The sequence below is a fragment of the Nelusetta ayraudi genome, unplaced genomic scaffold (assembly GCF_046127955.1).
Source record: "Nelusetta ayraudi isolate G7.1 ecotype Tasmania unplaced genomic scaffold, CSIRO-AGI_Nayr_v1 ptg000079l, whole genome shotgun sequence".
NCBI classification, from domain to species: Eukaryota; Metazoa; Chordata; class Actinopteri; order Tetraodontiformes; family Monacanthidae; genus Nelusetta; species Nelusetta ayraudi.
This window is the reverse complement of record NW_027466129.1, coordinates 2,724,449-2,856,232: the sequence shown is the minus strand read 5'-3', so window position 1 is coordinate 2,856,232 and position 131,784 is coordinate 2,724,449. Positions and strand designations below refer to the sequence as shown.

The 131,784-nt window shown below is 52.8% G+C and overlaps 15 protein-coding genes and 1 long non-coding RNA gene across 37 annotated transcripts in view; 9 read left to right on the top strand and 7 right to left on the bottom strand.

The window, feature by feature from the left end:
• ptpro (protein tyrosine phosphatase receptor type O) overlaps positions 1–3,630 on the bottom strand; it is a 15,738-nt gene extending 12,108 nt beyond the window's left edge. The window contains exons 1-2 of one of the 2 annotated variants that reach the window (XM_076043998.1): positions 3,260–3,630; positions 196–466 (exon numbers count right to left, since the gene is read on the bottom strand). In XM_076043998.1, coding sequence (XP_075900113.1) covers positions 196–466; positions 3,260–3,307 — 319 coding nt within the window. In that variant the 5' untranslated portion in view covers positions 3,308–3,630. The remainder of the gene's footprint in view (positions 1–195; positions 467–3,259) is intronic. The other variant, XM_076043997.1, reaches the window with a different exon arrangement.
• Positions 3,631–4,262: 632 nt separating this feature from the next.
• cradd (CARD and death domain containing adaptor protein) lies at positions 4,263–6,944 on the bottom strand. Its single transcript, XM_076044040.1, has 2 exons — positions 6,624–6,944; positions 4,263–5,545 (listed from the first exon to the last, which is right to left on the bottom strand). Exons 1-2 carry the CDS (start codon positions 6,928–6,930, stop codon positions 5,145–5,147), a joined length of 708 nt encoding a protein of 235 aa, XP_075900155.1. The 5' UTR covers positions 6,931–6,944; the 3' UTR covers positions 4,263–5,144.
• A 76-nt stretch (positions 6,945–7,020) lies between these two features.
• On the top strand, positions 7,021–16,873 carry ncaph2 (non-SMC condensin II complex, subunit H2). 4 transcript variants are annotated; one of them, XM_076044014.1, is made up of 20 exons: positions 7,027–7,159; positions 12,159–12,291; positions 12,895–13,080; positions 13,188–13,289; positions 13,416–13,477; positions 13,560–13,632; positions 13,773–13,829; positions 13,930–14,006; positions 14,098–14,341; positions 14,429–14,512; positions 14,770–14,833; positions 14,929–15,030; positions 15,117–15,161; positions 15,238–15,308; positions 15,385–15,478; positions 15,554–15,646; positions 15,814–15,857; positions 15,945–16,046; positions 16,206–16,355; positions 16,525–16,873. In XM_076044014.1, exons 3-20 carry the CDS (start codon positions 12,973–12,975, stop codon positions 16,648–16,650), a joined length of 1,698 nt encoding a protein of 565 aa, XP_075900129.1. In that variant the 5' UTR covers positions 7,027–7,159; positions 12,159–12,291; positions 12,895–12,972; the 3' UTR covers positions 16,651–16,873. The 4 variants fall into 4 exon arrangements, with proteins under 4 accessions (XP_075900131.1, XP_075900129.1, XP_075900130.1 ...); XM_076044015.1 differs by lacking the exon at positions 7,027–7,159 and adding an exon at positions 11,885–11,974 and having other exon boundaries at positions 12,156–12,291; positions 12,819–13,080; XM_076044013.1 differs by lacking the exon at positions 7,027–7,159 and adding an exon at positions 11,886–11,974 and having other exon boundaries at positions 12,156–12,291.
• On the bottom strand, positions 8,548–11,610 carry socs2 (suppressor of cytokine signaling 2). The gene is made up of 3 exons (XM_076044042.1): positions 11,146–11,610; positions 10,010–10,162; positions 8,548–9,868 (listed from the first exon to the last, which is right to left on the bottom strand). The coding sequence occupies exons 2-3, from the start codon at positions 10,110–10,112 to the stop codon at positions 9,393–9,395; spliced, it is 579 nt and encodes a 192-aa protein (XP_075900157.1). The 5' UTR covers positions 10,113–10,162; positions 11,146–11,610; the 3' UTR covers positions 8,548–9,392.
• A 506-nt stretch (positions 16,874–17,379) lies between the features above and the next one.
• Positions 17,380–18,997, bottom strand: sco2 (synthesis of cytochrome C oxidase 2). Its single transcript, XM_076044037.1, has 2 exons — positions 18,824–18,997; positions 17,380–18,267 (listed from the first exon to the last, which is right to left on the bottom strand). Exons 1-2 carry the CDS (start codon positions 18,913–18,915, stop codon positions 17,460–17,462), a joined length of 900 nt encoding a protein of 299 aa, XP_075900152.1. The 5' UTR covers positions 18,916–18,997; the 3' UTR covers positions 17,380–17,459.
• A 430-nt stretch (positions 18,998–19,427) lies between these two features.
• LOC142900017 (uncharacterized) lies at positions 19,428–24,461 on the top strand. 3 transcript variants are annotated; one of them, XM_076044031.1, is made up of 10 exons: positions 19,428–19,681; positions 20,212–20,374; positions 20,706–21,002; positions 21,153–21,227; positions 21,391–21,690; positions 21,833–21,932; positions 22,003–22,159; positions 22,247–22,381; positions 22,578–22,688; positions 23,050–24,461. In XM_076044031.1, exons 2-9 carry the CDS (start codon positions 20,230–20,232, stop codon positions 22,683–22,685), a joined length of 1,317 nt encoding a protein of 438 aa, XP_075900146.1. In that variant the 5' UTR covers positions 19,428–19,681; positions 20,212–20,229; the 3' UTR covers positions 22,686–22,688; positions 23,050–24,461. The 3 variants fall into 3 exon arrangements, with proteins under 3 accessions (XP_075900146.1, XP_075900147.1, XP_075900148.1); XM_076044032.1 differs by having other exon boundaries at positions 19,430–19,681; positions 22,006–22,159; XM_076044033.1 differs by lacking the exon at positions 22,578–22,688 and having other exon boundaries at positions 19,438–19,681.
• A 2,244-nt stretch (positions 24,462–26,705) lies between these two features.
• LOC142899997 (filamin-C-like) lies at positions 26,706–51,416 on the top strand. Of its 10 annotated transcripts, XR_012928840.1 has the most exons (50): positions 26,706–27,339; positions 29,131–29,379; positions 29,457–29,554; positions 30,209–30,359; positions 30,433–30,551; positions 30,638–30,715; positions 30,805–30,967; positions 31,551–31,751; positions 32,728–32,811; positions 33,482–33,619; positions 33,717–33,843; positions 33,957–34,093; positions 34,178–34,380; positions 34,500–34,613; positions 34,767–34,910; positions 35,424–35,547; positions 35,622–35,782; positions 35,859–35,949; positions 36,084–36,262; positions 36,356–36,473; positions 36,572–36,834; positions 37,438–38,038; positions 38,123–38,302; positions 39,519–39,681; positions 39,757–39,917; positions 39,992–40,159; positions 40,395–40,518; positions 40,594–40,750; positions 41,736–41,925; positions 42,015–42,038; positions 42,992–43,239; positions 43,410–43,502; positions 43,958–44,057; positions 44,132–44,272; positions 44,663–44,791; positions 45,290–45,463; positions 45,536–45,700; positions 45,789–45,992; positions 46,457–46,609; positions 46,715–46,837; positions 46,921–47,133; positions 47,818–48,087; positions 48,158–48,295; positions 48,559–48,674; positions 48,752–48,884; positions 49,600–49,998; positions 50,073–50,291; positions 50,742–50,986; positions 51,023–51,050; positions 51,103–51,416. XR_012928840.1 is itself a non-coding variant. In XM_076043988.1 (48 exons), exons 1-48 carry the CDS (start codon positions 26,928–26,930, stop codon positions 50,927–50,929), a joined length of 8,325 nt encoding a protein of 2,774 aa, XP_075900103.1. In that variant the 5' UTR covers positions 26,706–26,927; the 3' UTR covers positions 50,930–51,416. The 10 variants fall into 10 exon arrangements, 9 of the variants coding, with proteins under 9 accessions (XP_075900103.1, XP_075900104.1, XP_075900102.1 ...); XM_076043988.1 differs by having other exon boundaries at positions 37,438–38,035; positions 50,742–51,416; XM_076043989.1 differs by having other exon boundaries at positions 43,410–43,481; positions 50,742–51,416.
• A 7,682-nt stretch (positions 51,417–59,098) lies between these two features.
• Positions 59,099–68,006, top strand: kcnd2 (potassium voltage-gated channel, Shal-related subfamily, member 2). The gene is made up of 5 exons (XM_076044011.1): positions 59,099–60,684; positions 65,002–65,164; positions 65,889–65,984; positions 66,194–66,450; positions 67,009–68,006. The coding sequence occupies exons 1-5, from the start codon at positions 59,561–59,563 to the stop codon at positions 67,151–67,153; spliced, it is 1,785 nt and encodes a 594-aa protein (XP_075900126.1). The 5' UTR covers positions 59,099–59,560; the 3' UTR covers positions 67,154–68,006.
• A 998-nt stretch (positions 68,007–69,004) lies between these two features.
• Positions 69,005–71,725, bottom strand: tspan12 (tetraspanin 12). The gene is made up of 7 exons (XM_076044038.1): positions 71,383–71,725; positions 71,010–71,092; positions 70,795–70,930; positions 70,495–70,560; positions 69,965–70,072; positions 69,738–69,881; positions 69,005–69,643 (listed from the first exon to the last, which is right to left on the bottom strand). The coding sequence occupies exons 1-7, from the start codon at positions 71,446–71,448 to the stop codon at positions 69,413–69,415; spliced, it is 834 nt and encodes a 277-aa protein (XP_075900153.1). The 5' UTR covers positions 71,449–71,725; the 3' UTR covers positions 69,005–69,412.
• A 1,025-nt stretch (positions 71,726–72,750) lies between these two features.
• On the top strand, positions 72,751–77,973 carry ing3 (inhibitor of growth family, member 3). Of its 3 annotated transcripts, none has more exons than XM_076044030.1 (13): positions 72,751–72,908; positions 73,052–73,123; positions 74,122–74,222; positions 74,301–74,366; positions 74,575–74,671; positions 74,741–74,812; positions 74,906–75,022; positions 75,244–75,416; positions 75,508–75,764; positions 76,261–76,453; positions 76,538–76,576; positions 77,383–77,512; positions 77,614–77,973. In XM_076044030.1, the coding sequence occupies exons 1-12, from the start codon at positions 72,881–72,883 to the stop codon at positions 77,497–77,499; spliced, it is 1,332 nt and encodes a 443-aa protein (XP_075900145.1). In that variant the 5' UTR covers positions 72,751–72,880; the 3' UTR covers positions 77,500–77,512; positions 77,614–77,973. The 3 variants fall into 3 exon arrangements, with proteins under 3 accessions (XP_075900145.1, XP_075900144.1, XP_075900143.1); XM_076044029.1 differs by having other exon boundaries at positions 72,752–72,908; positions 77,637–77,973; XM_076044028.1 differs by having other exon boundaries at positions 72,752–72,908; positions 77,383–77,973.
• A 328-nt stretch (positions 77,974–78,301) lies between these two features.
• On the top strand, positions 78,302–87,660 carry cped1 (cadherin-like and PC-esterase domain containing 1). Its single transcript, XM_076044004.1, has 20 exons — positions 78,302–79,062; positions 80,550–80,721; positions 81,040–81,134; positions 81,213–81,297; positions 81,639–81,708; positions 82,057–82,204; positions 82,280–82,501; positions 82,633–82,794; positions 82,902–83,006; positions 83,124–83,248; positions 83,317–83,384; positions 83,562–83,748; positions 83,815–83,983; positions 85,451–85,547; positions 85,633–85,769; positions 86,227–86,447; positions 86,522–86,623; positions 86,704–86,791; positions 86,880–87,026; positions 87,256–87,660. The coding sequence occupies exons 1-20, from the start codon at positions 78,817–78,819 to the stop codon at positions 87,451–87,453; spliced, it is 2,844 nt and encodes a 947-aa protein (XP_075900119.1). The 5' UTR covers positions 78,302–78,816; the 3' UTR covers positions 87,454–87,660.
• A 215-nt stretch (positions 87,661–87,875) lies between these two features.
• On the top strand, positions 87,876–93,120 carry wnt16 (wingless-type MMTV integration site family, member 16). The gene is made up of 4 exons (XM_076044036.1): positions 87,876–88,056; positions 89,824–90,050; positions 91,000–91,322; positions 91,783–93,120. The coding sequence occupies exons 1-4, from the start codon at positions 87,989–87,991 to the stop codon at positions 92,266–92,268; spliced, it is 1,104 nt and encodes a 367-aa protein (XP_075900151.1). The 5' UTR covers positions 87,876–87,988; the 3' UTR covers positions 92,269–93,120.
• A 3,075-nt stretch (positions 93,121–96,195) lies between these two features.
• Positions 96,196–98,250, bottom strand: LOC142900030 (uncharacterized). The gene is made up of 3 exons (XR_012928850.1): positions 98,137–98,250; positions 97,649–97,713; positions 96,196–96,751 (listed from the first exon to the last, which is right to left on the bottom strand). It is a non-coding gene; the product is annotated as an uncharacterized LOC142900030 (long non-coding RNA).
• A 127-nt stretch (positions 98,251–98,377) lies between these two features.
• phf21b (PHD finger protein 21B) lies at positions 98,378–115,936 on the top strand. Of its 5 annotated transcripts, none has more exons than XM_076044021.1 (14): positions 98,380–98,802; positions 106,290–106,334; positions 107,793–108,002; positions 110,142–110,222; positions 110,320–110,607; positions 110,715–110,840; positions 110,920–110,971; positions 111,094–111,170; positions 111,786–111,840; positions 111,977–111,999; positions 112,121–112,306; positions 112,927–112,993; positions 113,143–113,246; positions 113,657–115,936. In XM_076044021.1, exons 1-14 carry the CDS (start codon positions 98,749–98,751, stop codon positions 113,879–113,881), a joined length of 1,593 nt encoding a protein of 530 aa, XP_075900136.1. In that variant the 5' UTR covers positions 98,380–98,748; the 3' UTR covers positions 113,882–115,936. The 5 variants fall into 5 exon arrangements, with proteins under 5 accessions (XP_075900139.1, XP_075900136.1, XP_075900134.1 ...); XM_076044019.1 differs by having other exon boundaries at positions 112,115–112,306; XM_076044020.1 differs by having other exon boundaries at positions 98,381–98,802; positions 112,118–112,306.
• Positions 115,937–116,629: 693 nt separating this feature from the next.
• LOC142900018 (rho GTPase-activating protein 8-like) lies at positions 116,630–120,296 on the bottom strand. The gene is made up of 13 exons (XM_076044035.1): positions 120,083–120,296; positions 119,628–119,711; positions 118,862–119,008; positions 118,678–118,765; positions 118,460–118,591; positions 118,200–118,286; positions 118,028–118,126; positions 117,829–117,939; positions 117,678–117,751; positions 117,525–117,602; positions 117,313–117,441; positions 117,129–117,232; positions 116,630–117,051 (listed from the first exon to the last, which is right to left on the bottom strand). The coding sequence occupies exons 2-13, from the start codon at positions 119,665–119,667 to the stop codon at positions 116,854–116,856; spliced, it is 1,287 nt and encodes a 428-aa protein (XP_075900150.1). The 5' UTR covers positions 119,668–119,711; positions 120,083–120,296; the 3' UTR covers positions 116,630–116,853.
• A 10,744-nt stretch (positions 120,297–131,040) lies between these two features.
• LOC142900013 (potassium voltage-gated channel subfamily A member 1) overlaps positions 131,041–131,784 on the top strand; it is a 3,336-nt gene continuing 2,592 nt past the window's right edge. The window contains exons 1-2 of the mRNA XM_076044026.1: positions 131,041–131,242; positions 131,657–131,784. The exon at positions 131,657–131,784 is cut by the window's right edge and continues 2,592 nt beyond it. The gene's annotated coding sequence lies outside the window, so the exon portion shown is untranslated. The remainder of the gene's footprint in view (positions 131,243–131,656) is intronic.

Here is a 131,784-nt window from a genome sequence, read left to right as displayed (position 1 = left end):
TGAGATGGAGATAGTGAGATATAAATAGAGAAAGTGAGATACAGATAGAGAGCAAGAGAAAGAGAGAGGGAGTGAGAGAGTGAGACAGAGAAACTGTGAGAAAGAAAGAGTGAGATAGAGAGAGTGGGACAGAGACAGAGAGCAAGACAGAGAAAGAGTGAGAGTGAGATCGAGAGAGAGGGTGAGTGATCTTACTGGTGAGCAGTGTGAGGGTGTGGACGGGGGGTGACCAGCCCCGCTCCCCCTCTTGCTGCAGTAGCAGCCCCACGCTGTAGATGGCGCCATGCAGTGAGGCCCTGAAAGTCACGCGGCCGCCGCTGGTGTTGGCGAAGGTGGCCAGGGCGGCCCGGGGCTCGCCCGTCAGCCGGGCAGCGTACGCTGTCACGTTGTCCCGCAGGTCAGAGTGCTCCAGCGTGACGGAGATCAGCGCTGTGCCCTCCAGAGACGCCCGGAACGCCCAGCTCACCTGGAGGACAGGACACATGCATGCACACACACACACACACACACACACACACACACACACACACACACACACACACACACACTGTGTGAAACACGAACTTCCACCCGTTCCTTCAGATGAGTCTCCTCCGTGGATATATTACAAGAATCAGACTGTTTCTTTCCCCCAGTGGCCACTGGAGATACTGGAGCAATAACATCCCAAAGCATTTTTCCCCATCAGACTTCAGTACAAAAATAAAGGCCTGTAAACAGCTGACAGGACGATCTTTGATCTTAAACGTGGTTCACGATAAATCTTTCTATCATAGATGTTATTTAGAGATGGACGTTTAGTCTTTCAAAAAAAATGATGAAGGCCAGAAAATCAGCAAACAAAAAGAGTTTAATGTTCTCAGTGTGACGTCACAGTGTTGTACGTTGCTGCGGTGTCTCGGTGCCTTCTGATTGGCTGATGCGTCCTGATGCATCATGGGGGTTTCATGGGGGTTACAGCGGCATGATGGGAAGTGCTACATGCTCTATAGCAGGGGTGCCCAACCTGTTGATCGCCATCTACCGGTCGATCGCAAAGGTAGTTGGGGTTGATCACATGGAGAGAGAGGGAGAGAGAGAGAGAGAGAGGGAGAGAGAGAGAGAGAGCGCGACTGACCACTGGACTGGTAGATCTCGGGAGGTTGACTACATGAAAAGTAGCTCTTGGGTCAAAAAAGGTTGGGCACACCTGCTCTGTAGCACCCACTAATCATTCCAAAACATTTCCTTCTCGAAGTGGAGTGACATCATGTCAAAGTGTCACCTGGTCACATGACTCATCAACCCGCCCAGAAAATGTCCCGATGGGGAAAACATCTGCTAATCCCGACACAGCAACCAGATTAGCGACAGCATCCTTCTCCAAAAAAAAAAAAGTGAAACTGCCCTTTAGCCGCTAATCCAGCAGTAATCCTCCACTGGTGGCCTGGCCATCCTAATCTGGCCCCCAAAACCTGCCAGAACAACCATCCAGCTGCTTTGAGCTGCGGGATGGAGGGTGGGAGCCTCCAGATTAACACCTTCAGATTAGCAACCTCAGATTCAACCCTAGACTTGCGTGTCCAAATTATCACCTCTAGACTAGCACATCCAGACTAGCACCTCTAGACCAGCATGTCCAGATTAGCACCTCTAGACTAGCACCTACAGATTAGCCCCTCCATATTATCACCTCTGGACTAGCACCTCCAGATTATCACCTCTAGACTAGCACCTCTAGACTAGCACCTCCAGATTATCACCTTTAGACTCGCACCTCTAGACTAGAACCTCCAGATTATCACCTCTAGACTAGCACCTCCAGACTAGCACCTCTAGACTAGCACCTCCAGGTTACCACCTCCGGAGTTCATCTCCACATGAGAAACCGATCATGTGGAGACACATCGACATGCTCTAATCAGCCTGAATGGGACTCACAGAGCAAACACTGAGCTCATTCAAAACACACACACACACACACACACACACACACACACACACACACACACACACACACACACACACACACACACACACACACACACACACACACAGTGTTGCCATCACAAAGGGCTAATTTATCGCATGGCTATGTCACGTGACTCTTGCCGAGCTCTCGTGTCACTCCGCCGCGATGCTAACGGGCCGCGTGTGGAAGGAAGGGGGTGCGACCTGGCTAAACCTGCCGTCCCCTAACAAGCTGCAGGCTCTGGGCTGTGACTGGCCGGGAGCAGAGACCCCTGGGACCAGTCCAACATGGCCGAGGACCAGCATCTGTTTCCACCGCTGAGCCGTGGAGAAATCTTTGGCGCCACATGAAGAGGACTGCACCACCCCCCCCCCCTCCCCCCCACATCCCTCCGACCTCCAGACCACCACCCCACTTCGACCTCCCCTCCTCCAGCCCCTGAGCCCCTCAGGAGACCCCTCAGCAGGACAGCGCCACCAAGCTGTGATAACCTGGAGCCGCCGTGTGCTTGTGTCAGTTAACCGGAGATGAAAGAGAAAAGGCAGCAGGTCGTCACGGCAACTAGACAGCCAATCAGACGGAAGTATCGCTGGGTCGGAGGAGGAGGAAATGGAAGAGTGCCGACATCAGATGCCGTCGACTCATTTCCTGTCTGAGGGTTTTAATAACGTTGGGTGACGACACACACCTGCCTGCTGAAACACAGACACACATGGAACCAGACAACAACAGCAGCAGCAGCAGCAGCAGCAGCAGCAGGAGCCACCAGCAGCGCCCTCTAGTGGCGACTGGCAGGGACTGCAGCTAGCCGTTAGCAGTTAGCATCTGCAGAGGGTTTCTCCACCTGCTGCAGTTTAACTGGGATCAGGTGGAGACACTGAGCTGTTGCAGCAGCAGCAGCAGCATCAGCAGCTGTGTGTGTGTGTGTGTGTGTGTGTGTGTGTGTGTGTGTGTGTGTGTGTGTGTGTGAAAGAGAGAGAGAGAGAGAGAGAGATGCTCAGTGATGCTGACAGGGACTCTGAGGCTGCAGCCGACTGACCCACTTTCTTTCTTCCAGCGGCCCGACGAGCTGCTGCTGCGGACCCGCGACACCGGTCCCGGCGGCGCCCGGCAGACGACAAATCACACACACACACACACACACACACACACACACACACACACACACACACACACACGGCTCGCTCGCAGGCCGAGATGAGATGTGCGCGGCTCTGTTTGACGGAGCGGAGCGTCACTGTCTGGATGGATGCGTTGTGCGGCGGCAGCTCCTCCTCTCGGCGTGTGTCCGGAGAAAGGGCTCCTTACCTCGGCCAGGCAGAGCATCGCGAACAGCAGCAGCGGTCCGGACGTCATGGCGCTTATGGTTCCGTGTGGTTCGGTCAGGTTCGGCTCCTTCCGCCAGTCATCCGAACAATGGCGAGCCGGAGGAGGAGGAGGAGGAGGACCGCAGCACTAGCAGCGATCCTCCGCCAGCATCTCCATCTGCATCCTCTCCTCCGCGCGGCTCCGGCACTGCACTGGGCTCGCTTCTCTTCGGTTCGGTTCCCTTTTCGGCTCCGTTCGGGTACAGCGGGCCGGGCTGGGGCGCCCACGCCGCGGCCTGGAGGCGAGCAGGAGGTCGGTGTCGGTCAGCGGTGATGGAGCTGCTGCTGCGCCGCTTAGCCCCGCCCCGCCCCTCCTCCTCTCCGCCCACTCCTCCACCCCCCCCTGCCTCCTCCCCCTCCCTCCCCACTGTCACCGCCTCGGTTCGGCCAGCACTCAGAGGGAAACCCACAGAACCGGAAAGGTCCAATAAATCAGAGTTGACGGAGCAGGCGGGTGAATTCGCTCACAACCGGGATACTGCAACACAACTGGACGACATCTTCTGGGCAGGAAGGGGCGGGGCTTAGAGACCGGAAGCTGCTCTCCGTCAGCGGGACACTGCAGTGGTCTAGACTCCGCCCACCGCCACCGCCTCCACCAGTAGGGAGTCCAGAGCTGCTCACAGCTGGTTCCTCTGCTCCAGGAGGAACCTGGTTGGTAGAAGTCATGTGACTCGTGAGCCCCGCCCCCTTCCCCACATGCATCCATCAACCCCTCAGGCACGTGACGGACATGAAGTCTGATGGTGACCAGTTAGCATCTCCCAGCCGCCCCAGTAACACCTGATCACTTGATCGCATGACCAGCTGGAAACTGGAAACAGTTCGGGATGAAGTGAGATATGAGGCATTCTGGGAAACTCATGTGTGTGTTACCCTCATGTTTATTACCAGGTCAGTGAGCTAATGCTAGTGCTAACACTGCCGCGCTCAACGCACACAGACACACTGTCAATTCATCGATATTTCAAACAAAAACTTTATTGTCTCATGTTACAAACACAGCCAGCCAGTCACCTGCACTGCTGCCCCCCTGTGGTTCAACCTGAAAGTGTGGCCTCCTCGCTGTGACCACAGGGGGGCAGCACAGCACTGCTCCAGGTTAGGGCAAACAAAATTGGAGTCAAGCTTGGGTAAATTGGTTTTTCCTTGCTCCCTTTTCTCTTCACATTTTGTCGGTCCACTTTTGTGTTCAGAACTGCTCCCGCTTTTATGCCGTTCTCTGTTCTGTTGACAGGCAATTAATAACGATGTCAACATCGTCCGTCAGACGGGACAGTGTCGAGGGATGGCTGGTGATGACTTTTTTCCCTGATATGCCGTAAATGGGGGAAAAGTTGGGAAGATTCCAAGGGTCCGGGCCTGATAGGGGCCCCAAAACAATAGGTCACAGGAGCCTCAAATGGTAGGCGACTGTTCACCCCCATAGCCGCATGGAGTGGTTTGGTCCTGTCAACAGCACAGCGCATGTTTCGCGTTAGAGGAGGGACGGTTTAAGATAGCTGCCACGAATGTCAGTTGTGTGAGGCAGCAGGCTCCGCCCCCTTAACCTCCCCCCCACCCTGACGCTCCGCCAGTGTGTGTGTGTGTGTGTGTGTGTGTGTGTGAGGGAGAGACTTTATTTGACTCACATCTCTTCAGTCCACCTTAAAAATCTTCAGCAGAGCTGCTGAACCGGAAGTGTGGCTCTACTCTTCAGGAACACACACACATACACAGTCTCAGTGTGTGTGTGTGTGTGTGTGTGTATGTATGTTAAATATCAAGGCAGGAAGACAGGAAGTGACGTAATTTGTTCTGGTGAGTTAGTTGACCTTTGACCTCAGCTACTTCTCAGTCGTGACCGCCACACTTCCTGTCCCTCCAGCCCGCCCCTCCCTCTCATTGGCTATGTGTGGTGTGAAAGTGAGGGTGGGCGGGTTCTGGTGTGTGGAGTCCAGGACCTGCTCCAGTACCGACCCATGGACCTGGGCCGCCTCCAGGCTCTGCAGCAGCCTGCACACCGTGGCCCCGCGGCCTTCCTGGCGCCGCCACTGGACCAGGCCGGCCAGAACCGCCCCGTGGTGGCTGAGCTGGTGATCGGACCGGCACCGGAACACGGCCTCCACTGACAGACCCAGGTCCAGCAGGACCTCCTCCGACTCTGCCCCCAGCCTGGACGCCAGCAGGGACAGTTCCCGGTCCGACGGGACCCTCTGCAGAACCGCCTCCGCGATGGGCCGGCTCCCTGCCGAGAGAGAAGGACCACAGGTCAAAGGTCACGTGAATCAATGGGCTGAGGAGGAGGCAGAGCCTCACCCCAGTGGCTGTCACATGACTGGGAATGGTCACAGGGGGGCTGCTGCTGTGTTTACTTGAGCACCAACGAGGCACAAGTCACATGACCTGCGGGCCCCGGGGTCAGGCTGCCACAGCCAGTGAGCAGCATGTAGGACAGGGGGCGCCGTGGAGCAGCAACACTGGAGCCAATCAGCTGCTCTTGTTGCAATTGCTATTCTGTTGTGTTGACCGATTGTGCGTCGCTCTTGTCTGTGGGTGTCAGTGGGTCAAACTGCAGAGACACGAGCCCACTGTAAAGGCCTTGTGTGTGTGTGTGTACTGTATATATATACTTCAGGTTAATGGAGCAGCCCGTCAGTACAAACACTTCACTCACTCTCTCTCTCTTTCTCTCTCTCTCAGACAGACACACGCACACACATTAACGGTTTGTTGTTCTGAGCAGCACCACTTCATGCGTCAGGACGACACTGAGGGATTCTGGGAAACGTCCCTGAGCAGCAGCTGTTCTGAGAATCATTGATCGATTGCTTTGTGCTGAACGCTGAGCAACGATGAGGAGCCCTTCATCCAAACAAGCCCTTCCCAACTGAGAAAAGACCACCGACTCAGCCAATCAGGTTGAAAAGTATCAGGGCTCAGTCGAGACTCAAGTTTTAGCTTGGTCAGTAGTTTGAAACTCCAAGGGTGGAGCCTAATCCCAGCTGTCTTGGGGTATTGGCAGCGTTATGAGATGTAATGCAGCCAGGGGGCAGAGCCGTATGGATGCCACGTTGTCGTTGTCGTTGTGTTGGTGTAAATGAAGTTTTACTTTTTTATTTCAGTTAGCAATAATATAGAAAATAGAAGAAGAAGAAAAAAGCCCATGACAACACAATGCAACGAGGAAGTGAATGGCCAATGAGAGGCGAGTTCAGTCTTTTCAAGCCTCCTCATTGGACAGTGAGGTAACTCTGTCCAGCCGCTGATGATGCTGTTCTAGCAGAAGCAGTGGCTGGAAATCACACTGGATGGAGTGAACACACCTGTGGCTCCAGGTCCTACTTCTGCTGTTCCTCTCTGCAGCTCCTGCACCAGTCCATCCCGGACCCAGCTGAAGTCGTCCAGGGCCTGCAGGAAGCAACTGAAGGCCCGCGGCCCGCAGTTCGGCAGGATGTCCAGCAGCTTGAGGCTCTTCTGCCTGCTGCTCGGCTGGGACTCGATCACCTCCACCTGCTGCTGGCTCAGGATCTCCTCCTGGTACAGGAACTGAACGATGGACTCGGACACCAGCAGCTGCTCGGACATTTTCAGACGGTGCTGCCGCAGCAGCGCCCGGTGCGCCGGCTCCATGCCGAACACCTTGCGGGCCGAACCGGGGAGTCCCAGCGGCCGTTCAGCGGTGAAAAGCCCGACCGATCGACCCAGCAACCTGCTGGCTAAACTGCACTCGTCCTGTCGCTGATGTGCGCGTAAGGAAACATTCGCAAGGGGAACATTAGTACAGTTTGTTTACCCCCAACCAGCGCTTTCCACTTCCTGGTTACCGCGATGGTCACGTGACGCCCCAGGACCGCTCGCGGTGAGTCCGTCGCTCTTAAGTGAAACTTCCGGTCACACTCGATCCATTCCGAATCAACGGTCTGAAACTTTTTACGTTGTAATGAATCCAGCTCCGTGATGTTCCGTCATAGTGACGTAATCTTAAAGGGACAGTCCACCAGTGGAAGTCAGCCCATTCCCCGAGTGACTTCGGCTGTGTCTCAATTCAGGGTCTGCATCCTTCGGAGGACGCGTCCTTCGTCGGAAGGCTGGTCCTTCGAAGGACCTGGCCGAGAAGGACGATCCGAAACCCGCCTCCCCGGTAACCATATGGGTCGGTCTAGCCCTCGGTGTATTTCCTGGTTGCATCACCGCCGTTCCCTACTGTTGGCTAATCCCGGAAGGGACGTTTTTATAGCATCAAGCTAACCATTGGTTCGGCATCCAACCATAGCGTTGGATGTTCAAATAAGTAAAAACCCTACGGTAAAAACTGAAATGTATACGTTGTGTCTTTGCCAGTAGATTCTGCCATTGTAGCTGACTTACCAGGATCCCAGGATGCTTAGCAGCAGCACACAAAGCATCCATCCGAAGGATAGTTGTGGTGCATCCTTCGAATTGGCTAAAAGCAGGGTGCATTTCAAGGGCGCATTTGGAGCATCCTTCGAATTTTAGTGAATTGGGACAGGCCTTCACGCAGTGCTATGACGCAACTGGCCTTCAAATGCATGCTTCGAAGGATGCGGACCCTGATTTGAGACACAACCTTAAACTAACACTCTTACACACTACGCTATTACTTTCAGTGTTATGACGTCATGCTGAGAATTTTAGTGCTGACACCCCTTCTGTTCCCTGCCTGTCTAATGAACACAGCTGTTTGTTTTTATCTCCTGGACATATTTTTTGTCTCAGAACCTGGTGACCGTGTGGACGGCAATGGGCAAAACACATTGTTCATATTAGTAATTGTGAAGTCAATCCAAAAGCCATTTATTGTCGACTTTATCTGATTGTTTTCTTTGTCATTTTATTGAAACTGCCGAGGCAAACTTGAAGGAAGACATGATTGAGCTTTAAACGCTGACTGTCCAATCCTGTGTTAGCAACAGTAGCGAAGCCGGAGAGGTTGCTCACTCCTGTTCTGACAGCTCACTTAGCTTAGTTTTGCTTAGCGAATGGCTGAAACCTTAACATGATAAAACTGAATGTCGCGATGTGCTTCTTGAGTGTTCTGTTGATACAAGTTCAGGTTTGATGCGATGGATGGTTTCAGGAGACTGAAGAAAATACGTTTTTCCTGACGTCCACCAGGTGGTGATAGCAGTGATAAAACACCAGACTGTTGCAACAGCTGCCAGCACAGTTTCAACATAAAGCCACTGAACATTATCACAAGTATTATTGATTTTATTGGTAAATGGGAAGAGCTACAGCCTCAACAAGTCTTTTTGTCCAGTAAAAACTGACTGATTGGCAGGTATTGAAACTGATTGGTTCAACTCACCGCTGAACCAATCAGAAGAGGAGCAGCGGACAGCGGGCTGACATGTTTGTGTGTCGGCAACTGTCAAAGGATCGATGGGTCACGTGGGGTCACGTGGTGTCGTGCTGTAGTAAAAAGTTGTGGTTGTCCTGGTTGGACTCGTTTAGTTTAGAGTCCTGTGATTGGTCCAGAGTCCAGCGGTTGTGACGGCGACAGCAACAACAGCAGCAGTCAGGGGTTCAAACAGGGACATTTGCTCTCCACCGTTCATGGCCGTCCAGCAGCCAATCAGAGGCCTTTCAGTGGGTGTGTGTGTGTTTGTGTGTGTGAAGACAAACAAAGCGAGTGCGGCTGCCTCACTCATTCATACTCGATCAATAAGTTTGTGAAGCCAAAACCAACAAAAACAAACAAAAAAAAACAACAGTATTAATAACCTCAGAGAGCGATCAATTAACCCTCATAAGAGGGGCAATACAAATCAATAAATACAAGGTCAGCCAAGGAGCTTCTCAGTCTTTCAGGTTAAGATGGAACATCTCTCTGATTGGACAAATCCTGCAAGGACCAATCAGCACTCAGTACTGATCAACGAAAGGGTCAGTGCATGTGCTGTCTGTCTGATCGATGATTGATCGATGTATTGATTGATTGATTGGAGTTTCCTCCAGTGTGACTGTAAAGGGCGTCGACTACTGACAGGAAGTGGACCTCAGCAGGTCCAGATGTGGTTCTGGCTGTTTGAGAGGTCGGAGTGACTTCCTCGCTGAGTTCCGGTCTGGTCCTACACATGGTAGCTGTAGTCACTGAGGTAGTCCTTGAGCCGGCTGGGCAGCGGCAGGTCCTGGACCCGCCGGGTCGCCCTATTGATGGCAATGCGACTCAGGTGCTGCAGGGTGGGCGTGGCCGTGTAGACGGGCCTGGTAAGCAGCAGCTGCACGGTACCGTTGGCCGGGGCGGGCCGCGGACCAGGACTGGACGGGGCCTTGGCTCCAGCCCGGGACAGCTGGACGTAGTGCTCCACCAGGTGGACCACGCTGTCAAACTGCTTGAGCCGGGGCTTGAGCAGAACCACCGAGTCCAACTTGAACTTGCCGTCCTTGTACTCGATGCGCAGGTTGGTGGGTCCAGCCGAGGTTCTGGCTGAGATGGTAAAAAGGAAGTCCTGCTGGGAGCTGTCCCGCACCAGGAAGGTCCCCTCGGCCGCGTCCTGCAGAATCTCCCGGGCCTCATTGGCAGTCAAGCTGCCCCAGTACCAACCTGGAACCAGACCAGAATCCTGTCACACACTGCCTGCCTACTGCTCGCTGTGTGTGTGTGTGTGTGTGTGTGTGTGTGTGTGTGTGTGTGTGTGTGTGTGTGTGTGTGTGTGTGTGTGTGTGTGTGTGTGTGTGTTCCTGCCTGTGCTCCGGAGGTCCTTCATGGCGGCAGCGATGCGTCTCTCGTCTGATTCCACAGCGCTGGACTGGCTGGTGTCGCTGGACTCGGACGACTGGCAGGTCATGGGAGAGGGCGCTGGTCGGGGGCGGGGGGGGTCGGTGGCCCGGTTCTGCCCTGGACAGACACACACACGGAGGGCGTCACTAGCTGCGTTTCCATGATCCCTAGAATTGCACAAAACCTAAATATGGCAATAAAAAACTAGTCATGGAAACACCTACGCTTGGAAAAACCTCTCAAATAGGGCTAAACGGTTTTCACACTCATGAAGTGGATTTCCAAATGTATCCATACAGAGGTATATCGCACAAGTGTCATGGAAACACCTTTTTCGCATTTATGCAACAGCGGACGTGACGTATTGGGTCACGTGAACAGTTCACTTTAAGTGATAATGGTGCGTTATGATTGACGGAGGAGGAGCCTGAAATGTTTTTTTTTTAAAAGAAGTAATCAGAGAAAAATGTCCATTATTAACAGCAAACCACATTGAAATGCCGATTTATCCGAGAAATTTTATACCTCCATCGTCTTCAAAGAGGGGTTTCACGGACAAAATTTGATGAAAATTACGCCTTATGCGTTTCACATTATTCAATGGAAACCCCTGCAAATCGCAATTACACTTATATCTAAGAAATATCGCTCTTTTTTTTTTTTTTTGCCAAAATTGTCATGGAAACGAGAGGCCCAGTCACAGCAGCAACTCTGAACAGCAACTCCTAATATTGACTCAGTCAGAGCAGTGACGTCACGCTGTTTACACTCAGAAAACAGTCAAGATCTCAGTGTTGTGTTCATGAAGAGAAATTAGCGCGTGTCCCCCTCCCCCCTCCCCTCTGTGTGTGTGTGTGTGTGTGTGTGTGTGTGTGTGTGTGTGTGTGTGTGTGTGTGTGTGTGTGTGTGTGTGTGTTACTGCCGGATCCACTAGATGTTCCAGCAGCTGGCTGGAGGTCAACAACAGCAACCTCAACACCGACAATCAAAACGCACCGCCGAGTCTACGCCGACTTCCGGTGCAGTTGGACCGTCATGTCAACCGTCATTCTAAGCAGCGCAGCGGTTCGGTTCGTTCCGACTGTTTGGTGGGGACTCACCTCCAGGCCGCCTGCCTCGGACTCCGAACCGAACTGTGGGATTCGGCTGGGCTGGGCTGGGCTCGGCTAGGCTGCAGGCTAGCTGAGTCGGGCGGTTAATCCCTCAGCGGCGGGTCGCGGAGCTTCATGTCACCGTGTGGAGCCGCTGCTCCTCCGGGTCACTGTCGGGCAGCAGCTCCGGGCGGAAAAACCAAACGTCCGAACCTCCCTGGTATCACAGCGTTCACCCAGGGTTCTATTTCACCATCCGCAAGGACCGAGTCGGGCTCGCACACCGTGTCCGCCAGTCAGGCACCGTGCTCGACCTCAGTCAGTCAGTCCGCTCTGCCGCGCCGCGCGACCGTCCGGAACCGAGCAGCGTTTCTAGGAACTTTCCAGGAACACGTCACGTGGTGCGGAGCCGCCACTTAAGGTGGACCGACCGACACACGAGCGCGGGTGCTTTCGCAGACGGTCCTCTCGAGTGCGCAGGCGCAGTGCGAGCCACGAGAGGAGCCTGCTGCTGGTGAAGCGACGGCTTGTTGATTTGTTTTTGTTTTTCCCCAGAGAAACAAACTATGATCGATCGTGGCGAGAAATGGTTCAGTTCTAGTTGTACTGGAGACTCAGTGTGAGTCTATACGACATATATCTATCTATCTATCTATCTATCTATCTATCTATCTATCTATCTATCTATCTAAATTGTCCGTTGGTGTGAGTGTGAATGCTTGTTTGTCTCTATGTGGCCCTAACAAAGTGGCCACTTGTCCAGGGTGTCACCCTGCCTTCACCCTATGACCGCTGTGAGAAGCTCCAGCAAGACTCCGGATACGCTGAGAGCAGGAGGGTATTGAAAATTGATGGATGGATGGATGTAGTGAACACGCTGATACGCCCAAAGATTATACGTACAGTTCAAAGAATGAAGTCAAAGATTTAAAAATAAATAAAAATAAAAATAAAATCGTGCCTTTTTTTTTTTTTCATATACCGTAAAGAAAACTTCGAAGCTCAAACTTCTTCCCCAGCAGGCGGCGCAGGGCGGCGTTTCTCCCCAGGAGGAGTTTGAACCGCGAAGAAGAAGCAGACGGCGGGCAGTTTGAGCGCCTGCCTCCGCTGTTGAGCAGTTAGCACTTAGCAGGGAGCCGCTCGCAGCCTGGCACGGTGAGTTCGATCGCCTGCGTTATTATTACTATTTATTATTATTTTAAACCCCTTAACATGAACCAGTGATTTATTAGCCTGTCAGGGTGAACTCGCAGGTTTTTACTAGGTAGGTTTAACCACTACACGAAAGTCGCGAAACTGCGGTTCAGTGACCGATCTGATCAGTTCGGTCGGTTTAACGGAGACATTTCTGTCCATATTTGCTGTCTGGTCGAGCTTAAACGAACCCAGACCAGATTCTAACTTTGACTATCATCTTAACCATCACCATAGCGTTAAAAAAAAATAAAAAATCTAATGAAACTCGCACTGCGCGTCAGATCATACGTCGAAGCACCGAGTAACATTTTTGGCACAGGTCGTCCAAACGGTCAGCACAGCGGTGAACTTTTACCCCTCTTCCTACCACTAATATATTGGTGTGTGTTTGTGTGTACGGCTGATCCTTCAGGACTCTAGTTGCTCTGGGACACTTGACTAATCTGCCTAGTCACTGACGGATCAATCGTCTTTTACTTTGAAAGCGGAAGGAGCCGCGGAGCTCCTTGGTCGTCAGTGTCGCTCGGATCAGCTTGAAGAAGTTTCTCCTTCTGCCCATAGGTTGGAACAGTTGGCTGTGTGGTGACCTGATCTTCTACTGGACACCTCCTGAAGAAGAACCCGCCTGGACCGGTTGCCATGGAGACCACAGAGGGCAAATACGCCCACCTCCTCCAGCCAATCAGAGAGCTGGCCAAGAACTGGGACATCAACGTGGCCTCCGAGCTCAACGACTACCTGGAGGAGGTGCAGTGCAGTCACAGCCAACTTCAATCTCAGTGTCCTTATTCTTCTTCTTCTTCTGTGGTGTCATCTTCTTCTGTGGTATCCTCCCACTCTCCCCGTCTCTCCAGCTGGACGAGATGTCCATCACCTTCGACGGCGGGATAACTCGACTGAACTTTGCTGAAGCTGCTCTGGTGATTCAGGGCACAACCTGCATCTATAGCAAGAAGGTGTGTGTGTGTGTGTGTGTGTGTGTGTGTGTGTGTGTGTGTGTGTGTGTGTGTGTGTGTGTGTGTGTGTGTGTGTGTGTGTGTGTGTGTGTGTGTGTGTGTGTGACACCCTGAGCTCTTTTCCAGGTGGAGCTGCTGCACCACCTGGTCTACCAAACCCTGGAACACATCAAAGACAAGAACAAGAAGTAGGTGGAGCTGTGCAGCTGTGAGTTGCAGACCTATGTTCCTCTGATATTCCCCTGACGTTCCTCTGTGACTATTGTCCAGACACAGCAAACAAGCAGCAGGGTCTCAGGAGGATGAAGCGGCGAGCAGCGCAGAGGACGACAATGATTTTGCCGTAAGAAACAGGAAGTTGTCTGTGATTGGTGCTGGTCCTTGTTGCTACATGCAAGATATTTTAAATGGGGGTAGGACGGAGGGGGTCACGTGACTCAGATGCATTCTGGGTAATGAAGGAACTGTTTTTTCTCTTTTCAGTTAACAGCTGTGGACCTGGAGACCTCTGAAAACTCACTGACAGAAGACTACGGCACAGTCAGTGTCTCACTCACACTCACCACTCACTCACTCACACACACACACAAACACTCACTCACTCACTCATTCCTGCATGATCTGCACTGTTTCCTGCCAGACGGTGAAGGTGACTCCTCTTCCTCCAGTGTCTCTCTTTCCTGCTGAGAGCAAAGAGATCAAGCTTCCTCTCATCAGGTGTGTTTCCTCCTCCCTGCACCACTTCCTGTTTCCAGGTGGGTGAAGAGCGCCTCTGAAGGGCTGTGACTTGATGTCTCTGTCTGCTCAGTGTGAAGGGTGAGGCCGTGCGCAGTGTCAAGGACTTCCGCATCAACGTCTTCACCGCAGAGGAAGACATGATCCTCTTCCTGACGTCTGGAGGCGGAGCTTCTCGACTGGTGCTGGACCCGCCCTCACCCCTGCCAGGTGACCACCCAGTGGAGGACGGCGGCCAGGAATTCCTCCCGATGGACCAGCACAGCATGGAGGTGGAGCCAATGGAGGAACACGAGGAGCACGTGGAGCGACAGCAGGTGTGACTTGACCTGATGCAGTGCACTGTGTGTCCTGATGGTGGCGCCCGCGGCATGCTCAGCTCCTCCTGCTTCTTCCCCCCGCAGGCAGCCGGCGAGGGCAGGGTGCTGAGGGAGAGGCGGGTCCAGGTGGACCAGGATGGAGGGAGGGTGGAGGAGAAGAAGGCAACTGTGAGTTGGTCTGAGCTCCTGGAGGAACGTTCTCAACTGAGCTCCGGGTGGAACCATAGATAGATAGATAGGTGTACTTTATTGATACCAAATTGGGAAACTACACTGTTGAAGCAAAAAATAAACTACAGTAGTTAGAAAAAAAAAGATAAATCTGTGTACAATCTTGAGGAATGTTCTCAGCTGAGCTTTTGGAGAAACCTTGAGGAATGTGGTGGAACCTTGTGCTGTGTGTGTGAGCTCCTCTGTCTCCTCAGGTCAACCATTGGGTGCTCCATGACCCGTACACCGTGGTGACCAAAGAGAAGCCCCTGAAGCCAGGTGAGCGGCTGGCCCTCGGAGCCCTCGGGGGTCTCAGGGGTGGGAGGAAGTGTGGACAGCGTTGGTCAGCTGATGCTCCTTCATCTCCTCCTCAGGAAATTGCTCCAGGATCCCAGCCGGCCTGGATGACGGCGCCAAGAAGAAGAGGGGACGGTCGGCTCCCCTGGAGGACTTTGTCCGCTGGTCCAGAGGAACCTGTGAGATCTTCTCCACACACATTGGCTGGAGCTCACTGCTGTGGTCATGTGACCTTGACGACTCTCCCTCCCTGTGTTTGTGACAGTTGGCACTCGGGAGCGCAAGCTGAGGAAGGGACCCGCCCACACAGGTGACTCCTCCCCCTTGTCTAAACTTGTCATGATTCTATTGGCTGGCACTTATCAGCTCACCCTCTTCTTCTGCAGATCTGATCTACATCTATATGAAAAACATCAAGAGCAAAGTGAAGAGAAAGAAGAGGATCTGCAGGGAAACGGTGTGTGTGTATGTGTGTCCTGTTGGTGATGATGTCACAGAGGGCGGGGCTAGTGACGTGTCACGTGATTTCTCAGGGCGTGGCGGCCTCCTCGGAGGAGCTGAGGCAGACCTACCTGCACCCGGAGGAGGAGGAGCCTGTGGACGGATTCATTCAGCATGACCTCTTCGGTATGTGGGCGGAGCCAGTCTCAGAATCTCTACTCCGATTGGTGTTGGTGTAACCGCCTCCTTCCAACCTACCAGGTGGAGACGACGATGCTTCTGACGGCGAGCAACAGGGGGTGCTGCTGGACGGCGGGCCAGCAGGGGGCGCTGAGCAGGACTTCCCGTTGACCGGTAGGATCAGCAAGCGTTTTATTGATTGATGGTGATGATGGTGCGGGTGATGATGATTTTGATAATGGATGTAGTGATGATGATAATGATGAAGGTGGTGATGAATGATGGTAAATATGATGAAGGTGATGATGATGATGATGGTTGTTGATGTTTTGTTTTGGCAGGAACTTGTGAACTGAGTTATGAAGAGCTGGTCAAACAGCGAGTGGTGAGCCACTGATTCACTGCAGTTTCACTGGAACTGATCAGAACCGACCTCTGACCGCTGAATGTGTGTGTGTCTGTCTGTGTCCAGGAGCAGCTCGTGATCAGCAGTACCAGCCACACCCAGCAGACGGCGCTGTCCCAGAGGGTCCAGCGGTGGCAAGAGACCCTACAATCTGAACTGGCCCGGCAGGTAGACGTCCCAGCATGCATCACTTGTGTGTGTGTGTGTGTGCGTGCGTGCGTGCGTGCGTGCGTGCGTGCGTGCGTGTGTGTGTGTGTGTGTGTGTGTGTGTGTGTGTGTGTGTGCGTGCGTGCGTGCTTGACCGTGACCTCCTGTTGCTGCCGGCAGGAGGACAGACCGCCGTTTGACATCCACGACTATGGCGAGCGGGTGGTGGCAGCGCTGAACGGTGTGGGCCAGCGGCGATCCTTCTCCACCATCGTCTCCGGACTGGACAACTACGAAGTCTGCAAGTTCCTGCTGGCTTCACTGCAGCTGGTAAATCACACCACACACACACACACACACACCTGAGACACACCTCACACACATACTGCCTGCTTCCCTGACGTGTGTGTGTGTGTGTGTGTGTGTGTGTGTGTGTGTGTGTGTGTGTGTGTGTGTGTGTGTGTGTGTGTGTGTGTGTGTGTGTGTGTGTGTGTGTCAGGCTAATGACTACACAGTGGAGGTGGACAGTGACGGCACCGTGGACTCCATGATGTTGACGCTGTGCACCACCACAAGAGCCACCGACCGCTTCAAGACCCTGGAGTCCCGTGGGGCCACAGCATAACTGTGTCCCTGAACGCATCTAGGGTGTCCCTGAACACACCCTGGGGTGTCCTTGAACACACCTGGGTTGTGTCCCCTGAACACATCTGTCCTTGAACGCATCGGGGTTGTCCATGAACTTGCCCCGGGTGTCCCTGAACACACCTATGTACCATCATTCTGTGCCCATGTGTCCAAACATGTTTACACAAATTGTCAATAAATTATTTTTCACTGAAGAAGAATCAGCACTGGTTGACTTGAGACAGGCTGTGTCCTACATCGCCCCCTACTGTCATTATACCAGGGCTACACCATATTGTAGTGGCGTCTGAGTCCTGGGTGAACGTCAGCATTCACAATATAGTCTTCTCAATGTATCCCACAATGCATCGCTACAAGTGTACAACTGATGGTTGGTCACTAGGGTGGAAAGATATCTCATCATTGCACATGCACTAACACATCGCTAGAAAAGGCAAGTGTGATGCCCACTTGCTTACATATGAGTAAATTAATATATATAACTATCAATTTATTTATTTCAAGTTTTAATAATGAGACCATGATGATATCAGTCACGGCGCCAAGAGTGTCAGAAAGTTTTTTTCATTTGGCTAATGGCTTGTAGTACTACTCTACATACACACGCACACGCACACACACACACTTGCTGACATGAACATGGCATGAACAATATTTTTGAAATCGTGGCAGCCAGGGGCCAGTATGGAGTCAGAACAGCAGCAGATCAACACCATTAGATTTTAATGAAAACGACAACAAGCACACAGTGGCGACAATACTTCGTGTATGCAGTCAGAGTGTTGGTCATGTGACCATTGGGGTGTAGTTGGTCATGTGGTTGCGGATGCTCTGCTCGATCTTCTCCTGGCTCTTCATGCGGTTGTAGTAGTCGAGGAAGAGCCCGTCTGGCGTGAGCAGGTAGATGAGGATGCTGTGATCCACCATGTAGCCGCCGTCCTCGTCCCGGGGGCCGGCGCTGGCGTACACCCGGTAGTCCCGCCCCGCCTCCCGCACCTCCTCGGGCGTGCCCGTCAGCGCCACCAGCCGGGGGTGGAAGTCGCGCACGTAGCGGGCCAGCGCCGGCACATCGTCGCGCTCGGGGTCGACGGTGATGAAGAGCGGCTGGACGAGTGGCAGCGCGGTGTCGCGCTCCAGCGCCGCCACCACGGCGCTCAGCTTGTCCAGCTCGTCAGGGCAGATGTCAGGACAGTGTGTGAAGCCAAAGTACAGCAGCACCCAGCTGCCCAGGAAGTCCTTCTTGCTCCTGCGCTGCCCCCTGTGGTCCAGGAGGCTGAAGTTGCCCTGGCCCAGCGCCACCTTGCGCAGCTGCTCCACCCGCTGCTGCTGCAGCTTCTGCTGTTTCTCCGAGCGAAGCAGCCACCACGCCGCCAGCAGGCCACCGCCCAGCGTCACCGTCAGCGCCAGCCGGGTCCTCAGGCTGGCGCCAGCTGCCGGTGTGGAGGAGGAGGAGCCGCCGTGACGCCGAGGCTGGAGACCCCCGGAGCTCACCTGAGGAGGCTGGAGAAGGAGCTGACGGCCGAGGCAGAGACCTTGCAGGAGCCTCCGTCTGCCACGCAGGTCGCCCACAATGCACCTGGTGGCCAACATCCTCCTGCAACACAGACGTCACACACACCATCCAGGAAGTAATCGGAGCACGACCAGTGAGGGTTTCATGTGATTCCTGACTAGGAACCTTGGGGGTCACCGCCAGACTCACAATTTCCAGCTGCAGTACACCCTCCTATCAACAAGCGGCAGCACGACCACACCCAGTCGGTCGGACGCCATTTTAACCTGTTAATTTATATTCCTCGATAAAATATTGGCACTAATTCCTTATAACCTCATTTTAAAGTAATTCAAAACGCCCCCAAACAACCACAAAACATCGAGCTCGCCGGATTGGAGAGGTTATCTGTCCTCTGGTAGGTCCGTTCGAAATTTTTAAAACAAAAATAACTTTTATTACAGCAGAATGACTCGGTTTCAGTGAGCCATTCGAACAGGAGCCCGCTCCGCACCTGTTAGCTGGAGGCTAGCCTAGCGGCTAACGCACCGCAGTGAGCCGAGTGACATGCTGCTGCACAAGCGCCATGTAGCAGCAGCAGCAGCATGTAGCCGACGAGAGGTTTGGCGGTGTGGAGGGAAAAAACAACACAACTCACCCGGAGACGTGAAGGAGCTGAGCTGAGGACCCTACCGTGTGTGTGTGTGTGTGTGTGTGTGTGTGTGTCCTGTTAGACAACCCATAACCCATAACATAATTTACCTGAATGTCACCCCAAAGCCGCTGATTCGCTGGGCAGAGAGTCGAACCGAACGGGGTAGGACAACAACAACAACGACACCGGTGTTGACAACAATATTAACAATTAAAAAAAAAATAAAAAATGTATTTGTTTATTTTTATCGCGTCGTTACAAGAAATGTCAGCAGTCACACAGGGGGTCGACGGCTCGCGGAAGAAATCCGCAGATTCGTGTGCAGGCAGTGTCAGGAGGGACGGGCCGTAATGACCAGAGGTGTCCAGTGGAGGGCGCCAAATGACAACAAGTAGAGCTGAGCGCTTTGAAGCTCTGACGGTAATATTGAATCATGACGGTAATATTAAAACAATGCTACACCTTAGGACCGTGTCCACAGAGCTGACTCATAGTATATACAAACAATATAATAATAATATAATTATCACCAATATAATCATCTTTATGATTATTTAACAGGACAAAATATATTTATATACATTTGAGAGGAAGGCTGGTTGTGTTGTGTGCCTGCTGATGGATGGCAACGGATGAGTGGGGGGAGAGAGAGTGAGCGAGAGAGAGGTGTGCGCAGGCTGATGACAGGAAGTGATGTCAGTGGTCACGTGACCCTGCTTCATTGTGATTCGTGTCATGGCAGCTGTGTGTGTCTGCGGTGACGTTGCTGTGTAATCACAGTGAGGAATGAGATCTGGGACAGCAGCAGCAGCAGCTCCAGCTCCACTCCACTCCACCTGAGCAGCTCCGTCCACTCTTCAGGTAAAGTCCCACCACCACACCGTCCTCCTCACAGCTGCTGGTTGATGGTCGTCTCTCCTCCAGAGGACGGCAGGAAGGTCGCTGGGGAGGCGAGCGGCCCATCAGCTGATCAGCTGAGTGCTCACACACTGCCCATACACACACATGCGCACGCACACAAACACACACACACACACACCGTCTCACCACCTTCATCCTGCTGACCTTCATCACCACCATCATCACGCTACGTGGCAGCTCCATCCAGGTGTCATGTGACCAGACTGAGGCACGTCAAGAACCTGCAATGTTTGTGTAGCAGTTTGTGTGTGTATATGTGTGTGTGTGTGTGTGTGTGTGTGGTTCGACTGTGGCTGTGACCGCCTGTCCATCCTGCAGCACCAGCCATGACTAGCAGGGGGCCAAGTGACTGTGGCTGTGGGTGCCAATCCAGCCAATCACAGAGCTGATTCTCCTCCATGTTGTGTCTCTATGGCAACAGCATCCGAGGCTCATGGGTAATGTAGTGTTACTTCTGTTGTGTCCTGCAGCGGTGATGCTCCGTGTGGATGCAGCCTCACTTCCTGCAGGATGGGGGTGCTGCAGTGGCTGAACGCCGTGTGACCAGGGGGGGTTTCCAGGCTCCTCCCCCAGCTGACGTCATGGACAGCTTCCACCTGCCCCCCCTCATCGAGGAGGCCCTGGATTCGTCCGGTTAGTCCATCGCTCCGCTGTCATTGGTGGGAGTCACAGGAAGGGGCGGGGCCTACTCCCTTCTCCACTTGCCCTCACGATGATGTTTTATTTATATACCTGTACATCTGTATATAAAAATAAAACAGCTCATAAAAGGTGCTCGGACATGAGCTGCACTTCTCCAGCTTCACCACCAGGTGGAGACAGTGTGTCTAGTCAAAGTTTGTTTTTTCCTTGTTCCCTTTTTCACGGCTGCACCCTGCTTGTGTGGTGACGTCTTGTCTATGGGCCATGATGTCATATGCATGTATTCCACCTCCCTCTCCTCCCCCTCCTCCCCCCTCTGCAGACGAGCTGTGTGAGCTGAAGGAGGAGAACCCGGCGCTGACGGCCAAGGAGAAGGAGTCAGTGGAGGAGAAGGAGGAGACGCAGGGAGGAGGCGGGGAGAAGGGCCAGCGGGAGGAGGAGAAGGAGGTGACCGAGGAGAAGGACTCGGCAGGAGGAGGGGTGAAGAAGGAGGAGGAGGATGAGGAGCAGGAGGAGGAGATGGAGGAGCTGAGGGCTCAGGTCTTCAGTCTGCTGCTGGAGCTGGACCAGACCAGGGAGGACTCACAGCGCCATGAGGAGAGCGCCCTCGAGTTGCAGGGTGGGTACTGCACTGCCGCCCCACACACACACACACACACACACACACACACACACAAACACACACACACACAGCAGTACGCTGCAGTACTGGCGAAGCTCCAGCAGAGGGCCACCAGGAAGCTGAAGACTGTATTCTGTGTGATCTCAGGCCTGCTGGAGGAGGAGCGGCTGGCCAGCGCCCACCAGGCCGAGAGCTTCAGCAGACACATCCAGAGGCTGCAAGGTAGCCCTGCCCCCTGACCACCTGACCTGCTGCCCCGCCCCCTGACCTGCTGCCCCTGCCCACTGCTCCTCTCCCATTTCTCACCCTTTACTCACCCATTCCTCGCAGCGCTCCTCACCTGTTCTCCCCGTTGCCCTCTCCCGTTCCTCACCCACTCCTCCAGCCCAGCTGCAGTCCGTCCAGGAGGAGATGAGCAGCCTGGAGCAGGAGAAGGAGGCGGAGCTGCAGGAGGTGCAGGAGGAGCTGCGCTCGGCGCAGGAGGAGGTGCTGCTGCTGCAGCAGGCGGCCGAGGAGGCGGCGGCTGAGCGGGAGAACGACATCGCCTGCCTGCAGGAGGAGCTGTGCCGCCTGCGGGCGGAGCTGCAGCGCCTGCATGCGGCTGCCAGCCAATCAGAGCTGGAGATGAGCGCGCTGAGGGCGGAGATCAGTGGGCGGGGCCTGCAGGGACACGCCCCCCCACCAGGTAGGAGACATACACCTGTAGCTCTGCTCCCTTTCCATGTCATCCAATCAACAGACGTCAGCCGCAGGTGGTGACACCACAGCAGCGCCTCATTGGCTGATTGACTCAAGCCCCTCCCCTCTGACCCCACGCTGGCTTTCAGGTGAGGTTAGTCAGCTGACGGTGGAGGAGGCGGGCCCTCTGACGGAGCCGCAGCAGCAGCAGCAGCAGCAGCAGCAGCAGCAGCCGCCGCCAGATGACAGGTGATTGGCTGTCAGTCACACCTACTCAGGTGGGGTGACAGAGAGGAAGTGACCCTTTGTCCTGCCTTAGCAGGAGCCCGGACGCATACCTGACGGTGGCGACAGGAGAGGGCGTGGCCTCAGAAGGAGGGTGTGTGTCCACAGCAGGCCCCGCCCAGGAGGAGCTGGAGGTGCTGAGGATGCAGCTCCGGCTTGCCGAGGAGACGGCGCAGCGGGTGCAGCGAGAGGTACCGCCCACTCACCCCCCCCACACCTTTGACCTTTGAGCCCATGTCTGGGGGCGTAGCCTGACCCTATTCCCTCCCCCCCTGCAGTGCGATGGTGTGAAGGTGGAGCTCCTGGAGCTGCAGCAGATGTACGACAGCAGCCAGCGGGAGCGGCAGACGCTGGAGGAGGAGCTGCGGCGGTGCAGAGAGCAGCTACAGGAGGTGCTGGGCAGGAAGCGGCAGGTGAGGCAGGTCAAGAGTCAGGGGTCAGAGATCAGGGTCACACCTGTCTTCCTCCCATTCACTTCTCTCCATCTCATCTTCTAAGCCCCGCCCCCAATTGCCTGCTCCGCCCACTCTCTTCCTCATGATTATTCATTGGTCTATTATTTCTGATGCCCCGCCCTCCCAACCCTCCCCCCCCTTGTCTCCTCCCCAGACCTGCACCCGCTCGCCAGCGCCCCCTGTCTTCTCCGCCCCCTCCATAGGAATGATTGTTATAGTGGCCTTGATTTGGTGCTGGTGGGCGGAGCTTGCATCCTACTAGCAGGTATGGCCACATCCCTCTCTCAACCCTAACAGGCTAACGGGTGAACAAGCTCCGCCCCCTGCTGGCTGGCTGCGGTACAGTCCGTAAAGCCCCGCCCCTTCCTCTCAAAGTTCTGAGAAATAGTTTGTGTGATTGGATGAGATAAAAAGGAGGTTGGGCCACCGTGATTGGTAGCTCCTTAATTGGGTGGGCGGACCGGGGAAGGGGTGAGGGTGGACCTGAAATGAAACATGGTGGCTCCACCTCCAACTGACGAACCAATACAATGTGGCCGCGACGCGAGCACGTGTTAGCCTGTTAGCGTTAGCCACATTAGCTCCCTTCCTGCCTGACAACAGTGTGCTGTGGTTATGTGTTGCAGGGGCTGTCTGGTGGGTGGAGCCTCCTGGTGGCCGCCGTTGGTGTGGCGGCCGTGGCAGCGGCGGTGGTCGCCCGCCTCACCCGGTTCTGAGCACCTGAGCACCCTAAACAGGAAGTGACCTCAACTCTGACGTGTGTGAGTCCCAAGAGGTGGCGCCAGAGTTACACAACAGTGCTGACACACACACACACACACACACACACACACACACAACAAAGACGTTTAATACGGAGACAAGAAGAGGACAAAAAGGAAAATATTTTCATTGTAAACACTTGAGCTTTATTTTCAGATTAGTCCAACGTGAACATGTAACATTGTATATGATATAAAGAGACCTGCAGCATGAAGAGCAGAACATATCCCATGATGCCTCACAGGATTTCTTTCCCCCTTTATAATCAACATTAAATGTTTGTGTTTTTGAGTCAAAGCAGCAGCGAGTGTTGATGTTGACGGATTTCACTGTGAAAGTTTTAGCTGGTGGAGAGAAAAAAAAACCCTAACCCTGAATTATTTGATCCAAAAAAATGACTTCCTCTGACACTGTTTTATTTGTTTTCTTTAGGCTTACTTTTATTTTATTGCAAATGAAAGAGTTATTTTTTAAAAAAAATCTAATTTGTTTTTGAAAAAGGAAATATTGTGCCTTATTTTTTTTGCACAGGAGTAATGTTGAAAATCGAAGGATATTTCCGTGTTCGTCAGAGCCTCTACCGTCAACAGGTTTTCATTTCCAGGCGGTTGTGAAATTAGCTGCCACACGGGGGCGCTAGTGTGTTATTTCAGACAGGATCAGGTCTTCTGGCTGCTGTTGCTGCTTCCTCCACCTTCAATCTTCCAAGTTTAAGTCCTTCTGCCGCTGCACACACGTTAGCAGTACCTTGTTAGCCCTGTGCGGCTAAATGTTTGCTGTCAAAGGCTCGCTGTGGCATGTTAGCTTTGTTAGCCTTGTTAGCCAGTTGAAACGCCAGCATGAGCGTAGACTGGACGCTGTAGCTGCAGCTGCAGAACGCCATCTGCATGCAATGGTGCGATTATTTCACCGCTTCAGGCTTAGTTTTATATTGTTATAGTCTTTATTTAAAACAAAGATAATATGGAAGCGCACTGCATTCACTGGATAAAATATCTTTAGGCCCCCCTGATATAATAATTATGAGATAAAATAAAGAAAAAGGAAACGTCTGTAAATCCTTTCTACTCAGTGGGCAATGATGGCGCTATCGCAGATAATCTGCTATTACTACCTTCTCTCTTTGAGACACTGGGAAATACTTGCATTTCTTAAAACTGAGCATGGTTTCAAAATGAGTGTGGCACCACTGCGCAGGCATCTCAAATGGTTCAGATTGTTCCGGCGGAACGCCCAGCTTTCTTTTTTTTTTAATTCAAGTGTGCGTCTAAATCGAACAGCAACATCTCTTTTCAGCAAGGTATCTTTGAATAATTTTCTTTAACATTTTGCTGCTTTGCCAAATAATTTGGAACCATTTTTAAAAAAAACAACTTTGCTTCATAAAATTAAAAAATAAATGAACTACAAATGGCCAGGGTGACACTTTGGGTGTCACAAACAGAGTGTAAAACAGCAGCAGCTGGATTCCTTTCCGTTATTATCGTGTCATTGTCGTGTTGGCTGAGTCTTGACTGGTCTGGATCAAAAACCCCAAGTCCGTCGAGTCCGAGACCAAGACAAGACCGAGACCCTTAAAAAGTGGTCTTGAGACCAAGACCAATCTCGATTACTACAACACCACTGCAACACTACTGAAAGCCCAGCCTGTCTGACTTGCTGGATGTTGCTCTCTTTTGCTCTCTCATTTGAAACGCATCCAATATGGTTTGCTAATGACTCTGCAAGGCCCCCTTTTTTACAAATCCTAGATCCTCAAGGATCTTCACCCTGACCTCGTAATTACGAGATAAGGTGCCAATTCTTTTATTTATTTATCCGGTTTGTGCAACGCACTTCCGTATTATAGCCTTTGTTTAAAGCAAAGATGACGTTCTGAAAACATGTCAGTATCATAGCTGCCATTTACTTCAGCAGCAAAAGTAGCACAAAGCCTAGAAACAGGAAGAGAACAACCAAGACAACCAAGATTTCACTCTTTTTTTCCCCCGTTAGCTCTGTTTTTGCTCTTTAGTTCCATCTCAAGAGTCAGGTGTTGATGTTGCAGCGGCCTCGCTAAACTGGTCGCCATCACTCTCTGTGTTCTGTATTGAAAATAAAACTACGGCTACTGTCTATTTCCTGCTGCTTACGCATATTCATCCAAAGGACACTTAGCTAGATGCTAATAGCTAGACTAATGCAGAATTTAGCTCAATGTAGTTTGTTGTTACAGTAGTGTAGTCATCCAGCTAGGTAACTGTGATAGCTCAGCTTCCTGGAAGCAGCAGAAAGGACAAAATAAGAAGAGCTCCTGCAGAAGAAGAGGAACGGTGATCTGCTTCCAAGTGTGTGTGCGACTGTCAGCTCGCGGACGGCTCAGACAGTTTCACAACAAGACCACGTTACTTCAAGTGTTTGTTTTGTTTGGTGGTGATCATGTTTGCCATGCGATCAGCTGACGTGTTCAGTTGCTGCCTCCGTCCTGCCATCTGGATGCTTTTGGTGTTTCATGGACCTTTTGTGTGTCTGAACTCAGCAACTTTATCCTCCTCAACTTCAATGTTTGTAGTTTTATTTATAAGATTTTGTAAATGATCAACAAATAAAAAGTAACCCGTGTGTGATTTGAGTAACTCTGGAGTCGTTATTTGCAGACGAGCTGTACTGCAACCTGTTGTCGTCAAGACGGAACCGACCAAGGCTGAGACATTATCAAGACTCGAGAGCATGGAGATCGAGACAAGGCCAAGACGTTATATATCAAAGAAAAATAACAACAAAACAGAAAAAAATGACCAGTATCTTTTTTTTTTTTTTTAATTCAAGTGTGCGTCTAAATCGAACAGCAACATCTCTTTTCAGCAAGGTATCTTTGAATAATTTCCTTTAAAATTTTGCTGCTTTGTCAAATAATTTGGAACCATTTTCAAAAAAACAACTTTGCTTCATAAAATTAAAAAATAAATGAACTACAAATAAGTGGCCAGGGTGACACTCTGGGTGTCACAAACAGTGTGTAAAACAGCAGCAGTTGGATTCTTTTCTGTTATTATCGTGTCATTGTAGTGTTGGCTGAGTCTTGACTGGTCTGGATCAAAAACCCCAAGTCCGTCCAGTCCGAGACCAAGACAAGACCGAGACCAAGACCCTTAAAAAGCGGTCTTGAGACCAAGACCAATCTCGATTACTATAACACTACTGCAACCCGCCACCAGGGGGTCCTGCGGTGCGGCAGCGCTTCCCTGTCTACTCAAGACTCATCAGCGCCCCCCTGTGTTGCAGTTTAAGTACAGAGCTCGCTCAATGAGCTCTTAAATATAATTTTATATATTCCCGTTATTGTCGGCACGATCGATGACGTCACCCGTCTATGACGTCGCCCGTTCAGTTTAGTCGGACCCTCTCCCGGTTTGGAGCCTCTAAAAATACTGAGAGGGGCGGGGGGGCGGAGCCAGGCTCCTCCGCCGTCCAATCAGCTGCAGGCCGGGATTAGCGGACGCGGGTCCGCGGATGTATTTGGTCATGAGGGGCTCATTCCAGCTGAGTGACGCCGAGCAACAGCCACGACCGTCCGGACAAACTTCCAGCTTCCTGCCGCTGCCAGGCTGCTTCCTCCGGGGAGGGACGACGGGGAAGAGTCATTCTCTTCTCTTCTTCACGCCTTCTTCTCTTCTTTTCTCCTCTCCTCTTCTTAACTCCTTCTTCTCTTCTTCTTCTCCTCTACTCATCGTCCTCTGCCGTCCTCCAGCAGCGGGGCACCATGATGAGCAACAGCGGCTTTCTGGAGGCGCAGCTGCCGCCGCACTTCTACCGGAGCGCCGCCGACCTCCTGGAGGAGCAGCAGGAGGAGGAGCAGGAGGAGCAGGAGGAGGAGGAGGAGATGCCAGCCACAGAGAAGGACCTGGCCGAGGACGCGCCGTGGAAGAAGATCCAGCAGAACACCTTCACCAGGTGGTGCAACGAGCACCTGAAGGTCCTGAACAAGCGCATCGGCGACCTGCAGAAGGACCTGAGTGACGGCCTGAAGCTCATCGGGCTGCTGGAGGTGCTGAGCCAGAAGAAGATGTACAGGAAGTACCACTGCAGGCCCAACTTCCGGCAGATGAAGCTGGAGAACGTGTCGGTGGCCCTGGAATTCCTGGAGAGGGAGCGCATCAAGCTTGTGTCCATTGGTGAGTGACGTAGTGTGAGTGACACACACACACACACACACACACACACACACCTGAGCCGCAACCTGTTGCTGACAGCTGATTGGTGCGTTCACGGACTCGGAGCAATCAGACAAACGGCCGCTGTTGCGTTCAACCTGTGAGTGTGGCTCAACAGCAGGGTCGCGGACCTCAGTGGGCCAGTGGGTGACGCAGGGAGGTCGTCACGTGACCCGTAGTCTCTGGTGGGTTGAGTTTGAAGTTTGATGAATGAGTTTCAGAAAGTTTCAAGGTGACAAGGAAGTGGTTCTGGATTCAGGAAGTGAAACAGGAAGTCAAGTTGTATTGCTTAGCATCAGTTAGCAGCATGCTAGCTCTTCAGACACTGTGATTCTCCAATCAGAAACATGGAGGAAGCACGTGTGTGTGTGTGTGTGTGTGTGTGCGCGTGTGTGTTGCTGATTGATGCTGGACAGCTGAGCTTAGCTCCGCCTCCAAACAGCTGCTGAAAATAGACACGACACATGGAGCAGGACTGCAGCCTGACCACACACACAAACACGCACACACACACGCACACACACACAGACACACGCACACATACAGCAGCCTGTCACTCACACTGTTGTTCAGCGTCCTACAGGTAGCTGACAGCACAATCTGTTGTCGTCCAATCAGAGAGCTGCATAATGACAGCAACACTCTCATAGCTGACAAGGGAACTCTGTGTGAGTGTGTGTGTGTGTGTGTGTGTGTGTGTGTGTGTAATGTTTTCCATGTGGTGGTGCAGTCAGCACAAAGGAATGTCACACACACTATCATCCAGGCGTGTGTGTGTGTGTGTGTGTGTGTGTGTGTGTGTGTGTGTGTGTGTGTGTGTGTGTGTGTGTGGAGAACTCCCAGTGATTGAACTGACTGAACGATCAGAGTGGGCGGAGCCAGTCAGGATGGTTCTTGGTTTGTTCTGTGAACGACGCCACAATGATGATGATGATGATGATGATGATGATGTCACATGATGATGATGTCACACTGCCTGTGTGTTGATATTGTGTTGCCGACTCGAATCTGCTGACAGTCACACGTTCACAGCGACAACAACAACATCTGTGTTTCTGCCAGCGTCATGTGGTCTGTCCCAGCCTGGTCTGTGTGTGTGTGTGCGCGTGCGTGCGTGCGTGTGTGTCAGCTGTCGTCACAGTTGTCCTGAAGAATTTCAGCCAACAGCTGAGACAGAGAGCAGACGGTCAGCAGAGAGTGTGTTGCTGTCTGTGTGCGTGCGTGCGTGTGCGTGTGTATTTGTGTGTGTATAGATGAAGAACAACGATAATTGCACACATAGTGTGCGAGCAGCTGTGTCTCCTGTGTTGTGGCTGCTGCCCCCGGAGGCCGTTGTCAGCAGATTCAACCTTCAGCTGGAAAAGTATCTTCAAAAGTCTCCACAGAAAAATGTTAACACAATAATACAACAGTGTGTGTGTGTGTATGCGTGTGTGTGTGTTGGTGTGTGCACAACCACACAACGCAGAGGTCGTGTGACCTCAGACCCTGGAAAACATCAGGGCTGCTTCCTGGAAACCCCCTCGGAGCCGTCTAATCTGTGGAAACACACTTCCTGTGTGTGTGTGTGTGTGTGTGTTCATATTTCCCTCCTCTCAGATATCTGTTCATCCCTCTCTCTCTCTTTCTGATGTGGGAGGAGCCTGAAGCTGCAGGCTGTCTCTGATTGGAGGGGATCTGTGTGTCTCTAGCGCCCCCTCCTGTCCCCCCTCTGCTCACGCTGCTCTCTGGCCTGTGTGTGTCCTTGCTCAGACTCCAAGGCCATCGTTGATGGAAACCTGAAGCTGATCCTGGGTCTGATCTGGACCCTGATCCTGCATTACTCCATCTCCATGCCCATGTGGGAGGATGAGGACCAGGAGAACACCCGCAAGCTGACCCCCAAGCAACGTCTGCTGGGTTGGATCCAGAACAAGGTCCCCCAGCTGCCCATCACCAACTTCCACCGGGACTGGAGGGACGGCAAGGCGCTGGGAGCGCTGGTGGACAACTGCGCCCCCGGTAGGCAGGAGTCCTCGGCTCGTTCCCACGGGAACCAGCGGTGAGAGTCTGACCTTTGACCCTGGCCCTGTCTCCAGGTCTGTGTCCGGATTGGGAGACCTGGGACCCCAGTCAGCCGGTGGAGAATGCCAGGGAGGCCATGCAGCAGGCCGACGACTGGCTGGGAGTCCCTCAGGTGACGCTTGCTCGCTCACACCCAATTCATACGAAAAGGGACTGCAGCCATTAAAGTCAGTGTGCAGGTCCACACCACCAGGGGGCGGCGCGGGCGCCTGCTAGAAGCATCCCTGAAGCTCGAAACTGCTGAAGGTGGTTCTATTTTTTACAGTTCACGCGCCCCGACCATGTCAATCGCAGCAGGTAGAATCGTTCAAGCAGGAAGTATCTATCTATCTATCTATCTATCTATCTATCTATCTATCTATCTATCTATGGTGCACTCTTAGGAAAACAGTAACCATCCTCCTCCTTAAGCATGTACCAGTTAGATGTCTTCAATACTCAGTTGAAGAGAACTCTGATACAACGTAATGATGAGTCAAACCGTCCACAAGAACAGTGAACAAACCAATAAGAACCTGAGGATCACCTGCTGTTCGCGTCCGCAAAAAAAATTTGTAGCAACCATACAGAAATTAAATCGGTAAAATGAAAAAAGTAGAACCAGCAAGTCATAAAAAAATCTGCTCTCATGGGAAATGGAAACCACTTTTATAGTCTTTGGTGTGACTTGGCCAGGGATTGAACCCCCAACCTCTCAGTCTCAGTGCGGACACTCAGCTCACACCAGCAAAGGTCAGGAGGTCAACTCCCACTTGTGTCCCTGCAGGTGATCGCCCCGGAGGAGATCGTCGACCCCAACGTGGACGAGCACTCGGTGATGACTTACCTGTCCCAGTTCCCTAAGTCCAAGCTGAAGCCTGGCGCCCCCCTTAGGGCCAAGACCCTGCACCCCAAGAGGGCCAAGGCCTTCGGTCCAGGTGGGTGGGAGCACTCTGGCCAGCGTTGGGAGTTTTGCGGGTGCTCGGGCTGAAGTGTGTGATTGGTCCTCAGGCGTGGAGCCGCTGGGGAACGTGGTTCTGAAGCCTGCCGCCTTCCTGGTGGAGACAGTGGAGGCGGGTCTGGGCGAAGTCCTGGTGTACGTGGAGGATCCAGAGGGACACACAGAGGAGGTGCACACACACACACACACATGGTCACCTGACCTCCAGTTAATGGGAGAGCAGCAGATGACCTGACTGTCCTTGCCTGTCGACAGGCCCAGGTGACGCCCGTCAACGATGTGAACAGGAGGTACTCAGTGGTATACCTGCCCAAGGTGGAGGGTCTCCACAAGGTAATAACCTCTGACCTCTCCTTCCTCTGCCTGCTTGCCCGGCTCTGATTGGTGGGCTGACTGCTCTGCCCCTCCTCCGCTACCTGTAGGTCAAGGTGCTGTTTGCCGGCCAGGACATCGACCAGAGTCCCTTCGTGGTCAACGTGTCCAAGGCCCTGGGCGACCCGACCCGGGTCCAGGCCCGGGGTCCCGGCCTGCAGCCCACCAACAACCTGGCCAACAAACCCACCTACTTCGACATCTACACGGCAGGTCAGCAGAGGGCGTTCCGGGATGCTGGAGGGGGTCCCAGGTTCAGGGCCATCCCATTATTGTCTGTGCTGCTGTTCCTTAATTATTTTTTTTAAAATTTAAAATGTTTTTTTCATTCATTGAGTTAAAATGAAACGATCAAACACAAACATTCCCAACTCCTGAATGCAATGAATGGAGCATAAAGAAGAATAATCTTATATTATCTGCCCCTTCACCCAAAGAAATACATTTACAAATACCTTAAGTTTAAAACAAAAACATCCACAACAACACAATAAACATAACAATAATGATCATAATAATAGAATATAATAACTGACCTACAAAGCTGACACTCACATTCTACTTTAGGTTCATTTCCTTTTAATCTTCTTCAAACTAAACAGAAAATCTGAGGTGATTATTAACTTTTTAACGACACTCGGAGACAAAGTTTCTTCAACATTCTTGGCTTTCATTCTTCTTTTCAATGTAAACATTGAATTATTTGGTTTCCTTATTCAAATTGTTCCACAAACTGATTCCATAACAGCTCCATCATGTCAGTTCTGAATCTTCTCTCTGCCTGTGGTTCCACCAGGGGCCGGCGCCGGAGACGTGGGTGTGGTGGTCATGGACTCCAACGGGCGGAGGGACACGGTGGAAATCGTCCTAGAGAACAAGGGTGATAGCGTCTTTAGGTGCACCTACATCCCCGTGCTGCAGGGGGCGCACACCGTCTACGTGACCTTCGCCGGGCAGCAGATTCCCAGAAGCCCTTTCACCGTCCACATCTCAGAGGGTTGGTTTGGTCCCTTCCTGGTGTTTCTGGTTCCTCAGTCAATGTGACGGTTCAATATGATAGGCAGAACTTCCTGCAGGTGCTCTACTCCAGGTCCGGGCCTGATAGGTCCTCTGTGCTGCTGAAGGTCCTCCTCTGGTTCCTCAGGTTCCTATGGTTCCTCAGGTCCTTGGACTCCTCAGGTCTATCAGTTTCTTCAGGTTGCTCGGGTTCCTGGTGTTCCTTAGGTTCCTCAGCTTCCTCAGGTTCCTCAGGTTCCTCAGGTTCCTCAGGTTCCTCCGGTCCACAGGCAGAGGCAGCAAGAGTCAGACCCTGGATGACCCTCGCTGATGTTCCTCCTGGATCTCACTGTGGGGACGGAGCCTCGTCCCCGGGCTCCAGATGTGAGAAGAACCTGCAACCAGTCCCCGGCCTTTGGTTGGCTTCAGCTTAACACGATCTGGATGTGGTTGAGATGCGGCTGTGAGATGTTTTCCAGAAGGCCTTGTGAGTCTGTGGCTTTGGGAACCGACCACGACAGCATTGTGTGTCGGTTGTTGCTGTTGTTAGCTCGAAGCGACATACAGCATATATCATTGGGTCTTCAGTTCGATGCTCAAACAGTGTGAGCAGCTTCAGGCTGCTGGCCCAGTTGGACCTGGACCAGGACCTGCAGCCACTGGTCCTTCTTTTGGACTAGCAGAAGTGCAGCAGTGCAGCAGTGTTCCTGGTCCAACTGGATCAGGACCAGCTGGCCTTGACTGAGGTTTTCATCAAATGGAACTCATTTCAGAAGGTCTAGATGGTGAATCTCAGAATTTGACTGGTTTCACTCATTAGTTCTGATTCTGGACATGGCTTTCTTCCCTTGGACCTGGGTCTGGACCTGGTGTGGACCTGGATATAGATCAGGGTCTGGACCAGGTGAAGTTGAAGTGGATCGTCATGGCCCCTGAGAAGCGAGAACCAACGCGTGTCCTTGTTGTCCCTCCTTCAGTTCCTCAGAAGATCCCAGCAGGCGGCTCACCGCCGCTGCTCGCCAGACGCTCCTCAGACACTCCACCCAGGCCCAGGCCACCAAGTTAGTAGCAGCGGTTGACGGGCGGGACCAGTGGGCGGGGCCGGGGTGGACGTGTGGGCGGGGCAATGGTCTGGTCTCATCCGCTGGTCTGAGCTTCCAGCATGAGCAGCTCCGCTTCTCCCTCTGCTACTACTGATCCTCTGTGGGAGCCTCGGGCTCCTCCTCCAACCTCTGCTCTCTCCACCTGCTTCCTACAGTTCACCTGGTGACAAACCAGTTCTGACAAGTGGGCACCAGTAGGAACCAGCAGGAGTGCTGGCCTGGGCCAGCGTCTGTGCTGGTTTCACTGTTGAAACTCCTCCAGTCAGTGAAGGACACAAGTGAATCCATGGCAACGTTCACACAGAGTCACCGAGTCAATGAGCTCCTGAGTCACTGAGCCACGAACACTCGGCTTTCAACTCTTCCTTCTTTTTCTTTATCCTACATTTCCCATGATCCTCGGCTGTTCTGTCCTCTCCTACCAGTTTCAACTTTGCTGCTTTCCCACCAGCACTGTGTGTATGTGTGCGTGTGTGTGTGTGTGTGTGTGTGTGTGTGTGTGTGTGTGTGTGTGTGTACAATAGTACATAGTACAATGTGAAGTTAAACCAGCTTGTGTGTTTGCTGGTGTTTCTCATCACCTCCCAGTATAACCAGTCCCTCCCCTCCCCGTCCTCCCTCCCCGCAGCCTGTAACCCCAGTGCCTGCCGGGCGAGTGGCCGTGGCCTCCAGCCAAAGGGTGTGAGGGTGAAGGAGGTGGCCTACTTCAGGGTCCACACCCGTGGTGCCGGCAGCGGCGAGCTGAGCGTCAGCGTGAAGGGACCCAGTAAGACTCTGCCCACCTGGCGCCCATCAGCCCTACCCCCCTCCTCCTCCTCACTCACCTCCTCTGACTCCTCCTCCGTCTTCTTCTTCTACTGCAGAGGGTCTGGAGGAGCCCGTCAAGGTGCTGGAGGTGGACAACGGCACCTACGAGTGTAATTACTACCCGGTCAGCAGCGGGCAGTACCTGGTGGCCATCAGCTGGGGGGGGCACAGCATCCCCCGCAGGTCAGAGTTCATCAGTGGTGGGGGGGGGGGACGGACTCTCTGGGGCGTGGGCTGAGTGTGTTCAAATAAAAATTGATTGATTGATTAATGGATTGATTGTTGGGTGTGTTCAGCCCCTTCGAGGTCCAGGTGGGCGAGGAGGCGGGGCCTCAGAAGGTGCGGGCCTGGGGTCCGGGCCTGGAGACGGGAGTGGTGGGCCGGAGCGCCGACTTCGTGGTGGAGGCCATCGGCACCGAGGTCGGGACGTTGGGTGGGTCACCTTCTGCGGGGGGGAGGGGCGGAGCCTGGGGGGGCAGGGCTAAGACAGGAAGTAGCAGGAGCTGTGTGTCTGCAGGCTTCTCCATCGAGGGTCCATCGCAGGCCAAGATCGAGTGCGACGACAAAGGCGACGGCTCGTGCGACGTGCGCTACTGGCCGCTGGAGGCAGGTGACTACGCCGTGCACGTCATCTGTGACGACGAGGACGTGAAGGACAGTCCCTTCATGGCCCACATCCTGCCAGCCCCCAGCGGGGGCGCCAGTGTGCTCCCAGAGCAGGTCAGAGTCCCCACCACCACCACCATCATCATCATCATCATCCACACAATGGAACCAGCTGAAAGTTTCCCTGTCTGTTTCTCCCCTCTCCCCCTCCCCTCCCCCCCTCTCACCCTTAGGTCAGGTGTTATGGGGCGGGGCTAGAGCCTCTTGGCTGCATCGTCAACAAACCCGCCCACTTTACCATCGACGCCCGGCGGGCTGGCCGGGGGCCACTCAAGCTCTACGCCCAGGTGAGTCTGCAGAGGCGGGGTGGGGGGGCACACACCGGGAACAAGAGGTGATGCATCTTCTTCTTCTCCTCCTCCTCCTCCTTCTCCCCCTTCTCCTCCTCCTCTTCCTCCTCCTCCTTCTCCTCTTCCTTCTCCTCCTGGTCCTCCTCCCAGGATGCCGAGGGTCTCCCCATCGATGTCCAGGTGTCGGACAACGGAGACGGGACCTTCTACTGCGTCTATGTTCCCAACAAACCCATCAAGCACACCATCCTGGTCACCTGGGGCCAGGTCAACGTTCCCAGCAGTCCCTTTAGGGTAACCACACCACCCATTGCTCTTCCCAGTGCTCCACCCAATGCTCCTGGCCTAAGCTTTCAGATCCAATGTTGCGGCCCATTCATTGATCATGTAGCAGTAGTGTCACTTCCTATCATGTCTCTGTATCACACGTGACGCATCAGGACACATTAGCCAATCAGAATGCTGGAAATATAAAACTTTACTTTTCTGGATTTTTTTTAGCCTTTTAATATTTTTAGAAAGATTAACAATCTAGGACTTAAAAAAATCTAAAAGAAATTACTATCAGCTGTGTTTCAGGTCAAAGCTCGTCCAGTCAGCTGTTTTACAGGCCTTTATTTTATTTTGTATTGTGGTCTTATGGGGGGAAAATGCTTTTTGGGCCTATGGGTTTTTTGGCTGCAGTACCCCCAGTGTCCACTAGGGGAAGGAATCAGTGCACCGCCATGTTGCCAGTCTGGAATCCAGCTATGATAATAGATCTGTGACTTGGAGACGTTGACCTCAGCTTGACTTCCTGTGTGTCAGGTGACCATTGGGGAGGGCAGCCACCCAGAGAAGGTCAAGGTCAACGGTCCGGGCGTAGACAAGTCGGGTCTGAAGGGTGGCGAGCCCACCTACTTCACCGTGGACTGCAGCGAGGCGGGCCAAGGTGAGTCCAAGTGTCTCCGCTGACGCCCCCTCCCTCTGAATGACTGACTGCTGGCTCTCTGGCGCCCCCTGCAGGAGACGTCAGCATTGGGATCAAGTGCGCCCCGGGAGTGGTGGGCCCAGCCGAGGCTGACATCGACTTCGACATCATCAAGAACGACAACGACACCTTCACAGTCAAGTACACGCCTCCGGGGGCGGGGCACTACACCATCATGGTGCTGTTTGCCGACCAGGTGAGGGCGCCACCGCACGCCGCCACTCCACTTCCTGTCTCCTGGAGGAAACTCATCGTCTCTCTCTCCAAAACAGGAAATTCCCATCAGCCCCTTCAGGGTGAAGGTGGAGCCGTCCCACGACGCCGCCAAGGTGCGAGCAGAAGGACCAGGACTCAGCAAGACTGGTGACCAAATTACAGCACAGCAGCCTGGCTGTCACACACATACACACACACACACACAGACACACACAGACAGACTCACAAACACAAAGCTCAGCCGCTCTGCTAACACGGCGTGACTCTGCTGCCCCCTGCAGGTGTGGAGGCAGGGAAGCCCACCCACTTCACCATCTTCACCAAGGGTGCGGGGAAGGCCCAGCCGGAGGTGGGCTTCAGCGGGGGAGGGACGGGGGTGAAGGGCGACGTGGTACGAGACTTCGAGATCATCGACAACCACAACTACTCCTACACCGTCCGCTACACTGCAGAGCAGCAGGTCAGAGGCACAGGTCACATGACCCAGCGGCGGTGACCACAGGGAGCTACTGGCTGTTGCTAACTGTGTTAAGCGTGTGTGTGTGTCCACCAGGGCCAGCTGTCCATCAGTGTGTCCCACGGTGGTGACTTCATCCCCAGGAGTCCCTTCATCATCAGTGTGGCACCGCCGCTGGACCTGACCAGGGTCAAAGTTCAAGGCCTCAGCAGCAGTAAGTCACTGGGGAGGGGGAGTCACCGAGCCCGACAGGAAGTGAGGTCAGACCGGCCACTCTGACTTCCGGTCCTGTGTGTGTGTGTGTGTGATCAGAGGTGGACGTCGGGAAGGACGAGGAGTTTTCCGTCAGCACGCAGGGGGCCGGAGGTCAAGGTCACCTGGAGGTCAAGATCACCTCGCCCTCCCGCCGGCCAATCCCCTGCAAGCTGGAGTCTGACGCGGCCAATGAGGTGCACACGGTCAAGTACATGCCCCCCGAGGAGGGTCCGTACCGGGTGGAGGTGAGCTACGATGGGAACCCGGTGCCCGGGAGCCCCTTCACCGTGGACGCCATCCTGCCGCCGGACCCCACCAAGGTGGGTGGCGCCCGCTGCCTCGCAGACCCCCATGTCCATTCAGAATCACTGGTGTTGTGTTCGTGTGCAGAGGCGGCAAACGTATTCACCTAAAAGTACTGATTCATCTCCTTTATTCAAGTAAAACTAAGATAGTACAGGTTCTGAAATGCAAGAAGTAGAAAGTACCGATATTTGTGTACAAATGGAGAGAGTCAAAATAAAAAAGCAGTCAATATAAGAAATACTTAAGTTACTAATACCTGAAAAATCTACAGTACCATATTATTTTTACTCTATTTTTATACTTTTTTTACTGTCAAGAAAAAGTTTCTCGAAAAGGGAATTACTGTAAAAGTTACTTTTTGTAACAAAGTAAAAATACTTTGTACGTACTTTCTACTTAAGTACGTACCATTACAAAGTTATACTACTACCACTACTACTACTACTACTCAAGTAAAGTCACAAAAAATTAGCAGTTTGTTACTGTGCTTAAGTAGAGAGTGTGACTCTCTACTTAAGCACATACATTAACAAAGTAATACTACTACTACTACTTAAGTATATTAACAAAGCATATTAGCAGTTCCTTACTGACCGCCTGTGCTGCTGTGTGTGCAGGTGCGAGCCTACGGCCCCGGTCTGCAGGGCGGCGTGGTGGGGAAGCCGGCCCCTTTTGCCATCGACACCAAGGGTGCGGGCGGCGGCGGTCTGGGCCTGACAGTGGAGGGGCCCTGCGAGGCCAAGATCGAGTGCCAGGACAACGGCGACGGCTCCTGCTCTGTCTCCTACCTGCCCACCGAGCCCGGCGACTACGCCATCAACATCCTGTTCGCCGAGTGCCACGTGCCCGGCTCGCCCTTTCGGGCAGTTGTGCGGGCGGCCTTGGACCCGGACCGGGTGACGGCCAGCGGGCCAGGCTTGGAGCAGGCCAAGGTGGGCGAGGACGCCGTCTTCACGGTGGACTGCTCCGAGGCCGGCGAGGCGGAGCTCACCGTCCGCATTGTGTCCGACTCGGGTGCCGAGGCCGAGGTCCACGTCCGGGACGAGGGCGACGGCGTCTACACCGTAACCTACATTCCCCGCCTGCACGGCATGTACACTATCACCATCCAGTACGGCGGCCAACAGGTGGCGTGCTCGCCCAGCAGGCTCCAGGTGGATCCGGCGGTGGACACCAGCGGCGTGGAGGTCTTCGGTCCAGGAGTGGAGCCCCAAGGTGGTCGCCCCCAGTCCCGTCCTGACGATGACCTGCAGGTTAGCTTGCTGGCTGGCTGTGCTAACTGCTGGGCTTCTTCCTCTGCAGGCGTCCTCAGGGAAGTCCCCACCCACTTCACCGTGGATGCCCGGGCGCAGCAAAAGAGTGGCGGTGGCGGAGGTGTAGTCAGTGCCCGCATCTCCACCCCGTCAGGCGGCGCAACCGAGGCCTATGTGACTGACGCCGGCGACGGGACCTACCGGGTGGAGTACACGGCCTACGAAGACGGTGAGACCTGCTCTCACAACACTGCGCTAACTCTAATGCTAAGCTATCTGAAGCTGCGTTTCCATGACAGTTTTTCGCAAAATAAAAGCGATAGTTCTAAACTTTTGACAAAGTACAATTGCGATTTGCAGGTGTTTTCATTAAATGGTGTGAAGCACATAAGGCATAATTCTTCAATTTAATTTAATTACGTTTGCTTTTGTTTGTTTGCAGTCGAGAATGGTTGTTATATTTTTCTCTTTGATTACCTGTAAAAAATATTCAGTCTCCTCCTCCGTCCAAATGTAACGGGCCATTTTCACTTGAAGTGAACTGGTCACGTGACCCCGTACGTCATGCCTGCTGATGTGTAAATGCGAAAAAAGGCTTTCCATGACACTTTTGTGACATACCTCTATATGGATATGTCTGAAAAACCACCTCATGAGAGTGTCAAAACCTTTTAGCCAAATTTGAGAGGTTTTTCCAAGTTTAGCTGTTTCCATGATCAGTTTTTTTATTGCCATATTTAGGTTTTGGGCAATTCTAGGGTTCATGGAAATACGGTGGCCAACAAGGGCCAAACACAACACAACTGCCTGATGCGCCTTAGTTTGCAAAAACAGCCGCAGGTATGGAAACGATGCAAATTCACAAAAACAAACACAAGGAAAGACAAAAAGAGGATTGTGGTGCAAACGAAAAAAACAAGATAACTGGTACAGCTGATACAAGATAACAACATATACTTAAATCATCAAATGCACTGCAAACAAAGAAGCAATGGATGCAGGGGACGCTCTTATTTGAACAGCTCAATGGAGAAACACACAGGCAGACCAAGGATGACTGACTGACGGTGTTTCGAACAACAGCAGGAAGGTACTAGTTAGCACAGTAATCTGTTTTATATTTGAAGATATTTTACGCCAGTTTCTGCTAGAAACTCTCTAGTCAGCCGTTCTCAGTCTACCTGTGTGTCTCTCCATAGAGCTGTATTTAGATGCAGTTCTCCATTGAGATGCAGCCATAGTCACAGCCACCCTGTGTACCAGGACAGGAGCCAATCAGGTGCTTGCTAACCGCCTGGCTGGCGTGCTAACCTGCTGGCAGTTCAACAATAATATTGCCAGCTAGCTGAGCTAGCCAGGCTAACGGTAGCATGCAATGTGTATAGACCGAAGCTCACTCCGCCCCAACAACATGTCCAGTGCTAACGCGGCGGTGCCCCCTGCAGGGCTCCACCTGATCGAGGTGCTACTGGACGAGGTCCCGGTGCCCAAGAGTCCGTTCCGGGTGTCGGTTTCGGAGGGCTGCGAGCCCGGCAGGGTGCAAGCCTATGGACCGGGTCTGGAGGAGGGCCTGGTCAACAAGCCCAACTGCTTCACCGTGGAGACCAGGTGAGTGTGGACTACGTGGGTGGGAAGGGGAGCGGAGGTAGGTTCTCCTGCTCGGACTGACCTAGTCCTCCTCAGGGGGGCCGGTACCGGGGGTCTGGGTCTGGCCATCGAGGGTCCGTCCGAGGCCAAGATGTCCTGCAAGGACAACAAGGACGGCAGCTGCAGCGTGGAGTACATCCCCTTCACCCCCGGGGACTATGACGTCAACATCACCTTTGGAGGTCTTCCCGTCCCAGGTCCTCCATCTCCACCAGGACCTCCACCCTGTCCAGGTTCCACAGGCTTCCTCTGACGTGTCTTGTGCTAATAGGGAGTCCGTTCAGGGTTCCGGTGAGGGAGCTGGTGGATCCCAGTAAGGTGAGGTGTTCTGGTCCTGGCCTGGGAAGTGGAGTTCGAGCCGCAGTCCCTCAGACCTTCACGGTAGACTGCAGCAGGGCTGGAGTGGCCCCCCTGGAGGTCCTGCTGTATGGTCCCACAGGTGAGGAGCCCAGTTTCTCTCCGGGTGGAGCAGGACCTGGACAGAAACAGGAGCCCAGTCTGGACAAGTTCATGGTCCACTCTGGTTGCTGGTCGAAGTTCCTGGTCCACTCTGATTCCCAGTCCTAGTTCCTGGTTAGTGGTCCAGGTTCCTGGTCCACTCTGGTCCTGGATCCATGAGGAGTAATAGGTGCTCAGACCTTCAACGTTAACTTACTGACTCAGGTGTTCCTCAGGTGTGGCTGAGCCAGTCAGCATCAGCAACAACAGGGACGGCACCCACACCGTCAGCTACACCCCATCCAGCGACGGCCCCTACACTGTCTGCGTCAAGTACGGCGAGCAGGAGGTTCCACACAGGTCAGGACCTACCCATTACCCGGACAGGAAGTCCTCATGCCTTCACCACCTTTAACGTCTCTGATATTTCCACAGTCCCTTCAAGGTCAAAACCCTCCCAGCACATGACGCCAGCAAGGTCCGTGCTAGCGGTCCTGGTCTGAATATATCCGGGGTCCCAGCCAGCCTGCCCGTGGAGTTCACCATCGACGCCAGGGACGCCGGCGAGGGCCTGCTGACGGTGCAGATCCTGGTGAGTTACAGTCCTCCTCTGGACCAGGAACCGGAGATGGGAACCACGGGAGGCATCATGTGACCAGCAGTGTGTCCCTGATGTGTGTATATGCAGAAGAAGAGCTCCTCCCCTTGCTTGCGGTCCAGTAAGAAGGCTCATCCTCTCCAGAACTGTGTGCCTGTGGCTGAAGGTCGAGACTGTTACTGGTTCAAGGGTCTAGGGTTTTGGGTCCAGGTTCCAGAGTCCACAGTCCTGGGTCCAGGTTCCAGGGTCCTGGGTTGAGGGTCCAGGCCAGGGGTGGACAAACTGTTCAACTGGTGGGCCATAATGGGTTGTAAAATTTGACAGAGGGGCTGGAGCAGCAGCAGATGGATGGAGTGTTTTGGTGAGCCGCCCCATAGGAGGAAAGAATCCATCATGGGATATGTAGAAAACATGTTGCTTTGATGTCAATTAAAAAAGAACCAAAGTAAAGCCCCACAATATTTAGCTCTTGTTTGAAATGACTCTGAAAACACTGAAAACATGAATGAAATACAGCTATTTCATGACTTACTCAATATTAATACAGTATCATTTCTTCAAGTTCGGAAGGCCGGATTAAAAAGCTTAACAGGCCGCATATGGCCCACGGGCCGTATTTTATCCTGGGTCCAGATTCCAGGATCCACAGTCCTGGGACCTAGTTCCAGGTTCCTGGGGGTAGGGTCAAGGATCCAGGGTCAACAATCCTGGGTCCAGGGTCTGGGGTTCAGGGAGCGTCCCCTGCTGGGCTCTTAGGGAAGGGCCACGTACGACCTTCATCCTGCAGTTCAGCTCAGACGAGAAGCTCTAGCGCCCCCTAGTTTCTCCCATGGCAACTGGCTTTGCCTAACCAGCTAACAATGCAGCTGCACTGCTGCACCTGACCCAACCACTGACCCGGGTATTACCGGATGGCTAGTGGTAGCATTAGCAGTGATGATGCCAGCAGGACAGCTCAGACTTCCTGCCTCCTCCCCAGGACCCGGAGGGGAAGCCCAAGAAGGCCACCATTCGGGACAACCGGGACGGGACATACACCGTGTCCTACGTCCCAGATGCTGCCGGCCGCTACACCATCACCATCAAGTATGGCGGTGACGAGATCCCCTACTCACCATACCGCATCCACGCACTACCCACTGGAGACGCCAGCAAGTGTCTGGTCACAGGTCAGACTCCGCCCACTGCCGCCCTCGTTTAACCAATCAGCTTCAAACTGCCCAGGAAGTGTCTCAGGTTCTCTGCTGTTTCTCCACAGTGTCAATCGGAGGACATGGGCCAGGTGAGTTGGCCACTCTGATGACATCACACCTCGGCTTCATTGACGCAAAGGACCCAACCTAATCAGCAGATACCACGTGTTCCTGCATGCTAACCAGCGAGCCTGTCCCAGTATAGGCTGCTGTAGTTCCAGCTCAGATCTTCTGGTTTTTGGGTTAAAAAAAGTGTACTTGGCTAGCTGTTAGCTCAGGGGTTGGCCAAGATGGGTTGTAAAATGTGACAAGGGGGCTGGAGCAGCAGTAGATGGATGGAGTGTTTTGGTGAGCCACCTCATAGGAGGAAAAAATATAGTTTGCAGTTTTGTACTTTCGCCATGTCTGCCCTCGAACCACCACCATAATCAACTAGAACCACCTGGAACCACCCAGAACAACCTAGAACCACCTAGAACCTCCTAGGACCACCTACAATATCCTAGAACGCCCACAGAACCACCTAGAGCTTCCTAGAACTACAGAGAACACCCCAGAACTACCTATAACCACAGAAAACTACCACCAGAACTACCTTGGACCACCTAGAACCATCTCTGGACCATCTAGGCCAGGGATGACCATCTGTGCCACAGTTTTGACTGGTGGGCCACAGTGGGTTATAATATGTAACAGAGGGGCTGGAGCAGTAGCAGATGGATGGAGTGTTTTTGTTAGTCACCTCATAGGAGGAAAAAAAAATCTATCATGGGATATGTAGAAAACATGTTGCTTTAATGTCAATCGAAAGTGAACCAAAGCAAAGTTGCAACCAAATCAGTGTCTTTAAAGCCCCACGGTGTTTAGCTCTTAATTAAAATGACTGAAAATGAAATACAGCAATTTTATGACTGACTGATAATTAATGTAATTTCTTCAAGATTTAAAAAGCTTAATGGGCCGTAGTTTACCCACGCCTGTGTTAGCTGCTAGCTCACCGCACCCCCCCCCCCCCGGCCCTCCCTCAACCTCGGTCCTGCAGGATCAGGCGTGGGGCCGACCATCCAGATCGGCGAGGAGACGGTCATCACTGTGGACGCCAAGGCGGCCGGCAAAGGTAAAGTCACCTGCAAGGTATCGACGCCCGACGGGGCGGAGCTGGATGTGGACGTGGTGGAGAACACAGATGGAACCTTCGACATTTACTACACGGCGCCGGAACCCGGAAAGTACGTCATCACCATCCGATTTGGAGGAGAGAACATCCCCAACAGCCCCTTCCACGTGGTGGTGAGACGGATAGGAAGTGATGTCGCACGGTGTGCTGTGATGTCACTAACACGCAGGAAGTCCGGTTGTGTGTGTGTGTGTGTGTGTGTGTGTGTGTGTGTGTGTGTGTGTGTGTGTTTGTGTGTGCGTGTGTGTGTGCATTCTAAAGCATGTACCTTGTTTCCTGTCAGGTGAGTGACTCTGGTCCAATCGTAGAGGAGCCTTGTGACCCACCTCAGTTACAGCAGCCGCTCACTTCCTGTGTGCGTGGCGCCCCCTGCTGGGTACCCCAGCCGTCCACACACACTCACACACGCACACACACACACACACACGCACACACACACACACACACACACACACTCTGCATGCTGGTGCTGCTGCTTTTTTCAACGTTAACTCCTCTTTCCTGCCTGCTGGTTCAAAACCGGTTCAAACTGATTCAAAACCACTTTAAAGGTTTTAAAAACCCTTTGACTCTATTTAAACCGATCTAAAAACTAATTTAACCCAATTTGAAAACTGAACTGTTTTTAAAACCACCTTAAGCTGAACTAAAAGCAATTTTAAATTGGTTTGAAAACACTTTAACGCTAAGGCTGTTTTAAAAACTACTGTAGTTTAAACCGGTTTGAAAACCACTCTAAACCGGTTCAGCATCTCTGCTACCACTGCCGCCGTCTCCGCCCTGCTGCTCCCAGTGCGTTGACCACCGGGTCCTCCCTCCCCCCTCACACAGGCCACTGAGGATGTAATTGGTCCGCTGGAGGTGGCAGCGCCGCTGCTGCGGCCCTTCAGCCTGGTCATTCCCTTCACTGTGCAGACCGGAGAGATCACAGGTCAGTTCCCCGTGGGCCCCGCGGTGCCGCCTGCAGGGGGTCGCTGCGTCTTTCTCACCAGATCGTCCCTGCAGGTGAGGTCCGGATGCCATCGGGTCGGACTGCACCCCCGCTGGTGGCCGACAACAAGGATGGAACGGTGACAGTGAGGTACTCGCCGTCGGAGCGAGGCCTGCACGAGATGCACATCAAGTACGACGGCAATCACATCCCAGGTGATGATTAATATTTTTAAATGGGTATTATTATATTGCTGTATATTGGAGTAACAGTGTGTTATTATTATTATTATTGTTATTATTATTATTACTATTATTATTATCATTTTACTCGTATTCATATTTTCATATATAATAATTACTGCTATCGTCCATATAGAGATCATAAGGAATAGAGGGTGGGGGTAGGAGTGTGTACGAGTTTATTTCTTACTACTCTTTTCAAGCATGTTTGATTTTATTTATTTTCATTTTTTATTTTGTTTACTTATTAACCTAATTATGTACCAGTATTGATTTTTAGCTGATTTGTGCTGTTTCTTTTGCTTTCACTGTTTTCATGTTCTAAATTTGGATTTCAAATCGATCCTCGCCCTCTCCCCACAGGAAGTCCTCTCCAGTTCTACGTGGACGCCATCAACAGCGGTCATGTGACGGCGTTCGGCCCCGGCCTGAGCCACGGCACCGCCCACCGGGCCGCGACCTTCACCATCGTCACCAAGGATGCCGGAGAAGGTGCCTGCGGGGGTGGGGGGCTGTCCTGGTTGATTGGTTGATTGTTTGATTGACAGGGTATGGGTGGGTGGGGCTTGCTGCAAGGGGCCTGTCCATGGTTGGTTGATTGACAGAGTGTGGGTGGGTGGGGCTTGCTGCAAGGGGCCTGTCCATGGTTGGTTGATTGACAGGGTGTGGGTGGGAACTGCTGCCGGGGGGTGGGGGGGACGTTGTCCTGGTTGGTTAGTTGACGGGTGGTTTAGGGGCGGGGCCTGCTGCAGGGGGACTGTACTGGTTGGTTGGTTGATTGACAGGGTGTGTGGGGGTGGGGCTTGCTGTAGGGGGCCTGTCCTTGGTTGGTTGATTGACAGGGTGTGGGTGGGAACTGCTGCCGGGGGGCGGGGGGGACATTGTCCTGGTTGGTTAGTTGATGGGTGGTTTAGGGGCGGGGCCTGCTGCAGGGGGACTGTACTGGTTGGTTGGTTGATTGACAGGGTGTGTGGGCGGGGCTTGCTGCAGGGGGGCTGTCCCTGGCCGTGGAGGGGCCATCCAAGGCGGAGATCAGCTGCCAGGACAATAAGGACGGCACCTGCGCCGTGTCCTACCTGCCCACAGTACCTGGCGACTACAGCATCATCGTCCGTTTCGACGAGCACCACATCCCCGGCAGCCCCTTCACCGCTAGGATCACCGGTACCTGAACGCACCACCGTCCATCCGTTTAAACTTCCCACCTCCCCACACTCACCTTCCATCTGCCCGCAGGTGAGGAGGAGTCCAGCAGGGTGGCGCCACTCAGCGTGGGCATGTCCAGCGACGTCTCGCTGCAGATCGCCGAGACGGACCTGAGCATCCTGACGGCGAGCATCAGGGCGCCGTCCGGCCACGAGGAGCCCTGCCTGCTCAAGAGGCTCCCCAACAGGCACATCGGTGCGTGGCAACGCTGCCCCCTGCAGGCCCGGAGGAGCCGCCTTCAACCTGACACTGACCTTCTGCTGCCCCCCCCCTCCCCCTGCAGGCATCTCCTTCACGCCCAAGGAGGTGGGTGAGCACGTGGTGAGCGTGAGGAAGGGTGGCAAGCACGTGACCAACAGCCCCTTCAGGATTGCCGTGGGCCAATCAGAGATTGGCGACGCCTCCAGGGTCAAGGTCAAGGGCCACGGCCTGGTGGAGGGCCACACGCTGGAGGTGGCCGACTTCATCGTGGACACGAGAACCGCTGGTGAGTCTCAGTCCCCCCCCCGGGGGGCCAGCAGGGTGAGGGGCGCTGAGGTCAGGATCCAATATGTCGTCCGGTTTAAAATGGTTCAAAACCACTTGAAATGGTTTACAAAGTCTTTAAATCTATTTAAACTGATTTAAATAGTAGTTTAAACAGGTCTAAACACACTTCATCATTTAAACTGGTTTAAAAAAACCCTTTAAGCAGATCTAAGAACGAGTTTAAAGACCACTCTGAACCACTCTCTCAGTGTGTTGACCACCTTGATAATAATTTTAGAGAGATTAAATGTCAAGGATTTAAAAGCTACAGAATTTTTTTTTATTATGATCTGTGTTTCAGGTCTAAGGTTGTCCTGTCCTTTATTGGGGAGGGGGGGCTTTTTGGGGCCGTATGGGTTTTTTGGCTGCAGTACCTCCAGTGTGCACTGGGATAGAATAACACATCCACTGGTTCCCACCCAGGTTACGGCGGCCTGGGCCTGTCCATCGAGGGTCCCAGCAAGGTGGACATCAACTGCGAGGACGTGGACGACGGCACTTGCAGGGTGACCTACTGCCCCACCGAACCAGGAAGTTACATCATCAACATCAAGTTCGCTGACCAGCACATACCAGGCACGACCGCCGAGGTCACTTCCTGTGGAGTAGAGGGGGGCACAGGGCTGAGATGTGACACCTGTGTACGTGTGTTTGTGTGTGTGTGTGTGTGTGCGAGCGCAGGAAGCCCCTTCACAGTGAAGGTGTTTGGCGAGGGCCGAGTCAAGGAGAGCATCACCAGGCGGCGCCAGGCGCCTGCCATCGCCACAGTGGGAAGCACCTGCGACCTCAACCTCAAGATCCCAGGTAAGCTGTGACCTCACGGCCCCGGCCCCCCGCACCCCTCGTCTGACCTTTGACCTCTGACCTCCTCCTCCCTGCTGGGACAGGGAACTGGTTCCAGTCGGCCTCGGCTCAGGAGCGCCTGACTCGCACCTTCACCCGCAGCAGCCACACCTACACCCGCACCGAGCGCACTGAGATCAGCAAGATGCATGGCGGCGAGACCAAGCGGGAGGTGCGGGTGGAACAGAGCACGCAGGTGGGTGGAGCCCAGCCCTTCAGCGACGCCTTCACTGACTTCAGCAACGGCCTGCAGGACGGTCAGTGTCTCTTTCTCTTCTATTCAGATATATTTTTTAAAAATCATTTCCCCCAGTGGCCACTTATGGCACTGCAGGTTTAGGTATAATGTATTTAATTTTATTTTATTTTTTGCGTTTTTATAATACAATAAATTGACTTTGTTTTTAAAGAAAACCACATGGCTGTCAGACAGTTGACTGGTCGCCTCAAGCACTTTTCACCATGAACATTTCTGTTGGATGTCTTTCACTCAGGGACTTTTCGTCTTTCTTTCTTTCTTTTTCACTTGAGTTTTTTTTATTGATACAAACTTAGTGTGATTGCAACATTCCAACAGACACAAACAAACACACTTAAAAAAAAGAAAAACAAGAAAAGGAAATTAAAACGGCAAAATGACAAACATGGAAGTCATCCACAGTCCTTCACCTTGAAGCTACACCCACACATCCTATTTTACTGACTTTTTTTGTTTAATCATGTTTGCGTACTTAATTATGTACCAAATTGGTCTCTGTTTAATATGCAAGGTAGCCTAATGATCTTTTCTCTGACACCATGATCGATTGTAAATGTAATAGTGGGAAGGGGTAGGTTCACCATAAGCCTTGGCTTCTTATCCGTCCGCTTCCTCTGTATGTCTGTCATTCATACCAAATAAAACAATCATTTATTCATTCATTCATTCCTTCCTTCCTCAGGGGAGGCGGGGCCCCAGGAGGTGACGGCCCAGGTGAGCAGCCCCGGTGGGGTGACGGAGGAAGCGCAGGTGGTCCGGGGGGAGGACAGCACCTACAGCGTGCGCTTCGTGCCCCAGGAGACCGGGCCCCACACGGTCAGCGTCAGGTTCAGGGGCCAGCACGTGCCCGGGAGCCCCTTCCTCTTCACCGTGGGGCCCCTGGGGGAGGGCGGCGCCCACAAGGTCCGGGCCGGGGGGCCGGGCCTGGATGCAGGCGTGGCCGGGACCCCAGGTGGGTCCACGCTCAGTCTGTGTGTGAGTGTGTTAAGGCAGAGCAGTGAGCGTTCTGTCTCGTCCTGCAGCCGAGTTCAGCATTTGGACCAGAGAAGCTGGAGCTGGAGGTCTGTCCATCGCCGTGGAGGGACCCAGCAAGGCCGAGATCACCTTTGAGGACCGCAAGGACGGCTCCTGCGGAGTCTCCTATGTTGTCCAGGAGCCAGGTGAGTCAGCAGACCTCAAAGGAACCTATAGAGGAACCTCTGTGGAACCTTCCCTCAGAGGAACCTTCCATCAAATGAACCATCCCTCAGAGGAACCTCTGAGAAACCTTCCCTCTGAGGAACCTCTAAAGGAACCTCTGAGGAACCTTCCATCAGAGGAACGTCAGAGGAACCTTCCCTCAGATTAATCTTCCTTCAGATTAACTAGATTAATCTTCCCTCTGAGGAACTTCAGCCACCTTCTCCTCTCCTCTCCTCTCCAGGTGACTACGAGGTCTCCATCAAGTTCAACGACGAGCACGTCCCCGACTCTCCCTTCATGGTGCCGGTGGCCACGCTGTCTGATGACGCTCGCCGCCTCACCATCGCCAGCCTGCAGGTGGTGCCGCCTCCCCCTAGTTCTCCTGAGAGATGTACTGTGGTGGTGGTGTATCTGACGTTCTTGCTCTCCTGCAGGAGAAGGCCCTGAGGGCCGGCCAGGAGGCCTCCTTCGCCGTGCAGCTCAACGGCGCCCGCGGCCTGGTGGACGCCAAGATCCACAGTCCGTCCGGTGCCACCGAGGACTGTCCAGTCAGCCAGCTGGACTCTGGTGAGGCGCCCCCTGCTGGACACTCACTGACAGTCAGGGTTCTCCTCCAGTGGGAGGTCCTGACGGAGATGCCCCTCCTCCTCTTACTCTTCCCCCTCCTTCTTCCTCCTCCTCCTCTTCCTCCTCGTTCCCCTCCTCCTCCCTCTCCTCCCCCTCCCCTTCTCCCCACCTCCTCCTATTCCTGCTCCTTCCCCTCCATCCTTCTATTCCTCCTTCTTCTTCCTCTTCTGCCCCGCCTGCTCCTCCTCACTCTTCTCCTCCTCCTCCTCCTCCCCCTCACAATCCTGCTCCTTCCCCACCTCCCCATTTTCTTTACCCTCCTCCTACTGCTCTGCTCACCCTTCTCTCCCCTGCTCCTCTTCCTTGTCTTCATTCTTTCTCTCCCTCCTCCTACTCCTCACAATCTTGCTCCTCCTCCTCCTCATCCCTCTTCTTCCTCCTCCTCCTCCTCCTCACAATCTTGCTCCACCTCCTCATCCCCCTTCTTCCTCCTCCCTCCTCATCGCCCTCCTCCCTCTCCTCCTATTCCACCTCTTCCTCCTCCCCCTCCTCCTCCATTCTTCTCCTCCCCCTCGTCCTCCCCCTCATGCACTCTCCTCCTCCTCCCCCTCCACCTAAACTCTTCTCCTCCTCCTCCTCCTCCTCCTCCTCCTCTCCCTCCTCCACTCTTCTCCCCACCTCACCTCCTCACTCTCCCCCTCCTCCTCCTCCTCAGACCAGCACGCCATCAGGTTCCTCCCCCGGGAGAATGGCGCCCACACGCTGGACGTGCGTTTCAACGGCAGCCACATCCCCGGCAGTCCCTTCAGGCTCCAGGTGGGGGAGCCAGTGCTGAGCGGCGACCCGGGCCTGGTGTCGGCGTCGGGGCCGGGCCTGGAGGGTGGGGTGACGGGCGCGGCCTCGCACTTCGTGGTGAAGACGTGCGAGGCGGGTGGCGGTGGCGCCCTGTCGGTGACCATCGACGGGCCGTCCAAGGTCAAGATGGAGGTCATGGAGGTGGCGCAGGGCTACCAGGTGTCCTACACCCCCACCGCCCCTGGCAGCTACCTCATCTCCGTCAGGTACGGCGGCCCCCACCACATCGTGGGCAGCCCATTCAAGGCCACTGTCACAGGTGGGTGTGTTCCCTCCACTCCCCTCTACCCCCTCCTCTGGAGGTCATGTGACCCCTGACCTCTGACCCCGCAGGCCCTGCTCTGTCGGCTGGACACGCGCTCCGTGAGAGCTCTTCCGTGCTGGTGGAGACGGTCAGCAAAGTGGCGGCGGCGGCGGCGGCGGTGGGCGGAGCCTTCTCGGCTCTGCCCAGGTTCTCCTCGGACAGCAGTCAGGTGGTCTCCAGGGGGGCGGGGCTGTCCAAGGCCTTCATCGGCCAGAGGAACACCTTCACTGTGGATTGCAGCAGAGCAGGTCAGGACACGCCCACTCCTCTCTCTTTCATTGCTCCTCCCTCCCCCTCCTTCTCTCCCTCCCTCTCTCCCTCTGTCCTCCGTCCTCCCTCCCTCTTCTTCTCTACCCCTCATTCCTTCCACCCCCCCCACCCCCCCTTCTCTCTCCCTCCTCCTTTTTTCCTTCCTCAGCTTTGGCCTCAATCTGTTCAGTACAGTCCAGATTATTCTGTCACAACTTTTTGCAAAATTATTATTATTTAAAAAAAAAAAAATTCATTTCATTCAGGGCAAAAATATCCATAATTTCTACTTTTCACTCAAGCACATTTCAGGACTGTCCTTTCTTATTTTGACTTGAGTAAAGGTACAACTTTTACTTATACCAGAGTATCCCTGCTTTTATTTCAGTACAGAATGTGAATACTTGTTGCCACCTCTGCCCATCTGACCTTCGATCTCCCCATTGCAGGAACCAACATGCTGATGGTGGGCGTGCACGGGCCCCAGGCACCCTGTGAGGAGGTGCACGTCAAGCACCTGGGCGGCCGCATGTACACAGTGAGCTACACAGTGAAGGAGCAGGGCGGATACATCCTCATCGTCAAGTGGGGCGAGCAGCACGTCCCCGGCAGCCCCTTCCACGTCACCGTGCCATGAGGGGGCGCTATCCAGGTCATGGTGGTCAAGGAGGTCAAGGACAGGGAGGTTAGAGAAGTCAGGGAGGTCAGGGAGATCGAGAAGGTTAGGGAGGCCATAGGGGTCAAGGAGGTCAAGGACACAGGAGGTTAGAGAAGTCAGGGAGGTCAAGGACAGGAGGTCAGAGCGGTCAAGGAGGTCAGGGAAGGTCAGAGAGGTCAGAGAGAGGTGACCTCCCCGACCTCTCTGACCTTCCTGACCGGAACCGAGTAGCGGATAATCTTCCGGTCGTCTTCTTCTTCTGCTGCTGCTGGTTTCCACACAGGAAGAAGTGGCTGCTTGCCACCACAGAAGAAGAAGAAGCAGAAGAGCGGAGGACTGTGATTGGAGGAACCAGCGACTCTGTCCGGCAACATTTTATAGCTTTTTTTTTTTTTAATGCTTTGTCTATATGAATAAATCCAGTTTGAACCGCTTGAGAAATTTCAATAAACTTTATTGGCTGGTGTTCTTGACTCCTGATGGGTTGACACCCCCTGCCACCACCACCACCCTACCAACTCCTTCCCCCAGCAGTGAGCCACTTGACACACACACAGAATAAAACTCTCCTGCAGTTCTGCAGGGAGCCAGGAGACGGCAGCATTCAGCTGAGCAGCAGGAGGGTTGGAGGAAATCCTGGAGTTGCCCTCCCTCCCTTGTCCTCATCCACTGCCCCCCCCCCCCCCCCCCCCACACACACACACACACTCCCCAACTCCTCCTCCCTTCCCTCACCCCCCCCCCTTCTCCTCTCTGGCTATTATTAGCTGGGGGGGGGGGGGTGCAGGGGGATAAAAATACTTCCTCCTCATTAACCAACTGGATCTCTGATCACAGACTGTGGGGATCAGCAGCTGGAGTCACAGGTATTACCCAGCAGGCTTTGCTGTTTGATGCTTCACACTATCTCACTCACTAACTTGGGATGGTGATAGTGAGGAAGATGATAACGGTGGTGGTGATGATGAAGGTGATAACGGAACAGTTTATCTTCTGCCTAGCAGCATTAACTAGCCTCTAACTCAATTTATCAGCAACTGATCACCATATGTGTGTGTGTGTGTGTGTGCGTGTGTTTGTGTGTCAGCCGAGCAGCTGCTGTGTTGGTGTGTTGTGTTGTCGCAGATGTTGTTTGTGTTACTCAGTGGACCAAACACGACAACAAAACAACAGAAATCAGTTCATTTTCATCACCCTCCTCCTCTTCCTCCTGGTCCTTCTCTTCTGCCTCCTCCTCCTCCTCCTCCTCCTCCTCTTCCTGCTCCTTCCCCTCCTCCTCCTCCGTCACCTCCACTTCCTCCAACTCCTCCACCTCCTCCTCGTCCTCCACTCAGGGAACATCTCATCTGAGTGATGATGTCATCAGTATGGCCCACTGCTGCTGCAGTGGTTCAAACTGTCTGACCTGTCAATCACCCATTCTGGGTGAAGGCTCGATGGCATCAAAGATTCGTAAGGAAGTGACGTAGATTCTAACGAAGTCTCGTAGATTCTTTCCAACTCTCATCGGGAGAGATGGAGGGTCCCAGTAGCCCAGGCTTCACTGCAAGCATGAATCAAATAAAATCAATTCATCAACGGTTAGGTTTAGGATCAGAACTCGGGTGGCGGTGAGGTTTAGGATTGGGGTCCGAGTCACAGTTAGGATCAGTATTCAAGTTACGGTACCGGTCAAGAATACAGATTTGGAGGCTAAGGATGTTACATAGGGTAAAATCATTGCTTATCACCCTCTTTGACGCTTCCTTGTTCAACAGGATTTTTCGAGACTTTCTAAGAAACTATGTTACTTCCTCACCAATCTTTGATACCATTGAGCCATAACCCCTGCTCCGCTCAGACTACACTACCCAGCAGCCCTAGCTGCTCCAGGAGGTCCTCCAGGAAGTTTGCAGGGTTGTGGACTTCCTGCCGTCCGCCCACGACGTGGATGAAGCTCCATCCACCATTTGCTCATCAGCTCGTTTAATTCCTCTCTGACGGGGGCGCTAGTGAGGCAGATTGGATGTGACCTCCCATGTGACCTCAGCGTTGCCGCCACACCTGGAGCCAAGCAGCAGCAAAATCCCCACCACTGGCTGAGTCCCATCTGCGGTGGTGGGGCAGGGGAGAGGGGTGTGGGATTTGGGGAGGAGCCATGTATCGACCAATCAGAAGTGACCGGCAGTCACAGCCTTCTTCCCCCTCAACCTCACCGACTACGAGATGGGAGGCTGCCTCACCTCCCCACCGACAATCAGACTCTCTCAGCGTGTTGTTGTGTTCTCGTCGCTCCAGGGCTGTGCGTAAAACACACACACACACACACACACACACACACGCACACGCACACGCACACACAAACACACACACACACACACACAACCACACGGTGTGTGACTGATGAATTGCAGAGGTTTTCTTCTCCCATCAACACTGAATCCATCACGGCACGACAGCTGCAGGCAAAACTGTGTGCGTGTGTGTGTGTGTGTGTGTGTGTGTGTGTGTGTGTCTCCAGGTTGTGTGTTGTGTCCACTGTCCCGTCCTGCCGTCTGTCCCCTGATAAAGGAGGGGGAGGGGTCGTGTGTCCTCTTAGTGAACAAAGATCAGCTGGACTGTGTGTGTGTGTGTGTGTGCGTGTGTGTTAACGCTCCACAGAGCTTCAGTGTGGTCTTCAGAGGGTCTTTAGATGTCGTGGCCTCAGGCGCCGACACCACAGAAGAAAAGCTGCCAGTATCAGGTCGTTTCTCTCTCTCCCTCTCTCTCCCTCTCTCTCTCTCTCTCTCTCCCACTCTCCCTCCTGATGCTTGGTGGAGCGCGGCGAGGACCCAGTCACATGACTCTGGCCTGGTCAAGACGCTTACGCTGGCCAGCCACAGTAACCCTAACCCAGCTCACCGCGAGGCGTTCAGGGCTCGCTGTTCCCACTGCCTGAGGTCAAAGGTCAACCCCACCCCACTCTCTCCACCCCTCCTGACAGGTGATGTGGCTTCACCATCCAACCACTGGAGCTCCTGTGATCGCTATTCCTCCCGGCCGAGCACAGGAGAGCCTGGGGGAAGCTCCGCCCCCTCTGAACTTCATCTGGATCTTCAAATTGACTGGACAGTTTCTATCGAACCTCCAGGGTCATTAAAGGAGCAGCCCGTCACTTTCAGCTCATTATCTGTGTGTGTGTGTGTGTGTGTGTGTGTGAGAAGCGAGAAGATCTGCTTGAAGCTAATGAGACATAATGAGTGTTACTGTCTGTGTCTTCTGAGTAAATTAGGTTTAACAATGTTAACTATCCATCCATCTATCTATCTATCCATCTATCCATCTATCATCTATCTATCTATCCAACAACACACACAGGTAGGATCTCAGGCTGTTTTTCCTCTTAATAATCTCAGTTGTTGATCTGGAGGAACTTCTGGCCGGCTGACACACACACACACACACACACTGGCTGCCATGCAGTGTGCTGATTGGCTGTGAGGCTGATATGGTGGATTCTTCAGGTTGCAGCAGTGAAGTGTGGATGTTGAAGGAATCCTCGTGGACACCAACTTGGTTGTATAAAAAAATTGGTTTATGACAAAGAAGTCAGGTTGTGTGTCCCGATGCGCAGAAGCTCTCACAAGCTCTCTGAGGATAGTTAGAACATCACTTATACCCACAGGTCTCGTCATCAGGCCCATTCCATATAAGGAGGACAAAGAGACAATCGTAACACGGAAGGTGAAGGGATGGGAAAGTTACCGGCCAGAGTTGGAATGTGTGTTATCTAAACAGTCTTCCTAGGGAGTTGAGATGCAACCTTCCATGGGCAGGTCGCCTCATACAGAAGCTGCGCTAACAAGGGGTCTGTTCTCCTAATACAGGCAAGAGGCCAGCAGGAGAAGGGTCAAAGGTTCAGACACCACACTGAGCAACAGGAAGTTGTCATGCTGTCTTCCCTCTGGAGTCTCTGCAGGCCTCCAGGTGAAAACCACAGAAGAAGAAGAAGGCGTCGTCTCCCCCTGCGGCTCAAGGAAACCAATTGGCTTTATTAGAGTGAACATGGAGGGCCGCCGACCCACAATGCACCAGTGCAGCGCCCGCTGAATTATTAAAGTCCACATGAAGCTGCATCATTTATGTTTTATTGCATTAGCCACATAATTTCACACGTCAGCATGAATCATGGATGAGATTTACCTTCACACAGGAAGCCTGTGTGTGTGTTTACTCCCTTTGTTTTGTTCTGCTGGCGCTCTGAAGGTGTGGCACCTGTCCCTCGTCCACCTGATGTCCTGTCCAGGTTAGTCTGCCATCCACTCACTTCCTGCTCCTTCTTGAGTTGTTCCTTGTTGTTAGCACCAGCTGTTAGCACCAGCAGTTCACACCTACAGTCAGCCCCGCACTTAGCATGTTGGAGCAGCGCTGAAGGCCAAGGGGTTCAATTCCTGTTGAACAGGAAAGGTAGCATCATCAGGCTAGTGTTGCAGTGACACCCTACCCCCCTTATTCCAGGTAATTTATTTTGAAATTTTATGAAGCAAAGTTGTTGTTTTTTTGAAAATGATTCAAACTAGTTTGCAAAGCAGCAAAATGTTAAAGAAAATGATTAAAAGACACCTTGTAGAATAGAGATGTTGCTTTTTTGGTTGGTGCCGTCTTGACTAAAACACTACACCAGGCGTTAGCTTAGCTCCACCGTTAGCCTGCTGAGCTGCGTCAGCCTGAATGTTTGAGTCGTCACAAAGACTTTGAACCGACAGCAAAGGGAATAAAAGCTGTTTGCTGTGGGGGAAGGTTTGGCTCGGGGTTTCACTCGTTTTATTAGAAGGATTGTTCACTGTTTCCTCCCAGTGCTCCCAGTGCTTCCCGCCCTCCCCCCTTTAGGACTGTGCTTTTTTAAAAAACAAAAAACAAAAAACAAAAAACAATCTTTTTCTGCAGAGCCGCGAGGCACAGTGCTAAAAATAGCAAATAAAGCTGAAGTGATTGTGCGTCTCGGGAGAACTGGGGGTAGTCGAGAATATTTGTGTTTGTAACGGATGACAGTGAAGCGGTGGTCATGGTGGCGGCAACGATGACAACAACAACAACAACAGATGTTGTTTGTGTTATGAAGCTGCTTCTTCACAGCAATCGATCTGAAGTCAGGACACTCTGCTAGTTAGCGGTTAGCTTGGTTTATCGGTATCCCTCGGAAAATCTCAGCATGTCTTTATGGAAACCCCGATCGTGTTTGCATGCAGTGTGAGGGAACTGTGACTAAACACCAAGTTAAATGGTACCATTGAAGACGGAGTGGTAGCAAGGTTAAACGTACGCTGTCGCTCTTCTTCATCAAGGTGTTGGTGAAAACTGCAAATGAAACAATACAAAAAATGGATTACATTCAGAGCATGCGCAGCATGTCTGCCATCTTTCTGAAGAAGCAGGAAGTGCAACTAAACAGGAAGTGAAGTCATAAAGGGCTCCACTGCGAAACAAATCGTTCTCACAAACAACTCAATCTTTATAGCAGAAATAAGCAGGAAGCCCTCATCAGATGAAAGAATGCCCCAGAGGCAGCACAACCCTGATTGGGCTATGTGGCTAGGCTGGTAGCTCACAGCTGAACTACGTTAGCCTAGCCGTTAGCGTGACTTGTTTCGACGTGACCTCATTCTGCTAATAAATAATACCGTCCGCGTTTCCTCACCTTGATTTGAATATTTAATGTCTTGAATACAAGATGTGAAAGCAGTTTTCCAGGGACTCGACCCGGCACTCCTCTCATTGTTACAGCCGCAAACAAAACAGGGCAGTAATGAGCAAGTTGGAAATAAACTAATACATCATGAGGTGACTCTGAAGCTGCAGCTAGTTTGGTCACACGATCAGTCAGTCAGTCCCCGCCCACCAACACATCGAACCAGTTCACCAGGACCTGGACCAGGACCAGGACCAGGAAATAGACCAGGACCAAGACCAGGAACTAGACCAGGAACTAGACCAAGAACTAGTTCAGGACCAGGACCAGGAAATAGACCAGAAACTGGACCAGGAACTAGACCAGAAACTTGACCAAGAACTAGGACCAGGAACTAGAACAGGAACTAGACCAGGAACTGAAACAGGAACTGAATCAGGAACTTGACCAGGACCAGGACCAGGACCAGAAACTAGACCAGGAAGTGGACCAGGAACTAGACCAGAAACTAGACCAGAAACTGGACCAGGACCAGGAATTAGACCAGGAACTGGACGAGGACCAGGACTATGAGTTTCTCACGCTCTTTTCACATCTTCGGTTTGATGGTAATCAGTTACGAGTGTTTTGATAAGGAAGTGCACAAGCACACACACACACACACACACACACACACACACACACACACACACACGAAGGTGTGAGGACGACAAAGTGTTTTAATTAACACTAAGCAGCAGTTTTTTGCCCTTGGCGCTAAAATTAGAGAAGAAGAAGCTGCTGTCGCCTCCACTGGTCAAACACAACATCTATCTATAGTCTGTGTGTGTGTGTGTGTGTGTGTGTGTGTGTCAGCCCACATCTCCCCTGTGTTTTCACAATCTTTTGTTGCAACTGACAGATGGTAATAATCAGTATTGTCCCTGAGAGACGCACACCCACACACACAGACAAACACAAACGCATACACACACACACACACACACTAACGCACACCCACACACACACACACACACACAGTGTCCCAGCTGACTGTGGATCAGTTGTTCACGTTCAGGTTGTTCATCGTGTTAAACCACAGCTTGAACTCATCGCCCGTCACACCCCAGTTAACCTGAACCCATGCGTGTGTTTGTGTATGTGTGTGTGTGTCTGTGTGTTTGTGTGTGTGTGTGTGTGTGTGTGTGTGTGTGTGTGTGTGTGTGTGTGTGTGTGTGTGTTTGTGTCAGACGTTTGAATGCAGTGACAGGTTAAAATTAGCCCCTCAGTGAAAGATCTGCTCTGTTTGTTCCACAACCTGCTGAGTCAGCAGATTAAAATCCTGAATTCCACTTTTAGATTCTGAAAAACTTTATCGACACCATCATCACAGGCGGCTAACAGCAGAGGCATGGGGTGGCGGCTCGTGGCATTAGCCAGCTAGCTGCACTTGGTGAACACGGCTGGTCGATGTAGAGAGCTCACTTCCTGTTTGACAGCCGGGGGCACTAAGGAGCACAGCATCACGACTCTGGCAGCACTTCCTGTTCCTGCGGATGAAACACTTACAGAGCTGATGATGCGCCCACTTCCTGTTTAAGGGAACTCCTCTTTTTCCTGCTGCTGCTAATGAAATCAATCACTTTATTGACTGGCTCGTTAACTTGTGATGACCTCCAGGGGGCGCCCCAGAGGCCAAGGCCCCTCCAGGGGCCACAAGTCACGCCAGTAATGACCACCTCCATGTTGATCGGCAGATTGGCTCCTCCTACAATCGACTGCTATTGATCCGGTTTCATCAAAGGAACAATAGGAAGAGTTGTCTTGGCTCTGCACGCACTCAGCAGCCTCCCGATCAATGGCCCCATGGGGAGGCGACTGCGACACCGCTTTAAAGCTTAAAGCAGCTCCGCGCCCCCAGGCACACCCCTCTGTGGGCGGGGCCAAGTATGCACCAATCAGTTGTTAAAGGTTGCTGATGCATTTCTGATTGCTGACCCTTATTGCCAAACCACCAGGGGATCAGCAGGATTGCACTTGGACCATCATCTGGTCACATGATGGTCCAGCTGATGACAGAAGTCACACCTGGTCACCTGGTCACCTGGTCATGTGCTCAGAGAGATTCCCTCCTATTGATCCCCGATCATCAACACAGCTGTCTCACCTGAGCAGAGCAGCATTTTGGCCCCGCCCCCCTGGCACTGATCGGGAGCAGCACTCAAACCGTGACACACACACACACACACACACACACACACACACACACACACACACTGACTGGGCGGGAGGAGGCGGCACCATAGGGACACGCCCCCATTAGACAGAGAGAGAGAGAGAGAGAGAGGAGGTAGAGGGAGAGAGGAGGTAGTGAGACAGAGAGGAGGGAGAGAGAGAGAGCGAGGGAGAGAGACAAGGGGGAGGAGAGAGAGGAGGGAGAGAGAGGGAGGAGGAAAAAGAGAAACGGTGGGAGAGAGAGAGAGAGAGGAGGGGGAAAGAGGGAGGGAGGAGAGAGGGAGAGAGAGGGACAGTGAGAGAGAGAAAGAGAGGGGGTAGAGCGAGAGAGAGCTCCTGCTGTGTCCGCAGACGCGCGCAGAGTTTCATCTTGACAGTCCAGCTGGTCCTGGTCTTGTTCCTGGTCCTGTTTCCACTTCTGGCCCCGGTCTTGGTCCAGGTCCTGGTCTTGGCCCCACTGGCTGGGCTCAGCTCCCCCCGCCCTCCCTGGCTGTGCCTGGTCGGAACCGGGTTCTGACGGCTGTGAGCAGCACCATCCGGACCTCCTGCCTTCACGTGGACCTGCTGCTGCTTCCGCTCTCTCATCTCCGCCGCTTCACGCAGCGTCTGCTGTGCGTAAAGAGGCTCCCGTTACTGCTGCTGCTGCTCCTGCTGCTGCCGCTGCTGCTCCTACTGCCCCTGCTGCTGATGCCCCCTCAACCCTCCAACTCTGCCACCACCTCCTGAACCCTCCAGCTCCGGGTCCCAACATGGCGGCAGGTGTGTCCGCCTGGCTGCCCTTTGCGCGCGCCGCGGCCGTGGGCTGGATGCCACTGGCCCGCGCTCCCCTGCCTGCGCCTCCCCCGCTACCCCTGCCACAGCAGCCCGAGCGGCGAGACACGCTGGTGACGCTCAACGTGAGCGGCACGCGCTTCCAGACGTGGCGCGAGACGCTGGAGCGCTACCCGGACACGCTGCTGGGCAGCTCAGAGCGTGAGTTCTTCTTCCGCGAGGAGCAGGGCGAGTTCTTCTTCGACCGCGACCCGGAGCTCTTCCGCCACGTGCTCAACTTCTACCGCACCGGCAAGCTGCACTACCCGCGCCAGGAGTGCATCTCGGCCTACGATGAGGAGCTCACCTTCTTCGGCATCGTGCCGGAGATCATCGGCGACTGCTGCTACGAGGAGTACAAGGACCGGCGGCGGGAGAACCAGGAGCGGCTGCAGGACGACGAGGAGGCGGAGCAGGGTGGCGAGGCGGCGCCCGCCGAGCTTAGCCTGCGGGAGAACATGTGGCGTTCCTTCGAGAACCCGCACACCTCCACCATGGCGCTGGTCTTCTACTACGTCACCGGCTTCTTCATCGCCGTGTCGGTGCTGGCCAACGTGGCCGAGACGATGCCGTGCGCCGCCGGCCACAGCGCGCACCACGTGGTGTCGTGCGGCGAGCGCTACGCGCTGGCCTTCTTCTGCCTGGACACGGCGTGCGTGCTGATCTTCACCGTGGAGTACCTGCTGCGCCTGATGGCGGCGCCCAGCCGCTGCCGCTTTGCCAAGAGCGTCATGTCGGTGATTGACGTGGTGGCCATCATGCCCTACTACATCGGCCTGGTCATGACCGACAACGAGGACGTGAGCGGCGCCTTTGTCACGCTGCGCGTCTTCCGCGTCTTCCGCATCTTCAAGTTCTCGCGCCACTCGGCGGGGCTGCGCATCCTGGGCTACACGCTGAAGAGCTGCGCCTCGGAGCTGGGCTTCCTGCTCTTCTCGCTCACCATGGCCATCATCATCTTCGCCACCGTCATGTTCTACGCCGAGAAGGGCTCCAGCGGCTCCAAATTCACCTCCATCCCAGCCGCCTTCTGGTACACCATCGTCACCATGACCACGCTGGGGTAGGTGACCTCTGACCCCTGACCCCTGACCCTAACCCTCACCTGTGCACCTCCTTCCTTCGCATTGTGCCAAATCAGATGGCCTGTTTCTAGTGTTGCTGTGGTGACAGTGGTTGGGGTGGTGGTGCGCGACCTGTGTGTGCACTGAGCGCGCTCAGTAGCGTCGCTCTGCTCGGAGATGCCGTGATTCAGTTTGACCATCAGATGGGAGCCTGTGATATCACTTCCTGTCTTCTTATCAGGTCTGCTGTTTTTTTCTTGTGTGTGTGTGTGTGTGTGTGTGTGTGTGTGTGTGTGTGTGTGTGTGTGTATACCAAGCAGCCCAAACCAACATGAAGAGAAGAGAGAATCTTGAACAGATCAATAACAATATCATCTGTTCCTTGCTGCTGATTGGTTCGTTCTGGTGCAAAGAGATCAGACAGCACACACACACACACACACACACACACATGCACACACACAGGCATGATTGAAGGGTTAGCTGCTGATCAGGTGTCACATGATCAGTTGGGACTCACCTGTCTGCCCATGTGTATGTGTGTGTGTGTGTGTGTGTGTGTGCATATGTGTTCTCATGTTGCATTGACCTGGAGGACGAACGCACATGCATAATTCAGTCACATGACCTGCTGCGGAGTTGGATTGTTGTTGATTCAGCGAGGAGGGGAACTCTGCTGTGAGGGGCGGAGCTTCCTGTTCAAACAGGAAGTGATGTAAACTCCCTGCGCGGACGGCTGGGTTGTTGGAGCGCATTGATCTGGAGCTGCGGTGAATATCAATGACGCACAAGGAACCACACAACACAGCTGCTGCTACACACACACACACACACACACACACACACACACACACACACACACACACACACACACACACAGCTGCAGAAAGAAGAGCCCTTTCATCAGCAGCCTTCGCACTCTGGACTCATCAGTTTGGTTGCCGTGACGACAGCGCTGATGTCATCAGCGTGGTCACACCTCCAGGTCAGGTGACACCTCGTGTCACACAGCAGCTCACCTGTCCTGACACCTGCTGCTGCTGAGTCTTGGAGAGAACTTGAGAACACTTGAGTGCCATCTGCTGTTTCGATGTTGCTGTTGGTGTTATGTTCAAAAAGATCCTCCCGCCGAAACACTAGGGCTGTGTCTCAATTCAGGGTCTGCATCCTTCGAACGAAGCGTCCTCCGTCTGAAGGAAGCGTTCTCCCAGGACCCGGCCGAGAAGGACGAACCAAAACCCGCCTCCCCGATAACCACACGGGACGGTCTAGCCTTCGGCATATTTCCTGGTTGCGTCACAGCTGGGGAGCGACAGGAAGTAGCCGACGGAGCAACAGGAAGTAGAGGGAGTAGCGGTTGTGCTGGCCGACAGAGCCCTCGGAAGCCTGCTGACACTAATGAGCTGTTACATCACGACGGCTGGTTATGTAACTCCGCCTCCCAGCAGGTGTTCACCGACAGAAGACACACCTGCTGGCCCACGTAACAACAGGTTCCAATGACAAACACTCAACACAGCCACACCTGCCCCGTGTTGTGTGTCAGTGTCATGTGTCAAAACGCGTGTGTGTGTTTTTGTGTGTGTGCGTGTGTGTGTGTGTGTTGGTCCTGGTCTTCTGTTGATTTGTCTCGAAGGGAACTCAGCTTCTTTGTGTGGTGGGCGGGACTTCCTGACAGAGATGCTTCAGAACGGAAGCCTCCCACCTGTGGAGCATCCTGCTCCTGTTAGATGTCCCCCCAGCAACATAGGAGACCATCAGTCAGGACAGACATGAAGTGGATGTAGCGTGGGCGGGGCTAAGGTTGGTTCCCCGCCTGGTGTCAAAGGTTCCAGGTGTGCAGGTGTAACCCTGAGGTCTCCTCCACACCTCGCCTGTCAGTCACAACCACAGAGGCTCCACTCCCTCTGTCCACCTGATGGGACTGCTTGGCCCATATCCAATGACTAGATGTTCCTCATGTTCCTCACACCTCATTACGCAGCAGGCTGTGCTGCTGTCACATGGCCGGGCGTGTGTTTCTGGTTTGATGACTTCCTCGTAATGAGCCTGAAACGCAACATGCTTCATTTAGCATCTCTATGCTAACACATGCTAATGGAGATGCACGCATGAACACCCGCATACACAGTTATAAATAACACGCACACACATACACATGTTCAGCTTTGTGTTCCGACAAAGCAGAACATGTTTGGACCACCTGACCTGGACACAGTCACATGATGGTCCTGCTACTTCCTGTTCCTCTGACTTCCTGCAGTTTCTCCTGAAACTGCACACTGTGATCCTTCAGCAGCGCCACCTACTCCACTGTCAGAAAACCATAGGCCTCAGCACAGTGAGGCGTTCAGGGACCGTGGGGGTGTGTTCACTGCCCTTGTATCAGCTTTTTGCAGGGCTGCTCTGGGATCACATCAGCTCATCAGCTGACTGGCGGCAAACCAACCTGCCTGTTGTGTTCAAATACATCTAGTGAAATAAGACGCCTGAGACTGATCTCAGATCACTTTCACTAGGCCAGATAAGAGTGTGTGTGTGTGTGTGTGTGTGTGTGTGTGTGTGTGTGTGTGTGTGTGTGTGTCTAATCCTGTAAATGAACATAGATATAGATTGCATGAGGGACTGAGGGGTTATAATTAATGTATGCACAAGTGCGTGTCCTCCGTGTTTAATTAACTCCGTCACTCTTGAGGGTGTTACACGCACACACACACACACACACACACACACACACACACACTGCTTACAGAATCAACTTTATTCTCTGAATGTTTCATTCCAAGCATCATTCACCTGATTTACTATGAAAGTCACTTCCTGGTTAATCAGCTGACAAACTGTAAAGCACACAGGACCCTTCTATAGCCGCTGAAAGCCTTCAGGGTCCATCTGTGTGACCTTTGATGCCTTCAGGGTCCCTCTGTGTCACTTTGATGCCTTCAGGGTCCCTCTGTGTGGCCTGTGGAGCTTTCAGGGTCCCTCTGTGTGACCTGTGATGCCTTCAGGGTTCCTCCGTTTGGCCTGTGGTGGCTTCACGATCCCTCTGTGTGACCTGTGATGCCTTCAGGGTTCCTCCGTTTGGCCTGTGGTGGCTTCAGGGTCCCTCTATATGACCTGTGATGCCTTCAGGGTCCGTCTGTGTGGCCTGTTGCACCTTCAGGGTCCGTCTGTGTGACCTATGATGCCTTCAGGTTCCCTCTGCATGACCTGTGGTGGCTTCAGGGTCCCCCTTTGTGGCCTGCAGTGCTTTAACTGTCCGTCTCTGTGGTGTTTTCCAGCTGCTGAGCTGCGGCTCCTCTCTGGAGATGCAACTGACCCGTTTTTCTGGGCTGCAGCTGTTGTGAGAGGGCCGTCTTTATCTCCTCAAGAGTGTTGTAGCAGCGGAGGGGGAGGGGACAGTGCACACTGATGGTAATGTGCTGTCACGGACGCCTGAGGACGGTCGCCGCAGGGAGTCCATCAGGATCTGGGGGGAGCTTCATCAGATCCTGGATCAGCTCTGTAGGACGCCGCTCGTTTGTCTCCATCAGTGTATTTTTAACTGCGAGGCGTTCACTGACACCCCGTTCACACCGCCGCTGCTCTCAGCCTTGGAACATCCATCATACTCTCCCCTCTTCCTGCCCCAGCCACAGCCAGTGACATCATCAATCACGCATTAGCCGATCCGGAGTCCCGCTGTGATGCTCTCTAGTGAAACCAGTAGAAGCTGTCAGTGACACCAGTGAGACCAGTGGAACCACTTAGACCAGTAGAGGCTGTGAGTCCTCGACTGGACCTGAAAGCAGATCTGCTCTTTTAAACGCTGCCGTTAGCGGAGGGGGCTAAGCACTTAGCATTAGCTGCAGGTCATTAGTGGGCGTTCATGCTTGAATGGCGGCAGTGGCTAGGCAGGGTCAGAGGTCACTGCTGCACAATACGCAGGCACACGATGCGTTCGGGTTCTTTTGACGTGGAGCCGGATCGTGTCACAGCCAGAACTCCTGTCCTGGGTCACCAGGTAGCTGCTGGGAGTTTAAGCTGCTCTCCACTGGTGATGACGCTGTTGTTTTCACGTGTGTGTGTGTGTGTGTGTGTGTGTCCTGTCAAAGTGATTGACGGTGGTGCAGCTGTCAGCACTTCACACACACACACACACACACACAGAATCAGCAGGAAGTACTAAGTGAAGAATCTGAAGAAGGTGAGAACCCCTGTTGAGAGCAACAGATCTGAAGATGTTTGGCGCCCCCCTGTGGACACTGGCTGAACTGCACAGAGCATGGCAAGCGCTGAGACTCATCTTGTGTGTGTGCGTGTGTGTGGTTGTGCAGCTATGGAGACATGGTCCCAAAGACCATCATGGGGAAGATCGTTGGCTCCGTCTGCTCGCTGAGCGGCGTCCTGGTCATCGCGCTCCCCGTCCCGGTCATCGTCTCCAACTTCAGCCGCATCTACCACCAGAGCCAGAGGGCCGAGAAGAGGCGGGCGCAGAAGGTGACACACACACGCATGCACACGCACACGCACGCACACGCACACGCACACACACACACACACACACAGACTGGTTCCAGGTCAAACTTGTGCTGTGTGTGTGAACAGAAAACCCGGCTGGCCGAGTCGCTTCTGCTGCGGAGCGATGGAGCTCAGGCTTATTTGCAGTACAAAGAGCGCCACTTGCTGGATGAAAAGGACTTTGAGGTAACAGCAGACTGGTCCTCCTCCTGGACCTCCTCCTGGACCTCCTCCTGGACCTCCTTCTGGTCCTCCTCTTGGTCCTCCTCCAGGTCCTCCTCTTGATCGTCCTCCTGGACCTCCTCTTGGATCTTCTTGTGGAATTCCTCCTGGTCCTCCTCCAGGTCCTCCTTCTGGACCTCCTCCTGATCCTTCTCCGGATCCTCCTCCTGGACCCCTTCCTGGATCTTACCCAATTCTCTTCCCTGACCTACTCCTGGATTCCCTCCTGGTCCTCCTGTATGTGGTGCTGTCATTCACTATCAGCTTCATCCTGTTCCTACTCACACACACACACACACGCACACACACACACACACACACACACACACACACACAGGTGGTGTTGTGTTTGGAGGAGGTGTCTACTTGTACTGTGTTCTAGTGTGTTTGAGTTCCCTGGTTTTGCTCCTGGTTCTGGTTCTTGTGTTCTGCACTGTGTTGATCTCCTGTTTGGTCATGTGACCTGTCCCTTGCCCTGCAGGCGTCCAAGGAGGCAGGCCAAGCGCTGGTGTGTAAGACCAATCCCAACATGGAGCAGCAGCGCCACCACCTGCTTCACTGCCTGGAGAAGGCCACGGTAAGCCCAGCCCATCACCCACCCACCTGTCTTCCCGTCCGTGTCCACAGCCAGCCAGCGGGTCAGAAGGTTGTGGGTTCTATTCCCAGTCTGCGCCCTACCCTCTTGCCCCACTCCTTGGGCGTGGCTTCTCACAGGCTCCACCCACTGCCTCCCTCAGAGCTCACAGTGTCCCTGACCTCCTCTGATCTTCTCCCACCTTCTTGCAGAACCACCAGTTTGTGGATGAGAAGACCTACGAAGATAGTTTCCAGGACGTGGCGCTGCTGAAGCCGGCCTCCTGTTCCTCCTCTATCTCCTCCTCCTCCTCCTGCTCAACCTCCCCCTACCGCGGTCTCACTTCTTGCTGCGGCCGCAGGAAGAGGAAGTCCTTCAATGTCCCCAACAACAAGACGTCTCTTGGTCATCAGACAAGCGTCCAGGAGCTGAGCACCATCCACATCCCGGACCAGCCGCTGGGCAACAGGTAAGGAATCAGGGGTCAGAGGTCAGAGGTCAGGGTCGTGAGGTCCAGACTCCCTCAGTTTGTTATCGAGGACGGTTGATCCTTCATCCCGAGTTTCAGTGAAATGTCTCCCTCTGCTGGCTGGATGAGATCCTGCAACAGAGACACTGTAAAGGTCCTGTGCGTAACATTTAGACATTTTGAAGAAGACACAGCGACCTCAAGTGGCGACTCCGTCTTTCCCTCTCCTGAGTTTGCCAGTGAGCTACAATGGCCCTGTGCACCCAAACCTATCTCGTCCACCTTCTTCTTCTTCTTCTTCTTCTTTCGTTGGTTTATTGAAGACTTAAGCAGTCACCCCAATTATGAAATACACTGTCAGGCAGCTGGATTGTCCACACTAGACTTCCGTAGAAATATGGTGGTGCAAAATGGCAGCTAACTGGCAGCAAGACTAATATTACACTCTAAACCTTTAAATACGGATGATCAGTCACATTACCCGGCACAGTGTGGGAGCGTGTGGAAGGTCTGAGAATTTCCTCTGGTTCCACTGACCTTTGACCTCTCTGTCTGCAGCCGCTCCAGCCTCAATGCCAGCTTCCAGGAGACGCTTCCCCTTAACTGTGAGCGGCCACCCGCCGCCAGCCGGCCCGCCACGCCAGACACCGACGGCTCCGCCCACTTCTCCCAGTCCAGCATGGTGCGGGTGTCTGCTCTCTAGGCCACACCCCCCTTTTCATCCAAATGCAGCAGTTCCGAGGTCAACTTGACCAAAAGGTTGCAAAGAGCAGCCGTGAGGTCTTCCAAACGCCACTTCCTGCGTCTCGTGGGTCCACTTCCTGTCAGACTGTCCAGCCGGAGACAACAGTTTGTCGAGTCAACTTCAAAACTTTTGACTGAAACAAAGAGACTTTCATTGTCTATATTTCTAAATGTTTACAGCAGTTTGAAGCACAGACAAACATCAGCCAGTTTAACACCCAGAGCTCAGCGGGAGCTGCTGATTGGTTGGTTCACATCCAGGACGTCGTCACACTTTCAAGTGAATCAGACACTTTGTAGCAATATTTATTATTATTTATTTTTTGTAAATTTTTTTTCTTCTTCTTCCGAAATGATTTTACGATTTATTTAGAATTGTTGTGTTTTTTAATTTTGAAACTTCATCTTTTACTTGGATGCCGCCTGTATTTGTGGTCGAGGGGGCGGAGTCAAACGTGCATGACTGTGTGAGACTTGTTCTGTCCAAAATCTGGAGTTTTTTTCTCTATTACATCTCTGAGCATGTTGTGTGTGTGCGTGTGTGTGTGTGTGTACATACTGTTTTCACTCAAAGCTCTGCTGAGATGAAAACATTGCTTGTGGGAGGTGACACCCACCAGCTGTTTGACCAATAGCCACACTGCTGTGTCTGCATGGGAACAACAGCAGCTCAGCGTCTCTACTTCCTCTTTGGGGGCGCTCTTTCCTCACAGCACAGAGCCACTTCCTCTTCTTCCAAATTCAATGCTACCGGAGGGTTTCTACTAGCTTCATCTATTGTGTGAAGTCTGTTCCCGATGGTTTCTTAAGAAAGGCTTGCAGATGTTCCACCAGGTGGCCAGCAGGGGGGCTGCGTTTGTTTGACGGCTCAAACTGCTCAAACTCGACTTTTCTTTTCAGATGAACTTCCTGTTTTTTTTCCTCGTTTTTTTTTTTGTTGTTGTTTTTTTTTTTTTTTACCATCAGCAGCGGGATTTAAGTTCATCACTGATGATCCAGCAGATATTTGTGGAAAAAAGGCCTTTGAGCCGACTCATCATCGTGGAGGTCGTCCTGCGTGCTTTCTGATTGGTGGATTGGTGGACGGAGAGACTTTCCCTTTGCCTGTAAATGAACAATTGCGATGTCACGCCGATGTCGTGTTTTAATTTTGTGTCCTGCTGGTGTCACTGTTGCTCTTTAGACTTTAGTTTCCTGTCATTGGTTAGTGGGCGTGGCCTCCATTTCCCCTGCCAGACATGCATGTTAGGAGCCTTGCGGTGACAGGAAGTGAGAGGTCCACGGGAAGTTGTGAGGAGTTGAAATGTTATGACTCATTTAGGGGCGGAGCTTCCTGTGAGAATAAAACTTCCCTATGAAAACGTCTCTGCGTCTCTTCCTGCTGCCCCCTGGAGGTGAGACAGGGAGGGACAGACACACTGCTCCACATCCTGTTTCCTGTTCAAGTGCCCCCAGGTGGTGATTCTGGGTATTGGTGGCCAGTGTTGGCGTCAACAGGTCAGGGTTTCAGAAAGACCCTTGACGGTGTGTGTTGACATGCCCACCGCTGGCCTCTCCAGGAAGTGTTCCATTGTCTGAGGAGACGTCATGTGACCTGACGGAGATAAAATCAGCTGTTTGTTGTTTGTGCGGATCATGTTTGTCTCCGTCTCCAAGACTCAGAGGGACTATTAATACCTCGGCTGGAATTCCATCCAGTAGCAGCTGAGAGCCTGTGTGTGTGTGTGTGTCTGTCTGTTTGTGTGTGTGTGTGTGTGTGAGAGAGAGAGAGACAGAGAGAGCGAGTGAGGAGAACATGGATAAAAACATCTCAAAACCTCTAAAAACTTTATTAGTTTAAATATTTCACAGTCTAATATTTGATGCTGTTTCTTCTACTTCTTCTACTTCTTCTTCTTCTCCTCCTCCTCCTTCTTCTTCTCCAACATGACGGAGATGTTCCGGTTCCTGGACACGTTGCTCCAGGTTCTCTAAAGAAGGTTCTCTCAGTCCTGTCGTGAAGGTGGGAACCTCCTCCTGAAGGCTGAAGCCGGAGCACCATCACCAGCGTTGCTCCCCCTTACTGGGGGTCAGTGATCTCACACCTCTACTCAAGTCTCCAGATGCAGTGGAGTTGCTCCTGAAGAACCAGAGGTTGAGCGGAGAAGGTGGAGCCGGTGGAACCGGAAGCGGAAGCAGACGGACTCCTGAGGAAGCTGCTCCAGGACCTCCTGGTAGGTCAGGAGCTCAGGAAGAGAGCAACAGGTTCTCCTGGCGCTGCCGTCGGGGGGGTGGAGTTGTCCTTGGCGGCCGGCGGCGGGGACCTCCTGCTGCAGTGGAGCGCCCACAGAAGCATGAGGGTGAGGGCCATGGCAAGGATCTGGGCCACACCCATGGCCACGCCCAGGAAGCGCAGCACCTGCAGCGACCTGGTGCCCCGGATGAAGGAGTAGATCTTGGGTCCACAGCCCTGGAACACACACACACACACACACACACACACACACAGCCAGCTCAGTCACCTGCTGCACCGCCACAGCCCCGATCTCCGGGCTCCTCCTCACCTCCTGGTGAAGGTCACTGAGGTCGTGCTGGTGGGCCGAGCGGGAACATCCTGGGTAGGGGCTGGAGCAGCAAGAGTCTGGAGGCCACTCCATCTCCGTCATCTCCAGCCAGTCAGTGAAGTAGATCACACCGCAGCACTGGAACTGACACACAACACACCTGTCAGTGGACTTGTGTGTGTGTGTGTGTGTGTGTGTGTGTGTGTGTGTCTGTCTGTCTGTCTCACCTGCGTCTGGAAGCTGTTCCAGGTGTGTGTAAGCCACTGGTAGCGCTGCAGGCCAAAGTTGGACATCCGAGACTTCAGGCTGATCATGTCGGAGCGCTGCACTGCCACCTGGACACACACACACACACACACACACACACACACACACACACACACACACACAGTGATACCCAGAATTCACTGCAGGCATACAATTGTTCCTCCAGCGTCTTCTACTGGTGCTGATGATGGTTCTTCCTCTCTGGTGACTTGAGTGGATAGTGTGTGTGTGTGTGTGTGTGTGTGTGTGTGTGTGTGTGTGTGTGTGTGTGTGTGTGTGAGAGAGAGTGTGTGCGGGTGTGTGTAACTGGATCTGTGTGGAGCTCCCCGTCTCTCACATTTAGGTTTATTCTTAGGACCAAGTCAAGCGCTCTGGCCACACCCCTGCAGCTGCTGGCTCCCTGCTCTGCGATTGGCCAGTAAGCCTCAGGTGGCAGCAAAGTGTGTGTGTGTGTGTGTGTGTGGTGTGTGTGTATGTGTTTGAGACTCACCTCCTCGTACGTCCACACAGCACTCGCCAGCTCCACAAAGAAGATCACCAGCAGGCTGCAGAAATACTGCACACACACACACACACACACACACACACACACACACACACACACACGCGTCATGCAGGAACAATCTTATCTCCATTCAGAACAATAGAACAATAGACCCACCTGGCCTTGGCCCCTGAGGTCACACACAGGTGAGTGATGCTGACCTCAGTGAACAGGGCATGTTTACAGTTGACTCTTTCACTGTGTGTGTGTGTGTGTGTGTGTGTGTGTGTGTGTGCGTGTGTATACCCAGGACAGCAGCAGCAGGTCACACCTCAGCGTACCGCAGTAACCTAGCATAGCCACCAGGATGAGGAGGCAGCACGTTGCCATGACGACCGGGTGGACAGCGGGAGAGTAGGTCTGGACGGCGGCCTGCTCCAGCCTGCACACACACACACATACACACACACACGGTCGGAGCCGGTCATGTGAAAGTCCTACCTGAGCTGGGCGGGACTCACCTGGTGTGGGCTGTCAGGGTCAGCACTGTGTTCAGGGGGTCTCTGATCCAGGCCGCCACCCCCAGCACACACACCGACATCAGCTGCACACACACACACACACACACACACACTCGGATCAGTTTCTGCCACAAATAACATCTCAGAATGTCAGTCTGACACCAGGGGGCGGGGCTTCAAATTGACCACACGGGAATGACGTCACGTCTAACGACTCGCAACATCACACATCAACTACACACCTGCAGCATTGTGTATCAGAAATAAACGCGCGCGCGCGCGCGTGTGTGTGTGAGAGAGAGAGAGATCCCTCTCGTCACTTCCGGTCTGATCCGTCACGGATAAATAACCGATGAACGGTTCAGTTCCTCACCCAGAACAGCAGGTTGAGTCCCAGCAGCATGCAGCGCAGACACCTGACCGCGTCCTCGCGGGCCATAAGAACCGGAACCAGAACCTGCGAGACCGGCAGGAACAAAAACACCTGAGCCGGAAGAGCCGGTTCAGTGTCCGAGCAGCAGCAGCTTTCTGCCGCTCAGCCGCTCCTGCTCATGGAGAGGCGGGTTTGGTCCGGTCCGGTTCGGTTCGGCTCGGCTCGGCGTGAACACCTCGTGCTGAGTCCAGTCTGGTCGCCGTGTTGGTCCTCGCTGGTGCGGGCCGAGGAGCCGAGTGAAGCTGCCAGAGTCCTGGGGGAGGACAGTGGAATGTCCCCCTCCCACCGCTCTGTTTGTGTGTGTGTGTGTGTGTGTGTGTGTGTGTGTGTGTGTGTGTGTGTGTGTGTGCGCGCGCGCGCGCGCGCGCGCCTTGCAGGGAGTTTTAAAGTGGCTCAAAATGTGGAAAAAAAAAAACAACCCAACAAATTCTTGTTTTCTGGTGAGCTATTTTGAATGTGGTGAATCACAAATGAATCGAGCGGCTGACGAGCTGCTCCACGGAACTTCTGGAGGGTCTAAATTCTTTAAATCCTGCTCCTGAAGAGAAATCTTCAAACATTGATTTTCAATTGAATTTCTTGGAGGTCTCAGAGAAAGTGACACCCCCCACCACCACAATGATGATTTTTGGGTTGAAGCTTGGCCACTGAAGAATCTTCTGTGGAGCCTCTCCTCTCCAGCTGGAAGCTCTCTGGAACTGGTGGTGGCGCTTCACAGCAGCTGTAGGAGGATGAGCAGGAGGAAACCGGGACTCTCTGCTGCCCCCTGCTGGGATTTCACAGGCTGTTCCACTGTGTGTGTGTGCGCGTGCGCACACACACACACACACGGGTGCCACTGTGAAAATGAAGAAAGCTCTGCTGAAACATTTTTCCGTGCAAGGTCGATATAATATATTCTTCAGTTTTAAATTCCTGTCTAGCTCATTTCACAGGGCTGCTGGGAGAAATAGAGATCATAAAATAGAAATGGAGAAATAGAGTTTGTTTAATATTGCAGACCGCTTTTGCTGGAACTTGACTTTAGAAACAAATATTCTATACGTATTTTTATTTTATTTCTTTTTAATCACTAAAATCTCAATTCTTTTTCACTGTATTGTTGCTGTAATATGTACATTTCGCCAATATGAGATTAATAAAGACTTCTTTTTCTTCTAAATAATCAAATTTACACGTGAAAGAACGGCAGCAACAAGGACGTCCACGGTTTGGAGCCCAGAAACGGTCTCGGGACTCTGAACTACAACTCCCATGAAGCGCCGCTTCGGTGCGTCAATCAACGCCTGGCGTCGCTCTCAGCCAATCAGAGCTCAGACAGCCGCCTGCGTCACCGCCTCTGACCTCAATTTTTTTGGGAGCGACACAGCGGCTGGCGGCGCCATCTTGGAAGAGGAAAAGTCTTTTAGGAAACGTTGAAAAGTCGCCAGTAGACACGATGTTGTACCTCGAGGACTACCTGGAGAGTGAGTTCGGCGCTCTGCCGAGACCGCCCGGGACTCGGACTCGCACTTTGTCCGCTCGACGCGTCTCATTTCCCGGCCCGCGTCCCACCGGACGTTAGCCTAGCCGGCTAGCCCGCTAATGTTGTCTCTCCTCCTCCTGGCAGTGATCGAGCAGCTACCCATGGATCTCCGCGACAGGTTTACGGAAATGAGAGAGATGGACCTGCAGGTTCAGAGTAGGTGCCGCCGGCCGCTCGTCACACCAACACCACCAACAACACCATCGCCACCAACAACAATGCACTAATGGTTTAGAAAACATTTCCTTACCCTGCCTCTGCAGAACTTGACTGGCTTTTGCACATCTTATTTGTTTGTTGCACATAGATTGATGAGTGTTTGTGTAACTACTGTATAGTTTAGTTTTTGTACTTTTTTCAGTGCTGCAACAGTGCTGTTTCCCATTTTGAGATCAATAAAGAACATCTATCTAACAACAACAACAACACTGCAACGTCACATTAGATGTTGTTAACCACGACAACAACAACACTTAGCACAAAGTTAGCACCGGCGGCTATCGGCTAGTGTAGCCTAACAGACCAAGGGGACTGAACACCACGCGATCTCTGACGTGTCTTCGCCAAGGGATGCAACTAACGATTATTTTTGTTGTCCACTAATCTGTCGATTCGTTTTTCAATTAGTTGATTAGTCGCCATTATCTTCTGTATGTTCACCACCTATTTTGGACCTTTGTTCAACCTAACCTAACTTGCTTAAAACTTCGCACCCGTGTTATACTGTTGCACTGTTGACAGCATACGTTTTTAAACAAATCTATCAAAAATAATGACACACAAAGCATATATCTGTGACAAAGTTGTAAAATATCGTAGGTATATCAATTCACAATTTAAAGGTTATATTCAGTGTTTATTACAGTTAAATACCTTAAAGAGATTTCTTACAAGTTAACTATCAAATTAATATGCCCGAGTCAGGTATGTACTTCCCGGTCCCACTGCTGCTCAAAGTTCTGGAACGTTTAACAAAATCAATACATCACAATCTCATCTTCTGCTGCAAATTGCAAATGCTTGTTGGTGTCGGTGTAAATGTAATTATTATCAATATCATTGTATTATCAATATTAATGTATGACTCATGTAAACAAGGTTTGTCCTACTGCTGGTGCTTATTCACATCACACTCGTCTCCATGTGTTGGTCAGATGCCACAGACCAGCTGGAGCAGAAGGTGATTGAGTTCTTTGTCAATGCAAAGAAGAACAAGCCTGAGTGGAGAGAAGAACAGATGGAGGTCATTAAGAAGGTGTGTGAAGGTCTCTAGTCAATCATCAAGCAGCATCCGCAGGGTGGTGTCACAACCGAGGCCTTCTCTGTGTTCCAGGACTATTACAAAGCTCTGGAAGATGCAGACGAGAAAGTGCAACTGGCCAATCAGATCTACGACCTGGTGAGACACACACACACACACACATACACATACACATACACTAGCTTCTGCAGATCAACTCCAGAAAACATCTTGTTTTAACTTTCGTTCTTTTGTTCTAACTTTAACTTCACAAAAACTCAGAAGGAGAATCAGTGTAATTCAGCCAGTCACCAGCCGGTGGCAGGCACGAGCTGGCTCACTGACAGCTGCTGGTTGTGTTCCTCAGGTGGACCGTCACCTGCGCAAACTGGACCAGGAACTGGCCAAGTTCAAGATGGAGCTGGAGGCCGACAACGCTGGCATCACCGAAGTTCTGGAGAGACGTGAGTCTGACTGCCACTTCCTGTCCTGGTCCCAGGACGTGCTGGCTCACTTCCTGTCCTCCTCTGCAGGCTCTCTGGAGATGGACAGCCCCTCTCAGCCCGTCAACAACCACCACGTCCACTCACACACACCCACTGAGAGTGAGTCGATGCTCTTGATTGTGTCTGTGTGTCTGTGTGTCTGTGTCAAGTTGTTGTTGACCGTGTGTGTCTGACCTTGTGCTGTGGGTACAGAGAGGAAGTACAGCGCCCCCGCCCACCACACCACCGAACACGTCCCGGAGAAGAAGTTCAAGTCAGAGGCGCTGCTGTCCACGCTCACGTCTGATGCCTCCAAGGAGAACACTCCAGGTAGGCCCCTCCCCCTCCACCTGTGTATGTGGACCTGAGTCTGACCATTACAGACTTTTTGTTATGTGTTTTTAAGGCTGTTAGTATCTTTACACTGACTCGGTAACGCACAAGAATTCCAACGTACCAGTTGAAACCTTTTTGTAACTTGTACAAATGGCAATAAATCTCTAAACCTCAATTTAAAATCTACGTGCTCTCCCCCTCGCCGCCCCCTGCAGGTTGCCGCGCCAACAGCACGCCCTCCACCACCAACAGCAGCAGTGTCTACAGCAGCGTGGGCTCCTCGCAACCTCTGGCCTCCTACAACCTCAGCACCCTGCCGGCGGGGCCTGGCGCCGGCGCAGGCGCCATCAGCATGGCTGCCGCCCAGGCCGTCCAGGCCACAGCCCAGGTCAGAGCCCCCTCCACCACCCCCCTACACTACAGTGTGTGTGCTTGTATGTGTGTGTGACAGGTGTGTGTGTGTGTGTGTGTGCGCGCAGATGAAGGAGGGCCGGCGGACCTCCAGCCTGAAGGCCAGCTACGAGGCCATCAAGAACAACGACTTCCAGCTGGGACGGGAGTTCACGCTGTCCCGGGATGGCGGCAGTGGCGGCGGCAGCAGTGGCGGCGGTGGCGGTGGCGGCGGCGGCGGCGGCAGCGGCAGCGGTGGTGGCTACTCCTCCTCTGCCCTAGCCTCCACCCTCACACAGACCCTCACCCCCAGCACCACCTCCGACTCCAGGGGGCGCAAGTCCAAGTAAGTGCGAGACCCCCCGGCAGCGCTGTGTTGTAAAGCACAAAACCCACGCGACCATGAAAGCCGGTGTGCGCTCCTCCACCAGGAGGCAACGCGTGTGCCTTTCAGAAGCGTCCCAGAAGCGAGAAACTGCTGAATCGGCTTTGTAATAATATGCACGTGTTCTAGTCTAAAGGGCTAAATTCCGCGGCCCGGTACCACAGGACCCACGGACCGATACCGATACTGGTCCGTGGCCTGGGGTTTGGGGACCACTGGTATAAAAGACCAGAAAATCCCCAGAAAAGAGTGTCATATTCCCAGTTTGTCTTGGCTGGTTCTGATTGGCCAGTGCGTCCTGGTGCATCATGGCAGTGACGGGCACGATGGGAAGTGACACTCCTGCTACTCACTCAATGGGGGCCACATGATGCGGAAGTCAGAAGCAGCTGGCGACTATTGAAGCGAGCCTGGTGAGAGCGCTGAGGTCACTTCCTGTTTCCTGTTCCCTGTCCAGGAGCGGCATCAAGTCCTCAAGCCACCAGTCTTCGTCGTCCTCCTCCTCCTCCTCGCTCTCCTCCTGCTCCTCTTCCTCCGCCCTGGCTCAGGAGCTCTCCCAGCAGGCCTCTGTGCTGCCTGAGGCCGAGGCCAGCAGCCAGGTGGACTGGACCTACGACCCCAACGAGCCCCGCTACTGCATCTGCAACCAGGTGAGCCGTCGCACAACACCCCCACCCCACCTCAACCACCCACTCCGGTGTTGCTCCAGCTGACGGTGTTGTGTCCTCCTGCAGGTGTCCTACGGGGAGATGGTGGGCTGTGACAACACTGACGTGAGTTCGCACCTCTTCACCTGCTTTGTGACAATTCAGCTGAGGCCAAAATGAACCAAACTTGTTGTGGAGCATAAAATCACATCAGTTAAAAAAGGCCTCATTAAGAAGTGAAAAACATATATACACAACCAGTCAGAAGTTTAGACACACCTTCTCAAATCTAGTGGTTTTTCGTTATCTTTACTCCTTTCTACATTGTCGATGCATACTGAAGACATCAAATATATGAGCAATATGTATGGAATTATGTAGCAAAGAAAACATTGTTAAGTAACACTAAATGTTTTACGTGAAGCGTGGCTATTTTGAAGAAATTAAGATCTGAAATGTTTTTGAGTCCTGTCACACGTTTTGGTTTATTACATAATGCCACATACGTTTGATTCATTCATTGCTTTGATCCCTGAAGTGAAAATCTATTTAAATGAGAGAAAAACCATTGCATGACATTAGAAGATGTGTCCAAACATTTGATTCATAGCATTTACGTCACTCTGCTACGTTAAAGAAAATAACGCTCACCTTCTCTACTTGTGGGTCAGCGTGAGCGCAATGCATGATGGGATGTTGCCAGGTTAATGCCGACTGGTTGTACACTACTTGTAGCGAAGCATTGTGGGATACATTGAGTGACTATATAGTGAATACTAATGGATTCAGGCACCGCTACAACATGGCGAAGGCCACTATATAGTGACAGTAGGGGTCGGTGTAGGACACAGCCACTGTGTCTGTGTGTGTTGCTGCGCTGTGATTGGTCAGGATGTGGTGCTCACCTGTGTGTTGCCGTTCTCCCGCTGCAGTGTCCCATTGAGTGGTTCCACTATGGCTGTGTGGGTCTGACCGAGGCCCCCAAGGGAAAGTGGTTCTGCCCTCAGTGCACCGCTGCCATGAAGAGGAGGGGCAGCCGCCACAAGTAGACAGGGGTCAGAGGTCAGCAGGTCGGCCCTCGCATCATAACCCCCCCCCCCCATTCCCTCCCCCCCAACACCACACCCACCGCCGTCATCTCCCCCTCATCGTGTGAACACCAGTGTCAGGAAGGATGTTCCCACAGGCCAATGAACACATCGTGGGCCAGGAGGGAGCAGGCAAGAGAGAGCGCCACCTGCTGGACGGTGCCTGCCGGGGACTGGAGGAGGAGGAGGAGCCTGCAGACACCAGGACCAATCGTTTGACTCTCCTCCTCCTTGTGCGGCGTTGATGGCGTTTTTATCCAATGAACAGCGACTCATGTGACCATGTGGAATATAAAAAAAAAGAGAATCCTGGTGGAGACACTGGATCTGACAGTCTCCACCTGTGTGTGTGTGTGTGTGTGTGTGTGTGTATGTTTGTGTGTCTTTCTCTTCAGACCAGAGACCTCCAATAAAAAGCTACAGATGTTTTTTATACCTGTTGTGTTTGAGTAGTTATTGTCTCCAGATGACTGACACCTCATCAGAGGGGAGGAGCTTCAGGAGGAGGCGGTGCTCCGACCTTGTGTGTGTGTGTGTGTGTGTGTGTGTGTGTGTGTGTGTGTGTGTGTGTGTGTGTGTGTGTGTGTGTGTGTGTGTGTGTGTGTGTGTGTGTGTGTGTGTGTGTGTGTGTGTGTGTGTGAGAAATACTGCTGCTGTTCTGTGATTGGCTGTGGACTCAGGCGGGGCGGGTCCTTTAAATGCTCTCTCTCACACGCACACGCACACACACACAGTGTGTTTTCCAGAAATAACTCAAAGTTCCAGCGGGAGGAGGAGGGCGGAGGAGCAGCAGCAGGAGGAGGTGCAGGAGGAGCGCAGTGAAAACAGCAGAACCTTCAGAAGTTCTGTTTGTGTGTGTGTGTGTGTGTGTCGGCGGTCCGGGTCCAGACGGGACCGGAAGCGGGACCTCGGCACTGTGGAGCCTCTGTAAGTGGAAGCAGATGTTCTGCGGCAGCAGCAGCTCTGCTCTGCTCTCGTCTCCACCTCGGAGCTCTGAGCGGAAACTTCTGCCGTTACTCGTTTTCGGATCTCGTGTTCCCGCTCGGTTCCCGGCGGTGACCAAGACTCGTCTGCCAGGAGAGGCTCAGCTGGACCTTCTTGCCATCGGACAAGTCCACGGAGTTCTAAAAGTAAAAGTTCTGCGTCGTGACGTCACAACGAGCGTTGAGATCCTGCGATCCGAAGAGCGATGACTCGTCCAGACGGAGTTCGGTGAAAGATCAGTCGGTTCCGAGCGGTAAGGATGAGGAGCTCCGGGAGGTGAAAGTCGGGCTCCTCATGCGGCGCCTCCTGCTCCCCGCCTGGATGCTGCTCCGGCGCCGTTGCTGCTCCGGCCCGCTGCTTCTCCTCGGGGTGGCGCTGTTTCTCTTCTACCACACGCTGCTGGCGGCTCGGAACCGACTCCGACTCGGACCGCAGTCCGCTGCAGAACCGCGCGGCCGCAAGACGGCGGACGACGTCCTGATGGAGGCGGAGAGCCAGAGGTTGATCTCCACTCTGGAGGCTCTTCAAAGACGCTCACAGGTGAGTTGACCTGGCTCACCTCCAGCTGGAACGACTGAGTGCGTCCTTGAGTGTGTAGTTCCACACATCACCGCTAGTTGAGTTGTGGACTTCAGGGGTCCACTCAGGTCTCTGATTGGACCAGGATGAGCTGCTGCTTTGATGGACATGTCTGCTGTTGTCACAGCATGAAAACACGTGGAGCTGTGACGTAAATCAGTGTCAGGCAGCAGCTGATCATTAGTCGTCCGGTTCACAGGTGACCTCGGTGACCTCAGGAGGTCTCGCTGTCTTCAAGAGCTCCCACCTGCTGTCTGTTTCCGGCCTCAGCGGCGCCTGAAGCAACAGCAACTAAACAAACTAATAAAGAAGACACCTCGCACAGCGTCTGGAGGACAACACTCAGTGACTCAGTGACTCAGTTCGGCTCAGGATTCAGCTCACCTGAGGGGCTGCCGCCGAGTGACTGACAGCAGCAGGAACCAACCAGCTGCTGAGCGGCCGGAATTTTAAGTGTCACAAAAATCAGACAGATAACAGAGTGGCAGATAACAGACAGTGTGGCCTGCACTTGTTCAACTGGTGTGTGTGTGTGTGTGTGTGTGTGTGTTCTGTTTTTTTGTCATTCTATCACCAGAGTATGTGAGTGTGTACGTGTGCATGTGAGACGACTGCTCCTATTAAAGGCACAGGGTGTGACTTCCTGTTTACAGAGCCGCCAGCTTCTGGTTGGATGGAGCTCCAGATGTTTTTCGAGCAACGCTAATGCTAAAGAGAGCGGCTAACACTAAAGAGAACAGATGACTGGGCTCAGGTCAGTCATGTGATCAGAGTGGCAGGTCAGGTGATGGTGAAGACGACTCGCTTCATCAGCCGAGGAATGTGAGGCTGAGCTTCATCGTCAGCTGCAGACGTACTTGTGGTACTGTGCTGCTGTGCATGAGTACTGCTTCAGTACTACCTCAGTCCTGCTTCAGCACTGCTTCAGTACAGAGGGCGGTAGTACTGTTTGTGCACTGCCTCAGTGTTACCTCAATACTACCACAGTACTGCTTTAGGGCTACCGCCGTACCTCAGTACTACTTCAGTACTGCTACAGTACAACCTCAGTAGTACCACAAAACCCTTTCATTACTACCTCAGTACTGCTTCAGTACTGGTTCTGCAGTTTTCCACCGCGGTGTTTGTGTGTGACTTTCTGGTGGGAGGAGGCGGCAAAAAGAAAACAGGAAACAGGAAACAGGAAGCAGAGCAGAGCCTGATTCCAGCACTCTGTGATCTTCGTCTGTGGTTTCACTGCAGGCTGAGTCCACAGCTCAGAGATCCACCTTTATTCCTCCATCACACATTCAACTTACCATTGATTTGTGATTCTTCTTCTTCTTCTTCTTCTTCTATGGCTGGCTGCTGTCTTGCTGCTGGAGGAGCTGATCTGTCTTCAGCTCCTCCAGCAGCAGCAGCGTAACTCTGTGGTTCTCTGACACTACATATCTCTCGTCCTTGTCCAGGTCCGGTCGGGACGGACCCTGCCCTTGCGGCACCGGCAGAAGGCAGTGGTCCTCGCGGGTCTCCTCCGGCCCTGGGACCCGGAGGTGCAGCTGTACCAGCAGCTCCTGCAGGAGATGCAGCATGACGTGCAGTTGTCCACCTTCGCCGAGAGCAGCAGCTTCCTGAGGAGCGGTAATCCACCTGCCGGCTCCGTCCATAGGGGGGCGCAGCAGAGTGTCGCAGTCCCAGTGACACCCACTGATTGACAGCTGTGTGTGTGTGTGTGTGTGTGTGTGTGTGTGGCTGCTTACGGAGGGGACGGGGCGGGGCCAGACACTGTTTATTTCCAGTTTCCTCGTAAATGACAGAAGGAACAGCTGGTGCTCAGTGGGAGGCGTCCTCAGACACCGCCCCTTCATAACCCCCACCCCCGCTACTAGGGGGCGGGACTACCGACTGTTACTGTCTGTTGGCTTCTGCACATGTGACTTCCTGTCTGCACCTGTCCAGGTGCGGGTGGGTGGAGCTTGCTGCTGTGTCTCAGCAGCGCCGAGCTGAGCTGCCTGCGGAGGGTCTCCTTCCCGCACCTCCAGCCCCATCAGAGGGTAAACCAATCACAGCACGCTCTGACGGTCACATGGCCCGCCGCCCCACTCCAACTCACCTGTGCGCTTGGTCCTCAGGTGAACTTGCTGCCGGAGGTGATGCAGGCCTTCTCGGACGCAGGAGGAGGGACCTGTCTCTTCCTCAGCAGCCCACACCTCACGGGTGAGTGGAACTGTCAGTCAGAACCAGAACCAGAACCAGTCTTTATTGTCATTGTGAGAGCGCAAACTACCAAATTTGAGGTGCTACTCCTGCTTCGTGTTTTAAGAATGTTAAAATCGAATAAGATAAACAAATATTGAGACTAGTAAGACTCGTAAAATCACAATAGTGCAGTGGACAAATGAATAATACGAGAGGACCTGTAAAGTTATTGCACTTTGTGAATACTAATCCACAGGAAACAGCTGATTTCATCCATTCAGCTGGGTCACCTGACCTGGGTGGGCGGTCCTACGCCCTTAAAATCATGTCATGATACAGTGTTTATGTCTCTGTCTCAGGGGCTAAATTACCCATAAGGCCACAGTCCTGTGGATCGGCCAATCAGAGGGAGCTCTTTGAAGCCGTCAGGTGAGTTGGTCGACAATTTATTTTATTTGTTTCATCTTGTCTAAAACAAACAGACACAAACACAATATTAAAACATTACTGCCAGGGTTTAAAAACTGGAAAAAATGGATGATGATGATGGTCATGATGGTGATGAATATGATGGTGATGATGGTGATGATGATGATGGTGATGAATATGATGGTGATGATGATGATGATGGTTATGGTGATGGTGATGGTGATGATGGTGATGGTGATGGTGATGATGATGATGATGATGGTGATGATGATGATGTGATGATGATGATGATGATGATCATCATTATGGTAGGTGGAGTCTGATTGCTTTTAGTTGTACCTCCTGCAGTCAGTCTGAGGCTGGAGCTCCGCCTCCTGCTCTGGTCGCCATGGTGAACGTGTTTGTGCTGGTGACCTCGGTGGAGCCGCTCACCTCCTTCCTGCATGACATCGCCGTGGTCACAACCCACTTGCAACCGGGGGGGCAGCTCACACAGGTGACACACCTTGTCTGTCGTTTGGTTGGTTGGTTGGTTGCTGCTGCTCTTACCACTGTGTACTTCCTGCCTCAGCTCCATCACTTCCTGCTGCAGCAGCTTGGCCCCGCCGGCTCCCACAAGGCTTTGCAGCAGGTCAGGCTTGTCGTGGATGAAGTGCTGCGCGCGGCCCTGTTGACCAATGAGAAGCAGCCGCCGCCCAGCGGGCCACTTCCTGGCAGGTGTGTGTGGTGCTACCAGCTGCTGACCTTCACACTGTTCCTTAGCCCCACCCACCCCTCACCTGTCGTCATCCAGGTAAGACGGAGGGGGAGGACAGTCCTGCCTCCAGTTCCTCTCACCTTTCACTCGGCTGCTGCTGGTGCAGTTCCACTGACAGTCCAGCAGAGGTCATTGTGTCTCCACTCACCGCCTGCCTGCCTCTACAGGTGGACACCAGCGTGACGCTGTCTGCCCTGAACGACACCGCCTTCCAGGCCCAGATCACCAGAGACCACATCCTGGAGGACACGCTGCACTTCCTGCTGCCGCCTCCTGACACACACTCCGACACACACCTGGACACGCAACTGTCCTCACAAACTCAACAGGTGGCAAACTGGACTTTTACACCTACACACAACTCTGGTTGAATAGGCATCTTTTAAAGTGACCTCAAAATGTGTTTGTGTGGTGTGTGTGTGTGTGTGTGTGTCAGTACGGTGGCTGCAGAGGGACACACAGCTGGTGTCTGTCAGAGAGCGACTTTCTTCTTCTGCTGCAGTTCCAGAGACAAGTGAAGACACACTCAGCGTTCCAGCTGGTAAACACACACACGCGCGTGCACACACACACTCACACACACAAACAGACATACTGCGTGTGTCTGTTTGCGTATCTGTTTTTGTCTCACAGCTTGTGTCATTGTCCTCCTCTGCAGTTGTCTCCCAGCGTCCTCTGCGCCTCCTCCTTCATCTCCGCCTCCTCCTCCACCTCCTCCCACATCATCTCTGAACTCCAGTTCAGGATCTATCGTCACTACGAGCGTCAGAGAAACATCTCTAGGTGTGTGAACCCCGACAGGTGTGTGACTCACTCCTGCCCATGATTGAAGCTATTGATGTTTGCTGCAGGAGTGATGCAGCTGACGGGGCGACCAATCAGAGAGCAGCGCAGCCTTCCGCGGGGGATGGAGCTGCAGGTGAGTCTGGTGCTGCCCCGCCTACAGTTCCTGCTGAGGCCACTAGAGGGTGTCAGGCATCGTGGACACACAGTCAGGCAGTCATTTAGTCACGGCAGTGGGAGGGGTTCAGCTGCTGCGCTGTGATTGGCTGCTAGCTCCAGATGTTCTATGTTGTAATGGTGCTCTGACCTGCAGGACGGTGCGTGGACAGCCACCTGCGGCAGATCTACACTGCCCCACCCATGGCCTTGGCTCCGCCCTTCAGCCCCCAGGTCAAGGTGTATCACGCCGAGGTTACCTTTGACACAGTGATGGTTCGCATCCGACCTGAACCCGTCAGCCCGGCGTGCCGGGTCCACCTGGATGAGCAGCGAGGGCCCAGGTGAGTCCAGAAACCCCCCCGGCAGACTCCTGACCTCTGACCCCTGACCTCTGTCTCCTCCCCCAGGATGGTGAACCATCCCCTGGGTCTGGGTGACAGTCGGATCAGCATCTTGGTGACGGACGACTCTGGACCGCAGCCTGTCGTCATGGCGACCTACACCCTCCACATCCACAGGGACGGCCGACCCAGCCTGCCCATGTTTGGAGATCATGTGACCTGTGGCTTCCTGCAGGTGGGCTGTATGACCTCTGACCTCTGATCTCTGTCTGCTGGACTAGAATGGGAAGTGATGTCATCACTGACATCTGGGGAAATCATGCTGTGTTTGGCTCCTGTCAGTGATTGGCGGCTTTGTGTTGGCAGCGTCCCACATTGCAGTGAGCAGTGAACCAATCAGATTGCTGCACACATTCACTGCCCAAAGATCCCAAAACAAAACTTTGGCAATGTTTATTTTAGTGTGTTGTGCGTATGTGCATGTAGGAGCGATACAACAACCTGCCACCAGGGGGCACAGTCGGACTCTAACGCAGGTCAGTTTACACTTGGTCTTGAAGTTCTGAAGTTCAACTCTGAAGTCTCATCTTCCTGCAGCTCCACTGTCATGGGTCAGGGTTGGCGTCATGAGCTACTGGGCACTGACCATCCTGGATCAGATCCTGGATCACATCCCGGGTCAGCTCCTGGATCAGATCCTGGATCAGATCCTGGATCAGATCCTGGATCAGATCCTTAATCAGCCCCAGGATCACATGCTGGATCAGGAAGTGATGCATTCAGTTTGAGAGGAAACAGGAGCTCCATTGTGTCCTGAGAAGCATTTATGTCTTCACTTTATCAGCCGCAGTGTTGTGTCAGGTTGTCAGTCAGGTTGTTGGTCTAGTTTTTGCTCTAGTTCTTGGTCTGGTTGTTGGTCTGGTTGGGTGTGAGGTTCTCTCTTGGATTTTTGCGATGTGTTTTTGTGCGGCTCTCACTGAGGCAGCGGCCGGCTGATGAAAGGCGGCGGTGTGTTTGGTGTGCGTGGTGTGTGTGGTGTGTCTCCTCTCTGTTCTCTGTGTTTGAGTGCCGACTCTGAGCTCAGGTACGAACAAGAAAATCCCTGTTAAGTTTTCTTGTCTCACTTTGTTGCAAGCTGCGGCGCCGAGCTGCAGAATGTTACGCTGCTGCGACAGAAACCTGCAGCGGCAGGAGGCAAGTGTGTGTGTGTGTGTGTGTGTGTGTGTGTGTGTGAGTATGATGAAGGTGCTTCTGAAGTCGGGGCCAGACGTGGCGGCGCCCACGAGTTTATCTGACCTCTCACCCCTGACAGTCAAAGAGGTGATAGGATGCCGCTCACCAGAGAACTGCAGGAGAAGAAGAAGAAAAAGAAGAAGGAGAAGAAGAGGGGGGAGGAATAGAAATAAAAGGAGGAGGAGGAGAAGAAATAGAAGAAGCAGAAGAAGCAGAAGAAGAAGAAGAAGAAGGAGAAGAAGAAGAGGGAGAATAATTTCACTCAGGAGGACTAATCCTCCTGAGTGTCACATGACCAGAAAAACAGCAAGTGTTGAGCTCCCTGTTGTTGCTCTCAGGAAAAAAGAAAAATGTGTGAACTGAGACGGATGTCAGCTGACCACCTGTGCAGGTGTCCTAACCAATCACATGACTGCAATGTGAGGTTCCTCCCCCTCCCTCTCTAACTCCCCCTGTCTCCTGATTGCAGGACTGCAACCTGCCGGTTCTGCCCGACCAGCCCTGCGGCCTCCAGCCCTTCACCGCCCCTCAGATCCTTCACACCTGCAGCTCGGGACACACCGCAGGTGTGATGATGTCACTTCCTGTGTGAGATCACCTCCAGGCTTGGTTGGTCGTCTTGGCTCCACCTGTCCCACCTCTGTGTCGTAGGTCAGTGGTTGGTGCCCTGCCTCAGCTGCTCTGACAACAGGACGTGTGATTGGAGGGCGGCTACCTGGCAACCCGACGGCTGCTACCACCCGCTGGTGCAGCGCCCCCTGCTGCAGCGCTGCCTCATGGGCAGGAAGGTGAGCGGCTCTCCCCTCTCTGTTTGTCCACCCTCTTCCTGTCATCCCTACGACTTCCTGTCCATCCCTTCACATCCTGTCCGTCCCTTCACCTCCTGTCTGTCCCTTCACTTCCTGTCTGTCCCTTCACTTCCTTCCCTTTCCTTCCTGTTTGATCCTTCACTTCCTTCCCTTTCCTTCCTGTTTGATCCTTCACTTCCTGTCCTTTCCTTCAACTTGCTGTCCGTCCCTTCGCTTGTTGTCCATCTCTTCACTTCCTGTCCATCCCTTCAACTTCCTGTCCGTCCCTTCACTTCCTGTTTATCCCTTCACTTCCCATCCATCCCTTCACTTCCTATCCATGTCTTCACTTCAACTTTCTGTCTGTCCCTTCACTTCCTGTCCATCCTTTCAACATCCTCTCCATCCCTTCAACTTCCTGTCTGTCTCTTCACTTCCTGTCCCGTGTGGTCCTCAGCTTCTTTTCATCGGCGACTCCACCAACCGCGGGATGATGTACTTCCTGCTGGAGCGGCTCAACTCCAGCCTGGAGGCCTGGGCCAAGGTCCATGACCTGCTGGTCTACCGGGACCTGAACGGGGGTCAGACCGGGGTCAGCTACTTGTACTACCCTCAGTTCTGGCTGGAGAAGAAGAAGAGACCCACCTTCAGGCAGGCGCTGCTGCAGCTGCTCCACAGGTGACAGGAAGTGGCAAGCGGAAGGATCCATGCGAGGCTTGTTGTTGCACTGACCCGTTTCCTCCCCAAAAAAGGTCGCAACCTCTGGTGAACTCCCACATGACGGTGCTGGTGGTGGGCGGAGTGCAGTGGCTGAGCAGCAGCCACCTGAGGATGGTCAGAGAAGTGCTGGACAGGTGAGCTGCCGCCACCAACGGCAGGTGTGGGACTGTCAGAAGGTCATGACCCCCTTCCCTCTTCTTCTTCTGTGGTTCAGAGAGTCTCTGCAAAACGTCCTGGTGGTGGTCAAGTCTCTGGGGATGGGCTTCCACCTGCCCGTGGATGGGATCCGCTCGCTCAGCCTGGTAGGCTGCCACCGCCGTGGGGGAGGGAGGAGACACACCCACTTCCTGTCCGTCCTCACCTGTTGCTGTTGTCACCTGTAACCTGCAGAGGGAGGTCCAGCAGCTCCATGGAGCGAACAGCGACATCATTGACGCCGCAAAGCATCATGGGTACGAAGCCATCGACACCCTGAGCATCACCATGGGGCGCCACAAGGAGTTCCTGCAGGGCAAGTGTGCCTGTCACTTCCACCAGGTACCAGCCAATCACAGGGCTCACTGGCACACTGCTCACCTGACCGCGAGGGCTCCTGGCTCAGAGCAGTGATGTCATCGGATCGGTAGTGTTGTGATGTGATCAGGTCAAAGAAATATTATCCTCAAAGCACATGATGCCACTGGTGAGGTGTGCGTGTGTGTTTGTGTGAGTGTGTGTGTGTGTGTGTTTGTGTCCTGAAACCGAACCTGTCTGCTGTCCCCTCCAGGTGGTGAAGGTCGGAGGTGGCGGGGCGTCCACAGCAAACAGGGTTGGACAAACTAGAAGACATGCGCCTGGCCTCGGCAGCCAATCAGCCGAGCTGGAGCAGGAGGCGTGGCCAAAGGCCTCGTCCTATCACGTGAGGGGAGCGGTGAACCAGGTGTACTCTGAGATCCTGTTGAGCCGCCTGTGTCCCAGCGGTTGAGGCTGCAGCTCACTAGGCTCCGCCCATCTGGGGCTGCTGCTCACCTGGATCCACGGACAGTGAAGGACCACCAGGTCATCAGCGCCAGACCAGAACTCTTCCTGGACATCGAACCCGTCTATGTGCTGGAAACAGGACGGCACGACACCAGCAATGTTTTCACCCCTGATTTTTTTTTTCAAAAGAAATATTTTTTTATCAACTGTAGATTGTTGTCAATGGAATAAAACTTTGTCTTGAGTGCGATACTAAAGGGTGTGTGCGTGTGCACGTGTATCAGGCGTGACGTCACTGCAGTTTTACGGTGACTGACTTTCTCGCCGCCCCCCCATGCTGGTCACGTGTCAGCGGGGCTGTCGACTCTCGCTCCTTTTTCCATTCGTCACAGCCGTCACCCACCCCTCCCCTACCCCTACCCCTACCCCTGCCCCTGCCGGGAGTCGGAGGAGCTGCCGCCGGTCAGTCAATCAGTCAGTCCGAGCGGAGCGACACCAGGACAGCGGGACTCCGGTGATGTTCGGGCGGCCCGCAGCTGATGGAGACCCTCCGCCTGCTGCTGCTGCTGCTGTGTGGGAGTCCGCTGAGCTGCGCCGCCAGCTGGATGTGAGTAGCGGCGACAGATGCAATAGGAGGAGCCGTCGCTAATTAAGCACGATTGCGTCTAATGAGCCGTGACGTCACATGCTAAGAAAAAAAGAAAGAAAGAAAAAAAGACTAATGGGTAGTTTGTATAGTTTGTGTTAATCTGTGGATCTGACTTCCGGTTCTCTCAGACGGTCAGTGAGAGTTGAGAGAAAGTGGAAGACTAGTTAGTGACTGTGTGTGGGTGTGCGTGTGTGTGAGAGTCACTGAGCGTGTGTGTCACCGCTTGTGCCGCAGTATTGTCACGAATTGTTTGAACTGTCTCACTTCTAATCAGCTGATATTGCTGAAAACTTTCACACTGAGCCGTTTCTAAAGTGAATCTCTGCTGTGTTGCGATTCAAACTCTTCATACATGAAAATATCTATAAATCTAAACCGTTTAAAGTTTGAGTTGAGGAAGAAGCTGCTATTGAAAACAGATTGATGGTTGTTTAAAGGTTTTTCTACGTCTTCATTTTTTATTGGATCCTTCAGTCATCATTGTCCGAGTAGAGAAAAAAATAACGATGAGCGCCCTCTGGTGGTCTGTGTGTGTGTGTGTGTGTGTGTGTGTGTGTGTGTGTGTGTGTGTGTGTGTGTGTGTGTGCACACTGACCCTTTGAAGGAAGCTCCACTCAAAAGTCACATGATGGTGTTGATTGACTGACTTTAGCCAACCAACTTTTCCACCTTTGAGCGAAGGGGCGGAGTTTGTAGCGTGTGACCAATCACTGGTCCGCATCAGTCGGTCAGACTGAAGGAAGCATTCTCTGAAGGACCCGGCCGAGAAGGACGAACCAAAACCCGCCTCCCCGGTAACTACATGGGACGGTCTAGCCTTCTGCGTATTTCCTGGTTGCGTCACCGCCATTCCATCCTGCTGCCCAACCCCGGAAGTGATGTTTTCATAGCATCAAGCTAACCATTGGTTCGCCATCCAACCATAGCGTTGGATGTTCAGATAAATAAAAACTCTAAGATAAAAACGTAATATTTTACGTGAAATTTGAATACTTAAATTTACAACATAAATTAAAATAAAATAAATAAAAAACATACATTTATACGTTGTGTCTTTGCCAGTAGATGCCGCAATTTCAGCTGACTTCTCAGGATCCCAGAATGCTTCGCAGCAGCACGCAAAGCATCCTGGCATACTGAAGGACGTGAAGGATAGTAGCGCTGTATCCTTCAAATTGGCTAAAAGTAGGGCGCATTCCGAGTACACATTGGAGCGTCCTTCGGATTTTCGGGAATTGGGACAAGCCTTTGCGCAGTGGTATGACGCAACTTCCTTTCAAAAGCATGTTTCGAAGGCTGCGTCTTTCGAAAATCCGAAAGACGCTCCAAATGCGTACTCGGAAAGTTTTTAACGTAGGGTTTTTATTTATTTGAACATCCAACGCCATGGTTGGATGGCGAATGGTTAGCTTGACGTTAGCTTGACGTCACTTCCGGGGTTGGCCAGCAGGAGGGAACGGCGGTGACGCAACCAGGAAATACGCCGAAGGCTAGACCATCCCATGTGGTTACCGGGGAGGCGGGGTTTGGGTTCGTCCTTCTCGGCCGGGTCCTTCGGAGGACGCTTCCTTCAGACGGAGGATGCTTCCTCGTAAGGATGCAGACCCTGAATTGAGACACAGCCACAACCTCTTTGTGTTGCTGCTTGTCACGTATGTTGTGTGTCGACCTTCCTGCTCCATGTGTTTTGCGTTCCCCCCGCCCACTTCGCCCCTCCCTTTCCAGGTGGTTGGGCGTGGCCTCGCCCGGCGTCCCCGAGCAGCTGGGCTGCAGCGGCCTCCCTCTGCGGCCGCAGCAGCGTGAGCTCTGCCGCAGGAAGCACTTCCTGCTGCCTAGCATCCAGGAAGGAGCGCAGCTGGCCATTGCCGAGTGCCAGAGCCAGTTCAGGCACGAGAGGTGGAACTGTTCCACCAGGGGGCAGCGCTCCGTCTTTGGACACGAGCTGAGCAGCGGTGAGTCGCTCCGCAACGGGTGTACCAGTCACACGTTGCACTGTCACAAAGTGTCTCTACCAACTTACTTTACTTACTTTACAGTAAAAAAGGATAAAGTATAAGTAATTTGTTAATGTACTAAAGTAGATCCTTCTTCTACCTTTAACTTTACTTGAGTATTTCTTATCCTGACCACTTTGTCTTCACTCCCAACATTTGCACACAAATATTGTGTACAAAATATTGTATACTTACATTGTAAAACATGCCTGCTATTCACTTAGTATTGATTCTAGTTGTTGGTGCTTCAAGTGGAGCCATTTCAACTCTGTTGTTTGGTATTTCAGAGACAGCTGGATTATTTTAGAGGACCTCGGCTTTGGGGTTAAAGGTCAGGGCCAAAAGTTTTTTTTTTATTGTTGTTGTTATTAAGAGTGTCAACATCCCATAATGTCTCACTGGTCAGAACTTTTACTGATCACAATTTGGTTGAGCTGCAGTTAGAAAAGAAAAAAAAAACGATGAGAGTGCAGTATTGAGAGTAGCAAACCTGTTCCAAATGATCCAGATGCTCATCAAGACCTCTGACCTCTGACCTCTGGTCACTTCAGTCCCGATTACTCTGTCACACCTTTTCACTCTTTGAAAAATTATCAACCAATGTATTGCTTCGTAAATGGCAAAAAAAACTTTTTACTTCAGTACATTTATAAAACCTGTACTTTCACTGTACTTTGGCGTTGAATCAGTACTTTTACTTTTGCAGAGTATTATATTTTTTCCACACACACAAGTATCTGTACTTATCTGTACTTATAAGTACACAATAAGTACTAGACTACTGTGAATACTTTTGGCCACTTCTATTGGTAATGATGTCACTCGGTCTCCCCCTTCTCTTGGCCCTGCCCCCTTCCCCTTGGACCCGCCCCTTTCCCCGCCCTTTCCTTTGGACCCACCCCCTCAGGCACCAGAGAGACGGCCTTCATTCAGGCGGTAATGGCGGCGGGGCTGGTCCACGCCGTCACGCGCTCCTGTAGCCAGGGCAACATGACGGAGTGCGGCTGTGCCGGGCGTCTGGAGGGGGGCGGCGGGTTGGGCGGTGGCCCCACCCATGGTGGCCCCCCCGCTGGCGAGGAGGAGGGGGAGGGCTGGCACTGGGGCGGCTGCTCGGACCAGATCCAGTACGGCACCTGGTTCAGCCGCAGGTTCCTGGACGGCGAGGGAGGGAACGGCTCGACTTCAGGGGGAGTGATGATGAGCCAACACAACAGCGAGGCGGGACGACAGGTGAGCAAGAACCACTGCAGAACCACCTAGAATCACCCCTAAACCACCGCCTAGAACCACCCAGAACCACCCAAGAACCCCCTAGACTGTCTAGACCAGGGGTGGGCCAACTATTTGACTGGTGGGCAACAAGGGGTTGTAAAATGTGACAGAGGGGCCGGAGTGATTTGGTGAGCCACCTCATAGTAGGAAAAAAATATAGTTTGAAATTTGGTAGTTTACCCATAGCTGGCCTAAAACCACCACCAGAACCACTTAGAACTTTTCTAGAACCACCTAGATCAACCCAGAGCTACCAGAACTAACTAGAACCACCACAGGACTACTTCGAACCACCCACAACCTCCAAGAACCACTTAGAACCATCCCTGGACTATCTAGTCCAGGTGTGTGCCAACTTTTTGACTGGGTGGGGCCACAGTGGGAAGTGACCCGTCCTCCCTCTCCCCTCCCTCCCCAGGCCGTCCACAGGACTATGAGCAGACACTGCCGCTGCCACGGTGTGTCAGGCTCCTGCGGCGTCAAGACCTGCTGGAGGACGATGGCGCCGTTTGGCCGCGTGGGCGCCGTCCTCAAGCGCAGCTACGAGCGCAGCATTCAGCTGGCAGCCGGCGCCCCCCGCTGGAAGAGCCACAGGAAGCAGCAACAGCAGCAGCAGCAGGAGGGGCAGCGGCTCCCCCTCCCGGACGGCCAGCGCCTGGTCTTCCTCAACAAGTCGCCTAACTACTGCGTGGAGGACCGGCAGCGGGGCGTGGCTGGCACCAGGGGCCGCCGCTGCAGCCGTAGCTCGGCCGGCGCCGGCGGCTGCAACCTGCTCTGCTGCGGCCGCGGCTACAACACACACCTGGTGCGGCAGGTGCAGCGCTGCCACTGCAAGTTCGTCTGGTGCTGCTACGTCCGCTGTCGCCGCTGCGAGAGCGTCAGCGACCTGTACACATGCAAGTAGGCCGTGGACACACAACTGCGGCAACGCAACTACACACAACCGCATCAACACACCCCGAAGTAGGCCGTGGACACACAACTGCGGCAACAGAACTACGCACAACCGCATCAACACACCCCGAAGTAGGCCGTGGACACACGACTGCGGCAACGCAACTACGCACAACCGCATCAACAAAAATACTGGAAAACAACTATTGGAACACAATTGCAGCAACACAACTACTGAAACACAACTACACATAACTACTGGAGCACAACTAGTGAGGAACACCTGAAAGTAGGCCGTGGAGACACAATTGCAGTAACACAACAACTGTAAAAAAAAAAAAACTCACTGGAATACAGCTGCAGTAACACACCTGCAAGTAGGCCGCAGCTACAAAACTACTGGAACACAACTACTGGAACACGACTACTCACAACCACAACAGAGAGGAGGCCATGACAACACAACTACTTTACCACAACTGCAGCAACACAACGACCGTAAAACAGCTGCAGCAACACAACAGCCACCAGACGACAATATCCAGAGTTTTTCAGCAATTAAGATGTTGAGACGACGCATCATCTGTGTTTGTGACACCAGGACAGTGTCGCCAGTGTGATGCAGCCTCACAAACACAAATGATTTTCCAAACAGGAAGCGCCACCTCATGGTGTCACCTCCTCCCAGCTTATCTTGTAAGATTTTGAAACAGTTAGTCAAGTTGTGTGGTTAAACTGGTGAACACACACCACAATAAAGGAACATTGAAAAGTTTCATTTTTGTATTTTACTTGGATTTTGTAGAACATCAATTATCTTGTATAATTTATATGATCACATAATATTTGATTTAAGGGTCAAATAAAGATGTTAGGTTTCAAGAATGTGATCGTTGTTTTATTTTATTATCGAATGGGACGACAATGTAACACCTCAGCCAGCAGGGGGCAGCAACGCCTCAGCCAGCAGATGACAGTAATACCTCAGCCAGCAGGGGGCAGCAAACCTTGGTATCATCGGTACCGAGAGTCCAGCACAGCTGGATCAGCTGTGCTGCTCTCCTGCCCCCTGTCTCCCTGTAGGTGAACTGCTTGGTAGTTTGATGTTGAAGACCTCAGTAATGGACCTCACACACTCTGCTGCCTTGTTCAGGAACTTCACCCTAAAGCTGTCCCCGCCACTGAACTGTCTGTTCAATATATTATTAGAAATTTATTTATGATTTATTTTTAGCTCTGCAGCCTCACAGCAAGAAGGTTGTGGTTTCGATTCCTGGAGTCTCCTGGGGCCTAGCATGTTCTCCCTGTGTCTGGTGGGTTCTCTCCAGGTTTCCCAGCTTCCTCCCACAGTCTAAAAACATGCATGGGAGGTGAACTGGAAACTTTAAATTGTCCATAGGTGTGTATGTGAGTGTGAATGGTTGTTTGTATGTGGCCCGAATAAAGTGGCCACTTGTCCAGGATGTCACCCTGCCTTCACCCTATGACAGCTGGGAGAGGCTCCCAGCAGACCCCTCCTCAGGAAGAAGCTGGTATTGAAAATGTATGTATGTATGTATGTATGGATGGATGTATGGATGTATGGATTTATTTCACGATTTTCCCTGCCATCCAAACTCCACCTGATGCTCAGAGTCACACTGCCACACCACCTGCACACCTGGTTTCCCACTGGGGGTGGAGCCTCGCTGTTTGGTTTGGGAAGCAGGAGAGGACATGGCGGTGAGGTGTGTGTGGTTGTGTGTGTGTGTGTGTGTGTGTGTGTATGGTGGGGGTGGAGGTGCGCAGGCAGATGGCTGGGCTCCAAGCTTCCCGGGATGCCGCTGCCAAACAGGAACAGGTGCTGGAGAAAGCAGGAAGTGAGCTGCGGGCCCTGGCGGCAGCAGGAGACCCTTGACCAGCTGGCGAGGAGGAAGACGGAGGAGTTGGCAGAAGAAAAGAGAGAGAGAGAGAGAGAGAGAGAGAGAGAGAGAGAGAGAGAGAGAGAGAGAGAGCCTGCGTAATGTGGAGAGCGGTGGAGGGGAGAGGGATGGAGTAGAGGGGGGCGGAGCCAGAAGGCTGCAGAGAGAAAGTCTGGTGGAGACTCCCCAGCTCAGTTAGCCTAGCTTAGCATTAAGAATGACAGCAGGAGGTTAGCCGGGTTAGCTGCTGGCAGGGGCGTTTGAGAGGAAGAGAAGGACGACTCCCAGGAGTTGAAGGGGGGTGTGGGGTCTGGAGGCGGGTGGGGGAGGGGGGCTTATGATGATGCTAAAGAAGAGATGCCAACAGGCTAAAAAAAGGTCCTGAAGAAAAGGTTTAAAATCAATGTTTTTCATCTTTCACTCAATTTTTTTTTATGAAATGCATTTGTTTAAATTACAAAGCATGAATTTGTAGTAAACAGTCAGCAGGATTTAATTGTTTCAGACTCTGTTTCTGTTTGTGCCCTCTGACCTTTGCTGCAGTTGATTGTTCAGTTTGATCAAACTGCCATTTCAGACGGTTTGGTTTTCTGACCAAAGTGCCCCAGTGGTGGCTATGATATCGCCAAGAATCACAAATCAAACAAATCAGCAGAGTTCTCAGGGGAAGAGCTTGTTGGTGACCCCTGGTGGTCAGGGGTGGGTCAGAGCTAATCGTCACGTGCCAAAGAGAGGAGTTCTACTGCAGCTGCACACAGCAACCCCTCATGATGTCATCACATTATTTCTGCATGACACCTTCCAGCTGAAAAATCTGTGTGTGAGTGTGTGTGTGTGTGTGTGTGTGTGTGTGTGTGTGTTTTGCTGGGCAGTTGTGTTGTGAGCTGTCACACAGAGAAACTTGTGCTTGTGAGTGAGAGAAATGGGTCACATCCTGGCATGGTCATACAATCAGGCGTGACAGTCACATGATGCAGGTGTCTGCTCTCTAGCGCCGCCAGCAGCAGCAGCAGCAGCAGCAGCAGCAGCAGCAGCAGTGCTACAATCTTCACATTCGACCTCCGTCCCGTCCGCCAGAAGAACCTCCTGCACAGGATGTGACTTTCTGTAAAGCTGCTGCGCAAAACTGTCAGTGTGAGTATTTTCCTTTTTACGACTTTTTACTTTGACTCCCTACATTTATACACAAATATCTTTTAAGTAGTAGTTTTTACTCCTTCCATCAGAAAAAAAATATGTTGCTTACTTTTGTGTTCAAAAGTCTTGAAAATAATACAAGTTCCTTTCAAAGTCATTCGATTAGTATTGATTATAGTTGTTGTTGCTTCAAGTGGAGCCATTTCAACTCTGCTGCTGTGTAGTTGAATATAACAGTGGATGATATTTTAGAGACTAGAGATTATTTTAGAGGACCTCGGCTTTGGGGTCAAAGGTCAGAGCCTTTTCAGTCAAAGAGAAAACAACATCGGTTATTGTTATTAAGAGTGTCAACATCCCATAATGTCTCACTGGTCAGAACGATTTACTGATTACAGTTTGCTTGAGCTGCAGATGGAAAAGAAAAAAAAACTATAAACCTATAGTATTGAGAGTATCAAAGCTGTTTTAAATGATCCAGATGCTCATCAAGACCTCAGACCTCTGACCTCTGGTCACTTCAGTCCCGATTACTCTGTCCCCCATTTTCACCTTTTGAAAAATGATCAACCAATGTATTGCTTCATAAATGACAAAAAACGTTTTACTTCAGTACATTTTAAAACCTGTACTTTGGAGTTGAATCAGTACTTCTACTTTTTTGTCTTTTTACTTTTACTTTTCCAGAGGATCATATTTTTGTACACACACAAGTATCTGTACTTTTACAAGTACACAAAAAGTACTAGAATACTTTGAATAATCTTGGCCACCTCCATTGGTAATGATGTCACTCTGTCTGGGTGAAGGCAGGGTGACACCCGAGACCAGTGGCCACTTTATTAGGGCAAACAACAAAGACCCCACGAATCAAATCAAACCTGGATTATTTCATTAAAGGCATTTTTTAATTCAGTACAATTCAGAATGTGAACTTTACATTTACTTGAGTAAATGAGTTGAAACAGTACTTTTACTTTTACCAGAGTATTTCCAGGGTTCCAGGGTTCCAGGGGCCTCGGCCAGTGCCGACAGATGGCCGGCTGAGGCCTGGCAGGGCGACGCTGCACCGCAAAACCATCGTCCAGCTGATCGCAAATCTGCTTCCCGGTGACTCCGAGCGCACGTCAGTGGAGCAGCAGCAGACTGTGAGTGTCACCACCACACAGTGCAGCTGTGCGTGTATGTGTGTGTGTGCCTCTGTGCGGTGCATATTGTAATTTTCCTGCATCTGCCAAGTCCAGAAAGGAGGTGCTTTTTTCTTTCCAAAGTTTCCTCCTGTTTTTTGATGGGAGGCTGCTGAGGAGTTGAAACTTGCTCCACATGCAGGAGGACAAAGCCACTTAATTATACGACACAGAGCCCTGGGGCTGTGGGGATCGGAGGTTGGGGTGGGGGCGGCTACTGGGGAGGGTCACACACGCCCTGCAGCATTCCAAGGTTGTGTTGGGATTGCTGGAGAACCGACAGACAGACGGACACAGACAGACAGGCAGACAGGGAAGGAGACACCGTCAGCTGCAGTCTCACCGCTGAGCCGTGAAATGGGAGGCAGCAGCAGCAGGCCGGGCCAATGGGGGAGGGGGAGGAAGAGAGGTAGAGGAAGGGTAGGGAGGAGGAGGTAGGGGGGAGGGACTAGTTTGTGCCTCAGCTGCGGTGGACAACACCGTCAAACTGCAACTTTGCTCCGGGTTCATGTAGAATTTAAAGGCCCCTTCATTTCCGGGTACAAGCTGCATGGAAATGGGGGGAGGGGAGGGTGAAGTAGGAGGAGGAGGGGGAGCAGGGGGACGGGGAAGAAGATAAGGGGGAGGGGGAGGGGCATCTGAGGGTTTGACAGATGTATTCATAACCCAGAGGGGGGGTTGGGGGACGAAGAAGAAGAAGAAGAAGAAGAAGAAGAAGAAGAAGAAGGATGTTGCTGCTGCTGCTGCCTCTGTCCGTGGTGCTGAGAGACTCCGAGTCGAAACTCCCACAATGCACCGGGCTATGAGTCCTCGCCGCCACAGTCAAAGCGCCAAGTGCCATTTCTTTCTCATCAACTCTCCCATCACATACTCCGAAGCCCCGCCCCCTCACCCTGACCCCCTACCCCAACCCCCCACTCCTTTGATTGGTCCGCCCCCCGCCCCCTAGTCTGTCCCTTCACATTGCAACTCCTGATTGGCTGGCATTCGCTCGGCACTGCTGAGAGCATGGCTCCGGCCAATGACAGGAGCTCCAGGGAGGAGAGGGTGGGAGGAGGAGGAGGAGGAGGGGGAGGTCAGGCAGGGAAGGGGGGGAGTTAGGAGTATGTGTGTGTGTGTGTGTGTGTGGGGGGGGGGCGTTCTGGGAACCTGCTGCCACAATCACCTTCTTTGTGTATCAGGAGCCAAAAACCAGGAGGCTTCAGTGTTTCTCCAGTGAGACCAGCAGCACTTCAACACACACAGGAAATACACAAATGAGTTTCTTCACGAGTTTGTGACCCACCCCCAGAAAAAATGTTGGTTAATTCTATCAATATTGTGATAGGACCATCAATTGACTTTTCTTCTTCTTCATTAGAACAAATAGTAATCATGGATCTTAAATGAAGGAGCTGGAAGTGTGTTTAATGTGGTGACTACAGTATGGGTTGTATTTGTTGGGTTATAGTGAATCATTTTTACTATTATTATTATTATTATTATTATTATTATTATTATTATTATTATTTATTTATTTATTTTTTTTTAACTACAAAACACCACACAGTGGAAAAACACCTCGGAACAACAGGGGGAAAATGACAAGTGACAGTTCCGGACTTCACAGCTGCGAAAGCACGAAACTATTTGATTCTAAAATCCAAAAAGCACCTTTATAATCAATTCCACAAGACAACCCGGAAGTGTCTTTACGCTGCTGACGAGCTGAAACCTTCTCAAAGTTTCATCTCGGCTGTGAGGAGGCTGTCGTTCGGGTAGTTTTCTTCTCACTATTTCTCTGCTCCTCGCTGCTGAAACTGCCTCGCTGCATACTGCGCATGCCCGGTCTGCGGAAGGGGGGGTGGCCTGCTCGCTCTGCCTCCATCCGGGAACTTCCGAATTACCATTGACAGCCGAAGCGCAACTTTCCCCAGGCAAAGTGAAATCAAGCCGCGGACTCGGACAAGATATAGTCCCGCTGTTTTGAGTTCAAATCGCGGTGCGAGCCGCGGCAGCGACCCCCAACCGAGGCCGCCACCCTCGACCGTCGTCCGGGGAGCAGTGCCGCCGGTCCCGGCCTCCGTGTGGCCGCTTTGGAGCACTTTTCAAGACGGGCGGAAAGTGGGTGATGAGTCCCAGCCTGTGAGAGGAGCGAGAACTTGCTTTCCAGCCCAGAGTAGTTCTTCTTTCAATTGTTATTGTCGCTTTAAAATATCTTTAATTCACTCAAAGTTCGCCTCGGCCGCAGCCAAAGTGGGAGAAAAGTGCTTTTCCGAGCGGAACATGGAACTCCAGGGCCTGCAGGAGGCGCTGAAAGTAGAAATCCAGTGTCATCAGGTAAAGCAAAGCTTGTCTTATTCTGCCCGGGTTGCTGTTGTGGAGCAGCGGAGATGTGAAGCGATGAAGCCTCGACTCTCCGGCCGAGCCAACCGCTGGTCGATGTGTCGCCGCCACCGCCGTCGTCTGTCGGCGGCGACACATCGGCCACTTCCAAGTGCGATTAAAGTGCACTTTCCGCGGCAGCACTCCGGCCGGGCTGCCGCCACTGCTTTTGCGAGTAGCCGGAATTTTGGAACGATAATGCGGTGGAACTGTGTGGCGATCCGGACGCGACCTGAATATTTATGAGGTGCAACAAACTGTGTGTGTGTGTGTGTGTGTGTGTGTGTGTGTGTGTGTGTGTGTGTGTGTGTGTGTGTGTGTGTGTGTGTGTGTGTGTGTGTGTCCCTCGCTGCTTTGTTCCTGCTCGAACGCGGTAACTTGGGAGAGTTTTCGGCCGCAGCCCTCGGGCTGAGAGATGGAGCAGCAGCCGCAGGTACAGCCGCCCCTGGTGGCCTGATGCCCGGGGAGCAGCTCCTCCGGCCGCCGAGCCGCAAAGTTTCGCCGCCGAAATGTGTCGATGGTTCGGTGTTGTGGCTGCTAGCTGAGGCTAGCTGGGCTTGTGCTAACTGTGGAAGTTGTGTGTGTGTGTGTGTGTGTGTGTGTGTGTGTGTGTGTGTGTGTGTGTGTGTGTGTGTGTGTGTGTGTGTGTGTGTGTGTGTGTTGGGCTGATGGAGTTACACTCCCTCCTCCATCAATGCACACTGTGTGGCTGTGCCACTGCCGGGGTTTCTCTTCTCTCCCTGCTCCGGTCCGATCTGGTTCGGTTCAGACCAGACTGGACCGGCTCCACTCTCGGCATACAAACTTGTGCAATTCAGACAATTTGTAGCGTCCATTTTGAGTGGGTCGACATGTTTGTGAGTGACGGCGGAGGCCGATGAGAGCAGCTCGGCTGGCCGGGTGTCGGCTCACAGTTGGCCGCCGACGTGACTGCTGGAGGCCGCCGCTGACCACCGAAAGTCGCCCTTTAGCCTTTAAAAAAAAAAATTGTGCTCCAACTGAGCCGTTGTGTTACTTTTACCACTTTAGTCCGCTGCTGTTATTTTTTCCTCGCTGGTCACGTGAGCTGCAGCGGCACCACCTGATTGGCCCACGGCTTCGCTTTCACTTTTCTAACGGTGTTTAATGGCGAGCCAAAGATGTCCGGTGCTAAGTTGGAGCTGCGAGGCCGCGTCGACACTTCAGCACCTTGGCCAGCTCCGCACCGCCCCGGCAGTTCAACACCGAACACTCCTAGCAGCAGCAGCAGCAGCAGCGGCGGAGGAAAGAGGAGAGGTCCGGAGAAATGTGCCTTTATTTACCGGAGCCTGTTTACCTCCGCCCGACTGCCATCGAGCACACTTCCTGTGGAATGTGTGTGTGTTTACTGCACAGCACAACACAACAAACGATTACACAACAGCAAAGAAACATCAGAGAAGGAAACAGTGAATGAGAGCCCCGCTTTGGCACTCTGTGTGTGTGTGTGTGTGTGTGTGCGCGTGTGCGCGCGCGTGTGTGTAGAAAAAGACTTTACTGCCTTACAAGATAGACTTCCAGCTGTTGATGCAGACTGACTGCTCCTCATTTTCCAGCTCGTGTGTGTGCGCGCGCATGTGTGTGTGCGCGTGTGTCCATCCCCTCCTCAGTTTGGTAGTGGAAGCTTCCATTTTGAGAGCAGGGGGTTGGGGGGGCAGTGGATGCGCCCCCTCCTCCATCAGAAAAGTCTGCAGAGTTTGATGCAGGAGGAGGAAGAGGGGGGAGGGGCCGCTCGTGCTCCCATTAGCATGTTGATGCTTTGATGCTGTTTTTTGGTTGGGACCGGAGAGGGGAGGACGGGGAGGAGGAGGGGCCAGCGGGGGGAGGAGACAGGAAGCCCCCGTCAGCAATCACAACCACGTTTGGACTCACACTGCTGAATTTATCTGCTGTTTTTTTAAATTTATTTTTTTTAAATGTGACCTTTAGTTTGCTTGTACGTGCGCACGTACACACACACACACACACACACACACACACACACACACACACACACACACACACACACACACTGTTTTAATGTGCAGCGTTAACCCTGGCAGGAAGTGGAAATGAAGAGGAACTTGAGGCCACAGGGAGTTTTCTTTCTATTCTTTCTCTTCTTTCCCCTGCTGTCAGACAAAAGCAGACGATCATCGATGAGACGATGCAGGAGGTTTCCGAGGGAAGCCTAGAGGTCATCTCATGGTCACGGCCCTGTTTCCTGTGGTGGGGGCAGAGGAAGACGTCTGGTGTGGAAGTGGAGGATCAGTCAGTTTGATGAGCATCGTTCCTCCTCGATGGTGTGATTTGAAGAAGAAGAAGAAGAATGGATGTTGTGGTCTCTCCTCTCTGAGCTCCACTTGCTCTCTGTTGCATCATGGCTACACTTTATCACAGTCCTCTCCGCTCCATCTCCACTGCGGAGTGAACGAGTCTCTCCTGCCCACTGAGTCACTGGACCACCGGACCCTACCCCGGAGGTAAGGACCCAGAGGTCAGGGTTCAGCTGAGGCAGGAATCATCACCTTATACCTCGGTGATCATCATGGTTTTCTAACTGCAGTCGGATGATCAGCTTTCTCTGATTGGTTGAACCAACTCGCATGCGTGCGTGTGTCTGGAAGCAGCTTTAATGCATGATCCTCCTCATTGTCCTTCATCGGTCCAGCTTCGTCTGTCCCACCAAGGACCACGGAGCAGCAGCAGCAGGGTGTGAGACATCACAGGACCAGGGTGACATCATCTCCTCGGCTTCTCCTTGGCTCCCTGCTGAGACCCTTCATATTGAAAGCATCTTGGAGGAGATAATCCCTCCTCGTTCTCACTCATCCACCAGCCTCAAACATCAGAGGCAGCCTGAAGGTGACATGGAGTCATGTGACCTGAGCGCAGAGGAGCAGTACCCCTTAGCTACGCCCCCCAAAACACAGCATCTTCAGCTTGGATACCTGTGATGGACGTGTGACCCTCTGGTTGGGTTGGAGTGACATCACTTCCTGTCTGGTTGGCTGCTGCTTTGCCCTCATCAAGACACCAATCTTACACCAGTTGATGCTCGCTAGCGTCACCTTCAGGCAAAGCCTGAAAGGGGGTACCACCTCCGCTGGTGGCCGGAGTGTTCGGTGTAGGAAAGTTGTCATTTGTGAACATGTGCACTACAAACACGTGGAGGCTGCTGTTTGGCTGAAGGAGATGGTTCAGGTGTGGCAGGGGTGATGAAGGTGATGATGATGATGATGATGAGCAGTTTGTAGCTCCTGCTGCTGCCTCATCACTACTGTTGGCATTAGCACTTAGCTCCCAGGCTGACGATGAAGAGGAGGAATGTTATTGTCTTGGACCAACAGCTGCCTCCCTCTCAGCCTTGCTCGCTCTCTCTCTCCACACCTCATTCACTGCTCGCTCATTAGCTTTCTGTGGCGAGATTGTGTGTGTGTGTGTGTGTGTGTGTGTGTGTGTGTGTGTGTGTGTGTGTGTGTGTGTGTGTGTGTGTGTGTGTGTGTGTGTGTGTGTGTGTGTGTGTGTGTGTGTGAGGTCGCTCCTTCAGTCCTTTTAAAGGGCCAAACAATGGAGTCAGTCAGCCAGTGCCGCCACAAAGAGGTCAATTATGGAGGAGCTGGAACAAAGAGGAACCCAGCGAGATGTTCGCAGGTTCTCCTGAAGGCTCTTTGTCATGGAAAACAGCCTGTGTGCCCCCCTGCTGGTTGCTGCACACCGGACACGTCGGGTCTCGCCATCCCTAAGCCTCAGAACGTCCCGTTCTGACTGTGCGGCTGGGACCGGCAGTCCTCTTGCAGGCTGACATCCCATAAAGTTTTCCGTGGCATGGCAGCGATCGTCCTGACAAGGGGGGAGGGGGCGGAGCCTCACCATATAAGGAAGTGAGCGACTTGAATGGAGCTTCTAACAAAAAGGATCAGACGCTGCTGCTCCTCTCAGGGTGAGGGGGCGCCACTTCCTATTGGCGGCAGGAAGTTTGTTTCTCACTGGGAGGGTCATTGGACTAGCTGTTGGGCTGGTGGGAGGGGCTCCCGTGCCCTCTGTGACATCACGCAGGGCTTCCCTCCAGCAGGAGAAGCATCCAGCTGTCACTTCAGGCCGTCAAGCTCTTCAGTCACGTGACTGTGGCGCCCTGCCAACCTAGGAACCCCCCGCTTCTCCTCCTCCTCCTCATCCGGAGGAAGGTCATGGGGTCAAACATGGCGTTTCACCAGGCGGTTGGCGGCAATAAAAAGGCGCCGTAAACGTTGCAGCGCCGCCACACCGGACTGTCAATAAATAACTCCGGGGGGGCGGAGCCTGGAGAGGGGAGGAGCCTGGAGAGAAGGGCGGGGCTTGGAGCAGCCTGTTGCCATGGAGACGCCACCACTTCCTGTTCGATCTTCTGTTTACACCAGACTGAAGGTCAGAGCAAGGTCAGGGGAGTGAGCAACAGCAGCAGCAGTGACTCTGAGGAACTAACCCAGGCTTGGGCAAACTACGGCCCGGGGGCCCTATGGGGCCTGTTAAGCTTTTTAATCTGGCTCTTAAGCCGAACTTGAATAAATGATATTAATAGTATGTCAGTCATAAAACAACTGTGTTTCCTCCATGTTTTCAGTGTTTTCAGAGTCATTTCAATAACGGTCCAAGGATGGTTCTAGGAGGTTCTAGGTGGTGGTTCTGGGGTGCTTTGGGTTAATTCCAGGTAGTTCTGGGGTGCTTCTATGGTGTTTCTTGGTGGTTGTGGTGCTGGTTCTAGGCCAGATGGATGATGATAAGATAGATAGATAGATGGTGGCAGTTGCTGTTTCTGGTCTGAGGCTGGGATCCTCCTGGGGGGCGCCAGAGGGCCCCAGGAGCAGCAGGAGTCATCCCCGCCCCCAGGATTGGTTGGGAAGTTCGAAACAAAAGAGTATGTGAGAAAGTTTTCCCTGAAGCCCCACCCTCCCCGGCGGCGGCGGCAGGCTGATGTGCGCTAAGCCGTGCTGAGCTGTCAGGATGTCTGATCCTGATCAGCTGTGGCTGATAAAGTCTCTCAGCTCAGTGGCCCGTTATAATCTGTGCAAAATCCCTTTAATCACAGCCACGCTAACACAAACAACCCCACCCTCCGCCCCCTGCTGGCAGCAGGTGGGACTGCTGCTCCTCTGGACAGACCTCACGTGTTCCATGGTGGTGAAACCTTGTGCTGCTGGGTCGAGGCGCAAAGGTCGGAGGTCACCAGAAGACCTCCACTGCTCCCCCCGCCACCCCAGGTGTTGTGTGGGAGGTTGTGCTATAGAGCCTGTAGGCCATTGGTGTCAAACTCTGGCCCGCAGGCCAAATTTGGCCCGCAGTGTCATTATATGTGGCCCACGAGGCCAGTACAAAATCACTACTAGAGCTGCTGGCCCGCTGCTGTTAAACAGCACATGTAGCGCGAATACTACAAATCCCATAATGCTCGGCTCAATCTGGACATTCATTGAAGGATATTATTATGATAACTTAACTGGTTTACTGTTGTTATTTTATTTTTAAATGTATTATCAGCCCGTGAAAAGAGGTTACTGTTGAATTTCAAATCGGAAGCCTGCGTATAAAAAAGAGCCATATGACTTTTATTTACATTTTATTTATTTTGATGAGTTTTTTTAAATTTGAAATTGGATTTTGCATGAGTGGATATTTATTGTATAGTATGAAACCCTGTTCCATGTTCAGGTTGTTGAAGACGCTACACTGTTCTAGCTGGAGGAAGATTTTTTTTCAATGAATTTGAATTTAACTTTTTAACCCCACTGAGTTTTTGAGTTGGCCCCCTCTGCTGTTGGCTGATTGGTCAGTGTGGTTGTTGGAGGCGGGGACAGTGTCCTGCGGGTGTGGGCGGGGGGGAGGGTCTGAACGCAGATATGGTCAGCGGCTTCCTGCCAGGGAATGCAGTGACTTAAGCTGAACAGCAGGGGGCACTCGGTGCACGGACTGGACCTGCAACTCAGCATCACCTGCCAGCATTAAAGCTCTGTCTCCCGCATCACAGCCAATCAGAACACAGAGGGAGAAAGCGAGGCGACAGCAGGGCTGTAGCCTAGCAACAGACAGACAGCCGGGGATTGTGGGGGTTGTAGTGTACGGAAGGGGGAGGGGGGAGGTGGCAGAGGTTGGGAGGGGGTGGGGACAAGGGGCGACCTGGCCTCCAGGTCAGGCTGAAACCTGTGAGACCAGCAGGAGGGGGCGCCACTTCCTGCTTTGAAGTGGAGCTGTTTCTTCTGGTTGAGCTCCTGTGTGTGTGTGTGTGTGTGTGTGTGTGTGTGTGTGTGTGTGTGTGTGTGTGTGTGTGTGTGTGTGTGTGTGTGTGTGTGTGTGTGTGTGTGTGTGTGTGTGTGTGTGTGTGTGTGTACGCAGCACAGTTTGTTCTAACCTTCGCCGAGGAGACAACAATAGTTAAACGAGGGCCAGTTGCCGTAGCAACGCACCAAATATAAGGTGGAGGCGGAGGAGATGGAGGAGGTGAAAGAGGAAGTGGGGGAGGTGGTGGTGGTGGAGGAGGAGGAGGAGGAAGCAGACATCTCTCAGCTACACTGCGGCTAGCAGACTAACGGGCTAACGGCGCTGCCCGCATCCCCCCCCCCCCCCCCCCCCTGGTCAAAGTTTAGCTGTCCCCCATCCACTGAGTCGCCACAGAGAAAGTTTGAGCAGCCGGAAAAACAACTGCATTTCCTATAATGCCACCCAGCGTCACCATTTCGTGTGTGTGTGTGTGTATTTCGTGTGTGTGTGTGTGTGTGTGTGTGTGTGTGTGTGTGTGTGTGTGTGTGTGTGTGTGTGTGTGTGTGTGTGTGTGTGTGTGTGTGTGTGTGTGTGTGTGTGTGTCCTTCCTCCAGATGCTGTCAGACAATCATTTAGTTGCTGCTAATGAAAAGCCAGTCTGCAACTTATTACATGGAGACAGAGGACACGCACGCACTCACGCATGCACACACACACACACACACACTCACACTGCTCCCCTGACATTTTTTATAAAACAATGGTCATAATAATTATGAGTATATAGCATAGTGCTTGACCTTTGACCCTACATGGTTTAGCTTCTTCCTCTTTGGTGTGTGACAGACATGTTGGACAGCTGGCTGCCGTTTCCCATGAGGCTCGGTGGTTTGTTCTGTGTGTGTGTGCATGTGTGTGTTGGCGGCAGATGTCTGCAAGTAAACATGTTTGTTTTATTTTGCTGAGCAGCCTCTGCACTGCCCCCTACAGGCAGCCACAGGCACTATGTGTTCCACTGGCCAGAGAACCAGTTTAAACCAGTTGGCACCAGTCGTGTGTGTGTGTGTGTGTGTGTGTGTGTGTGTGTGTGTGTGTGTGTGTGTGTGTGTGTGTGTGTGTGTGTGTGTGTGTGTGTGTGTGTGTGTGTGCGCCCACTGAGGGGAACTCTGGGCCCAACATGGAACTCAGTTCTTGTTGTCTCTGTGTTGCAGAACCAGACGCTGTGTAAGAGCCTGAATGAGCTGCAGAACGGACAGGTAGGACCACCTGAGTGACCCCCCCACGCCCCCCACCCCTCCACCCCCTCCCATCACCCTCACCGTCCTCACCCAGCCTCCACCCCCACCCCCTGCTTAGCCCCGCCCCCCCCAATGGTGACTGTAAGAAGTTTTCAGATGTTGGAGAGCTCCTTTAGTGCTGTCATCTGTGCTGTCATCAGTGATGTCATCAGGTCCCAAAGTTGACAGCTGCCGCCACAGCGTGCGTGTGTGTGTGTGTGTGTGTGTGTGTGTGTGTGTGTGTGTGTGTGTGTGTGTGTGTGTGTGTGTGTGTGTGTGTGTGTGTGTGTGTGTGTGTGTGTGTGTGTGTGTGTGTGTGTGTGTGAGAAAGTTGTCATTTGTGTCAGTAGTAAACCCAAAATGAGGAACTTTCCCCTAAATTCTTAGTGGTGAGTCGTGGAAGTGCATCAGCCTCAGATTTAGTGTTTAGTGCTCTGATCTTGTATGTGTGTGTGTGTGTGTGTGTGTGTGCGCGCATCGGCAGCTCTTTGTGGCTGCGTCTGTCCGACTCCATTGTGTCCAGCCTCCATCTGCTGCCCCCTGCCCCTCCCCCCTACTCCTGCTCTTGGCCTCAGTCTGATTTGGTTCCAGTTGGAACCAGTTTGACGTCGCTCTCCCTCTCTTTCTCGCTCTCCCTCTCTTTCTCTCTCTCTCTCTCTCTCTCTGCTGGACTAAACTTTTGATTCCTTCTCTTGATTTGTGGGACTGGGAGGTGGGGGGGGGGGTTTGTCTTTGACCTCTGTGACTTTTCTCAAACTCGACCAGCTCCTCCTGTTGGCGGGGCGGGGCGTGTCACTGACGTGTCTAGTGCATACTGCATAGGTGTCAAACTCTGGCCCGCTAGCCAAATTTGGCCCGCATTGTCATTCTATTTGGCCCGCGACGCCAATATAAGATCACTACTAGAGCTGCTGGCCCGTCCCTATTATACAGCACATGTAGCGCTAATGCTACAAATCCCAAAATGCTATGTTGGTGCGTCAATCAGGGCAGGACATTGTTATTTTATTTTTAAATGTATCATCAGCCCGTGGATAAAGGTTACTAAGTCATTTATGGTATAGTATTAAACTTTGCTTGTTTCATATTCAGGTTGAAGCAAAACTTACACTGCATGGTTTAGGTCCAGAATTCATGAATGAAATGCTAATGGAATATAAACCCAGTAGGACTCTGAGATATGCAGACTTCAGACCAGATTAGTGGAGTCCAGAGTTCAAACTCAACAAGTTTTAATTCACCTCTATTGATGCATTTTAAGCTGTCTTTTTTCTCTCTGCACTTCTGTGTTTTTTTTAAATGCTTTTAAAATGTTGAACTTTGCATCATGTGAAGCACATTGAGTTGCCTTGCGTATGAAATGCACTCTATTAATAAAGCTGCCTTGCCTCTGTGTGTATGTGTCTCTGACCTCCTGCTCCGTGTGTCTCCCTGCAGAAACTGGCGGTTCGGGCTTGTCCAGTGGGTGGCGCCAAGCCGCTGGCGCTGACCCGGCCGCCAGGCCCGGGCCTCGCCATTTCTGTGGTGACGCCGCACCTCAACGGCCAGAGGGTGGAGCTGGCGCCGCCGCAGGTTCCGCCCACCAACCTCCAGACGGGCGCCATCACCTTCGCCAGCAGGACAGCGGTCGAGCTGCCCCCCCCTCAGGTAACCTGTGACATCATCAGCCTGCTGGTGGTGGCGCTTCACACACTCCGACCAATCAGGGGGTGGAGTGGGACTGACACACACACACACACACACACACACACACAAACAGACCAAAGTTTCTCCTGGTGGTGGTGGTGGCGTTTGTCTCTGTGGTGCTCTCTGCTGGCAGCTGGATGAACTGCACCATCAATGGTCAGAACTTGTTCTTTGTGTGTGAGTGTTTACACACACAGCCCACCCCCTCCTTCTCTCGTCCAGATCTGGTTGATGACTGGTGGGGGTTGGGGGAGGGGCTGGATGCCCATAAAACAGGAAGTCAGCGCTGCAGGTTTTGGGGGGAGGGGGTTGGGGGGGGGGGTGTAGGCCCACCCCTCTCCCCTCCACCAGTCCTCCCCCCCCCTCCCCCAAAGAGACGCGGCTGGGCCTCGCAGAAAAGAGCGAGTAATTACGAAAAAATGAAGGATTCTGCTCTGTGCAGTTTCCATGGAAACAGGCTGCCCCCCCTCCTCCCTCCACCCCCTCCCCACTCCCTCCCCCTCCCCCTCTTCTGTGAGCCGCAGCACAAAACGATGGAACGAAAAGGATTTTCACAGAAGAAGAAAAGGAGGCCAGGGGAAGAGGAGGAGGAGGAGGAGGAGGAGGAGGAAGTTTATCACCCTCCACCAGAACACGAGGAGAACTTTATGATGTTGCAGCAGCACACACAGACACACAACAACAACAACAACAACAGCAGTAGCAGCAGCACACCTGTCTTGTCGTCACTGTTGTTGCTGCCATGTAGTTTGTGTGTCTGGCGGTTGGTCAGTCAGTGGGTCGTTTGGACGGTCAGCTGGTCCACTGGCAGGAAGCAGCTGCTGGTCAGTGAGACTCTGCTGGGGTCCCAAAGCACCCACTGGCTCCCTCTACTGGCAGCTCTATGGAGCTACTGGAGAGCAACTCATTAGCCACGTTAGAAAATTGTGTTATTACTCAAACGTCCAGTTGGCAGGTGGTAATAAATATATAATAATAATTAAATATATACATTAATTTACACATTTATTTGCATTTTCATGACCAGCACATATACTAATAATTTGCTTACATTAAATAAATAACACTCGCCTTTTTCTACCGATGGATCAGTGTGAGTGCAATGCATGATGGGATACATAACTGAGCCAGTGACCATTGGTTGTGCACGACTTGTAGTGATGCATTGTGGAACACACTGAGTGGAATATACAGGAAGTGCTGACATTCGCACAGGATTTGGACACCACTACTAAAACATGGCAAAGCTCCCTGTGTAGTGACTCCATCAGGCGTGGGCAAACCACGGGCCAGGGGCCATATGCGGTCCGTGAAGCTTTTTAATCAGGCCCTGAAGCCGGACTTGAAGAAATGATATTAATAGTCAGTCGCTCTTGAAATAGCTGTATTTCCTGTTTTCAGAGTCCTTCCAATAAAGAGCTAAACACCGTGGGGCTTGAAAGACACTGATTTGGTTGCAACTTTGCTTTGGTTCATTTTCAATTGACATTAAAGCAACATGTTTTCTACACATACCATGATAGATTTTTTTTTCCTCCTATGAGGCGGCTCACCAAAACACTCCATCCATCTGCTGCTGCTCCGCCCCCTCTGTGACATTTTACAACCCATTGTGGCCCACCAGTCAAAAAGTTTGACCACTCCTGGTCTAGTTGATCCAGGCATGGTTCTAGGTGGTCCGAGGTAGTTCTGGGATGTTCTAGGAGGTTCTAAATGGTTCTATGTGGTTCTCAGTTGTTCTGTGATTGTTCTGGTGGTGGTTCTAGGCCAGACATGGCCAAACTACCAAACTCCAAACTATATTTTTTCCTCCTATGAGGTGTCTCACCAAAACATCCATCTGCTGCTGCTCCGCCCCCTCTGTGACATTTTACAACCCATTGTCGCCCACCAGTCAAAAAGTTGCTCCGCCCCCCTGGTCTATACAGTGACAGTAGGGGGCGCTGTAGGACACAGCCAGAGTGTCAATTGGCGAGTGGAGGGTGTGTGATGTCATCAACAGTGGACAGCAGCTCACTCACCTGTGTGTGTGTGTGTGTGTGTGTGTGTGTGTGTGTGTGTGTGTGTGTGTGTGTGTGTGTGTGTGTGTGTGTCTTCCAGATGCTGGGAACCCTCATCAAGGTGCCTCAGGTCAGCTCGCTGCACCGGCTGGCCGGCCACGCCGCCACCCTGCTACCTCAGGTGAGCGTGCCGGCACAGCGCCCCCCGCAGGTGGCCCAGCACAGAGCAACCCGGGTCTAAAGCCCTGCCCTCTCTCTCCCTCCGTCGACCCCTGCAGGTCAGGCCAAAGACCCACATCCCCGACAGCCTCCCCCGCAGTCCGTGCCAGGAGCCGGCGCCGCTCGGCCAGCAGAGGGCGACGGCGGTGGTCAGCCCGCCCAGCCAGGGCGCCGCCACGCTGCCCACCGCCAACAGCACGCTCAGCCCAGACGGAGGTCCGGACTCCGCCCCCCTTGCCACCGCCGCCGCCCAGCATGCCACCGCCGGCACCGGCGTGGCTTACGCCATCATCGCCGCCTCGCCGGCCAATGGGAACAGAGCGTCGGCCGTCAGCGAGGCCGTCAAGGTGGGTCAGCTGACCACCGGCTGCTCCTCCTGCAGCTCCACCTGCAGCTGCACCGCTGTCTTACACCTGTGTGTGTTTGTGTATGTGGTGATCATGGTCATTATCAGGTGATCATCATCCAGCCTCAAGCTCCCAGCGGTTCTGAAGGTTCTCCAGAGAACCAGGCCAGCGTCCCATCCCAGGACTCCCCCTGCCCCTCCCCCTCCCGCAAGAGACACCCCGAGGACCCCGAGGTGAGCCCGCCCACCCAGTCAGCTGACCGGCCAGCAGCCAATCGGCAGACAGCTGGCTGAACCTCTGTTGTCTCCACAGAAACTGGCCTTCATGGTGGCCCTGGGCCTGGTGACCCCTGAGCAGGCGGAAGGTGAGCTCCTCCTGGGGACACAGCGTCACCTGCTGGTCTTCCTCACCCCTCACACCTCTTTGTCCCACCCCCCCGACACCCCGACCCCACCCGACCCCCCATGACTCCTCCCCCCCCACCAGAGATCCAGCTGAAGCGCCATGAGAGGAAGAGACGCAGCACAGCCAACCCTGCCTACAGCGGCCTGTTCGAACCCGAGGTCAGACACACACACACACACACACACACACACACACACACACAGACGCACATATATACACATTTTATTAACTTTACTGTTTTATTGTATGTTTATCAAATAAATCATTGTGTGATCAACTGTGATGTATACATACAATCAGACAACAACACTGTGATACCACATCCACTCTATGGATTCAAAAAGCAGCGCCTTATCCATACTGAGTGGCTACCAATGATGGCAGATATAGAGCAATATGTTGTTAGCCTTTCTCTCAGAGATACCAGCCATCTAAAGGCCTCTGAGCACTAGTTTGTACACATGACCGAGGCAAAGTTTACACCTGTAGCTCAGCTGAGAAATCTCTGCAGTCTGCTTGAGCTGTTGATATTTTAGCAACTTGTTTAAGAGGGCGTCTTCAAGGCAAACACACACGCACACACATGCACACTTTCTGTTCCTCTGAGAGGAAGTGATGTCACAGCCCGCCTGACAACTAACTCCTCCCTCCCTCTTCCTCTCTCTCTCTGTGTGTGTGTGTGTGTGTGTGTGTGTGTGTGTGTGTGTGTGTGTGTGTGTGTGTGTGTGTGTGTGTGTGTGTGTGTGTGTGTGTGTGTGTGTGTGTGTGTGCAGCGGAAGCGGCTGGCATCCCACTACCTGGACAGCTCCCTCTACCTGACAGCCAGAGGTACGAGCACCTGCTGCTGCTCCTCAGCGAGCTAACATGCTACTGAGCCACTAATGGCATCATACTGTGTCAGCTAACGTGCTAAGCTAACCCGCTAACTAACTAACCTGTGCTCTGCTTCCGTTCAACACGCCAGACTCTGACGATGTCTGCTGGAAGGTAGGTCACATGACCCCGCTGATGACGTCATGCACCCGTCATTGACTCCTCTCGCCTTCCCCCCACCCCCTTGCCCCCCACCAGTTGTTAACCCCCTGACTTGCTGTTTGGCCAGGAGGAGGAAGAAGAGGAAGAGGAGGAGGAGGAGGAGGTGGAGCATGAGGAGCACTGTGCCATCTGCAGAGAGGATGGGGAACTGCAGCTGTGCCACGGCTGCCCCAGAGCCTTCCACCCTGACTGCCTGCAGCCGCCGCTCAAGACTCCGCCTGCTGGAGGGCCCTGGTACTGCCACAACTGCCAGAAGAAGGTAGGCGGCTCTTTTGGAGCTTTTATGTCTTATCAGAAATGGACACCACACTGGCAATCTGGCGGCATGCCAAATCCCCCCCCCCCCAGTGGCCACTGGAGGTACTGCAGCAATAAAAGCCCAACGAGGTTCTTAGCAAATCTTTTTAATGCAGATTTTTCACCATTGGTCTTTTAGTCTTTCAAGAAAAATATATAAAGGCCAGAAAATCACCAGAAAAGAGCTTTACATTCCCTTTGTGACATCACAGTGTCGTATGTTGCTGCTGTGTCTCATTTCCTCATGATTGGCAGCTGTGTCCTGATGCATGGCCGTTACAGTGGCATGATGGGAAGTGCTACATGCTCTATGTTGCCCTCTAGTGAGGAAGTTAAAAAAGATTTTGGTGTCTGTGCTGGCTGAGCAACTACATTTAAATCTCCCTCCTGCTTTCTCTCTCTCTCCCCATCTCTCTCTCTCTCTCCCTCTCCCTCTCTCTCTTTCTCTCCCTCTCTCTCTCCCTCTCTCTCTTTCTCTCCCTCTCTCTCTCCCTCTCTCTCTTTCTCTCTTTCTCTCCCTCTCTCTCTCTTTCTGTCTGTCTCGCTGATCATGTGATCATGTGACTGGGACGTGTCCTCCAGGTGCTGAACAAAGAAAACGTGTCGTGGCCGCACAACTTCATCCAGTCCTACGTCACGCACAAGACAGGTGAGTCTCAGTTGAGCAGGGTTCCTCCTGGCTGGAGGCGTGGCCTAACCTGTGTGTGTGTGTGTGTGTGTGTGTGTGTGTGTGTGTGTGTGTGTGTGTGTGTGTGTGTGTGTGTGTGTGTGTGTGTGTGTGTGTGTGTGTGTGTGCAGTGAGGGAGGAGGAGAAGCGGCGGCTCCTGAGGCGGAACGGCGAGCTGAAGAACGAGTGTTCTCACCTGGAGGAGCAGGAGAAGGAGCTCAACGACACGCTCAAGGTGAGGGCCAATCACAGCGGTTGCTGGTGCCTGTGGCCACGCCCCCTTCCGGTCGCTGCCAGTCGGATTTTAACCATTCAAACCGCAAACCTTAGTGTCACGTGAAATACAATCGTAACAATATGTACGTGTGTATGTGAGTGTGAATGGTTGTTTGTGTGGCCCTAACAAGGAAGAAGGAAGAGGGGATTGAAAATGGATGGATGATAATAATAACAGAAATTTTGCCTCTTTAGTGTTGCCTAGCCTAGTCTAGCCTAGCCTAGCACAAAAACTGACACCTGCAGTGAATTTTGACCTCTTCCTCACGTCAGGACTGAGGGTCACGGTGGTCCGTATGAAGCCCAGTGAGCTAACAGGAACCTGCTCCCTCTGTGTCTTTGTGTGTGCGTGCGTGTGTGTGTGCGCAGCACTGCGTGGAGCTGCGGGACGGCCTGCGGGGTCAGCAGAGGGACACGCAGGCGTCGCTGCAGCGCCTGAAGGAGCTGATCCGCCTCATCCAGCGGGAGCAGGTCATCCAGGTCACGATGACCGCCTCGCTGCTCACCCAGTCCTGGATCAAAGCCACCAGCAGGGGACCGGGGGGCCCGCCTGGGGGGCCCGGGGCCCCGGCCACGCCTGGCCACCACGACTAGCCCCGCCCCCTCCGCCTGGGGGAGGGTGGCCGTGCCATTTCTTTTTGGAGTATTCCTCAAACACAACACCTCCAGTGCTTAACGAGATTCCTTCGCTTCTTTTCTATTTCTTGGCCTTAAAACGTATCAACCGATCACACACAAAGTTATGACGGCGTCCCCCCCCCCCCAAACACCACCACCACCTGTTTTTATCAAGCCAGAGTCGTCCAGCAGGTGGCGACAGAGAGCGGTGGAGCTGGTGATTGCGGCTGTGGCTGCTGCCACGCCATTCAGGAAGACGACTTGCCGAGTGAACAAGCCTTCAGACAAACAGAGAAGAACTTTTTTCAGTATTAATAGAGTTAAAAAAAACAAAGTATTTAAGAGCAAATTACACAAATTAGCATTTCTAGCTGAGAGTTTAGTATTTTCATGCTGATCAAGTGTGAGTATTGAAGCGGATTCACTGTACATATGTTGTATTATCATCATCATCATCATCATCATCATCATCATCATCATCATCCTCATCATTGTGACGAGGCCAGTTTTCCTGCAACCAGAGGACCCCTGAATGCCTCACCGCTCGCTGCACAAACCACAAAGGCAACAACGACAACAACGCGACCCAGTGGGCCCGCAGGTCACGTGACTCGGCCCGCTCTCCTCCGTGTGTGCGTGAGGGTTCAGATGCTGAGTGTTTGGTGTTTCCCAGCTGCCCCTGAATGCGGCGCGGGTGTGTCCTTCCTCCTTCTGGCCCCTCCCCCTCTTGACGGCGAGGAGAATATGCCAAAAAAAACAAAACACTCTTGTTTTTTTGTTTTTTTATTTGTACCGGTGGCCCCCTCCCCTCGATGCTCCCCCCCCCCACCGCTTTTCTAGTTTCTTTTTTCAGTTGGCCAACACTTGATTGAACACTGCCTGGTACGCCGCCTTTGCCGCTCTGAGAAGTTCTGTCTCGCCAGTCTTCCTGCTGGAAGCCGCCGAACACCAGTCCAGCCATCAAACAGTGCACAAGCTGTCGACCAGTCAGCCGTTAGCATCACGTCACATGACCCAGTCTGAGCCTGGTGAGTGCAGCCAGGAGACGCGTTATGATGCCAAAGTCATGTGACACAAGTCATATCAGAATGATTGACAGTGAGACGGTAGAAACATATCTCATCAGCTATTTGTTTTTATTTCTACTATTGTTTTATAAAACATCAAGTTCAAAAAACAGAATATTTATTTTTTATTTTCTACTGTTTATTTTATACAATATTGTTTTTTTTACATTTGTATTTATAGTTGTTTTCAAATTTTTTATTTACGTTTTCATAAAAAAAAAATTGTCATTCTTTCTTCGATCCTGTTTTTGTAATTTATTTTACCTGAAATGTATGATTTCCTTTTCTATGTTCACTGCACTGAAATCCTACTTCAATGTGTGAAATGATCTTGTCGCTCTGTGACAACCGATCAGTGATCGGCAGTGTTCAATGTCCAACACGTTGATACCACCGCTGACCAGCAGAGGGCGCCCTCCACACTCTTAACACACTCAACCCACGACCTGTCACCAGTCAGAATGTACCACGTGACGCGGCGCTCGCTCACCTGAGCGCTGCAGACAGTTTCACTGGCCCCGCCCACTGGCCCAACCCACCCCTCCCTCCCTCCCTCCCTCCATCCCTCCCTCCTCCGTTTCTAGAAGCTTCTCCGGGAGAAACTGTGCAGCGCTTGAACAGATCTATTTTAATACACGACACGACATTTGAACAAAAACATTTTTATATTCTTTTATCAAGGAGCAAAAACAAAAAACACTAAGAGAGAGAGAGCGAAAAAGAGAGAGAGAAAAAGTTGTGTTTCTGTTCTGCATTCTGACTGATGTGTTCCTCCGCCACAAGGGGGCGGTGGCGACACATGTAAATGGAGACGACGGTGTGTGTGTGTCGGCTGTGGAAGTAGAAGTGTGCCCGGCGACTGTCCAGTGGCTAGAAGATGTATAGGAACGTGTTTGTCTTGAATTTTTTGCCAGTGTAGTATTTTTTTTCTCTGATGCTGAATTAAAGAAGAAGAAGATTCAGAGTCGTCTCACTCTTTTTGTACTTGAACTTCTTACAAACGAACAAACGAGTCCTTAATAAACAGAGCTGAAGTACAAGATGCAGCCAGTGTCGTCTGTCCAGCCCCAGAGCTTCCTTCCAACTTGAGCGGCCCTTTGTGATGTCACAAAAGGCACAGATCATCTCTCTTGTTGCTAAACAGTCTTTTTTTTTTTGTCCTTGTGTATTTACTTAACGGGCCGGTGTGCGAAATTTGCCTTGATTTGATGTCAATGTAGGTAAAAGGGGCACATTGGGGTTCTACCCCTCCCAAGTTTCCTTAAGGTGTCAGCAGGGGGTTATGCATCAGAAAACTGCATTCGGCAAGATGTTTTAGCACTCCAAAACAACAAGACAACAAAAGAAAAAAAATGTACAAAATAATATTTAAGACGATTATAGAAGTCTACTATGAAGTTTCAACAATGGGCTAAATTAAATGTGCCAAGACTTGTGTCTCAAGTACTAACAGTAAGCATCACTTTGTCGGCTTGTCAGGAGCCCTCTGACAGGCGTCAACACTTCGGTGCCAAGTGGACAAGATCTTCTTGCTCATTGATTTGAGACGGGTTCAAAACCTGCTCAAACTCTTGACGTATGGATGTGTCAGGTCATGTGACCCCAATAGCCGCCAATCACCATGCTGCACTAATACACACTCACAGAACCAGGTGGATGCAAAACATGTAAGTTTATTGTTTGTGACACTTTGGCCTGATTGTGAAAGAGAGAAAAACTCTTTCACTACATAGAAATCATCATTGTAACAATAAGAATGTTCTTTACTTGGACTTTTTTAGAACTCAGTGCAGCTGAGCAGTTCCATCCAGACCTGAAGATGGCGCTGGAGGGACACGGCTGATGTTGAGAAGGTCGTGGGCCGCAGCCAGGGGGCGCCACTCAGGCGGTGGTGGTGGCAGTGGTAGTGGTGGGGGGGAAGACGCAGTGAAAGTGCTGTATGATGATCTCTGTGAAAATGTTAATGGGTGTGAGCGCCCCCAGTGGCGTGGAGCCGTGTCGCGGCCGCACCACGTTCACCCCGAACACACAGGCTAGGTTGGACGAGCTCATCTTGTTGACCAGGCTCTCCTGGGACACCTGGAGAAGGAGGAGGTCGGGAGGTTGGAAGGTTGGGTGGGTGGGGGGTGGGGGGTGGAGGGGCTCTGCAGCCTCACCTGGTGCAGGAAGCCAAAGAGGAACCTGGCGACGGCCAGGTGATGCTCCGGGAGAGACTCCAGCACCTGCCGACTCCTGCTGACCCTCAGGCTGCTCTCCACCGCTGCACACACACACACACACACAGTGGTCAATCATGTGACTGTGGTCACGTGACCTCAGCGGGCTGCCGCCCCCGCTCACCCAGCAGCTCCTGGATACGGCCGTAGGTCCTGAAGGTGAGCAGCGGCTCGGGGAGCTCCCTCAGGAAGGTCTTGAGGACCACGGCGGCCACGTGGACGTCCTCGTAGAGGTCAAAGTTCACTGGTTTCCCTGGTGACAGGGTCACAACGAGCACAGATAAGCCACTTCCTGTTTTGGCGGCGTGTGTGCTGGTCACTCGACCCCAAGCTCACCCAGGTTGTAGAGCTTCTGGATGTCCTTAATGGTCTGAACCCGAGCAGAACGTCTGAAGATGCCCTCAGTGCTCAGACCTGCACGCACACACAGGGTGTCAGGGTGTCACTGTGTTAGAGGGTGTGATTCTGATGAGGGGGGGTGTCTCTGACCTTTGACTCTCAGGTAGCTGACGGTGTCTGTGAGGACGGGGGGGATGACGACACCGCGGTTCTTCTCCCGGATACTGATAAACACACACTGTCACTGCAGGCTGGTTGTGTTGTGTTGTGTTGTGTACTGTTGTGTGACTGGCAGACTCACTACTGCAGACTGACACCAAACTGCTGAGTGGGCAGGGGAGGCCGTGGGGGTGGAGTCTTCAGTGGGGGCGGAGCTCCGCCCTTCTGAATAGCTCGCAGCTTTTCGTCGTGCCTGTCAGACAGCAGGGAGGGGCTGAGCGGGTGAGGGGGGCAGGACGTCCTGCGGTGGTGGCGGTGGTGGTGGCGGCGGCGGCCCCTACCTGAGGACTTCCTGTGGGACCTGCAGCTGCTGGCAGCTCACCAGCTCCCGGAGCTCCGACAGGAAGTTCACGTACGTCAGCTTCTTCCCAAACTTGTGGCTGTAAGGTGACAGGAGGTGAGAGGGGGCGGGGCCACAGGCTGGAAGAGGGCAGAGCCCGCAGGTGCTCCTACCTGAGCAGAGGTTTGAAGATGTTCCACACGATGCGGATGAAGTTGGTGGGGTGGACCACGTAGAGCGCCTTCAGGTTCTTCTTGTACCTGCAGACCAGGGGGTCATGAGATGGCCAGAGCCACGCCTACACGTCTTCCTCCTCCTCCTCCTCCTCTTCCACTTCTTCCTCCTCCTCCTCCTCCTGCTGCTCCTCCTCCACCATCTCCTCCAGCTTCTCCTCCTTCTCCTACTCCTCATGACTGATGGACGGCCCACCTACTTCCTGTCAAACTCTCCGTACGCCTCCCGCAGCCACTTGACGGACGGCTTATTGCTGCTCCTCAGGCCGTAGTGGAAGTAGACCAGGATGTAGTCCATCTCCACGTACTGGTCCAGGGTCAGCTTCAGGTACCTGCACAGGGGGTGGGGGGTTAGTGAGGGCGCAGGGGGCGGAGCCAGCGAGGGTTGGGGGGGGGCGGGGGGGGAATCAGCACGTACTCCAGAAGGCGGCGGTGGTTGAGCTGGTGGGACGGCGGCAAGCAGCAGCTGCTGAACACCACCAACTTCCTGCCGTAGCTGTCGTCACCTGGAGAGCAAGTGGGTCGTTAGGACCACTGGCTGTCCAACAGGGGGCAGCACACCTGATGACAGTGGTGGTGGTGGGAGGGGTGGAGCTACTGACCGCAGACCTGGATGATCCCGTGGCGAGCCACGTCGTAGTACGGGTGGGAGGCGTCTAGAGCGGCGGGAGCAGGAAATGAGGGAGCATGGCCCTCCCGTGGCTCCGCCTCCAGCTCTGCCTCCAGCTCCGCTTCCTCCTTCTGCAGCTCTGTCAAGAAGCAAACAGGAAATAACACCCGCTCCCAGTCAACCAATCAACGGAAGATTGACAGTGAAACAGCAGAAGCGGGAGTGACGTTTCGCCCGACGACAGCCTCACAAGTCATTTCCTATTGGCTAAAAATACAGTGGGCCCCCGGAGACCCCGCCCTGTTGGTCCCACAACGCTGGGAGGGTTTCAGTAAACACTGACACTCCGATAACACACAGGAAATGAGCCGACCGGAAAATAAACCTCTGGAAAAAGAAAACAAGACACAGGAAGTCAGCTGACTGTCCACAAGCCAATCAGCTGACGGATGGCTTCAGCAATGACGCTGCTGATAGAAGTGAAAATAATGAAAAATAAATGCAGGTGAATCAGAAACAGTTCCTGAGGATAAAAAACATCTTCACTCATTTCAACCTTCGCTCAAGATAAGACATGGAACTTAAAGTAGACAGAAATGATTTTGATTCATTTATTCATTAACCTGAAATATTTAGATGTGTTTATTCCTAAAAACCTAAAGCTCAATTTTTTTCCTTTAACTCCCCCGGAACTTTATTTGCAATTCAAAACTTTCATAGAATACAATTAACACTGACATACACATATAGCAACTCACCTGTCTCTGCCAGCTGCTCCAGCTCGGACGCCGACGTCATTTCCGGCAGCCCGGCGGAACAAAAACAAATGGGTCGATACGGGCCTGTGAGGAGCGAGGAGACACGCCCACCGACAGCAAGTCTCAGCAAGGTATTTCACACATGTCACACAGACTGAAGATAAAGAAAAAATGACACACCTGTTACACTAAACACACACACACACACACACACATACACACACACACACACACACACACACACACACACACACACACACACACACACACACACACACACACGTGAGCTAGTGAGGCTACATTTAGCATGAGGGAAACACCTGACCTCATCGTTGGAAGAATGAAACTGGGTGTAAGTTACCGAGTCGGAAGTTTCAGGCGCCACCTTAACTTACAGTTCGATCAAAACGCCGCTGTCACAAAACTCGCCGCGTCACCAAACTGTGGAAACTCACCTGGACAGGCGCGAAGCAGAAAGTCCACCGCCAGCAGGTAACAGACTCGCTCCAAAAAGCTTCCGCCTCGGTCCTGCCTGCCCCCACCGCACCGCCACCAGGACTAGAGTTGCGCGGATGCGCATGCGCAGTGTGGAGGCCGGTTTAGATGAACGATAAAGAGTCAAAGATCCTCAACTGAGTCGCCAACAACAGGAAAGAACCGAACAGGAGCCGAGTTGATTCATCTGAGAGGCAGCTGGTAAAATTGAACCCCTAGATGGCAGTGCAAGACAACGGGTGGCTGCTGCTGCTGCTGCTTCGCAACGGTGTGCTGCTTCTCAGAGAGGAGGACGTTCTGACGTCCCACTCCATGGTGACACACCTGTTTATTTGAGGTCCATTGTTACAAATATAATATCTCCCTCTTAATTCAGATTAATTTGAAAAAAAAAACCTTGTCACTGCAGGAGTAAAGGAGATGTTTTTTATTATGGAAGTTTTTTTTTTGTTGTGGATCTGGACCAGGACTGGGACAAGAGATGGACCAGGACCAGGACTGGTAGGAGGGCCGTGGTCAGGACCAGACTGTCATGATGTCATTTTAGAAGGTCGGAATGTTTCAGGTACTTTCAGCTGAACAGTAGTTCAACATGACCAGCAGGTGGTGGGACTTCTCTTAGTTCTTGTTTTTTATGTCTCAGGCTGGTATCAAAGAAAGTTACATTTTCATTTCTTCCCTCTTGAATTGTTGTGCTGCTCTGAACATTGTGGAGTCCTGAGTTGAAGTGTTGCTGAGGCTGCTGGTCTCCTGGTCCTGGAGGACTCTGAGGCTGCGGACCAGCAACCGTTAGCTCTGAGCCCGGCGTGACGGACCAGTGTTTTGTTCCAGTTAATTAATAAGGAAGTGAAACTGATGAAAACAGACCCTGTGGGAAATCAAGATGAAAAGTCCGGACCTGCTAGATAGTAATCCTGCAGGGGGCGCCGGAGTCATTACCGCCAAACCAGCAGGGACAAGAAAGCTGGACGTGAGCGGCTTCCTGCGGCCGCGGGTCGGTGCGCCTTCTGCGGACAGAAACTGGAAGCTGCAGCGGTGAGCAGTGACTGGCCGATGAGAACGCTGGCAAGGTTTGAGATGAGTGTGAATGAGTGTTAGGAGCCGTTGTTTTGTCACTTCCAGTTTTATTTGGATGGTTATGGCTATGTCTCAATTCAGGGTCTGCATCCTTCGAAGCATGCATTTGAAGGCCAGTTGCGTCATAGCACTGTGTGAAGGCTTGTCCCAATTCCCAAAAATCCAAAGGACGCTCCAAATGCGCCCTCGAAATTCGCCCTACTTCTCGCCGATTCGAAGGATGCACCGCTACTATCCTTTGCGTCCTTCTGTATCCCAGGATGCTTTGCGTGCTGCTGCAAAGCATCGTGGGATCCTGGGAAGTCAGCTGAATTGGCAGCATCTACTGGCAAAGACATGATGTATAAATTTAAGTATTGAAATTTCACATAAAATATTCAGTTTTTAACGTAGGGTTTTTACTTATTTGAACATCAAACGCCGTTGTTGGATGCCGAACCAATGTTTAGCTTGATGCTATGAAAACATCACTTCCGGGGTTGGCCAGCAGGAGGGAACGGCGGTGACGCAACCAGGAAATACGCTGACGGCTAGACCGTCCCATGTGGTTACCGGGGAGGCAGGTTTGGGGTTGTCCTTGTCAGCCGGGTCCTTCGGAGGACGCTTCCTTCAGACGGAGGACGCTTCCTTCAGACGGAGGACGCTTCCTTCGAAGGATGCAGACCCTGAATTGAGACACAGCCATTGTCTTCCCTTGCGTTTGCCATAGTTTTACTTCCTGTCCTGGTTTTCCCGCATTATGTTTTCCTGTTTTTTTTCCCACCTGTCCTGATTCTTCTCACCTGTTTTCCCTACTGTAGAACCAGCAGTACTGTTCTCCCTTGTGCTGCAGGTGCTCTTCACCATCAAAAAGGGGCCGTTTACACGGAGTCAGATTTTTTTTGAAATCGTACATTTTCGGAACCGCACTTTGGAAAAAAACAAACGTGTTTACATGAAGCTGTATTCAATATAATTCCTAATTACATGGACACGCTGGAAACAACTGAAAACGATGTTGTACCTATGCACGGCCTGGTGTGGCGCCGCACGTTTACTCCCTGAAGGGCGGAAGAAGAAGAACCTTAAGCGCGAGTTAAGCTTCGAGTTACTTAAGAACACAAACGGTCGACCCACGAGCACCGTGTTTTATTGTTCACTATTGTTTGCGGTTTGTTGTAATTCGAGGTTAATGGGAAGACTTCAGGCTGGTCATTAGAAGCAGTAACAGGTCTGTTGCCCGACGTGGCTGTTGTTGTTACGAGTGGTCGTCTGCACCTCACGGCTGCTCAGGTTGCAGGGCGAGGGGGAGGGGTTTAGAGTGTGACATCAACGTTTCCAAAAAAGATCAGTTTCGGGATTCTGTGAATCTGGGCAGGCGGCGTTTTCAAAAGAAATCCACCCTGAAGTGAGGATTCGGTCTTCTGTGCGGTTTCGGTGTAAACGCCGGCTTCGTGTAAATGCAAGGCAGAGCCACACAAATTCGTGTAAACGGCCCCTAAGTCTTAGTAAGTGTTTTCATGTCAGTTAGGATTGTGTGTTTTTAGAACCTCCCCTTGTTTTGTTCACTTCTGGAGGAACACAATCGGCTGATACCTTCTACCTGCAAACCTGTAAAACCAGACCAGCTGTATGGCTATATGCGGCCTGTTAAGTTTTTTAATCCAGCCCCTAAACCGAACTTGAAGAAATTATATTAATAGTCAGTCCTCCATGTTTACAGTATTTTCAGAGTCATTTCAATAAAGAACTAAACACCGTGGGGCTTCAAAGACACTGTTTTGATTGCAAATTGACATTAAAGCAACATGTTTTCTAAATATCCCATGATAGATTATTTTTCCTCCTATGAGGTGGCTCACCAAAACACATCCATCTGTGGCTGCTCCACCCCCTCTGTGACATTTCACAACCCATTGTGGCCCACCAGTCAAACTTTGCCCCACCCCTGGGCTAGACACACACACACACACACACACACACACGCACACACACACACACACACACATGAAGCTCAGCCTCTGAATCCTCTTGCAGCATCCTCCTGGGCTGGGCGTTGTAGCTCTGTGGAGGCTGTAGAGGGCAGTGCAGCTCCGACTCTGCTGCTGCTGTGACCTCTGCCAGGGACAATCATGTGGCGTCTGTGCGGCGGTGGTGGCGTCCTCGCCACATTACCGCCTCTAATTGGTTTTTCCGTCGTAATCTCAATGTCGCTGTGACTTTGAGGCCCTTGCAGGTTTACCTGCTCCCTCAGGGGGAGACACAGCTGCGGGTGCTGCTGATTGGCCGCCTCATCGGGGATCCCTGGCTGAGGGACCCGACCTGCTTCTTCTCTGTGGGCGGGGCTGAGCGGAGCTAGCTGGCTGTTTGCTCCAATGCTAAAAGGCTAGAGAGCCGTGGCTGCACTCTGACGCTGTCTGTGTGCTGATTGGCCGTTGGAACCTGATGAGCTGCAGCAGAAGGTGAAGGTGTGGAGCGGGGGGGGGGGGTGTAGAGGAGGCACCCTGGTGGCCATTTCATTACCTGCCCTGTGAGTCACATGACCACTCCCCCTGGCTTTTAAAGTGTCAGTCGTCACACACACACATGCAGCAGCAGCAGCGGCTGACGGGGCCACTTAGGGGGAAGATGCACGGCTCCCGGCGCCCCCTGCAGGTCAAGTCCGAGGCCGTCACTTTATTGATGGCAGCTGTAAAACATCCATCCGGCCCGTAAATACTCGTGCACTCATCTGGGTGCTGACAGCACATGATGACCGCCGCCCAGCTTCCACGTGATGGATGACACGCCCACCAGCAGGACGCCTGAAGGGCGGTGACGGCGAGCAGCGCCGGAAGGTCATTGATGGTGATTGATGGGCGGGACTTTCACCTCGGTGGGCGGTGGCACTTGGCGTCCACCCACACCTCGTAACCATTGTCCTGATAGGGAACGATGCCTTGTGTGGACATAAGGTTCAACCACCGGTGAAACATCGTTTCCTGTAAGCAGATTTTGACCAGATGAAGAAGAAAACCATGAAAAAGTCCAACTGGACAAGAACTAGTTAACTGTATGAGGACTACTTAACTGGTCCTAAACCAGTCAGCTGGACCAGCGACTGTACAGTGCCGCTGGTCATGTGACGTGTTTGTGGATCACGGCGAATGTTGTGTTTACGTGTGTTGAGGTGTGTTCAGGGATGCAGGACAGTGGAATCTCAACCTTTGGTCTCGGCACCATCGTCAGGCAGGGTGTGACCTTATTGGCTGTTTGCTGGGTGTCTGTTTGCTCAGCGCCGCCACCCCTCCTACCAGGAAACCACCACTGTGTTCCGGCACCTCGCTGACCTTCGGCTGCACCTGTCGGCCTCACCTCACAACCTGAGGGGGCGGAGCAGGAAGTCTCCTGCCTTCTCTCATGACCAGACTCAGAGGAACTCAGACAGGAAGTGAGTCACGGGCTCACCTGACCTCTGCCCCTGCCCCCATGAACCCTGCCAGTGATTAATTCCAGCAGAACTTAAACGCCACCTGACGGCTTCACCTCCAGGTCCTGCAGAGTCCCGAGGAGCCTCCTGGCCTTGCTCTCCACCATTGCCATTCAGCTAACCAGTTGAACAATGCGAGTTGTAGAGTCGCTGTTTGCGTTTGTAGCCTAGCTGCTGCTACTGCTGCTAACAGACTAGCGTGCTATCTAGGATGGCTGTATTCTTAGCTGCTTCATATGGAAGCACATTGCTGCCACCCCAGAAAATAAAAATGGCGTCATATCACGTCATAATGTGAACTTACCACGTTATCTCGTGATATTTTCATGTTATAACGTGAAAAACGTTATAACATGTCATCACATAAAAACATGAAACTATTGCATTATTTCTTGACAATTTTCACATTAAAAACGTGAAACAATAACGTCATTTTGTGATAGTTTTAGCTTCACCCTGTGCGGCTCTGGGTGTTAAATTTACACTGATGTCTTTGTGTCCAGCCGACCCACCATCAGCTGGGCTCGCACACATTCTGGAGGCGTGGCCACAGGCCTCGCCGCTGCGTGCAGAGCCCCCACTCCCCTGTCATTGCGTGTATTTTTATTTTTGATGCACCGTTAATGCTCCAGCTGTCACTGTGTCAGTCCTCACACATTATCACAGCCGGCGGTCGAGCAGGCCGGGTCGGAACCAACCTGGACCCGCGCCCACCCACAAATTCCCAGCTGCTAGCCCCGCCCACCTCCCCAACCACCGCTACCACCAACCCTCACTGCTGTGACTGGACCGACCCGCAGTGTCAGCTGTGCTTTGTGTCCCGGTACCACCTGTGTTCTGGCTGGTGTTGGTCATGAGACCCGAGCTGGCTGTGTGTGTGTGTGTGTGTGTGTGTGTGTGTGTGTGTGTGTGTTTTCTGTGTGTGTGTGTGTGTGTGTGTGTGTTTTCTGTGTGTGTGTGTGTGTGTGTGTGTGTGTGTGTGTGTGTGTGTGTGTGTGGGTGTGTCTGTAGCTGAAACTACCTGTGGCTCCAGGAAATAGCCTGCCGTGCCCAAATTATTCCAATTATTGTTTTATTTGGGGCTTTCATCTTTTTAAGGCTTCACTCAGACGGTGAATTAGTGTTTAAACTTTATACGTTTCCAGTCACTTTGTGTAGTTGTTCCTGCGTTGAGACGTCAACTGCAGCAAACATCCAGTAATTACCTTCAATACGTCCTCACCATTAAGTTCCTCCTCCTCCTCCTGGTCCTCCTGATTGGCTGAGTCAGGTTTGTTTTTGACAGGGAGTTGTCCTGGACCTTGATCAGCAGGTGTTCCACTCCTCAGGTGTGTTCCACTTCCTGCTTCCTATTGGCTCTGCACATTCCTCCACAAGCGGCTGGACGTCGGCCATGTATACTTTTAATTTGGTACACAGCTGGGATGTGTGAATTTCCCCTTGGGGATGAATAAAGCATTGATCAGTGAATCAGTCATATCCTGCTGGAGACGGAGGTAGACCTTTGATTGGCTGATTGTTGGGACAGTAAAACAGTAAAACACACCTGGACAGAAGGAGTGTGTGTGTGTGGAGGGAGTTGGTCTGTAGATAAGATTCCAGTTATCAATTGTGTGCGCGCGTCTGTGTGTGTGTGTGTGTGTGTGTGTGTGTGTGTGTCTCTGCTCCAGGTTATCAGCATTCAGGGAGCGTCAGCAGACCTCGATGCGTCATCCTCAATCAGGACATTGTTGCAGATCCGCACCATTGGCCATCAGATCGTCCACTCAATCCACTCTGAGGCACACGCACACACACACACACACACACACACACACACACACACACACACACACACACACACACTAGTGGATCATGAAGTGGGGAAGTAAAGCGGCTGCGGAAACGACCCTCCTCAACGCTCTGCTGCGTCAACGCAATTACCGAAAGACTGTCTGTGTGTGTGTGTGTGTGTGTGTGTGTGTGTGTGTGTGTGTGTGTGTGTGTGTGTAGATGTGTATCAATATGTGTGTTGGTGTGTGTGTGTGTGTGAGAGGAAAGGCAAAAAGGAGCCTCTTCCAATCTAAACAGCCATAAATCACCGCAGCATCCTTTAGCTTCCGCCACGGCCGGACCCGCTGGGGAAACCAAGGGATCTGATATGTGGTCTACCTATGGTCTATAGGTAGTGAAGTGATGGCACGCTGCACCTGTCACGAACCCTATGTGGTCTACCTATGGTCTATAGGTAGTGAAGTGATGGCACGCTGCACCTGTCACGAACCCGCCAAGCAGGCGGAGCAACAAACCGCTAAGGCTGTAGGCCGCACATGAGGACTGGCCCCGCCCCTTCCCCCTGGTCACATGACCTGGCGGGGCTCGCCTGTCAATCATTTGATCCTTGCTCTCCCAAATTCCTATGGCTCCACCTCCTCCTCCTCCCCCGCCTCCTTCTTCCAGAACCACCACCTCTGAACTCACTAGCGCTAACGCTAACAGTTAGCGCAGCTAGCACACCTCGGCGCCAACTCCGGCCTTTTACAACGGCTAGGCTCTGCTCTGCTCTGGAGGGGGGTGGCGGGACGGAGGTCTGGGAGGCGGTTCTGAAGCATGGTGGGCTCCGGGTCCATCCGGCGAGGGTGTCGACCTCCGATCCCATCGATCAGAAAAGATATTTGTGGAGCAGACGACCTTCAAGCGACCTTGAGACTGACGTCCAACTTCTCCTGAGCTCAAATGTCCTCACCCTGACCTGCCTTTGCTTACTTCCTGTGTGTTTGTTCACTTCCTGTCGCCACTGAGAGAGGGGTGGGGGGCGGGGCTCCTTCAGAGGCCACCCGTTAGTTTATTTTTTGCACTGTTTTTTAAGTGCTGTGACAATGTCATTTGTCTGTCTATCTATCTATCTATCTATCTATCTATCCCTCCAACATCATTACAGAATGCTGGGAGAATGAAAAACGTTATCAACGCCGTTGACCTCCGGCCTCAATTTCTGTCTCCCGCCTTCGTGATTGGTGGGAGCTCTGCGGCGGCACCGGCGTATTAATCAGCAGTGGGCGCCGCTGACGGGCTCTTATCACTGCCATCAACCTTCACAGCACCGAATGAAGGATGAGGTCATGCCGCCAGGGCTACCTGCAGTAAGCACCTTCCAGAAAGTAGCACCGCCCCCGGCGGAGCCGCAGCCAATCAGGTGTGTTGATGTGTCTCTGAACTCCCACAATCGACTGCCCCTTTAACAGAGCCTGTCTGGTTGTTTATTTTCCCCTCCGTGTTTCTCTTCTTCTGCTGATCCTGCAGACTCGCTGCGTTGCTTCTCGGCGGGTCACTTCCTGTCCGGCCTGGACCTGGCACCACACTCCGCCCACCGCTGAGCGCCGTGTGTTACGCAACCAAACCTCCTCCTCCTCCTCCTCCTCCTGCAGGGGGCGAGCCAGCGAGCGGGTGGGTGCCAGGCTGCAGGAGGCGTGGACAAGTGGGAGGAGCTAAGCAGTGGCGGCGGGACGGCGGGTAGAAGCGCAGGTGGCAGCTGAGACAGGAAGTGGCAGTGTTCTTACTTCCTGTTTGGCTTTTCACTGTGAAATAGACCCGATGGTGTCAAATCAAGAGTTCAACGCAGTGACCTTTGACCTCTGACAGAGTCATTTGGCTGAAGGTGTGCGTGTGTGTGTCTGTGTGTGTGTGTGTGTGTGTGTGTGTGTGTGTCAGCTGGTTCTGGACGGTGCCAGTGGAAACGGGTCCAGCTGTTCTGGTCCCAGAGTTCCCAGAAGGCCTGGCGGGCGCTGCTGCGGTGACGGGCGGAGCTATTCTTACGACTGTGACCCGTTACGTAAACATATACACACACACACATACACACACACACACACACACACAGAGTCAGACCCTAAAAATACTACCAGGCTTTTCGGGACAATCACTGTTTTCTTTAGAACAGAACTCCAGAACCCTCGGCCCCTGTCAGCAGGGCCGCGTGCAGCAACAGTTAGCCGGTGGGGCTGGGTGTAGGGGGGCAGTAGTGGAGAGATGTCGGGGGGGCATCCCAGCCCTTGTTGAGCCTCTCTGGTCGAGGCTGGTCCAGGATCAGACTGTGGCTGAACGTGGCTCCCTCAGTTACTGAAGTTCATTTCCTGCTTGTCACGGTTTGAAATGAATCACTGGCTCTGAGTCAGTGTCGTCTGCTGAAGCGGGTCCTGAACGGGTCTGACCAGTGGTCAGCAGCACTGGTTCGGGGCTTATGAAAAGGCTTTTATTTTTAATTCATTCATGCGTTTTCACCTGAACCTGTTTTTTTTACCCCCAACCTTCTGGAACCACGAGACAGCCAATCTGAAGCTAACATGCTAACATGCTAACAGGCTGCAGCTGTCCCGCTGCTCACTTAGCGCATTAACTGTCATCAACACGTTTGGTTGTCACACCGCCCGCCTCCTCCCTCCCTCCATCCCTCACTCTCTCCCTCACTCACTCCCTCATTCACTCGCTCTAACCAGCTTTGGTTAATTAGCAGCTGGGGGGGTGGGGTGGGGTTGAGAAGGCGGAGGGGTTGAGAAGGCGGAGGGGGGGGGGGGTGCAATCTGGATCAGCAGCAAACCGACTCTCCTCGATGGAACGCTGGGTTCACTGTTGGGATGTGTCCCACATAACCAGGCAGCATCATCCCACACACACACACACACACACACACATACACACACACACACACACACACACACACACACAGCATTGCTGCACAGTCAATAGCTGCGTTTCCATGACAGCTTTTCGCAAAATTAAAGCGATATTTCTAAACATTTTGACAAAGTACAAAGTCTGCAAATCGCAGGTGTTTCCATTGAACGGTGTGAAGCGCATAAACCGCAGTTCTGGTCAAATCTCGTCTGGCAAGACCCCACTGTGAGGAGGATGGAGGTAGAAAAAACATTTTCCAATAAATCTGCATTTCAAATGTTTTTTGTTTTAAATGCCAAAAAAGTGTTTCCATGACACTTTTGCGCTAAATCTCTACATGGACACGTCTGAAAAACCCCCTCACGAGAGCGTAAAAACCTTTCAGCCATATTTGAGAGGTTTTTCCAAGTTTAGCTGTTTCCAAGACAATTTTTTTTATTGCCATATTAAGGTTTTACGCAATTTTGGTCATGGAAATGCAGCTACTGTGTCAGACAGGAAGTGCAGGAGCTCCTCGACTTTTATCCCTTCCCGTTTGTCTGATTGGTCTGTGTTGAGTGTTGTCGTCTCACTGGACATGTGACAGAGGTCAGAGGTCGGGTCTGTTTTTTCTGGGTTTTTTTTTTTGTATGAATGTGTCGTTTAAAGCTGGAGCGTATGAGGTGACCTCATCAGGGGAGCGCTGCTTCCCGAGGCGACACATGTTGGACAGAAAACCACCACAGAACCATGTGATGACGTGTGTGTGTGTGTGTGTATATATGTGTGTGTGTGTGTGTGTGTGCAGCGCTGCAGAGGTCTCTGAGTCACAGCGGCGGCGGCGGCGGCAGCAGCGGCGGCGGCAGCGGCGCCTGGATTCAAGATGTTTCAGCAGCTGTTTGGAAAAGTTGCATCACTGAGTGTTTTTTCAGAGGCTTCGCTGTGCAATGTGATTGGCCCAGGAGGGAACCAGCTGACCAGGGACAGCCAGGGGGGAGAACTGTGGGGCTTTAATGGCCGACATGTGGAGGAGCAACAGTGAGTGTTGAAGAACTCAGGAGGAGGGATCTGGACAGGAAGTGGTTCCTCCACACCAGGTGTCACACACACACACACACACACACACACACACACACACGCAGGTCTCACTTCACTTCAGGTGTCAATTGTGACACATGACTTTTTTTGTTTAACAGAGTTTCCTGGAGCTCCAGTTCGATTAAATTCGCTGCAATGCATTCTGGGAGTTTCATTGTTTATTTTTTGTTTTTAATGCAGTAACAGACAACAACAGAAACAGTGTGTATATGTGTAAAGCTGTGTGTGCGTGTGTGTGTGCACAGACGGTGAATGAACCAGCTTCCAGCTGGTTTGGATGGTCAACATGTTCTCCAGGATCAGCAGGCGAGAACCCCCCCCTCCTCTTTCCTCTTCACTCACCCCTCTTCCTCCTCCCTCCCTCTCCTCCTTGTCTTTTTCTACTCCTCTTATTCTTCTGCTTCACCTCCCCATCCTCCATTACTTCTGCTCCTCTTCTACTCCACCTCTCCTCCTCCTCTTCTACCCCTCCCCCTCCTCTTTTCTTTCTACTCCTCCTCCCCATCCTCCTCTTCTTCTTCTCCTCCTCCACCTCTCCTCCTCCCCCCCCCTCTTCTTCTTCTACTCCACCTCTATCCCCCTCCTCCTCCCCTTATCTACTCCACCTCTCTCCTCCCCTCCTCCTCCCTGCTGGTCCTGGGAAAAGCCACTTTTTCCTGCGGCTCTGGGAGAAAAGCTTCTATTTTGGGAGAAAGACGTCACCGCAACGAGCCTCCCGCCACCCCCCCCCCCTCCTCTCCCCCTTTCCGACTTGTTGCTCGGTGTTTACCTTCCGTTCCCTGCAGCCGCGCGCGGCCACGGCGGGGCCGTGACACCGCCTGTCAGCCACTTGTGGACGGTGGAGGGACGCGCGCCCGAGCCACAGGTATCCCGGAGAGAGAGGGGGTGGGGTGGTGTGTGTGTGTGTGTGTGTGTGGGGGGGGGGGGGGGGGGGGGGGGGGGGGGCGACGGGAGCTCGCACGTCCTGCTGTTGCATGTGTGTGTTGCTGTTGTTATGTTTTTTTTTCCTTTTTTTTTTCTGAGGACGTCGTCTCTCGTCATCTCCATTCATAAACGCACGCGTGCGCCGCGTGCTCGCACGGTGCAGGCAGCAGCAGCTCCTGCCGGTCACCTTGAGCGCGCGCCACACCGGAGACACGGGGATCATTACGCACGAGGGGCTGAGCGCACGCGCGTGCGTTTTTTCTTTGGTGGCTGGATCAAATTCATCAGCGGTGCGTCTCTCTCTCTCTCTCTCTCTCTCTCTCTCTCTCTGTTTACCCTCCTCCCCCTCCCGCAGTCAGACAGCGTGCCTGTTTAAGATGCAGCCAATGTGACGGCAGTCAGTCCAGCGGCGCCTGCAGGTGGAGGTGAGCAGCAGCGGAGCCAGCTCACCCCTGACCGCGCGCACGCACACACTCACACTCC

What these genes read in the sequence shown, in the direction of transcription:
- socs2 (XM_076044042.1), bottom strand. Translation starts at nt 10,112, where the DNA reads ATGACCTGCCAGTCGTCCGAGTCCAGCGACACCAGCCAGTCCAGCGCT. An exon ending in GAAGGACCTCCGGAGCACAG is followed by an intron (nt 9,869 to 10,009) that starts GCAGGAACACAC and finishes GTCTGGTTCCAG; the next exon opens with GTTGGTACTGGGGCAGCTTG.
- ncaph2 (XM_076044016.1), top strand. Translation starts at nt 12,973, where the DNA reads ATGGAGACCACAGAGGGCAAATACGCCCACCTCCTCCAGCCAATCAGA. An exon ending in ATCAAAGACAAGAACAAGAA is followed by an intron (nt 13,478 to 13,559) that starts GTAGGTGGAGCT and finishes ACTATTGTCCAG; the next exon opens with ACACAGCAAACAAGCAGCAG. An exon ending in GCAGGACTTCCCGTTGACCG is followed by an intron (nt 15,647 to 15,813) that starts GTAGGATCAGCA and finishes TTGTTTTGGCAG; the next exon opens with GAACTTGTGAACTGAGTTAT.
- cped1 (XM_076044004.1), top strand. Translation starts at nt 78,817, where the DNA reads ATGCGGCGCCTCCTGCTCCCCGCCTGGATGCTGCTCCGGCGCCGTTGC. An exon ending in CTCTTCAAAGACGCTCACAG is followed by an intron (nt 79,063 to 80,549) that starts GTGAGTTGACCT and finishes GTCCTTGTCCAG; the next exon opens with GTCCGGTCGGGACGGACCCT. An exon ending in GATGAGCAGCGAGGGCCCAG is followed by an intron (nt 83,749 to 83,814) that starts GTGAGTCCAGAA and finishes CTCCTCCCCCAG; the next exon opens with GATGGTGAACCATCCCCTGG.
- LOC142900018 (XM_076044035.1), bottom strand. Translation starts at nt 119,667, where the DNA reads ATGACGTCGGCGTCCGAGCTGGAGCAGCTGGCAGAGACAG. An exon ending in AACCACCGCCGCCTTCTGGA is followed by an intron (nt 118,592 to 118,677) that starts GTACGTGCTGAT and finishes CCCCCTGTGCAG; the next exon opens with GTACCTGAAGCTGACCCTGG. An exon ending in ATCTTCAAACCTCTGCTCAG is followed by an intron (nt 118,127 to 118,199) that starts GTAGGAGCACCT and finishes GTCACCTTACAG; the next exon opens with CCACAAGTTTGGGAAGAAGC.
- tspan12 (XM_076044038.1), bottom strand. Translation starts at nt 71,448, where the DNA reads ATGGCCCGCGAGGACGCGGTCAGGTGTCTGCGCTGCATGCTGCTGGGA. An exon ending in ACCTGCTGCTGCTGTCCTGG is followed by an intron (nt 70,561 to 70,794) that starts GTATACACACGC and finishes GTGTGTGTGCAG; the next exon opens with TATTTCTGCAGCCTGCTGGT. An exon ending in CTGTGTGGACGTACGAGGAG is followed by an intron (nt 70,073 to 70,494) that starts GTGAGTCTCAAA and finishes GTGTGTGTCCAG; the next exon opens with GTGGCAGTGCAGCGCTCCGA.
- kcnd2 (XM_076044011.1), top strand. Translation starts at nt 59,561, where the DNA reads ATGGCGGCAGGTGTGTCCGCCTGGCTGCCCTTTGCGCGCGCCGCGGCC. An exon ending in AGAAGAGGCGGGCGCAGAAG is followed by an intron (nt 65,165 to 65,888) that starts GTGACACACACA and finishes CTTGCCCTGCAG; the next exon opens with GCGTCCAAGGAGGCAGGCCA. An exon ending in GACCAGCCGCTGGGCAACAG is followed by an intron (nt 66,451 to 67,008) that starts GTAAGGAATCAG and finishes CTCTGTCTGCAG; the next exon opens with CCGCTCCAGCCTCAATGCCA.
- wnt16 (XM_076044036.1), top strand. Translation starts at nt 87,989, where the DNA reads ATGGAGACCCTCCGCCTGCTGCTGCTGCTGCTGTGTGGGAGTCCGCTG. An exon ending in TGGACACGAGCTGAGCAGCG is followed by an intron (nt 90,051 to 90,999) that starts GTGAGTCGCTCC and finishes CCACCCCCTCAG; the next exon opens with GCACCAGAGAGACGGCCTTC. An exon ending in ACAGCGAGGCGGGACGACAG is followed by an intron (nt 91,323 to 91,782) that starts GTGAGCAAGAAC and finishes CTCCCTCCCCAG; the next exon opens with GCCGTCCACAGGACTATGAG.
- ing3 (XM_076044030.1), top strand. Translation starts at nt 72,881, where the DNA reads ATGTTGTACCTCGAGGACTACCTGGAGA. An exon ending in CCTCGAGGACTACCTGGAGA is followed by an intron (nt 72,909 to 73,051) that starts GTGAGTTCGGCG and finishes TCCTCCTGGCAG; the next exon opens with TGATCGAGCAGCTACCCATG. An exon ending in CACCGAAGTTCTGGAGAGAC is followed by an intron (nt 74,672 to 74,740) that starts GTGAGTCTGACT and finishes CCTCCTCTGCAG; the next exon opens with GCTCTCTGGAGATGGACAGC.
- LOC142900017 (XM_076044031.1), top strand. Translation starts at nt 20,230, where the DNA reads ATGCAGCCTCACTTCCTGCAGGATGGGGGTGCTGCAGTGGCTGAACGC. An exon ending in GAGCGCCCTCGAGTTGCAGG is followed by an intron (nt 21,003 to 21,152) that starts GTGGGTACTGCA and finishes GTGTGATCTCAG; the next exon opens with GCCTGCTGGAGGAGGAGCGG. An exon ending in ACACATCCAGAGGCTGCAAG is followed by an intron (nt 21,228 to 21,390) that starts GTAGCCCTGCCC and finishes CCACTCCTCCAG; the next exon opens with CCCAGCTGCAGTCCGTCCAG.
- sco2 (XM_076044037.1), bottom strand. Translation starts at nt 18,915, where the DNA reads ATGGGTTATGGGTTGTCTAACAGGACACACACACACACACACACACAC. An exon ending in CAGCTCCTTCACGTCTCCGG is followed by an intron (nt 18,268 to 18,823) that starts GTGAGTTGTGTT and finishes TCTGTGTTGCAG; the next exon opens with GAGGATGTTGGCCACCAGGT.
- cradd (XM_076044040.1), bottom strand. Translation starts at nt 6,930, where the DNA reads ATGGAGCCGGCGCACCGGGCGCTGCTGCGGCAGCACCGTCTGAAAATG. An exon ending in AGTAGGACCTGGAGCCACAG is followed by an intron (nt 5,546 to 6,623) that starts GTGTGTTCACTC and finishes CTCTCTCGGCAG; the next exon opens with GGAGCCGGCCCATCGCGGAG.
- phf21b (XM_076044019.1), top strand. Translation starts at nt 98,749, where the DNA reads ATGGAACTCCAGGGCCTGCAGGAGGCGCTGAAAGTAGAAATCCAGTGT. An exon ending in TAGAAATCCAGTGTCATCAG is followed by an intron (nt 98,803 to 106,289) that starts GTAAAGCAAAGC and finishes TCTGTGTTGCAG; the next exon opens with AACCAGACGCTGTGTAAGAG. An exon ending in ATGAGCTGCAGAACGGACAG is followed by an intron (nt 106,335 to 107,792) that starts GTAGGACCACCT and finishes GTCTCCCTGCAG; the next exon opens with AAACTGGCGGTTCGGGCTTG.
- LOC142899997 (XM_076043987.1), top strand. Translation starts at nt 26,928, where the DNA reads ATGATGAGCAACAGCGGCTTTCTGGAGGCGCAGCTGCCGCCGCACTTC. An exon ending in CCAGTGTGCTCCCAGAGCAG is followed by an intron (nt 34,381 to 34,499) that starts GTCAGAGTCCCC and finishes TCTCACCCTTAG; the next exon opens with GTCAGGTGTTATGGGGCGGG. An exon ending in TTCCCAGCAGTCCCTTTAGG is followed by an intron (nt 34,911 to 35,423) that starts GTAACCACACCA and finishes CCTGTGTGTCAG; the next exon opens with GTGACCATTGGGGAGGGCAG.